This window comes from Aphis gossypii, chromosome 1 (genome assembly GCF_020184175.1).
Source record: "Aphis gossypii isolate Hap1 chromosome 1, ASM2018417v2, whole genome shotgun sequence".
NCBI lineage: Eukaryota > Metazoa > Arthropoda > Insecta > Hemiptera > Aphididae > Aphis > Aphis gossypii.
Window position 1 is genome coordinate 72524640 of NC_065530.1, and position 144179 is coordinate 72668818.

Here is a 144179-nt window from a genome sequence, read left to right on the forward strand (position 1 = left end):
AGGAACAATAATGTGGCGTGGCGAACGCGCATCGATTGTCTCGCTCTTTCTCTTTCTCATATTATAATATTAGCTTATGTGAATTGTGCGAGTGTAAAATGACAATATTAAAATGACTAAAAAATATTTTTCTGTGTTTATATAACACATTTATGGGTACACGAAAAAAATAATAGATTATCTGAAAACATTACATCGAGTTAATTTATCTAGCCGCTATAGAAGCTAGCGGATAACAGTTAAATTGTCTGAAGCTTCAAGGGAATAAGAATAAAACAAAATAATTCTAATTATTATATCTTATTGAAAAAGTCGTTTTATTAATATTTGTGTCTTTTGTAAGACTTCCCTATATTATATAAAAAATAATAATTGTACCCGTTAGTTTTTATGCAAAATTACTGCGTTGATTTCTTACTGAATAAAAAATACTATAATATTACATTTTCAAAAATTAATAAATTAAATTGTCCATGTCATAACCATTAACATCTCCTAAAACTATATTTGTTTTGCTATAAAATTTCAATTTTGACTTATTGTTTTGCAAACGAAATCATTGATTTATTTTGGAATAAAAATACATAAATTGATCGTTTTTAAATAAACATAAATTATTATTTTACATAATATTCTTTAATAGCTTCTATTTTAATATGACGTCAAACTAATTTAATTGGGATAAACGAACTGCACTTGGGTTAAGAGTAGATAATGATAGAACTAAATTTGTTAAAAATGGGGTTTTAATAAAAATTTCCGAAACACTTTTATACCTAATTTGGTATTAAAAGTTATTTTAATTATATTTTATAGTTTTCTTTTGTTCGGTATGTTGATGCTCAAATGGTATGCACGATAATTTGGTGAAGATAATCAGATAATGTACGAATCATAATGTGAGATTTAAATTTTAAAAATTTTATTAGTTTTATTTATGGATATTATGGCGTATTTAGTACTTTATTAGTAATATATTATTAGTACCTGAATCAGTACATCATTATAATGTACCTAAAAGATGTTATGAGCACCCAAGTGAAATTTGACTACATTAAGTGCAACTCAAGCATATACAGTTAAACAGTTGTATCGATATTTTAAGCAATTAAGAAATTGTTGAACAAACGCATTATTTTAAAACGAGCTAATTCTTTTTACAATTATCGTCGTGTTCGTGAAAGTTTTGACTGTTTTTTTGAGCTGCTTGAAATAGCAAATTTTTGAAAATTATTTCTGAACATGATTTTGATAGTCTGTATAATATAACAACACCATGTAATCCAAAATTTGCTCAACCACTTTTCAAAGGCGATGACAAATGTTTTTTAAAATCCATAATTAATCCTATCCGTATTTTTAAACTATTTTGAGTGATGGTTGCGTGTGTGATATGTCGCCGTTTATATCCAGGCGATGAAGTTTTCCATAGAATATAAACAAGATAATTATGATTAGGTAATTCTTTTGAAAATTTTTAAATTGAAACAAAATGTGTACACAAAATCATCATATTAATTCCGAAATACTATTGTAGTATTTAATAATGGTAATAAATTGTGTCATTTAAAGGCATTTGAAGTTTATGATTAATATTATATTACCATTGTAATTTTATCACCTTGTGTCTGTTATAATTTTAAAAATTGGTATTATATAAGGTTGTATCGTTATTCTATAGTACCAGTAGTGCTTACCAATATATATTTGTACAATATCTATTGTATAATCGATCATGCATCTATTTATACTACGTATTAAAAAAAACATATTAAATTATGGTGATCCTGTCTATATCTTATCTGATATCCAATTTTTTATTTCTGTCATAACATTTTAAAGACAATTTTTTTTTATCATAACATTTTACAATACACCTACTCGTAATATGGTAACTGGTTACCTCGATAGAATTTCGCAAATGCGTTACTACGGAGGTGAACTCATATAAGTCTGCAGCTATACCATGGGTGATAACAGTGGTGACCTGCACGGTAGTTTATACACGAGTATAATATGTGTCGCAGTCTTGACGGCTACCGGCGACTCAGCCGCTGCTATTCAAAAGCCTAAAAGAGCTTTGTCATTACTCATTGGACCATCGCAAAATTACACTGATAACTGGTACTGTGTACGTTTATACTTATCGTTCCATCAGTCATGATTGCATCCGGTCGCCACCCATATCGCATATCCGCAACACACCCGGAAACTGCTAGGACACACTGCAGCGCTGGTGGTAAAATTATGTTCGGACTTATTTTCACGCTATTGCCATCGCCACCGCTGCAGTGTGTGGGCATCTATTCCGACCTAAGTTATCCCGTTCATTATACAGTCTCATCTGCTGTGTCAACAAGTCACCGTACCAGTGTACCACTGTCGTCTGTAGCGTCAGCATTATCTAAGGTGATACTATTGTATTTGGTTCCACTCAGTAGTTGCGGATCTGCATCCGTACACGAATTGTATATTACGTTTTTGTGTAATGCGACATTGTACATCACCTTCCCCCCTTTTTTCACTGGCGATGATATTTTTCATCGCATCATTTAATATTTATAATTCTCAACTATATTACGAATCAATGTGTGTAACGTTGTGTCATGTAAACACGTCATCGTTTGTTTCTGATCGTTGCGTGCAGAGGCGCAAACTAATTCAAATTATGGGAGGGGGAGGGGAAATATAAGTATTCAATACCCATCTATTAAAAAAAAAATTCACTGTGCTCATTTATACATAAATAATAATACAATGTATCAAATAAAAATAGAAAATATAATTTACATCGTGAGATAACAGTATGAAGGGGGGCAGTTGCCCCCCTGCTACCCTAGATTTGCGCCACTGGTCGCGTGTTTGCGTAATACATAAATTAACGATGCGAGGTTAACTACAAATAAAATTTGTCATAATTTGACTCTAACGGGGACCACCGCCATTACAGTGATGAGTGTAATGAACGAATTAACAAATTAATGATGTTTTTCAGGGATGGATCATGGATATTTTGATAGGGGGGGGGGCACACATATAAATTATATAATGATTCTTTAATCATAATTAATAATACATAGGTAGGTACTCTTATTTTTAAACAAAATTGGAATTTGGTAATATATTTAATATAATGTTGATTCCATTATATCACACACCAAAATAATAATTTATACATATAGGCAAGTTATAATACATAATATAATATGTAGTCATTAATAAGTAGAAATATTTTTATAGATTCTCATACTTTAATGCCTCATAGGTCAAATTGAAGTCTGTAACTCATTTTATCAGTTTAAATGTTAATAGTGATTATACAAGTAGGTAGTATTATTCTTATTTACTATATTTTTCATTTATATGATACTCGTAGTAACATAAAAAAAAATGTTGATAGAAAATTGACAGGGGGTACGTGTCCCTGTGCCCCTTCCCTGAATCCGCCACTGATGCTTTTATTCGTTTTATTATTTTTATTTTTGTTGATTTCGTATCACGCATAGTCATATACATCTACATCTTTGTACTTACAAATTTCTCTTTATATATATACAAAGATATAGGTATCTATATCTAATAGTAATAATAATAATAGACTTTATATCAGTCTTTCATCGTAATTTGATTACGAAATTAAAATATATAATCAGGTAAATTTATATTTTATCTAAACCATGAAATATGTAATATATTTTACTCAAAAACATAAATTATTAATGAAAAATGAAATTTTGTTTAAAGTAAATAATAAACTTCTTTCATTTTTATTTCTAGTTCATTGTTACTTATCTTACTACGTGGGTGAAATGTAAATTGATATAGTTAATCGTTGTCAGTTAATATTTTTAGAATATAAATGTAATACTTGTACTTTACTTTAAAAAATAAAAACAATCATAAATTATTGTATAGAAACATATATGTAGGCAAGTTGTACTTATGAATGTCGGTTGAAAAAATTATTGGCGTCTTAACGAAAAACATAATTCGTATTTGTACCGCAATTATTGAATAAGTATTATTTATCAATTATTAGTAAATAATCCATCTACGAGTTTTAAACGTTGATATAAGTTCTTCGTATTTTTCATTTGCATGTATACACAATATATACAGAGTTATTGATATAAAGTCCCTTACCAATGTATTCTAAAAAAAAATAATTTTATATTTTATATTTTAAACTGACGAGTCAAGTACTATACAAAAAAATTGTAACAGTAGTATACCTGCAACCTGCATATTATACTGTTCGTAGAAAAATATGTTAACCAAAATTTGTGTCAACAAATTAACTTATTACCATCTGTTGTTTTAACACATTGCTTTTATGTTATATTACTTAAGTCACTTTAACTGTAATATTTTGTAACCAATTTCTTTAAATTTTAGTTTATTTCTATTATTCTTATATATTCTTATTCATTTTTCAAGTGAAAAAAGTTTCATGAAAAATAGAGCAAAAAATTAAATGTTAATATTTAAAGAAATTGGTAACAAACAGGGAGGTACGCAGAAAATAATTTTGGGGGGTGTTTTTGAAAAATAGAACATTTTTTTTTCAAATTCATTTGTATCCATCACGTTAATACATATTAGGTATAATTTTATTTTATTTATAAATCCTGTTTAAGTATTTTTATTTTTATTCAAACTATATTAATTGTTTTAATTTGTTAGTATTAATTTTTTATTACAAAAACCAAAGATTTTGGGGGATGTTTGAACACCCAAAATACCCCCCTGTGGACGTCCCTGATAACAAAATATTACACCTAAAGTGACTTTACTAATATTACATATAAGCAATATATATAAAAAAACAGATGGTAGTAAGTTATTCTGTTGACACAAATCCACAACATATTACATATAATTTTCTTACGAACAGTAACAAATGGGTATTTTTATTCTTATTTTTTGGGTTCATTGTGCCTTTAAGACTATCCTGTCTCACAAACGCAAGCTTCCATCTTTCTCTATCCAATGCTAGATTTCTCTATTGGAAACACCTTCCAACTGTTCAATGCAAACATATGGGTATACATTGGGTATGCTAGGTACTGTTAAAATATTTAATACTGCAAAAATAAAAACTGAATTAGGTCACGTACCTATTGGAATAAAAGAATAAATTAAAAAGCGTGCTCGATTATATTTAATAGAATATTTTATTTGGATAGAAAAATATATAATAATATATCCAGTACTTAAATTTAAAACCACGGGTGAAACATGATCAGGAAAGAGACTGCAGGTGTCATCGCCGAATAAGATTTATAAAGAAAAACTATTATTTACACTATAGTAACTTACGGGAATATAACAAAAGTTTTTATTAAATTGACCTTTAGTAAGACAATATGGGCGAAAAGTGAATGGAACGAATGTAAGATTTTTCCGATGCAGAACAGAGATACAGTGAAGTATAATCCAAGAGGAGCATATGAATTCGTGCGCACTATCAGACTCTTATAAAAAATATAAAATTAGAATAAGAAAATAGAAAATTATTTAAAGTACTAAGTCAACGTGAAAAATGTGAAAATACAATTTAATAATAAACATAAACTATACTTTTTTTAAAAGTAGGTATATATTTTGGTAATCAGTAAAAATACCCAAGGAAGAAGTACTTACAGAAAAAAATACCCGCTGGAAAAAATTCCAAAAAAAATAATATCTAAAAAAATATGTATATACAAAATCATACTAACAAAATTACCTCCATCCATTTTGTAAGTAAAAAGATTAATATATACACTACAGTATTATACTATAGTTGCTTTTTATGATCGGGTTTTTCGGTGTTGGTGAGTCGCAGCCCAATCCCTAAATAACTTACGAGTTTCAGCCATACAATAATATATATATATATACAGGGTGATTTTTTTTATCAAATAACATTCATTATTTCCTGTAAAAGTATTCATGTTTTTGAAAATATTTTTTTACATAGTTTCTAATTGTTAAAAAAACAACGTTTTTATAAAAAAATTATATTTTTAAATATTTTTTATCCTTATAATTTTTTAAGTTTTTTACTTTTTTGAATGACAACATAGATTTTTAATTTCATATTCCAAAGCAGAATAATTTTCTGAGTAATTCGATACATAAAAATCGAATTTAGGGTGAGTAGTTTATGAGTTATACGTATTTAAAGTTTAGTTGCGCGGAGTGGAGTGGTACGGGGTTACCCCGCAAAATGTTTGTCCACTACTCCGCTTGTCTAGACTTTGAATAAGTATAACTCATATAAATAATCACTATGATAAGTTACCTATTTATTACGTAATCGTAGTTAACCGTCGTGAGCCTATAGTCTATACTAACTTTCTCAATAAATTAGACAATTTGAGGTTGGACATCCATCACGCACGAAGTATCGTTATTTTATAATTAAACTTATTTCTAAAAAAATATTATTATTATTATTATTACTAGTGTTCTTTACTTGAATTATATTTAATAGAATCAAATTTCTATGATATTTGAAGTAACGTTTTTCACCATCTAAAAAAAAAAAATATATATATATGTATATAAAAAATATATTACATAATGTGTTTTTTGTGAAACTATATAACAACAATTTATTTTTTGGATTATTTATTTTAGTACAATAAATTATACTTAAATTTTATAGCAGTTATAAACGAATGCTGTGTACAATCTTTAAAAATAAATATTCTATATACCTAACAAAATTATTGACGATTGTTGTGTACGAGTGGAGCTTATAGACAGAGTGTGATCGCAACCGATAGCTACAAACTATAAGCGTCTTATTTTCGAATATATTCGGTAATAATTAGTATTCATTAATCCATTTAAAATATACGATTATGGTTGTTATTTTTAAAACATTTAATGTACTTTCGTGTATTTTCAATAGAATAAATTCGTGAAACAAGTCTACACAAATAATAAAGGATAGGTTAGGTTACGAACTAAATAATTCACCAAAACAAAAAAAAAATACATCTAATTTCTTTAAAAATAAATATTCTATATACCTAACAAAATAAAGACATCTACTGAAACTATTTTCATGACTATATACAGTGTACTTGGAATCAATAAGTTTAAGGGTACAAGTGGTGCTGAATGTTATTGTACAAAATAATTACATGGCCAGGTTTGAATTAAGTTATCTATAAAAAAAAATATAATAAAAAAATATGTCTTTAAATATGCCGTAAAAACTATATTTTTTAATCATTGTAGTACTGTATATTATATTGTAATAGGATTGTCATTTGATTTGGAAATTTGATCTATCTTAGATTTTTATGGATGGTTAAATGTGTAGTGCAGAATAGTTTACTGAACAGCTCTAGTAGTATTGGACCAAAGTGTGCAATTAAAACCGCTGAATAATGTTAAACGTCAGGTGTCCACCGTAGTGAAGAAAAATACAAAAGCTGAACTGTTATGTATAGTTGATTGATTGTAAACACTAAACAATTTTTTAATTTATGCAGCCAGCTCTTAATAGTCGGAAAATCATATACTTGTATGCATTTACATAAAGTTCTTGCAAAAACCCAGGTACATAAGAAAAAATCAACTTCGAGAAACTCGCTTGTTTTTAATATTTTGCAAATACTTTTCAAATTGTTATTGTTTTTAAACAAAACTAAAACATTGTTGTTGTTTTTACTTGTATTATAATGTTGCATGATATATTCTCAAGTCAAAATATATTGTAGCTAGGTTCACGACTATAAATTATTTACAAAACACACTCCCAACACGTTCATATTAATTGAATCGAATGAACCAATCCGTTCATTAGATCTTATTCAGTTGGTTTACTCTCAGTAGAACTCGATTCACGGTGTCAGTGGTTAGCAAGTCACACATAACGGTTTCCCCTACTTAAAATAATTAGGGTGGCTGAAACCCAGAACGATGCCATGTCCATATTATGCAAAAAAAGATGAACCGTGTCAACGTGAATAGAGTATAATATTAAACTGTATTGATTAATATATTTACTTTTATATTATAATCAGTCTAATGTGCAATAATTAATACTTTTATTTTCTTGATGTCACATACTTTGTAATACGGATTTTCTCTCTCAGACACAATCGGAATTTAACAATTTTGTGACATTTGATTAAATATTAGAAACAAAAAAAAAAACAAACATTTCCAAACTTTGAGTTAAGGATATTCTCTGTTCGTGCAGTTGAAAATGTCTCGTGGTCCTGGACTCCATATTTTAATAATTAACACTAGCATTACGTTTGCGATATCGTCGGTGAAACTGCAATACCTCGTTAGTCCGAAATTCACTTTTTTCAGGAGACACGTAAATGTGCTTATAAAATCAAATTGATCATGACACAATAACTCGTATCTCCGTGTCATAGTGTATCATGACCATGAAGACTAGAATAAGGAGACCAAACTAGTACGGCCGCCCTCGTGAAAAAGCGTACCGAAACGAGTCGCACGGTTAAACCGCCACAGGCGGCGCTGCGTACGCTAAGGTTGCTACTTAAACCCGCGTAGTATAGGGATTATCCATGTTTTTACGTTTTTTGTAAAATATATGCATTATTTCGAACCATGACCCATTATAAATTTTATAGTTCGTAAAATTACGCATTCTACGTCATGTGCATATTATGTGTATATTTCATTAAATTTTTTTTATTATTTTATAAATAATCCTATTATTATATTATAGTCAATTGTTTATCACTATAAAATATCAATATTGTTATTAATTGCTAATAGATTAACATAATGTAGTTACTAGTTTGTACCCTGTGCATTGCGGTTCATTACTAAAATACTTAATATTATTTACAGTGTTTATTAGTGACTATTTACTAATTTTTGCTGAAATATACACATATGCTCATGTATGAATGCGTAATTTTACGAACTATAAAATTTATAATGGGTCATTATGGTTCAAAATAATGCATATATTTTACAAAAAACGCAAAAAACATGAATAATCCCCGTACTACGCGGGGAGGGAGATTCATTTCCACAACATTTGTTTGTTAATCGTTCGCCAATAAGCTGGAAAAAACTGACATTAATATGCGCTACTGTTGGAACTTTGCAAACTGAAATAACGACGTGTAGACGTAGGTAGTTATCAGTATTTTATTATTATGGATATTGATATGTTTTTGAAAATGTGCGCGATTCTCTGTTATCAATTTATCATCACTTCGCGTGTTATCAGCATCACCACGTCCATTATCAATCCACACGTCACCAGTTACTACTGAATAGAAAAGTTGTGAAGAGGTGGGCGAGCGCCGCCGTGCGTATCGCTTTCCACTCGACGACCAAAACGTCCCTCCGCCCCGCCGGAGAACTGAACGTATAGTATCAAATTAAGTAACATGGTCGGTCACAGATAATGATGCATTGAGCGTATTTTTCACATTTTCACAAAGTTCATCATCGGTCGTCATTTCCCCTGGTCCAAAGTCTTGAAAGTTTTTCTGTGTCCACAATCCAATGTGGAATTATGTAAACGTTTTTTTCCCGACTGATCCCGCCTAGTACTATATGGTTTTGACAAATTACAGACAGACTTACTATATTTACGTGACACAAAAATAATAATAATTAAATACCTAGGTATAAAAAAAAAAAATAGGTAACATTTATTCGCATGCAGGACATGAACTACAATGTACCCACGTTCGTCGACTTCCAACTCAAATATCGACGTTTCAAGAATCAACTATCGTCGGATAATGGATCACAACAGTATGCCTGACATATTACTGGGGAACACAGTGAACACTTACGATACGTAGTGTCCAATTTTGTGTATCCGATCAGACAATACCACGATAGATATTGTTGATGAAGTAAGTTGCTGTTAACATGTTTTTTTTTCTCATGAATCAATAGTCATTGATTGTCATAATATGCTAACAAAATGTAGTCATTAATTTTGTTTTATTGTTTTCATAGTAGTACAGTACAGATTAAAGTTCAAGTTTTGTGACAAAAACTTGCAATGCAAAAGGAGGGCAAGCCTAGGTTTTTAAAACATCATAGCAACAGTGTCCGAGGAGTAGCGTTTAGTCCTCGAGTATGTTAATATTGGCTCTTAAAAATGTGCTTTTACTTTACTTTAATTTACTGTATTTTTATAGGACCGTTATCTATTTTGCTCTGGAGCTTATGATGGCAAGGTCAATCTTTATTCCTCGTTACGTATGGAATTACTTATGTCATATTCTATTACCACAATGGCTGTTGCAAAAAATGTAAATGCAGTTAGGTTCACATCTGATGGTTCTAGGGTAAATATAATTTATAAATTTAAATGCTAATTATGTACATTTTAATTACCTGTTGAAAATTTAACATCTATAAAACTGTCTATAAAGTACTAATTGTAATCATAAATTAATATTAAAAAAACTTTAATGATAAATCTGTTAGGCAATAAATGTGAAAAATTTACATTTTTTTTATACTAGTAATATAAAATAAATTATCAAGTAGGCAAAAAATGTAATAAAGATTTTTTTTATTTTATTATTATTGCATATCTATAGTATTAAATGACATTTTAATAACCATTCATGCAAAAAATTTACAAAAATAAGAATTTTAAATCCTATTCATATTGCCTGTTATAATTGTTTTTTTTTTTTTTTTTTTGATAACATGATGTAAGTAAGTGAATAGTTAGTATTGGTATTAAGTAACTATTAACTAATTAAATTTTTTGTGTTATACTAATTTCATGTTAAGTAAATATAAATAATTGCTTATTTTATATCATTTATTCAATTAGAAATAATATACTGTTTTTTTAATTGTTACAAGTAATTGATAAAAGATAAATTAGTTTATATTTAGATACATAATGTTATTATTTTTTTTAACTTCTATTTTATAATATCTTGAATTATTTAAAATATAAAATATATCAAAGCTAAGTTTAATGATAAATTAAAACTACTTTCAATTTCTAATTTTATTTAAAAATATTTAAATTTTTTATGTCCTGTTATTACTTATATTACCTACACTAAAAATATGATTCTTAATGTATATAGCATTCATTATTTCTATTTTTAAATGTTTGATTCATATTGTTATTATTATTATTTAATAATATTTTAGATTCTGAACGAAGTGATGAATGTATTGATTTTACAATGATGTGTGTTTTGTGTGTGTATGTGTGTGTGTGTGTACAGCATAACTTGTTGAAATAATGCTTCGATTTCAAACTTTGGGGGTGGTTTCCGATGGAAAAGTGATTATCCTTGGTGCATTATTAAGGTCAAAAGTAAGATTTTTCCAACAATTTTCAACAAAATCAATTTTTTTTTAAGATTGTAACTCAAAAATGAATCACTATAAATACTTGAAACGCAGAGCGTTACTCACTTGACCACTTTTTTATTTTTCGATTAAAACATTCATAAGAAAACACTACTAATAACATGTTTTTGATATTTGAAAATCTTTTATTAATTGTAAAAATAAAATGAATTTTTAAGAAATTATATCTGTTATAGATATTAGCGTGTACAACTTCTCGTAGACTTTCAGTTGTCGATGTTGAACGAGGAGAACAACTATTAGCCTATGATAATTGTGCAGCTAGTGGGAGAGATAGAACTGGTCTAGCTACTGATCCTACATCACCTAACATAGCGGTTTCTGTAGCTGTAAATGGCAAAGGTCTTACGTTATTAGATCTACGAATGCCATTACCTCTAGATTATGTTTATGATGTTAGTAGTCAAAGAAAATGGAGCTTACAAGTAATTTTAACATTGTAATTATCATTTTCATTTTTTTCAGCTACATTCTAGTACTATTCGTGATATAGTTTTTCTAGAATCATCATGGCCTTGGGCAACGAGTAGCGGAGTTCTCAGCACACTTATCACTGCAGGCTCAGATGGTTGCTGTAAAGTATGTACAATGGATGGCCGAATATTGCACACATTTTATTCAGGGCGCCATTTGAATACGGTTTGTCCAACACCAGAACCATATCAAGGATTTTTGTCAAATGGGTTTTATAGTATGCTAATTATTGCTATAATTATATTTTTCTTAATATAATATATGTCATAATAAAGCTTTATTTGTATAATTTAAAATTTTTACATGGTTGTATTTTTACAGGTGTAATTATGAGTGGAGGCGATAAAATTACGTCGTATGTCCCTAATTTGGGTATTCAAGAGAGCTTCTGTGAAAACCGTGATAAACCAATTTGGAAAGTCAGATACACATCAAATGGTAGCTTTCTATATTCTGTATGTGAAGGTGGCGTTGTTAGAAAATATCGAAGATATCCAGATAGACATGAATATCTTGGAGAAGTGTATACCCATAAAGGAGATATACAAGACTTAGATATATCTCCATATGATGAATGTATCCTTTTAACATTTTAAATGTTTAACAAAATTAATTTAATAGATAAGTTAAATTATATTTTAATAAAGAGGTAAATAAGAGTTTAAGACAAGTGAGAGTATTTTGTTTTTATTTTTATGTTATTAACATTCATAATGAAACAAATAAGATTTAGTTTAATCCATATTTTTTTTTATATCATATAATGTCTGAAATGAATAGATTTTTACAGTATATTACAATGTATTCTAAAGTGATAGAAAAGTATTATTAACTATAATAATTCATAATATAATGTTCAGATATTTAAAAACTTAAAGTTTATAGTTTGAATAAAAAAAAATCTATAAAATATTTATATTTTTGATAGTAATAACTATAATTTATTAATATTTAATTTATGTACATACTATATTATAAAAAATAAATAATATATTGTCTTACATTTTTCAGAAATATTATCCAGTCTTCAACAATTTTATTTTTTCTTTACATTCTTAGCCCAATACATTTCTATCATAAATTTCTTTATCAGGTCTCTGAAATGTGTCTGAAATCTCTATTGAATATAATTTCATATTCTTATTTAAACTAACATATAAAATGAATTAATTTGAGAATTATTGTATATTTTTTGATACCTCTATGAATTAATATGGTATGCTGTATTTTCTTAACTTAAATAATAATCAGACCTCATTACAGCATCTAAGGATCGAACAGTGGGAGTACTACGTCTAGGAGCTCCTAGTCATGGTTGGACAGACTATGGCGAACTTACGTGATAATTTAAGCAATATTTGGACGAAACCCAAAATTAGTATAATTACAATATTTGTAAATTTGTATACTTAAGAATATGTTATAAGGGATTTTTTTAAAAAAAATTAATGCCAACCGATGCACCAAATTAATGTGTGATATTTAATGTAAACCAAAAATTGTACCATTTTGGTCAAATTTTATTAAAGAAAAAAAAAGTATATATTTTATAGTGTTTTAACAAAATATAATTCTATTTTTTTATTTTTTTAATGAACTATTTAATCAAGATTTTCAATTAATCTTAACAAATTTAAATCCTTTTAATAAATATTTAGTATTATTCAGTAAATTGTATACAATACGATAATACTATTTTATCTAAGAATGCTTAATAAATTTCTGACATAATATACTAGTACAGAGGTCAGCAACTGGCAGTCTGAATCCGGACCGCAGAAGACAAAACTCTGGACTTCATCAATACATTGTACTTGATTATGTTATTTACTCTAATAGTATATAGTATATTATATTATCATAGTATGTATTATTATATTATTATTATTATTAATAGAAAATGTATATTTCATTTCATTTTTTAAAATCAGATTACCTAGTTGTATCACAATTCATTGCAAATATTTTATCGGGCTGGTTATAATTGGTTTTATTACGATTTCATAAATGTAAAATTAACAGACTCTAACCTTGAGGACACATTGCGCATAAGTTGTTCTCCACGAGTTTCCGATTTCAAAAAACTCATTAAGGAAAAGAAAATGCAATTTTTTGCATTAAATTACTTCATAAATTATTGTTATTATTATACAAAATTGTTATTATTGGCGTTTAATAAACAATAATAATAATAATTATTATTATTATTATTTACTTAATATTGTAATTTTTTATTTAAATTAATTGTAATAACTAGATAATTATTTTTATTTTTATACTGCTATTTTTAAAATTTTTATAATTGAAAAAGATTTTTTCACTAGACCTCATTGATTGATTATTTTAATCTTTAGAACTCCAATAGAATTTACTTGCCGACCCCTGTACTAGTATATACAAATGTGTTTAACTTTTTAGCTTTCATGGGTTATTTAACAATAATTCTCAGTAACATGAATAGGTACATATGGTTTTGTGTTTATGTGTTAAAGGTGATAGTTACTTGACCTTCATTTAAATTATTTAAAAAAATATATGATTGTATCATAAAATTAATTAACTAACAGCCTCATAACAAACATTTATTCACGATTTGCATACTACTATTAATTATATTATTATTGAGTGTTATTAATTATTATTATTGTTTATTTTTTTTTGCATATAATGATTCATATAATATGCCAAAGCTTAAAAAGAAAGTTCAATCAAATTATTTTGCACACAAATCATTTTTGATCATTGATCACTGTTATTAGTGTTTTTCTGTATATTTCAGTCTTACTATATCTATATTTTACTTTCATTTATTACTTTTAATTATGTCTTTTCTAAACTCCGAGATTAATTTCCCTCTTTTCTCAATACAAGTTTGGTGTTTTTTGGAAGTTTATTTTATTTTTATTTAAATTATAATTTACCATATAATGTATTTTTTTTAATTATGAAAAATTAAAACAATAAATTATTGTTTTTTACATATTTGTGTAAATTTTCAATTGTATTTTTTCTGTTTAATTAATTTAGTTACTTTTATTATTAAAAATTACATAATTTTTTAACTTTAATATTTATAAAACGTGTATTAATGCTTGTTTTTGAAAACTTATCAATTTATGTATGGTAAGGTTAAGGTATTGCCTAACTACAACACATTATTGGTGGATATGTATCATAAAATTAATACATGAAAAATAACATGAAATAATATCGTAAAATGTATAGGTACCTTTTGGCTAGGTGAAACATCTGTTAGGAAAACAAAACTTAATAAAATGTCATGTTAATTTAAACATTAAATATCTACTAGATATTTTAACCCTATAGTTGAATAGGACGTTTGGTAAGCAAAAGCCAAAAAGGTATAAGTGAAAACCACTATTTTTCGTGAAATGAAAAAAAAACATTCCCAGTATAGGTACATTATGTGGGTCTCTAAATGTAAAAATTAAAGTGAATCGACTTAAAAAGAAACTATAAATGGTTAAAACAGTATTTGTAATGTTAGTATGTTGGTTTTTTACGGTACCTAGTTCATTTTTAGCGAGTTATGCGTACCTTTATAACAGCGTAAATTAAAAATGCTCATAACGCACTTAAAAACTTAATAATAATAGCAAAAAAACCAACATACGAACATAGATAGTGTTCTTACCATCAAATTTCATAAGAGGTCAATTCACTCTAATTTTTAAACTAACAGAGCTAATCGTGATCTGCTGAGCGTAAATTTGCTATGTTACGCACTTGTAAGACGAAGATAACATATGCGGGTTTGGCGTCTTCATAAGTACAATTTTTACGTGGTTTGATGTTAGACTTAAGTACTTAGGTACATATTTGTAGGTAGATAAATGTGTTGACGTATAGTCAATAATTGTGCAAGTTGAATATGAATAGTATAGGTAATATTGTTTCCTAAATATATTATATAACCCTTTCATAGAAAGAAACGGTCATTTTGTATTGCAGTCCATGGTATAAAATGGAGAACACAGATACTTTGTGCTATTATATACATAAAGTATATATTGTAAATATAAGTTTTTAACCTAAGAAGCAAGTACCTATGTATTATATTATGTCAATTATTAAAATATAAAAATTAAATTACCAATTGTTATAAAATATACCTAGTTTATTATTGTCACCAAAATTGTACCTACGGATTTCTGTTTCTTATATAAATTCTATCACCACATTTGTCCAATTATATTGCCCGCAAAACTGTCGAAAAACTCAGATTACCTACTATTAGTTATTCCTAGCGTTGCTACTAATTTATTTAACGAGTTATTCCTCCCTTTACTGAAAATTATTATTCGTTCCATGTGATAGTCATGCAGATACGACAGTAGTCGTCTTAGTGAAATGCATTTCAACGATAATTTAACAAACTTCGATATTAAGCTTGGAAAATATAAAAATATTGGAATATCAATAGGTAGGTAATAATAACCCACAATCCGTTCCTTTTTGGAATTTAAGATATTTAGATTTACCAAATAATATTTCAACTTATAATAACGTCTTTAATAAAATTGGTCATGACTTCAAACGTTATAACATTATATTTATATAATACTATTAATTATTATATTTATATTTTATATATGTATAATAGTACAAAGTTTCCGCGTTCTGCAATGTAATCTAAAATTTTACCTGACTGGGTTGACTAATAAGTGTCGATGTTTTGCTGTCTTAATTTTTACCTGATCGTACTAATAAGTGTCAGCGTTTCGCACTTTTGATTTTCGAGCTTTCAGCTCGATCGTAAAAAGTGACCTAGAACCGTTTACAGGCGACGTAGGTAGGTATCTAATAATAATATATATCTAAACCTGTACGTCATATTATTATTTATTTAATTATTTTAATTTCCGACGTTAAGTAATAATCGTTCTAACATATACCTTCTAAAATGAATTATGAAATATTAGGTATACCTACCTACTTTTATAGATAGGTAGGTAATTTGTCTAACGAATAATTCGTATTGAATCACTTTAATTCCAGCTGACTTTTTAATGGTATACCTAGCATACCTACGCATAGGTATGTATTATTAAAATGAGTAGGTACATACCTATAGCAACTACAGAGTACCTACCTGCACTATCGTTCATCTCATCGGTGTATGAATGCATGGCAAGTCATTATATTATATTTATATTGTAAATATAGATAGAGGTAATACTGTCATTATGAGGAGGTGCGATTGACAATATTTAAAACTTATTTTTACATTACCAAACTACCTAAACGTGTCGTATTTTCACTTTTTAGTCGAATCGCAACAATCAATATTGTTTTGTTTCACAGAAATGCAATTCTTGTTAGTGCGTTTTTATTACTCATCAGAAAACTAGTTAAAATCGAACGATATGAATAAATTAATAATTAATAAACGTTGAATAACCTATTTATTATTCGAGTAAAATAAATCGTTTAAACTAAACTGCATCAATGATTAAAACTTCTAAGCCGCATAGGGGAAAGGTCGAAGGCGTTCAAAGACAGATAAATTTATATGTAGGTACCTACCTATTTAATAACAGTATATTTAAATTATAGGTAGATAATAACTAAGGGCAATCAATAGGTGGACCACGTTTTACTTACCTTTTTTATACACAATAATTTTTAACATTTCAATACTACTTGGCCACAAATGAAGAAAATTTATTTTTAAAAGTAACATAAATAAGTAAAAAGCATTTATTAAGAACAGTATAAAATTTTATGTATTTATTAGCTGTACTAACGTGTTTTCTTGGCACATTGTAAACAGAAAATAATGAACTAGGTATGTACATTTATTGAACATCGTGAGCAAAAGAATATATATATAATTTGGTATAAAAAATCAATAATTTTATTTTTCTCTCTTGGACATTATAACTTCCATAGTAGGTAATTATAAAAATATTGTTTTTTTACTCGTCATATTATATAATAAAGAGATCACGCGTGTCGCGGGATGACACGCACATATTCTTTAGTGACACACGTATCTGTCAACCATCGTCGAACGTTAAATTTTGCTTAAATTTTTTAAATTTAAAAAAAAGGACAACAAATTAGTTGGCATAGAGGGAAATCCAACAATATTTTTTATTTGACACTCGATACTTACCTACTGAAATACTCAAATGTGAATTTTATAGTAGGTATGCAAAATGCAACTTATATGATCACAAAGTTTCATAAACTTAGTACATAAATAATTACGCTTTAGCTATCTGTCCATTTTTTTTTTATATATTAACCTTAGCCATTGTTGAAACTGATAATTCTATATCATTTAAATTAGATAATTTATTCGTTTTTTTTTTTTACCTTTTGATAAGACGGCTATTTGGAATAAAATTTCGTGTGTGATTTAGATGTATGGCAAATTAATAATAAATTATGTACATATAATATTAAATAATTTTAAATCTAAAATGTATTAAAATATAATACCCTGAGCTCTGGGTCTATTTATTATAAGTGTATAGTTTTAGCAACCCAATTACTTTAAGTCTTTTTTTTAAAAAAATGGCTTATTACGGTCCAATTCCCAAAGGCCTATAGTAATAACTAATAGCGGAAATCTTTTTAAGATTGATCAAAATTATTGTAGTAAATTATATACGAGTACTTTTTCATTACTGGGAAAAGATATTGTTAAAAATTAATAAAATTATTATTAATTTTGAATTAATAAATGGGAAACATAATAATTTACCTGCAAATAAGTTCTAAATGAAGAATAATATCCTTAGTTGTAATCAAATTAAAATTTTACAGTTAAACCGTGACATATGCTTGCGTACATTCCGTCCAAAACATTTTAAAAACCTATACGTATATATTTATAAGTTATAACGGGTGTTCATCAAAATGAAAATTATCCGTTATTGTTATTATATACCAAATATACCTACTTAGGTGTGTAGTGCCAAGTACCTAGTACTTAAATAATTGACCTAGTATAGAATCTATACGACGATATACGATGACTATATTATTATATCTATATCTACTCTTAAAATGTAAATTACTCGTCGTGTACTACCTGTATTATTTATATTGTAATGAACTGAAATCGCAACTGTTGACTCGTAAAGTCACTTACCTATAAACGTGATGTTAATCAAATACATTTTGTTATTACTGTAGGTATTAGCTATTAAGTACAAAGTGAAAATACGAGTATGTATCGTAGTATATATTTATAAATAATCCATTAAGTTGGTCGATTAAAACGCCCTAAGCTGTATACATCATCAACTGCTTATAAAATTGATTCATTTTAGAGAATTACGACAAGACTGAGAAAATTACAATATTTGAAACGATAATCTAAAAGAATATATTATAATAGTAAGCAACAGTAGGTAGTATAACTGATGGACCTAAATACTTAATACTTAGTATACCTTTAAAATTGTACATAATGGACACGAAACTTTCGAAAGCATGAGCTAGTGTATAGTTATACAAATTATACGTATTAAAATATAATAACGCGTAATTATTGATAGATTTTTTTTTTTATGTTTGAAGTTCATCATTTTGAATAGAAATTATGGTTCTTTTTCATGGACAGTGCTTACAATGGCTATGTTTTTTTATACATAAAATATATTACGGTATTCACACATCACACTATTTAACATAAAAAATAAACTTAATTTATAAAGTATATGAATTAATGCACTCACCAACAAACACAGGCGAAACTATGGATTAGGTGAGTCAGGCGTCAGGCCATGGCTTGATCTAATACTTGCTGGATATCATATAGTATTATACTGACTAAGTAGTTAGTAGAATAATTTAAAATTAAAATTAAAAACTTAAAATTTTTTTATTTATATTACTTGGCCTGTCCTAATAAAATTGTCTGGTTTTGTCTATACAAATTTATTGGTATAAATTATGTTAAAAACCAGAATGCTAACCCTGCAAAAAGTCTTAACAGGCACAAAAACATATTCTATAGTTGGCAAGAGTTTGCGAATTATAAGTCAATTTATAAAATTCGATAATTAGTTATATACCTGTCTTTATTGAATGGCTGCACAGATATAAAGGGTTGAAAGCTGATCCAGCTTAGTAAATTATTAGAATATACTTATAAACTTTTGCCTATTGGTGTCATTAGGTTGGTATACCAGTTTAAAATAAATTTAAAAATTTTGATAGAAATAATTGAGCCTTTTGTTGCAACAATTTTCTTTTCGGAAATCACAACCTGTTAATTACTAAATAGAAGTCAAGGTTGTAAACTTGTAAAAAAGATTGTATTTAGGAAAAAATATGGATTCATCAGCTATAAAAACCGCCAAGAAATTCAGATTATTATTAGATTAGTTTTTAGAACTTAAATTAAACCTATTGAATTCGATAAAACTTATTTAGTTTGGTTTTTAGTAAAGCATTAAATCATTATAATAGTATTATAAATTATGTTTAAAATTATTTTCTTTTTCTTCTTCTTCTTCTTCTTATTTTGCTTGCATTTAATATGTAGGTACTCTTTGAGAGTTTTTCCCGCCATCACAATTTCCTTTCACTTCATTCTGTCTTAAACTATCGTCTTCCATTTCTGTACTCCCAATTTATTGAGATGAGGAATTATAAATTTATTATTATAATAATTCAATAAGTACCTATGTTAAATTAAAAATTAAAACATTTAAACTAATTATTATTTTATATTCTGATCAAAGATATAGACATTATACATTTATACATAATATACAGTATATATTTATATAATATAAGTAAATACTATATATATAATTTTTTTTATACTGCAGTTGTGCACAACGTTTAGTATGAAAGGTATCTAATACCCTATTGTGTTATAGCAATTAGACACGAAATAAAATATAGTTAGGTATATTGACTTGTCTTTCAAAACTTTTGCAATTGTATAATTTTTTCGTAATTTTAATAATACATATTGTATTTTCTCAACAAATACATTAAAGTACTGTACTGTTTTTGTTTTAAGAAAATTTGAAATTTGCACATAATTTTAGGTTTAGCTCCTTTGAGGTTTTACACCCATATAATATATACATTATACCTACAATAATTATACTATAAGATAGCAAGGCATATTAATCCTATATTTAGGTGTTTGCTATTGCACATCGATTGTTCCAAATAATACAATACGGTAATATTACATTATCGGAAACCGATCGATGCTGCATTGAATTTCAGGAGAGGGGGAAGGCGGCTTATACACATAATATGTACATAATAATTATGTACAAAGAACTATACACACAATATAATATTATGTCGAATATTACATATATGATATATAGTTATATAATAGTAGGTATTTATATATTATATATATATATACATAACCTATGTGTGACGGCGGTTCATGTAAAACATGTAAAAAACGCGTAATGTATTATTTCATCGTCCTCGTATACTTAAAATAAGTATTTATGTTGGGAAAGAAAAATACAACCACGTCAAGAGTGCATGAACCGCTATAATACTATTATTATAATATGTTGTATGTACCTATTGTACCAATGAAAGTGTTATTGATAGATAATAATATATATATGACTAGGTGTCTAGGTAGGATAATTCTGTGATACATATACATTTGTCATTTATATTATATGTCATCATGAGCCGCATAATATTATTAATTTATTTTGTGTTATAAAATACGTATATTACTGGTACTTACGCCCGTACCAATTACTGTTCATAATATTGTGTTTGATAGAAATTAATAAAGAGCGGGGATTTTTGAGAGCGGCGTGAATCGCTGCACCTGATGCAATTTATCAGACGACGGATTCTGGTCGACGATACACGTGGCGGCAATGAGGTACTGGAGTAGTGGAGTGTGTCATTTTATATCGTTTTAATTTAATTTAAAATAATATAATGCGTGTCCAAACGCCGATCACACAATGACAACGACCTTGACTTGCCGATGTACCTAAAAATTCGTTAAATTCTGAGAGTGAGTGCTCGACCTTCATAAACACCGATGACATAATTTAATAATAATATCGCGTAATAATAATATTATATTAAATTTTGATCTTAAATCCTACGGATATGATGGATCGAACATGAAATACCTGCGGTAACCGGATGATTCACTGATGACGGTCATCGAAATATCGCGTTGCAAAATTGCTGTTACGATGGGGCGAGGAGGTGGCTTTGTGTCACGATAAGACCTTACGCAATCTGCTACATCAAACAAATTCCGAAACACGAAATTTGTACTACACTGCTATTTATAAATATAAAATATAAATATTATAGATTAGAGTATTCCAATCTTTGGGGAGCTCCCCCACCCCCGGGTTGTCGTATAAACATTGCCGGGGAGACGCAAGCAGTCATTACGAGGTAAAATTTTATGTATTGAATTATTTTTATTTGAAAAAATTAAAAATTAATAATGACCGGTTATCGGGAACCTATGTTGATAAATATTGCGTGTATCGAACAATTTATCATTATAATATATTCTATTATTTATACTATTATTTATATTCTATACTAATTTATAACTATAATTATTCACATTAATTGATTATTCCATTATATTATTTACTAAGTATTTTTCATATTTTATAATTATTATCATCAATAAAAAAGTAGTCATTCAAAATATTGAATAGTTTATTTGTTAGGTACCTATATAAAAAAAAGGTGATCATTTTTTTTAATTTATAGGAAAAGGGTGTGAGATTTTTGAAAACCTAAAAAAGTGGGCGTATGATAGAAGAGGTTGGGAATCATTGCTATAGATTATAGTTTTCTATATGAATCTTAGAACCTAAGAAAAAGAGCGTATCTAATTATTTAAATAGGTACCTACCTATTTGTAATTTTAAATATTTTAATTTAAATATATGAAAAGACAAACTGTACAGTTTTATAATTTACATCCTTAAAGAATCCTTTGTAACTTCAATAAACCTTTAGAAGAAATACTTCAATCTCGACTTCAATCTAATACATTTTTATACGTAAAAAAAAATAATGAAAAATACGAGTATTAAATTTAGCTACGTATTATATATTATACGGGATTTATGTAGTTATTATTGATTAATAAAAATTACAATAAATTATAATTACATTTTTATGAGTCATGATGGTGCCCTCGGAAAGTGCTCGCGATACACAATTTGGGAACTGCTAATTAAAAGAATTAAGGCATCGACTTATACGCGTACTTATGTTCTACATTATAATAGCTGATGTAGCGCCCTGTAACGGGGGGATTTGAAAATATTTTAAAGAAGGATTTAAGACCGTCAAATTCTCCTCCTAATATGAAAATATTCATCAATATTCATCTGGTCATATCGAATATAATATATTATTTAATATCCCGATATAACGATATCTAAGTCTGTCTGAAAATATTTTATCAGGTTTGCTTGTCCTATCTTATCGAAATCTTGCTATTGTGTTTTATATTTTTTATCTTTTCTACGCGTTCCGACGTACCTATTCACATTCAACGTGCAGTACACAATTGTATTACAAAAAAAGTTTTAGTAGATTTTTTTGTTTGATATGGGTTGAATTCATATTAAAATTATAAATTTTACTTATCAAAACTTATTTATATTTTGGAATTTTTTTTAAATATTTAATTTTATTGATTTATAAAAAATATATAAAATGCTTAGTCATAAATTTACCTGTTTTTTAATTACTACTTTAAATCACTAAATTAAGATTAAATTAGAATGAAATGTTCCTTTTGGGTGACTTTATTCGTAAAGTAAAATCTTACGTGCGATGTTAATTAAATAAAATAGTAATTAGGTACTATATTATACTTACCAAAGTTATCGAATACAGATATATTTTTTTTAACAATTAGGTTATTTAAAGAGGGAAGATAAATGTCGTTTTTGAAAAATTAGAAGTCCAAAAAAAAAAATTTAAGTTGTACACACAAGTGTATGGTAAGAAAAATTGTATACGGCACTAAATGCGGACAGATCCTTTAAGAAATGGCATGCGATTATTTTAATTAGATCTTTTATTATTATTATTTTTGTGTAAGCAATTCGAATGTTGCCACGTAGGTTAACCTCAGGTTTTATTAGCTTATTCTCAACGTGAACCACCGTCCACCGAACGTTATTATGTTATTTTAACCATGACCTCCGCCCCTCCTAATGATCTTAATCTGGCACTGCTAAAATTACTGCCGAACAAAATTTTATTGAAACAATAAAATAAATATTTGTATAATATTATATCATAGCAAATAACGGAAATTCGCACGGCGCACACCTTCTGTTACAGCGAATACTAAGGTATGCAGGTATTTGAACTTCGAAGTGGTCGGATCTGCAGAGGTCGGCACTCGGGAGTTAACTATTGATCAAAAATCTATAAAAGTAACTACAAACATTTTCTGCATACCGTACATATTACATAAACACACACAACACACTATACATGTTGTAGGAAATCTCTAGATCGGAAACGATACTTCGTGATTTACAACCGATTTTAAAGGGAACGGTGCACAATCGCATTTCGCATTTGAATAATATTCAAATTCGCACAACTATTTATTCTCCTCCCGTCCAACGATCGTAAACTAGTTACAGACCATCACAGCCGTACATAGTATACCTATTATAAATTTATACATATACATAAATTCATCATAATATACCTATATGTATAATATGATAATTTATACGATTTTACTAGTCGTCGCGAGTTTCAACCATGTAGGTAGGTATCCTGTCGTATACGAGATATGCCAACCTATTCGATAATAATATATTAATATTATATATTATCCGTTCAGGTCCGGTTTCCGGGAAATCCCCAAGAACGTACCGCTACATTGCAAATATTTAAATATTATGGTGTATCGTGCATGTGAGTTTTAAAACGTTGATTTCTGTACAAAATGTAATATAAATAATAATAATAAATTGTGATTACAATGACGTTTTATTCAGCGATTAAATATATAATTTACGATTACGGATCAGTATATACGTTTTATGTTTGTATCGATGTGTCGATGTATAAAATATTTAAAATACATTACCTACACGTGTGCAGTGTGTACTTACTAATTATTTCTGTAATAATTATATATTAATAACGTTCGATATTTACCCAACTCTCCAGAGTCCAGACTCTCCGTTAAAAGTTAGCTGAATTTCAGCAATTCAAATTCATTCGTTATTTTTCGAGAGAATATTAGTGACATTTATAATTAATTATTACATTGCAGATATTTTTGAATTTATTAAAGATCGATTTTTTATGTCTTACGGTAATTGTATTTAAAACGTGTATGGTTAACGTATAACTCTAAAATATTAATTTTAATTTAAAAATTAAAATAAATAATAAATCGTGATGATCAGTACAACGCAACTAATAATGTTTAATTCGATGGTTCACAAAACCATTCAAGTCTAATCATACTACAGAACCCTAAAGCTTCGCGGAGTGCAGTTTGAGAACCGCTGTATTAGACCTTCGCTTATACACACGTGCCACGTGGACTCAGATACAATGTATAACATCTTATTTAACACATGATATTTATTCTCCATTGTCTTTATATATATATATATATATAATACAAATAATATTATCGATGTATGTACGTATGATGGTACTCTAAATTGGTGCGGATTTGAAGGTAATTAATACAGCACATAATCAAAACTGGTCTTGCACTGTTGGCGTGTTGCAATAGCTATAATTATGTATTGCCGTATTATCCATATACAGGCTGCGGATAAATAAAAATTGTATATACGTTTAGTATTAAGCATAATTATATTCCACACAAAACGTTTTTCCTGAAAAAAACTACCTAGATATATTTAATATATATTTTCAAACTTATAATAAGCTCTCGTTATTGATGATTCATGTTCGATGTACGGAAGAAACTTAATAAATATGGTGACAAAATCAAATGGATAGGTGGCTTCGTTGGTGTTTGAGGTTAGTGGGTCATCACTCATAATCTTTAATTGGGTTTTAATAATTAGAATACGGTTAGAAGTCATTTTAGCTTAAACGAATTAGCGAAAATGTTTTTAGTTAATATTAAGATAAGAGAAAATATAATTATTATGCAAACATAATAAATAAATACTAGACACAAATACCTACTTACAACGAAAATTTAATAAAAATAATATTGATATTCAAATTTTTGCGAGACAACCAGATAAATTCGGATTTATGATAACTCATTTTAAAACTTAATAGTTAAGATACTGTTTTGCTATTATTCATAAGTATATTTTATATCATTGTTTTAAAATGTTCAGTAAATTTAATTTAATTTCTCTTAGTATAACTTTAAAAATAATAAATTAATAACTAGAAATCCATAAAAAGTTAGTTATATTCTAAGTCAAGAATATTATTTGTCATCGTGTTGAAAATTAAAAATGTAATAATTTTAGCATTAATTAATTATAAAAGTAAATTATATTTTATCAGCTCTGAACAATTTCAAAAAGTTTATTTATCTGGTTGTTTGAAACACTTCAATATTGTAAAGCAGATGCAATTGTCAGTACATATAAGTTGGTTGCATGGTACGACCGATAGATGGCGCGTACAAACTCATCGGTTTTGTACGTACAATGACGATCGCAATTTAAACTAGACAAAACGCTAACGACACAACAACGTCGTTATTAAAATAAATTAGTACTGAATTAATTATAACAGAGTAATAGTTAATGAGGCTATTCGCACTTAAAAAAATACTAATCACTTGTTAACGATTATACGTTTAGTATGAACCTCGACACGTCAATAGCGCAAGATGTTCTATATAGTTGAGTGTTTTACAAATTGTAAGTATCGCTTCTCGGCCTAATGGCTAAGATCAAATGTGTAGTATCTGTTCTTATCAGCTTAACATCTGATAAACCACTTACAAAGTGGTTCAAATGTTAAACTAATTTTTTGAATAATGGTGGAGATTAGGGGCTTGCTTCTGCTCCACCGCGGGTTGGCCCGGAGTTGCAGTACATCCGGGATCGACCCATACAATACAATAAGCTCAATTTTTATTTCACCAATTTTGTTATTCACAGGAGGATTAAAGATTTAATCGTTTCAAAATCCTTTATTTTGTGTTTTTCAAAGTTGATAACTATTTTTGTAGTTTCGATATCGAAAAATTAAAAACGATATTGATCTGTCTAAAATATTTTTTTCTATTGTGAATATTTGGTTAATCATTTTGGTCCATAAACTATGACGGAACCGTTTGCGTTATATTTGATGTATCATCAATCATCATTCATCGCCATAACAGTTTTATTGTAAGACATTTTATAGAACTAGTTCTGCAATTTTTAACTTTACTTTAATTATAAATTAGTTATAAACATATTAATTTATTATATCTATTTTAATAATAGGTTAAACTTTACTATATACATAGGTTTAGTCATTTTAAAGTGAGTGCATTATAATTTTAAAATTCCAATATAATTAACTTTCAATTAAGTCTGTGAAGTTCCCTAGACATATTCTTATTCATTTAATAATAAGGTAAATTTCTATGATACATCACAAAACTGTTTCTTTCGAACCTAAATTTGAAATGATGCGAGTTGGTCTGAGAGAGAAAACATATACTTAATGTATAAGTATATTGATGATAATATATTAATAATTAAATGCTTATACGTTTTACAGTAATTAATACCGCTGTATATTTTTGAAGTTTTCATTTAATTTCCTATAATTTTTAACTATAGATCGTTTTTATTTTCATCAACGTTGTTCTTAGAATGTTGTTGTTATTCTATTACCAATATAAACTAGCAGAATTAGCATAAATGAATTAGTATACGCCACGTATCGAATTTGTATCCAATCGCTCACTTATATTTTGTTAAGCATTATAATATTGGTATGTATGTAAATATATTACGAGCGACCTATTAGATATAATTGATCGTTTGTATTCAAACAAAACGAGTTGTTTTACTTATTCTAATTTACAAAAAACGAATTTAATATAATTCGCGTATACGTGTGGTTATAAAATTTGGCATTAGATAACATCACTTGTTTCAATTCAATTTTCATATAATAGGTATATCTTCGATCTACTGCTTACTAATCGTATGACTGACTATTTTTTGCTATAGCCTATAGGTAGCCGTGAAGTTATTAAATACACAATATTTGATCGTCTTTCATATTATTATACTACCTACATATTTTATTGTGGGTATACCCTTATTAATTATTATATACACAATATGTATTATACATATAGGTAGGTACTTGACGTCCAAAGGTACCTAACATTTTAATTGTGGGGGGGGGGTGAATAAAAATCTCAAATTTAGCAACAAAATAAAGATGTAATGTTATTTCAACATACATAATTACCTATATATAAATATAAATATGCTATTATTTATATAATTAATTTTTGTATTGGTATATTATAGTTAATTAAAATAAATTTTAATATCTAAGTGTAAAAAAAAAATAGAAAATTAAATATAATATAATCAAATAGGTTTATTATTTATTATCAATTAATAAGAATTGTATACTTCTTTGTTTAGTTTTTTTAACTCATTTTATCCTAATGCAGTTATAAGCAATTTAATTTTATGACGTCTATCTATGTCATTAGGCAAAACATCGTATTATCGTAATAATATTATATTTATTAAATTTTAAATTAATATTATTTTTCTTGAATTCAAGGGGTAACTGTGTAAGTTCTCCGTTTTGTGTGGATATAGTTATAAATATTATTATTAAGATACAATTTGATTATTAATATAGGTTTAAAATGTATAGCTTAAAATTCTGGCATTTATTTTAATAGATATTATTGAACAGCTTTATTTATATATGACTATTTTATGTAGCCATGCGGGATTCTGTCTATACATACTTTATCCATTCAGTTAGGTAATATTTACTATACTCAATCAACTAAAACATTTTTATTATTGAGTAATATTTGTATAAAACGTCTTATTAGTAAATCGTGAGCGGCGTGACAGCGTGAGTTTTGGTCGTTGTAAGAATGCAATGGTATTTTACTGTACAGAGATGGAGAGTAACTATTGCCTATAGCCTATAGGTATTATGTTATTTTTGTAAAGACTTCTTATATGCTGAGTAATTTATTTATTTATTTAATAACCTCATAGATTCATTCGTTAAAATAATTAACCTGAAATAGCAATAATAAAATATCTGTTTAACCAGCTGATCGATGACATTAATGGAAAATTAGTCATCTTTGTCGCGTGTAATTTTAATGCTTGCTCGAACATACAATATTTTGGTACATAATATAATATTACACTAAGAGCTTTTAGTCCATACTCCATAGTCCATCGCACAAAGATTTTAGATTTACCTACCTGGCTTGAGTGGCACCTATTCATAGGTCCATAGGTAATATTTTAGGGGGGGGGTCAAAAAAAAAAAATCTCAAATCTAGGATAATAAAGATTAATAAAAGATTTAATGTTATTTTCACATACAATAATATATAAATGTAAATATGCCATACTTATTGAAGTGCAAGTTCATAAGATTTTTTTGCGCAGGAGGGGCCAAGTTTTCAATCTTGCCTCCCGCTCTACGGCTCCTCAATAGGCGTCCATGTATATATCTATTATAAGGTAGTTGTACCCACTTATTAGTAATTGAAAATTAAATATTTTCTCGTTTTAAAATTTTAAAATTATTATAGGTACCTACTTATGCCGAGTTACATAATCAAACATTTAATATTTAATCAATCAATTAACCTAATGTGACTTAGCTTCGCGCGGTACCTGCTATATTAATCACGCAATTTGATTGAAAGTAAGTATAGGTACCAACCTTTCTACTAGTTCCCGGTCGGGTAACCACTCGGGAATTATAGTGGTAAAAACCTTGCTACGCATACACTTGTCATAAACTCATAACCAACCGTACCTTCACTCACAGCAATAATCTACAAAAATTTAAGGGCCAAAGTTGCCGGGCTTAAAAGATCAATAATAATAAAAAAAAATCTACCTAGTAAGCAAGTGAGCTAATAATTATAGACAATGGACAACAATAATAATTGTCTCTTAAACAAGATTTAGTGGCTCTCGATTAGTCCATTGAATTCGAATTATCTATTAAATTATACATTTTTTTACGTAGGTTCTCATTATTCATTTCTAATTGAAAAATAAATCTGAAACGCGCTAACTAATTTAATCTCTAATTTATTGATAGAGCTTCTAAATGCCGAAATATGTTTTACGTGTGTATCATTCGATACAACGCGTCAACCTGTGTAAGTACAATATTTGTACAATTGTTTTTATATAGTTTATTACCGATAATTATGTAAACGAAATGGAATATTAAAAGCTGTAATAGTTTTTCAGAATACATACGATCACGTGCCCCTGTCATCCGAGATCCATACCACTACATAAACCACTTAACACTCATTACTCACCATGTTATTATGAATAACGCGTAAAATCGTGATCGTAAAATTTTGGCGTAAAACCACGATTTAATAATATAGGCTTCTATCTTAAACCGTGCGTTTAACACGTCAATAACGGACGCGAAAACGTTATCTCAAACAACTCACGACGTAATCGGCGCCTTCCTGACTCGCCAGTCATTATCACTAGTCGCTGCTGCTTCGGCGGCTTATCAGTGAGTTATCACAGCCTATCAGGGAATAATTCGTCTCGACCGGGCCGTATTGCGTTTATCTTCGTGTGACTTGTTTTTTTGTGCTTTCGTACTAACGTCGAACAAGTGTTTCAAGTGTTTTTACACGCGTTCATCACAATTTGCTCGCCCGAGTGAGTCTATTTTCCGTTTTTTTCATCGTCATCATGGCGGTGGCTGACTCCGATCTTTGTTGCCATCGAACTAGTATTCTTGTTTGGACTTACCGTCGACAGATGTTCACACACGTTCGAAACGGTCGTTATTACTTTCAGTAAAGAGACCGTTTGTCTTGTGGATCTCCAAAGTCGAACAGAAGGAGTGGGATAGATAGATAAATCTATTGAGTGATGTTTTTCTTGAAGATGCTTTCTTGCAGAGAACACGCCGACTGACAGAATCATTTGTATTTGGGTAAGTGAAATATACTCAGAGTTCAAATGCCCTTGTTTTAATAATTATTGTTATTGTATTGTTATAAACTGTCTCGACTATATGTGGTATGGTGAAATTGCCCTCTAAATTCTAATATCTATACGTATACCTACTTTGCAGTCGTTGTGTAAGGGGGTTACTTTACGTCTTCACCACAGACCTATTAAGATTAAACTTGTGAAATGTAAATAGACAATTCAAAATATCCATCTTAAACTGTGCGGAAAAGTCTAATAGGGACACACCGTTTTAATAATAGAACTAGGTATGGTTTCAAATCTAAGTTTTGACTTTTGACACTTTAAAAATACTTTAATATCATTTCTCATTATCACAGTGTCACCTTTATTTTGGACAATGGCATTTAATTGAAGAGTTTAAATAGTTGCTTGTTTGTCCCATTAATCTTTGTCCTCTTAAAACATATTGTTTTATGTATGTGCATTGTACAGTATCTAGGTAGGTAGGTACTATTGTTTTAAAAAAAATTTAAAATGTTAATTCTGTCATATTTTTATTTGTTTATTGATTTTTCTGTGAAATCTATATGCTTTCCTATCGTCAACTAACCAATGTATATGCGTAATTCTAATAGGTATGTGTTAAGTAATACAGCAAAATACTCAATGCCACCTAGAATAACAACCGCAAGGTAGTGCATTATCACCTTATAAGTGTCAATAACTGTGACCTTTGAAATAATTTATTTTAGCTGTATTAGTGTAGGTACTACCTATATAGGTAGCATATATGTTTTGATGACTTCTTATATTGTTTTGTATTGACATTCATATACTCATATAATGATATTAAGTATCGAAGTTAGTAGATAAATTTAACAAAATTCATTAATTAAATCCACAAAATTACTGTGGCTTCTTAACATTTGTTTGACATTATATTTACTTGCTCAACAAAAATAATCTGAACAAAAAATATATTATTCAGATGACTATGATGTGATTATACTCATTATCCCATGATAAAATGATAAATTATTTTTGTTATTAAATCATATTATTTAAGTAATTTGATTTAAAACTTAAAATATTTTGTATTAGGTAGTTATGAAGTACATTTATCATATTAATTAAAAGTTATTATAGTAAAACATAATTAATTCTGGTCATCTGTACAATGATACCTATCGGTGAAATAAATTATTTTAAATAGTTTTTTGTGCGGAATGTGTAGGTAATTACTAATTAGTAAATTTATTGAAATACAGAGAAAAACGAGTAGTTTTTCTTATTTAAAGTCTAAGTAATTTATTAAACTACTTTGATATCATATCAATGTTTTCTCTAAAATTATTAACATATTTATTACACTAATAAATTTCTGTTCAGTTGTGACTAATTGTCTTTATAATTGTATCTTATAATTATAGGAAAATGTGTTTTAATAATTTTAGGAATTTTATTACTTAAGTTTCAACTCTTCATACATCTAAACATTAAATTTTAATAATAGTCATAGTACCTACCGGCTACCTGGTAGACTTTTAGTTCAGAGGTTAATTAATATTACTAATAAACATAGACTGTCTCCTAGTTTTTATAAAGTACAACTTTGAGAAATAAAAAAAAAAAATAAATAATTGTTAAAAAGTTTTCTTTAATATCTATGATAATTATTTTAGATAACTAGTAGATCTCAAATTATTTTTACAATATATAATTTTTAAAAATCTCCCACTTTTAACTAGTTATGGATATTATAACAACACCCTCTATGTGTAAACTGCGCAATGCTTATGTACTGGTAATGCTGATAATACGTTACTATAATAATTATTACCTATTGCTCTTACTAGTGTGTTTAATAGTGTATTTTGTTGTATTGATTTGTTTTAATTATAGACCATATGGTTTTAAATAACATTCTTTCATCATGTATTAATTTTTTTTCTACTATCCATTTTTAAAATTTAATTAAATTGAAATTATAATAAGCATTATTTAGGAAACAAAGATACATTGTTAGATATCCCAGGTGGTCATATAACGGGTATTTAGAATCAATGTTTGTTGAAGTTTAATTTCAAAATGAAATGTTTCTTAACATCATATCATTAGTTTGATGTACCTACTTCAATCAATTATTCAATGTAAACAATTAGATTTTAAAATTTAACTATTGAAAAAAAAAATTTAAAGTAACAGTATGTCTTCCCTGGTATTTTCTTAAATAAACAATAGGTATAATTTTTGTTACAACATTATATTATATTATAGGTATAGTGTTAACAATTTTAATTTTCAATTTAATTAGAATTTCTCTTAATATACACTTTTAAAGTAAACAAATTGAAAAATGTATAATATACCTTATATAAATTTAACTGTTTATTTTAATCTGAATACCTTCTTGAAGTATTTTAGGTGTTGAATACTTATAATTTTTAGTTCTAATATTAAACGCATTAAAAAATGGAGGAGATCCAATTTTTAACATGATTTTACTTATGGTAATTTAATTAAATGAATTAGAATATTAGTAGGTAGCAATAATCATTGTGTTTTTACTTCTAACGGTTCTCTTATGATGGTTAAAAACTAATACCTAATATTATAGTGAGTAACACCTAATTATATTCTTATAAATAAATAAATAAAGTAAATCTAATATAGACATACGTCATACAGGTAACTATATAATAATAATATATAAAAATATAAAAAATAAAAATATTATATTTACTGTCGTATAGACTCGTCAGTCGTCTGCTGTAACGCGCTGTGTACTATTTCGTATTACCTTGACCACCTTTATTATACAGTCGTTGAAATATGAATATATTAAAAATTTTCAATGAGATATACATTATATATATACACACACTACATACTTGATAGTATTTCGTACAGCGACGGTCCGTCCGGTCTCTGCCGTCATAACTATACTGTACACAGAATTATTTCAATGTAGGTAGGTTACGACTTTATGAGAATCTTTCTTCGTGTTGTGTAGTTAAATACATACTTGCTTCGTAAAAAAATGCAAATATGCAATATGTTTGCGGACGTTTCCAAACATTAGTGCGAGAAATTGTAGATAAAAGACGGCCGGCCGCGTTGACCGAATTTTACGCCTCATCAGCCGTGCATGATATAATATTATAATAGGTACCTATTAATGTTATTATTTAGACTGACGCGCCACTATTTATCTACAGGGAGTTTTTTTTGGATGATATTTTTTCTGCTTCTTGTTTGCAATTAGTGTTTGGTAATTATATATTGATTCGGGCTATTTGATAAATTGCTAACAGGACGTGTACCTACCTCAAACAAAAAATAAAATAAAAATAAAATACAAATGGTTTTAGGTCAAGTTTCCGACTATTTATATATATATATATGTATACACTATAAACATATTATACTATATTACGTCTGTGTCGTAACAGTCCTGTTGAGAATTCTTAATTGAATATCGGAAAACGAAAGTGTGTCTCTAGACGGAATATAATAATAATATTGTATATAATATGTAGAGGTAGGTCTGCGTCACAATACCGCCACGCCGTCGTAATGCGTTTATGCATATTATCCATATTTTAGGTATTATAAAATAATATACTGTTTATCTTTCCTCAACAATAATGCCTATAGTTGACTAGAAGTTGCCGTGTAATGTTTTACGTTATTATAATATTTTGGTGTGATACCTAGGTCTTTGTAGTGTTGACGTTTCTTCAATTGTATTATGATTTTTCTTTGAGATAAGAGTTAATAATTTGTGATATAAAGGAGGCTTAACTAGGATCCCTCATTAGTTTGGTATGCGGATGCCGTGACACGCTGGTATAGGTACTACATTTTAGACTTTTGCTGTAACTTTCATAAAAATTATTATTTTACTTCGTGATTACATTTTATGTAACACGTTCACTAAACAAAAGTATTTGTATTTATTTGGTATTTTTATTTTTTTAAATTTTGGGGTGGGTTGCAGTCCCTTACATTTTCCTGGCTACTCTCCTGGTGTATATAATATTTTTATATGATTACCATTTAGTATACTGTTTTCTGTGTTACAGTTGTGCGCTATTTAAACATTTAATGTTTTCTTCTCGGTTTTTGATCCGCTTTCGGTAAAATTAAAATAATTTTAAATTACGTAATATTTTATTATTATTTTTTTTACATAATATGCGCTTGGTGTGGAATGGTACAATACATATTTAAATTTAATACAATCAATAAATTAAAAATAATATAATATAACATAAAATAGGTAGCTAGATATGTATAAGATTTACAGCATTAAAGAAAATTTGGCAATCGTCAGACACTAATAAATTTTAATGTAGGTAACATAAATATTTAATTATTGAAGATTTAGAATCACGTGTGAACTAATATATTCAATCTCATTTAGTTGAAATAATAATAATATTATTATACATTATAGTATTATTAATAATATTTTTGTAATATTCATTGTGATGATTGTAACTCATTATATACTATACATACGAAAATATTCTATTATATAGTACCTATGATAGTTTATGTGTTCAAAATGCTGCAGTAGTTGGTGTTTTTCTTATGTTTTCTTGTTTTATATCGGTAACGCATCATGTAAGTACATATTGTTTATTGATCTTTCATTCTATAAACTTGTGATTCCTATCAATATTAAAATATAACGTATATTGTGTCCAACATATTTTTTCTTTAATAATCGCTTAAGAATACGCTTTCTGGTTAGTGGTTTTGAAACACAATGTATTTTATTCGCAGTTGGTTATGTCTATTAAGTTTTAAATATTGACTAATCATCGTAATTTGTTTTAAAACTTTAAAGTGATTTTTAAACAACAACGGTTCCGTTTTTTAATTGAACAGCTAAGTTACCTATATTGCTGTATTATGTATTGTTACATGGAAATCAATTATATCAGTTCATTAATAACTTTATGCATAACGAGTTAGTTACTAAAAGGTTTCTCATTGTGTAGTTATTATTGTGAATAAAATAATAAATATATGGTGATTTGCGCGCTTCGTGTAATTATGTTTTTTATAGAGTCAATTCGTTTGTAGGATTATGATAATATGCGTAATGTGTATATGCTGTTTGTAACATGTGTAATAGTATGTGCGTTCGATATCGAATTGTTGACGTTGTTAATTTGGTTTGTACCCACTACTTACAGCTACTTATTAATTTGTTACGAAATTTATCCTCGTTATCGAAATGTTTGGTATAATAAGTTACAAACCTATCAATTGCATTCTGTCACAGCGAGCAATTTCACCAAATCGTGCCCACTTTGTATTTTTGTAGATACAGCTAAATTAGCCTATAACGAATGTTTATTGTCATACCCATAATATGTCATCATAAAAATACTACTGCTGCAGCAGCAGCTATACAAGGTGCTACATTATTGTTATTTTATTATAACATTATATGGAATTTAATATATTAAATATTAATGTATACTTAATGTCTTTAATTTGAGATCTAGGATAATGAATGATATTGATTGTTTTAATAGTGAACACTTATACCTCAAAAAGTATTAACCTTTTTAAAAAGATCTGTTTACATAATTTGATTTTATTGCAAAATAATGTATTATTTTTCTATATTATTTGTCGTAATAACTTATTAAGTTGTTTACGTTTTTAAACTTTTTTGAATGGTTTAATATTTATCCATATTTTCAGCAAAATATTTTTTTTTATGATTCTTGATGTATAAAAATTGAATTTAAAATAAGTTAATCAGGAAATTAATAAGTTTAAATTCACAATTCACAGAACAAAAATAAGTAAGATTATAATTTATAAGACAAGTTATAAATTTTAATTGTAATAATTTAGATAGGTACCTACGATATTACCTATATTATTTTTAAATAATTAATGTATAATACGTGTAATACTCTTTATACTCTATAATATATTTACTTTGTAAAGTTTGAGTATAATATGTAAAATATTATTTAGTTTTTAAAAATTGTAATTGAAAGCATTTCATAAACCGATTATCATTTTGAAAGTTAATTTTTAATTGTGTTTACTGAAATAAAAACAAACAACTTAAAAGATTATTGTGCTTACCTTATACTTTAATAGTCAGGATGAACACGGCACATGTCTAGGACATAACTATTTAGAGAGGGTGGAGAAATGAAGGAAACGATGCATTTATATTATCAATGATCGTGAAATTATAGCTAAATTAGTTGCTATTAATCCTACCAACTATTTAAATACATTAATTAATTCATTGTATTACTTTTTTCATCGGTATAGTGTGGAAACAGACACATAAAGTTTTTAAATCAAGTATACAATAGGTACTTGCTGATTTGTTTACAAATGGAAATTATTGGATTTTTCAGGTGTTCATAGTTGTTGATGTGGTCTGAATTTTATATAATTTTTTTTTAGACCATAGTTGTTATACAGAGTTTTATATACAAAATATAATTTATATTAATTAAATCATTACTTGTTTTTGATTTTAATTGGTATTGAAAATCTACACTTTTATTTAGAATAATAAATACTATTATTATAATATTGTTAAAGAGGGAGGGGAGTCGTATTCATTTGTATATTGTTCTCTGTTGATATTATATATTTATACATAACTATAACGATTATTTATGAATTTACTAATTAGTAACTTTCACTTTGTATTTTATTCTAAAAAATGAAGTAATTTTTGAATAAAATCTGCGTATACTTCAATGTCAGGAATTTATAATTATATACATGTATTATTTTAGTACACGTTAGTTATGGCAGTTTCTTCGGTACATGTGGAGTGTATTCAAGTGTTAATATAATATATTTAATTATAATATGTCCTCCAGGAATTGCGTATTTATGTATATTTTTTGTCTTGTGTTGAATATTTTGAATGAATTAAAAATTAACTGTTATTTTATTTTAAGCCGTAAATTTTTTTTTTAAAATTAAAAGAATATATTTTATTTATTGCTTGCCTTTTTTTTTCTTTAAAGATTGAATATGAGTAATTCTTGATGTCTTGAATACCGCCCGGAATAGGGACGTATAGTGGTAAAAAGTTTCCGACAGCCATGCTTCGCCCTCCATGATAAGTATGAAGCGCATCTCTTTGTATACTACGATCCGATGTCCGATTTGATTCGATGACTGATTTTATCAGTCGTTGAATGTATCACGTGTTACGCCATATTATGCAGACCTTAGGATATCCGACCTTGTCCACCGTTTTCAAACAATATTCCAGCGCACAATAATTATCATGTTCGTTATTGCCGTTCGTGTGTAGGTTCAATAATTTGATTTACGACCATTGGTCATCGTTGAGGTTGATTTTTTTTGTTAAGGTTATTAATTATTACTCATATTATTAATTGTTACTGTGTGCATTATGTGTATCTATATAAATATGTATAAATATAAAATATACAACAGTTATTATTATCATAATATTAATCATTGTTTTCACGACCCCTTAATAATTTACTCGATATTTGTCACAGGGACCTATTTATATAAAGAGTCCACGGCATACAATTCGCGGAATCACTCATCACCGGAACTGCACTAATAGCCAAAAATAATATGTTTTTTAAAAATTTTTATTTGATTTTTCTTAAGCGCTATAATACGTATTTGTTTTAAAAGTTTACTTGTCTTATGGCAGCGTGGTTAGGTTAATGGGTATGTAATATAGTTATTTTATTTCTATACTAAATACATATACAACACGCACGTTCGAAGGGTATTAATAAAAACTATAGTAATAATATCTAGGTATGGCAATAATAGTAATGATATTGGATAATAATATAATTTAATAAATATTAATCAAATCAATATTGTTTTAAGCAATGATAAATCTATAGACACAATAATAGTGTTTTTAGCATGATAATAATAAAATTATATTGTCGAGGAAAAATATTACTCGTGTTTCAGTTTGTTCACCTCTATTTATTGGCGATTTGCCATTTTAGTAGGTAGGTAAGTTTTTGGTATTCTCAAGTATTTTCCTTGTGCTGTCGTTGTATGATGCGTCAAGCTTACAAACGGCCATTATTATATTATTTTTTCTGTAATAAGCTGTCGACAAAAAAATGTCAAAGTGAGATAAACATAGAACAGCGTATACATACGTATATACAATACACAATGTATGTATATTGTATATATAATATATATGTATATTGTATATTACTATGTATTCGACTTATTTCGTTTAAAAACTGAATAAGTTTTTAGTTGTACCTATAGATAAAACTGCAATAGGTTTGGTTATCAACTGATAATGCTAAATTTTATTATTTTCGTTATGGCTTATGAGTTAGTCATTTTTTTTTTTTTATAATATTTTGATTTTTGGTCGGACATTTTCAACAATAAATCACTGGTAAAACAGCGCAGTATTTAATGTTTATAGCCTGGACTATTGTCTCCATATATTTCGTCTCGTTGAATGACACCATATTATTATTATACGTACTACTATAATATATCGTTGTAGTTTTATAGATTTCGGTTGAACGACGCGACGATTCAAACAATCGATCGCGCACCAAATGTTACTAACTGTCGATGGCGTGCTCGAGACCAATACCAATGTATTGTAGGTACCTATATAATAGTAATAATAGTTATATTTAAAATTGCGTGTCGTTGCGCCATGCTTATAACAGTTGTAACAATATTTGCGGTACACGGTTTTGTATACAATGGATCTGTAGCTAGGTATTATATGTTGGGGGACTGCTTGATTTGAGAATATATTATTGTGTAACATAATCCTACTAAAATACAATTTAAAACGTTTGTAAAAAAAAACATTCTTGAATTACATGATAAAAATAACACATGAATGAGCTTTTGTTCAATTGTTGGTTACCTTACCAAAGATAAATATTATTCGTTTTATTGACAATTTCAAAATTTTAAATTCGTCCCAAAAATGTAGTCAATATTTTATGAGAATTACATCACGACTTCTTGTGTAATATTTAAATAGATAACGTGGTACTACACACGTAGATTCTATGTGGTCATTGCCTTTCTATAGACTAGTATATACTTCACTACACGTATACTCTATTTTATGTATATATTTGAATTTATAATCAGTTCACTGAAAACCCCCTATTCTATGTATTATATTCATTTTCAATTAAGAATTATGATTTTATTCTGCTGACAATGTATCGTGAGCATTTATATGTTTGAATAATTTTATTAATGATCATTTAGCTTAGCTAGGTCTATATTATAGTGTCCCTCAAAAGTTGACATTTATTATTTTTTTTTTGTATCATATTGACGCATATTCGAGCTATCCTGTATAATAGTGGCGGCTCATGAGATTTGGTTGGGGAGGGGGGTTAAGATATAAGGTTTATAATAATATCATACCATAGTAAATATTATTATAGTTTAATTATATTTAATAGTATAGAATATAGATAGAATATAGAATATAATAGGTACATACATCTATATAAAATAGTCGATGGTATAATTTTTTTTGTAATTTAGTTTTTAATAATGTACAACTTTTTTTTTAGACATACTGAATTATAATAGCGGCCCCTAGTTTTCCCCCTGAAGTTACCCCTGCCGTATAATCCAAACTATAGTTATATAAATTAGAGATGAATTTATTTTATTTTGGCACCGCGATGATCGATTGCTAGTTACCGTGATGGTATATATACATGCAGAGAACAATATTTTACACTAGAGATTTGGAATTGTTTACAAAATACTTGGCCATAAAACAGAATTGACATATACATTTTATTATAAAAACTGCAGGCTACCGAAATTAATAAAAATTAATAACTCGAAATATACATTATATATAATATATATGTATATTAATATTATATATTTGGTGAACGTTTGCTACAAAAATAATTTATTCTCACGATTAGGCTTGTACAGCTGCGTGTGTGCGCATATGTTTGTTTTTTACTATGTCGATGATGTTCCGTGCTCGGAAAGTGTACCTGCCTTGTGCCTACCGAAGTTAGGCGATCCTGACCTTCGTCAGTAGTCTTTCATAACTCGTCGCGGCTGCAGCGACGTCGTCGTCTATTTGGATTTTTTTCTTTCTTGCCATTATCGTTATGTTTGAATTAAAATATCCAAGGGCGCTGTCTTAATCATCTTCGTTTAAGTGTACTCTATATCGTCGTTTTTTTCTTTTCACTAATCATTTCCATGACTTCAACGTGCGCTTACAAATTTTCCGGGATGTCGTATGCTTGCGCATTAACATTGATTATAAATAGTAATTTATAATCATACTAATATGGTATTAACGTTTTTTATATTCACGCGAATAAATAATACATTAAATCGATGTTTTTATATTAATGCATGCCTGTTTATTATTCACTTGTTCATTAATTTTATATACTTATAATGTATGTATATTTTATGGGTTTTAATATTAACTTAAGTAATGTTTTATTTGGTAGTTTAAATAATATTCGAGTTTTAATTAAGAATGGTTTGTATTTATCTACCGATGGGCATAATTTGAAATGTTCATAGAAATTAACCAATTTCTATTCGTTTGCCCTTTGAAGATAATTGTAACATATTAGAAGTATACATATACATTATACATATATATAGTTATTATACATAAATGCTTACATATTACATTCTTCAGCTACTTTTAGGTCAATGTAGGTAATATCACCCTTTTAAAATATTTCTGTCGAAATAACAAACGTCTGGTACTTGGAAGGTACTTATCTATTTCGTTTGCCTAACTCCGCCGTTGCTTAAGTCTACCAAACGGGAAATTAGTTCACTGTTATTTGTTGCAAGACACACCAATTATTGAAATCAAAATAATAACAGTATTCTGAATAGTATATATTATTATTGTTACAATGTACCGTGTAATTTATCGGCATAGCTTGGTGGTAAACATCGGTATAATATGGCGAGACTAGTTTATTTTGTCTTAAATTACTAAACAAGTATCCCTAACAAATTTTGTAATTTAACCACTAGATAAGTCAATTGCTATGTTTTGTAAGTGTTGATTACGAAGTTTTTTATTATAATATTACGCATAATATTCACTTATAATTTATTTAAATTTACTATCCATACCATTGTATTATATCATGTATATGTATTCATTATATATATAATATTTATGGACATATTATAGTAGTTATAACATTTATTATTGGATTATATTATAGGCCATATTTAAGGTATCTAAAATCAAAAATTCGAACGTATTTTGTGAATTTAAAATTTTATTTAAAAAAAGTGTGTTTACAAAACGATTAGGAAAAGAAATTCAAGAAACTGATCATATTGTTACTAGAATTGTGTAGCTATGAAATATTTCTTAAATATTATAATATTGCCATGATTGATGATTCATTTTATTTCAAGCACATAAATATAGTTGTTAATTGCTATTTAAAACTTCATAGTTAGGAATTATCATCAATATTGGAAATTATATACCTAATTCAATATAGGTATATTGAAATACTTGGAGAAATTGTCTATACTGTATTGGTACTTTGAGAAAAGCTTTTACCCACTTTGAAGTTTAAAAGTATTTTAATTTTAAGTTCATAATGTTTATGTCAATGAATGAATGAAATATCAAAATTTCTATAAAATAATAACTACAATACATAACTTTTTATTTGCATTTCAGGGTATTTACGTTGAATGTTTTTTTATTTTGTTTACATTTAGAATATAATGTATAGTGTATACTATACATATAGTTTTATTTACCTATATACTTGTATATTCCGGAGTGCACTGACAACCTAAGCATGCATTTTGTGTTGGTAATTGTGTAATATATATATTTCATTAAGAAGCTATCATTTTTTGGTGACACGTCAAAATATCCCCAACAAAATATCTTAAAAATAAAATATCTCCGCAAAAATATTCTTTGACAAAATATCCCACCTAAATATTAATTCAAAATGTAAACCTTTTTATTAAAATTATATAAATATTAATACAATATAATTATTATTGACATTTATTGAATACAAAAAAAAAAAAAAATTAAAAAATGTTTAAAAAAATATTAAAACGATAATTTTTAGTTGAAAATTTTTATACCTGCTTATTTATTATAATGCTAAGTTATATGCTATTGATTTTAAATATTTATTATTATTCGTTTCATCATATCCTCTTATAACAGCATTTAACCGCTTGTAAAAATGTTTCACATTTTTGTTTTAACTGAGGCTTTGGATAAATTCTAGCATTTTTTAATTTAACATTATAAAATTTTTTATAGAATAATTTAATTAAAAAATATTAATTTATGACACGCGTTGTAGATAATAAAATGACACACTAAATACCATTATCAAAATAACGAATAACACCTATAATATTCACTTTATAGATAAAGTGTGATTATTATTCGCAACTGTTATAATAAAAGTTAACATTTTGAGTTGTTATTTACGCTGGATATTTTGCCATGGAACATTTTTGTAGTGATATTTTAAAGTTTGCAATATTATTATTATTATTATTTATTACTATTTTAAATTCGAAGAAAAACTTTTCATCTCTATACAAGTTCATAAATTGTTATTGCAATTTTTAGATAAGAATTAATGAAATATTTTTGAAACAAATTATATATTATATTCATAAATATTTTAGTAGTTACATTTTTGATTATTTGTGGCTTAAATATTATTAATCTAAAACATAAATTATTTATTATTTAAACTATAACTATTTTAGCAATAATTTACATTAAGGCTTATTTTTAAATACATACATAGTTGTAGGTAATTTCAATATTATTATTTTGTGATAATTTTAATTTTTCAGTCAAGATAGGTATTATTGTTACATTTTGTACCTACAATTATTAGAGTTATCGTGATTATTATTAGTTTTTAAATACACTTAAATAAATAACATTTTAGACTAGATTGCAATGAAAATAAATAAATAAATAATAAATGTTTTATCTAATATTTAAACAGTTAAGTAGCGTTCACATATTCTTTACTCTATGGTTCACACATAGATTTGCACTATAAGATATCATTGTTATACAAATAATACGGTTTTTACTATTTAGTTTAATATATATGTATATTTTCTATAAATATAATTTTAATTACTCTTCATCCACTAAATTTTTCAATGTACCTATCTATAGGTAATAATTTCATACTGTCATAGACGGTAAAAAAAAAAATAGAATATTATTTGTGTTGAAATTTATATTATTTTTTATATAAGTAACTACAATTTGTATGTCTAATAATAGAATATTAAAAAAATTATTTTATTAGGTATTTAATATTATTGTTTAAGTGGCAAATACAAATTTTAAAATTTTAAGGTATTAAATGAACATTATTAGAAACATTGTAAAGTAAAGATCATTTTAATTGTTTTAAAAAACTGTTATTCTTAATAATACTAACGAACATAATTTTTTAACAATTACAATGCAATAAGAATCTTGCATATCTAGGTTTAAAACGTTACTTTTGTATTAGTTTATTTTCCGTTTTTCAAGCTTATATGGCTTACAGTCATAATATTATCGTGAATATTCTTAAATTTCATTTTTAATTGTTTTTAATCATATAATTAGAAAGATTACTTATGTAAATGTATATTATGTATTTTCCTATTCAATTTATTTAATTAAATAGTATGCCCAACTATAGTTTTACGTATAAAATACGATTCTACTTATTCCATATAATACATTTTAAATTCGTTTAGGCACCTATCTACGTATTATATTATTATGTTTGTTAAAATATTATTGTGTCTTAGTTTAAGAGTGGATAGGAAAAAAAAATTGTTTAATTTTAAAATATTATATTTTGTTATATTGTCGTTAAGTACCTACTAATTGACCTTGTCATGTGTTATTCTATGTATTATGTGTTCTCGACCACCTACTTCTCGTACATTGTTGTTATACTATATATAAAACATATACCGTGAGATCACCGATCGGATCATACACCATCTCTTGGGTAATCGATAACCTAATTCAATGAATGCATTTTCTGACTTTCAAACCTATTGTGTCAGGACAATAGTAAAATTGTCAAAATGATAGTAACAGCTTACCATTATGTTAAATAATCCCTTTTTGAAACTTCATTAAATACTAGTTCGATATTTCAGACAGAATCGGTAAATTTTTAAACTAGTATATTCGTTATTATTTAATTTTTCTGTTTATTTATGTCCTTGAGAAAGCGGAAGTTTGTGAACATGGGATACAGATCATCATTTTCACTATTTCGAGTGTTAAGATTTCTAACATTTTGTATAGCTACAATAGTAAACAATAATAATTTTCAACCTGCACGTCTCTGCATGCACTAACTCCAAACGGCTCTGTCGACCTTGTGTAATGGGCCATTTTAAGTTGTACGTTTTCGATTACATTGAATTCAATTCACATATTGAATTAGTATTCTAATCACTATCGTAATACGTATATAAAACAAATATTTAACTGTATATAGTGAATCACTGTAAGCAGTGATTACCGAATATTATTAATTATTTTTTTTACAAAAAATTGCATATTTGGTTTATGTTTCTAAATACAAATGCATACATAATTTATGTATATATTTTTTTTTTTCAAAAATCAAAACTAGTTCTCATTTGTCATGATTTCGCTTGTTGTTTTAATGATTTAGAATTGTATATTTGGACTGAAATTGTCTTGATATTGGCTAACACGTTGTATAATAATAAATAATTTATCAGAACATATAAATTATTATCAATAGGTATATTGTACTATGGTTGAGTCAATTAAATATGTTTATATTAATGAGAATTTAAAAAAAAAAATGGATTTATTAAAGCAAAAAAGAATGTCATTCTATCTATACTCAAACTGTACAATACCCATTTAATATAAATTTATAATTACATTTTTTGCTGTTAAATATGGTTGGTGTATATTTTGAGTTATTAATTTTTATTAATTTCGGTAGTCTACAGTTTTTATGGTAAAATGTATGTGTCAATTCTGTTTTATCGCCAAGTATTTTGTAAACAATTCCAAATCTCTAGTGTAAAATATTGTTGTCTGCAATATTGTACTAACAGTCCTTGGAAATATAACAAATCGATTAAAATTATTAAGTATTAATTTAAAAAAAAATATTTCAATAATTTTTTTTTATCTTAACAGTTTTACCTTATAATACGAGTACAATTTTAAATATCTTATTATTTTAACGTTCGTATGAAAATATTTTGAAAACTAATTAAAATATAGTAATCATTATATTACTAAAGACAACTTACTATCATAAAAACTATAAATTATGTATATAGTTTAAAATTGGTATTTTAGTGAAAGTAATATAACTACCGTATAGGTTATACCTATGCAGTTGTATAAATAAAATATGTACAAACTTATGAGAATATTGTACTTATATCCATCATGTTTAAGACTAACGTTTACTATTTATTTTATCTCGTTCTTAATGACCTTTGATTTTTTATTTTATCGTTATTGCATATTTTCGAGTACCTATACTTCATTAAATTCAATAATATTTAAAAAGTAAAATATACTAGATGGTAATACCTACTTGCAATTTATTAGGTACCTTATTAATAATAACGCAAATGTACATAATTTGTATACACATAGGAATATATAAGTTCTATGACAAAAATTTACAATGAATATGTATGTAAGACTCGTGCGTTTATGATTTTAATCCAATATTTAAAATAAATATTGTTGTCATTGGACATAATTTAAAATATCTTTGTAATATTTTAAACGTATACAATATTTTGATTTCAATATAGTTGATTTTTATATGATTATGTGAGTGTCTTGGAAAATATCACTATAAAAAAATATTATTAAGATTTAAGACGTAAAAAAATATAATATTAAATTTTTTTTAGTTTTATTAATCAAATACAGTCAAATTGATCATCACTTACTCCCAGTATATATGTGGTGTAGTACTATGTGTTGTAAGTGATAAATAGATAATATAATTTTGTATTTATGTAGGCTCTATATCTTTCTTATGTCTAAAATACGCATGCATGTAATTTTTTCTACGGCATTTCTATAAAAGTTTAAACATATACTGGCATTACTTTATGTTTAATTTCTAAATGATATGTGATGCTCCTTTTTGAAAAAAAACTTGGAGCCGCTTCCACGCTCCTTTGGAAATCTAAAAAAGTATATTCTAGATTTTGATAGTCGAGTATCTATCTGGTTATTTTTTTGCAAATATTTATACTTTTAAAAATCATGTTAAGCATATTAATTGTTCACACTTGTTTGATTCTGACAAATCGCTCACGGTCATTCATTACTTTGTTGATAATATAAGAAATTTATAATAAAACAAATATTTCTAGGTTAAACCAATAATACACCATCTGCACGACTGCTGTATGTAACGTATCGTATAGTACTGTGTAGTCGTTTTAGTGACTTGAAAAATCATATTAATTTTTAGTCACTAGAAAAATTTAATTTAATTTTTAGCAAACTCGCTGCTATTTGTCCTTAACACGAAATTCAGTGGTATCTTTTGTTTGTTTATAGTCGTAGAAGGCAATAATATGTGGTGTACGGTGTTTGATGGGGAAAATGTGTACGTATAATATATAATGTTGTATATGTTGAAACTGGTTTGAAGGTTGGAATCGAATTATGACGACACGTTATTATTGTTTTCTGTGTGCCATAAATATATATATTGAAGTACGAAGACGTTCAATATTATAGAGAAAAAAATCGACTAGTGCCAAAAATATATCGTAAGTATATAAGTGTAAGTAGAAGTACAAGTGTAGTGAACTTCCAAGTCAGCTGTGTGCATTTATGAGTTTTTGTGAAGGGCTATAATAATTTGAACAAGTGTTATATGCGTATGTGTTTTGAAAATTTTTGAATTTTGATAAGCCGGCTTAAACATAAATATAATGTTGGAAGGTGCCTATATTGAAATTATATAATGCATTCATAATCGTATAATATTATGAAATATATAGATCTATAAAAAATAAAAATTCGTCATAGAACGTGTACAATTATCGCACTAGAATATATATATTTTACTGTGTATGTACATACCCGTCTATACAGTATACTATAAATTGCTACGAAAGAAAAAATGACTATGTACTTAGGATCAGGAGATGCGGAAATGGTTTATGATTTTGATGTAATATTATAATATATTTATCAATTGTTTTTTGTCTTGTATTTGTGAGTACTATCTGCAGACAAATTGTTTCCCTTAATCATGATATTGTAACAATATTATCTCACACGATAGTTAACCCATTTGTATATATTCATATATTATGTTATGCGGAAAAGTATAGTTTTAATCATTATCGTCGATGTATGTCATAGTCATCCTGTTCTATAAGATTATATACTACCGAATCTACGAAATGATGTAAGATCACATTTTGTTGTTGTTTTTTACACTGTTAATAAAATAGATATTTGTTAATGTTTTCGAAACACTGACCGTCTTTTTACATAAAAAATAGAACATTGTCATTATTATTAAGTATACGTATATACTATATAGTATAAATTACTAAAACAACTGAAACCGTCCTGTACGCTTTTCACGCGGTTACTCGATTATGTTTTTTGTTTTTAATACACAACGTGCCGAAACCTTCGTTCAAGTATTTATATTTTACATATTATCCAATATACATAGGCATAATGTATATTTTTCGGGACCCAGTGAGGTACTTTATTATTATTACTCAACGCTGTATGTATAATATTATATTGTTTGCACTTCTCCGAAGTTATTGCATTATGCGTGTTACCTGAATTCTTTACTCTCTAACAGTCCAACTCATTTTAAACGCGCCGTTGGAGAATATATACTATATATAAACACCTAGAGGATTTATACGAAGGATCTACGAATTTTGAACACAACGTGCGTCGTAATGACTATAAAAATTATTGTAGGTATAGAGGTATCTGCGATGTTAAATTTTTTTTTTATTGAAATTTCTTTTTCAAGGTGATTCAGTGACATACTATATATATGATCACTATTTTTTAACAATCGTGTAAAGGGGGTCACAATGACTTATTTGAAGGCCAAAGCTGTGTGTGATATTTTAAATACGTAATTTTCTTTCTCTCACTCTCACTCACTCTCTCTCTCTCTTTATCCCTCTTAGATATTATTTAATGTTATATTCTTTCATAAAAAAAGATCACCTAGGTATCTCGATATAATCCATATATTATTATGACATTGCTAAATAAAGATTTTTTTCAAATTTTGTCTTATGTATAAAATGTATACATTATATATTATAAATAAAAGTCATTATAAATATAATATACCTATTAAATCTTTTTTATTGTGAACTTTAATTCTGTTGACACTAAGCGTATTGTTTTATTTTTAGTAGCTTTATTATTTTAACATCTAATGTTCTTCTATTTATGATTATTTGAAGATTTACATTAATTAATATCGGTCTTACAAAATTTTACTTTCTTGGGTTAATTGATAGTGGATAAATGTAGAAGAATCCAACGTCATGTTCGAATTCACTTTTGTAGATTATATGTTTATTGTGGTTTCACTAACAAACTATACATGTACCGCACCGATGATATAACAATATTACATTCATAGTCCATGGTTCAACACTCTCCGACCTTGATTCCGAGCACTTACTGGTACTAACTATAATACAGAGTTCAAAAGTTTCACACTTTATTTTTTTTAATATTTTTTTATAATCCATTTATCTTTTTTTTCAAATATAATCATTAACAACAATTAGTCAAATAATATGCCTTGATACGAAAACTAATGATTTATTAAATTGTATAGTTTCGAAATAGAATCTATTAAAATTATAATCTATATAGGAATTAATGAACTGTATTATGTAGTAGTTTACCCAGAAAGTTTGTTTCGTAATATAGACAAACGCGAATTACAGATAGATGAAATTAGTTGTACATTTATCCCTAGCTGAGCTTAACGAACCTGAATTTAATGCTTTGAGCTGGATTTTGTATAAGCATTTTTTCCATAGGATTAATTTTTCTTATCTTATTTTTGACAGTTAAATTATATTTGTCATGTATTTCTTAATATAAAATATTTTTCCATTAAAATAATACTATAGATATTGTATTCATATACCTAACATAATTTTGTAATATTTTTGTTTGGTTGTTGGGCAATCAAATACCTACACACAAAAAAGTAATTGCTTACTTTGAAATTGTACAATATAAATCAAAACATAATGCGTATACGATCTAGTGTACTACGTATAACGTGCAAACAGTACTATAGAATTATTATATATATTATAATAGATTATTAAAATTAAAATGTTTGAAATATCAAACTTAAAATAAGTTATTTTTTTTTCTTTTATATTTATGTCGAACAATAATAATATAAATTTGTAAGTTTTAGAATATTGTATTATTTTTATATATTAATTAAGCTTACTCCAATTTGATTTCTTTATATTAGTGTGTCCTACCGAGTTTGTTCATATCAATAAAAGTTTTGCAATTTATTAATTTAAATTTGATTTTTGTGAATGATTCATTGGATCATCATTGGATGTTCACATTTCGTAGAACGTACACAAGCCGTCGAGGCGTCGAACTATAAGTAAACAACTCAGGTGAGTGATTAATGTATGAATACAATTGAATTAATCACAAATATATAAATTATTTAAAAAAATCAGTCCTATAAATTATAAACATATAATTTTAAACGCTTTTTTAATACAATAAAAAATAATTTAATCTTAAATATATTAATTATGCTATTGGGTAATAATAATTTTCAAAATACAGATTTAAAATAAGTTATAAAAACTTTTTTGACGAAGACAAACGATGTAAGAATATTGAAATAAAATAAGTAAAATATACATGGTACATTTACTTACTTAAACTTTTATAAGTATTTACTTAGTTTAATATGATTTTAGTTTAAGATAAGATTAAATATTGTATCATCGAACATAAATTGACAACCTCTATATTTTTGTTGTTCAGGTTGAAAAAAACAAATTTCTAAACTTCGAAGTAATTTATTTTAACTTTGTTGCTTTTATAAAATAATTTATCTATTATTTGTCTAACTAACAACATTAATATAGGTAATAATTATAGTATAATATACGTGTGGTTATGGTAGTTTATTCTATGTAACCCTCTTGAGTGTTTTCTATTTGACTGTCAAAAATCAAGTAGTACTTATAAAAGTTATCATTCTAATTTCTAAAAAACATTAAAAACTGTTCGAGTAATGTTTGTATAGTATTGTGTAGTGAATAATATTGTAATGAGATTAATATTTAAGTTTGTATAAAAAACAATATAACTGCTCATGGCCTGGTGTGCGATATGCGTGTATAAGAATTGCCTCTTAAAACAATAAATGTTTTATGTATTCCATTTTAACCTATATAAAGTAAAAGTATAAATATGTGAATCTATCCATAACGTTAAAAGTGATTAGAAATGATAAAACTACCTTAAAAATAAAATTTGGCTTAGTAAAAGTATAAATATGTAAATCTATCCATAACGTTAAAAGTGATTAGAAATGATAAAACTATCATATAGATAAAATTTGGCTTGCACAATCGCTTGTCAATGACTGATAATTTAATGTGAAAGTGAAACGATCGAAAAGTCGTCACTCGTCGCGCGTCGTTCAAAAACTTATTTGCTCGTCGTATGTGTTTAGAACGGACCTATATAGTTCAATGTCAAAAATAATAGCTGTCAATTTTTTTTTTGAAAAAATTGTTTTAAAATTCTATTGAGTTAATCTAAGAATGATTCTATCTTCATTAGACTAATTATTAATCAACGTAACTTACGTCATAATTTAATATAATATTGTATTTTTCTACGTTCATAATGTAATAAATATCCAGTGAACTAATATTATATGACCTATTATTTTTGTCAATTTTTAATTAATAAAATATTTTATTATTTATCTATGATATTAAAAGATAAATAATAGTAATAAAAACGTATAAAAGCCCACATTCTTTTTAAATAAAATAAAAACGAATTTTTGAACTAAATAAAAGAAATGGTAAATTATTTATAATTATTTTTCTATATTTTAGAAAAATCGAAAGATCAAATAGATATTTGTGACGGTTTTTGGCCATTAAATTATCATAATATGTTATATGACATTATATTTAATGTTTTCACTTAGTTCAGAATCTAAAAATGTCTTTATTTTGATTTTTTCAAATTAATGTACATTTTTATATTTAATGTATTTATATTATCTGACCCATTTACTATATTAACATTATATCATAGTCGATAATATTTAATGTAGTTCGTATTTTATTACCTTATTGTTAACTGTGATATAATATAATAAATATCACATTTTAGTTTTTCATTCAAAATAAAAATTATTTATTTTTTTTTAAAATAAATTATAGACTATAATAAGGCGCAAATTACTATCATTGTTTTAGATTTTAGACCAGCCAGTTTAACAAGCGTGCTAAATTACTATAATAATGGATTTTAATTTTTAATACATAAATGAATGAATTCAATATAATATGTTATATTATCAGTTGTCTTCGACTACAAACGTAGGTACAACATAAATAATTTGCGTTCAGCGGAATCAATTCTGTGTCGTTGGCTTTATAATATTGGAGTGAATTGACTTTGTATCAAACTTAAAAGCAAGAAAATTATGTCTATTTAAAATTTCGTTTTTTTCGATGTACTTATCAGATTTTCAGTGAATCATGAACGAGTAAATTATTTCGATTGAAAAAATGCTCATAACCGGCTTAAACAATATAAGGATATCGCAAAAACACAGAATACAATGTCAGGTACTTACTATAATTCACACGTCTCGAGTATAATATGGTGTTCGGTGTTTGTTTTTTTAATAATAATAATGAAAATAATAATATAAGTTATGTTAACCTATCCTTATGTGCCGCCGCCGCCGCCGCTGCGTGGGATGTGGACGGCGGAAAACTCGGTCGCAGACAGCCGGGCGGCGGCGGTGGTGGAAATTCGCGCGCGCGTGCGAAAACGGCGGCGGCGAGGTACGCGCGCGCGTGCTGGTGTGTGCAATTGCCGATATTTAATACTTTCTCGGAGGCGGCGCCGTAGTGGGGCTGGTGGCCGTCGGACCCGGCGACGGCGACGGCCCGCCAGTCTTCGCACACGAACAGCGCCAACGCCACTCACGCCGTCGTACTTACTCGCCACCGCCGCCGCCGCCGCCGCCGTCGCCGCCGTGCGTTTTTTTTCCGCGTATTTTTGTCGCCTGAATTCCGCCGCGCAACCGCGGCTCACACCCGGCTGCCGCCCGCACACCCCGCCACGAGAGTGCGTGACGGACAGCACAGCTCGCGCACACACGTCGTACGCGCGAGAAAAAGTCGTCGTTCCGCGGAAAAGCCGTAAGGCGCCACCGGATCGGCATTTTCACGTCATCTGTTCGAAAAGTCTTCCTTCTAAACCCTCCTCCGAAACAGAAGTGAGCCCGCGGCCTGTCATCTGCAGTCGTCTGCGGTATCATCCCCCTCGCTCGGTATATACTCGGTATATACCGCGCGCACAGTTACCGCCACACGCGTATATACATTTATATAACAATTGTAACGCGCGCGTTAAATCATTATCAATAATATAATAAGTACTATTGTACATCTGCACGACGACAAGAGCAATCCGCCGCCGCCGCCCACCGCCAACGCCACCGCCACTATCGCGGCGAGCCCGCGAACCGCTGCCGCATCTGTCGTCAAGTCCGTTTTCCCGTCGCTTCGCAAAGGTATGCAATGCACCGCCATCGTCACACGACTCGGTGTATACACACACCGAGAGTTTATGAGTTTATTGTACTGTATAATATTTTTATGACATTATTGAACGGGGTCCGACTTATTCTCCTCTGCACTCGGTACACGTTGTACGACAATAAATTGTATTACGACGTAGGCGTTATGTTGCGCGGAGTTAACGATTTTCAAATCGGCCGCATATTATCTCATGGGTACACTCTCGCGCCGCGGTGTCGTCCCGTCCGACCGTTGTACAGTCGCGGCAAACGTCCTCTCGCGGACAACGATACAACTATATAACCGCGGTGCAGTCGTACTTATGTCACCCGGATAGTTGTGTGGGTACTGTACGGACGATATAAATTTCAGCGAGTTGGGTTTGGGTACGATATCAATAATTAGACACGCGACACACCACGAAAACGGATCTAAAGTTTTTCGCGTCCTCGCCCGCGCGGTGGTCGGTCCGTTTTATCCTCCGCATCGTACGACGATATGCGCTGTGTACGATACGATGCGCGTTACCACGACGATAAATCGATTTGGCGCGTAGTATATATTTTTTAGGCGTAGGTATGATATTATTATTGCTCACGCATAGGTAGCGTTAACAATATCATCCTCGGCGATGCAATCCTTCCCGCCACTGGATCACGTGCACGGTGTGATAGATACGGTATAATAATAATTCGGCTAATCGACGACGTTTATATTATTATATGATGATAAAATATTAAATTATTTTGCGGCGTTTAACTATCGCACTCACGTGAAATGTGTTTGGCGAAAAGACGCTGCGTATTTAAAATACGTTTATATATACCTATATTATTTTATACACACACACACACAAAACTCACACGCTCGCGCAATGACGAAACACGTCTGGAAAGCCTTCACGGCGTTCCAATTTGAAACTTGTATATAATATTAAATATATATGTATAATGTGTGTCTGTGTGCGTGCGTGTGTACCTACCTACAATTTTTTTTCATCCCGGTATATCATTACTTGGACACAGCGGCCGTGTTATTATATTATTATTCTGAGGATTATACCAGTTTTGTAAACGAGTTCCGTTTCCACGCACTGTTTGACGGTCGTCCGAGTGATGGAGCCCGTGCGCTTTGCAATTTTTTTCTTCGGCCGCGTAATACGCTCTGCACATTTTTTTGTTGATTTGAATTTTTTTTATTTCCCCTCCCGTTTCATCACTCCGCGAGACAGTCTCAGCTGTGCTATAGCCTCGCACGATGTGTGTATATATATTATATATATATATATATTTATTCATGCGACTGATATCTCACAAGTGTATTCAAACGTCTTATCCTTTATATCACGAAAGGTTATGATAATAATTGTTACTATATTTTGTATTATTCCTAAGAAATATATTCTCGCCGCCACGTTTCGGGTACTCATCAGCGTTATATACCACACAATTGTGTTTTTAAGCAGCATATTCGATCGAGACATATTTTATACCAGATACCTATACAAAAATAATACAGTATCGCATAATATGCTGAGACCTGCAGTATATATAATATTATAATAACTATAAACGTGTAACTCTATCTATTAAGGTCGGTGAATGAAAAAATAAAAATAAACATGATGTATATAAAATATAGATTATAAATATTCGTAATAACTAATAATATACACACCGTACGGTCAAATTGCTATTGTTCAATTTCCGTTTGAATTGTGCAAAATACGCGAAAACAATTTGTTAAATATAATCGAAATAGGTCAAAAAATTTAACCACAAACCAACGCCGACCGTGTTGTAAATATTATACATAATATAACACGTATGGATGTAAAATATAGATGTGTGTATAATATGTAATAATATTATGTCTGCGTGTGTGTGCGCGCACATACGTGAATGACATATAGAGAGGGAAAGGCATCATACATTTATACATATATTATAAAGATACCTAATATATATATATTTATGGTCGTATATCAATGCGTTTGAAGTTCTATTTACACTTTTTTTTTTTTAAGTACAGTTTGTTGTCGTTTACAGCGTATTATTTTCATATTGGGTACTATATGCCGTACTGACGTTTGCGCGAAAACAAAAATAAAGTTATACGTTTTTAAAATACAAAATAAACACTGCAGGTCTACAATGTTATCCGCGAGCGATTACAACAATAATAATATGTATGACCTAGACCCAAACTGCACACAGTGGATACGTATTATGCGTGTGCGTGTCTGCGCGTTGTCTTTCGAAATAAATATATAGATACGGCGTTTATATGTATAAAAAAAAATATTGTCTGACCACGTGTAGTTAAAGTCTTAACAGTGTGGCTAAAGTGCAAAACGCTATCATGGAAGTTTATTAAGAGTTATAAGAATTCCTTTTAATAATAATGTTATCAAAAGCTAGAACAACGCTAGGTACTTAATAGATAAAGTTCCCAATTATATATATGTATATTGTGTTAAAATGTTGAATTTCTAAATTTCTAAAATTATTATAAAACGTGTACCTACGCTAAAGGTTTATTTTTGGTCTAACTAAATATGAACTTAAGCGTCCTCTTAATTGCGCGTATACCTATTCCGGGGTCACGTCCATTTGTTATCATGTATAATTGAATGACTACGATATTTTATAATATTTCACATTCTATACTACATTTCGTCGTTGTGTATAATATTATACAATGATGTGTTGGATTTAGCAAGGATGCAGGGAATGCACCGGGGACTCTAGGCTGAAGTTATTTTAATGGCCTTTGATTGATGTCCTAAATTTTCTTACTTTGCGAAGTGATACATTTTAAAGAATGATAAAAAAAATATATTTTAAGAAATTATCCATCTTGATTTTAAGGTAACATGAGCAATGAATAGTTTTCCTTCCATAGTACCTTCAACGTACATATAAGTTTTTATTTAATGGACATTATTATAAACTATGTAAAATGGTTAATCTAATTAAAAATTGGAAAATTTTGATTTTATGACGTTTACTTATCATTACTGCTTTTCGTATCGTTAAAATGTTATTACGAATATTATATTATAGTAATAAACACAATATTTTGTATATGTCGAAATTATTTAGGTATACGCATACAAATCAGGGATCAAACTTACTAGTGTAGTTCCCAAAATAATTAGAGACTCAACGGGCCTCGTGTCTTCGTTCATCAAAGTCATAGCAGGTGATAAAAAATCTAAACCTTCGTTGCGGCTGTCAACAATTTTATATGGACGCTGTAATAAAATCTAATACTATAATATATTATTATATATATTTTTGTGTTGTTATAATTATTATTACGTAACAGTCCGTCGTCGTTTACTTTGTTATGTATAGTTAACCTGAAGAACTTAATTAACATTTCTGAGACTTGTACCTGAATGTTTTACGAACTTAACGTGTAACATGATGATAAAAAATGTTGGTAATTGGATTCGGCTGAATTCTAGGCTGAAAATAGTGACACTTTTTGTTATGGTCGTATACGAGAAGTATCGAAAACTACATACATGCGTCAGTTTTTTGTTGTTGTTGGAAATTAAACTATTAAATGAAAAATAGTGAACGCAAATTAATTACTAGACATTTTTATAACAATAAAGCTATTACATATAGTAATGTTTAAATTAATGTTTCCACAAAAATGTTTCAAATAAAATTCTACAAAAAATTCTGGTCACAAATTCTAGTTATAACATGATTTATGTATAATATCTGTTGACTATACCTATAATTTTGCATTTTTTTTGTATGATAATATTTGAATATTTTTAATGCAATATATTTAATGTTATACGTTACTGAAACTCAACATAAAATTTTACGTTTAATCCGCAAAAAAACTTGCTTGTTTGATACGATTGATTCATTTTTTTATATTTTGACTATATCAGGAGGAAGAAGGAAGAAATTAGATTCAAAGACAAAAGTAAAACTAGTTTTAGATTTATGAACTGACCTTGGTAATGAACATAATTAGTTTAAAAATTATTTAATATTTAGGTACATTCACTCTAGCTATATATTTTAATACTTACAAATTTTGGTATTAATTATACATATTATATTGTGAATACAGATGTCTTTTTAAGTTTAATAATCTTCCATAATGATTTCAATATGTCATAGTTGATCATTAAATTGAAATTTCAATAAAAGCTCAAACAATGTGTCACAACTCATAAAATGATGTATTAATTTGGCCTTTTGTTTTTATAACAAATTTATTTGATTTTAATAAAAATTACGCGTGTCTCAATAATTTGCCTTATTTATAATGTTGGAATTCAAGTTTAAACATTATAAAATTATTTATCATCTTGTTAAATGGGTCCAATGTGACCTATGCTTATTCTACCTTCAATTTTAATATTTTTTATTAATTAAAGAAAAAAACACCATTGATTTGGTGTATTGGATTGTATAAAATATGTTAAAATAAAATATATATTAACTATGTAGAAACATTTTATTTATTTATTTTTAAATTAACAAAAATACAATTTTAATGCCTCAACTAAACAATATTTATTTAAAATTTTTAATGCTGAATTAGTAAATATTAGCAAGTAGGTATCTATATATGTATATATCATTGTTAGTGTTATTTTTTTTTAAATAATTATATTTTTAATAAAACTTAATACATAGTTATTTCTAAATAATAATATGTCTAAGAAGTATTTATGGATTGTATAATGTTATTTAAGTATGTATTACAACAATAACAGTTCGAATAATGTTTTCAGAAATTTAATACCTTATGTATTTTGGTATTTAATGCACAAACAATTCTTTGCTAAGTGTTTGTGTAAAATAGTTTAAATTTTGTGTAGAATTGTCCTTAATTTGTATTTACTATTTTCGTTTACACGAATACAACTTTTGTACTATTCGTATTCATTGTACTGATTTTTTCAAATGGTTTTGAAAATAAATTATTTAATAATATATGGTATTGATACTTACATTTTATTTCAGCAATGTAATCAATAAATTGATATTTTTTTGGTTATTATATTTATGTCCATAGGCAATATGCACGATAAGTATTAGGTCTACCTATCTTACTATTTTTTTATAAAGTTATTAACATTATTAGGTATTTGTTGTATAGCGTGCCTATAAATTATAATACAAGTAGCAATAGGTGTAATGTTATATTGTTGGTAACGTGGTGAATAGATTGTTTGAATTTTTAAATTAGTTCATAAAATGTTGATTGTTAAAACAATTGAAGTTGAAAAATCTATTAATCTATACGATTAATAATGGAATGTTTTAAGACCATATTAGGAATATTTTTATTTCTATTATCATCATATTAATTTATACCAAATTATTTTTAAAAATTATTATTTATATCATAATCATATGGTATTTAATATAATTAGTACTAAGTATAACATCTCGGAGAAGATAGAGTATGTATTACTTACAAAAATATTCTTTACTTTCTTCGATAAATAATACATAAAAAATAAATAAAGACTTATAAAATAGTAATGGTTACGAACGACAATGCAATTCTAAATTAATTAATAATTTTACTTATCTTTTAGTAATCATGTGCAGGAACGTAGCTTATTCACTCGCATACCCTATCATAATATATATATATATAATAAATTAGAAACATATTTCATAGTATTTTTTTAGCATATTATGATAGTAGTTAGTTGGACTACTGCCTGTAAATTATATTTTCAAATACGATATGCGATATAATAGGTGCCAGTTGGTTCTTATAGATGGAATGTATAACATATTAAAGTACAAAAATACTTTTAATAATTCAGATTCAATTGTGTATTATTAGTTTAAAGATAAATATAATATTCTACAAACGAATTTATCTCGTTTAGAAAGTTATTTAATGTAACTATTATTTTTAAAACATTTTTTTTTTAGAAATTTAGAAATTTCTTTAATAGTTTACTAGAAACCACTATACCTATTTATTAACAGTTAAAATTGGGTATTTTGTAATATATTTTTTTTAAATCCATACAAGTAATTTCATAAAACGTAATTTAACATAGAATATCTTTATTTAACTATTGTTTGTTATAAACTAAAACAATTTTTTGATCTACGATTAGTGTATTCATGTACAATTTATCTATAATGGAATATAGTGTATATAGCCTTATAATGACAGTATTTTATTAATTTGAAGAATTTATTATAGTGTCGTTAACAAAAGTCAGTACCTGTATATTATCGTTAAAAATGAAAATTGTTCTTCCTCAATTGTATGTCTAAAATATAATTTTACAATAAAAATTAACGTTGTAAAGTATGAACTAATTACAGAATATTCATTATTATGTTTGATTATATTTTCATGACGATTAAAATAATATATGCAGTAATCTATAGTTATTACAAGTTACCTATTATCCATTATCATCTGATGTTTTGTGTCGTATTTTAATTTCTTGTACACTACTTACTGCAAGTGTTAAATTAGAGGTTAATTAGTATTAACGTATACACTAATTAGTGACTAATCACAAATTACTATAAAGATTTTTTATTTATTTTATTTTCCCTTGGGTTGACCAAAAGTTATTAGCTATCACGTTTTATGATTTGAGGAACGTATTTTTTAATTTAAATGTTTATATTTTGTAAAGTTGAAGTTGAATTGTATATATAGGTAGTACAGACTTTATTTTAAACTTAAAAAAAATAATATGGTATTCGTAAGATTGATAATAGGTAGTTAGATTTTAATTTTAGCATATTTTAAGTGGATCTTGAGATTACATTTTTTATTTCCGTCTTGATAAAAATTAAAGAACGAATAAAGACACCTCATTAGCAGACCTTGAATTTTTTTCTATGTTTATTGGTTGGTTTCTTTAAGTTTTCGACTTGATGACGTATAATATATATTAATTATAATTTTATGCATTTTTGCTCACAAATATTTATAATCGAACAATAATTTTATGTAAGATATAGTAATTTGCGTTGTTTAAGTATAACTGGAATTCACTTTTCGTATGGTTTCGCGTAGTATGATCTTGAATCTTAAACGTGTTTAATAAACTTGCTGTGGACAACGAGTTTTTTTTTGAAAATGTTATATTTGTACTGTAAATATGATTAAATAGGAAGAATTGTCTTATACATACAGGGTGTTCCGGTGCATGGTTAAAACCGGATCAACCCGATTGGTCTGAAGGTCATCCCCTTAAGTCTGACATCTTAGGTAACAAGAAAACTTCAATATAATATAGCTTAGTTTTGGATAAGGCATCACTACAGTATACTTCCCAGTGTCCAGCAGTTCACAGGTGAGATTTCTATCATAATATATCAATTTCAAATAAGTTTTAGTGTTTTATATTAGTTACACTTGTTGAATGTTTTCGTATTTATCGCCGAATAACTTTTTAAACTCTTATATCTTAATAGAATACATAGTGTTTCGTTGATTTGATTAAATATATTACTTAAATGTCGTTTCAATTAACGTTTGTTTTAGGTTTTTAAAATTTGTTGTGTGTATCTAAATACGACTTTTTGAGTTCCTACTATCAAAAAAAATTTGGTTAACATAAATCAATAAGACATCGAATTCAGATATAGCCTGTAATACAATTGGGTATGTTGAGATTAATAAATGCACCAATTATATACAAAAAAAAAAAATCCTTAAATCAACTCCTTAATTATTAATTATTTAATTTATTGTATTATTTCATATTCCAGATTTATGGGATAAAATTTCAAAAATAAATTGTAATTATATTCATATATAACAATACCAATACACATTGTTTATTTTAAAGATATATGTTTCCCATTTTTTTAAAATTATTGTGTTAAATATTTTAGAGGATATATATATTCGTTTTATATTATCATCAGAACATTTTTTAAGATACATGCAACAGTCAGTTAAACGGACATTTATTAGTCACTTGCTAGATAATTAAATTTCGTTAATAGTATTTTGTTGATTAAATAAAGTTTGATATAGGCTGTATAGTGCAGTATACTTCATAAAAATGCATACACTGTAGTACTATATAATACTGTAGATAATCGTTTGCCATCAAATGTAACATTAGAAGCTTGGGTATTATATTTTTCTGTTGATACTCTGTGTACTTTAAATTATTATAATATATTAAAATTATATTTTCGTGTATAACATAATGCCTAAATACAAATGGTCACAAATTCGTTCCATAATGAGTTTACAGATCTTCGATTTTTTCCCCGCAACAATGCTTTTACTTTTATTTAACTATATATTATGTTGTAAAGTAATACTATAAATACTGCGATGTATAGTAAAAAAAAACAATAAATATAATGTACAATATTATGCTCTGTATCTACTATTGAATCCCATGTTTTGTTTTCGAACATCAAGATCGTTTAACTTTTAGGTCTTTGTATTTTTTTTTTTTTCGTAAAATCAAGTTACATTAAATTTGAATAAAATATTATCTTATTGTTTTTTAACACTCATGGCAGTGACTTGATCTTTGTTTATATTGCGCGGACATATGGTATGATGCTAATTATATAATTCTTAATCGTGTTCCGACGGATTCCTAGTGTTCCGGCGTCCTTCCGCTTGGAGGCCAACAGGAAGTTCCGTCGGCGCAGTGTTTGTAAATTGAACCCAATCTAGTTTTCGAATCAGATAACCTCATTAAAGAAAACAAAACCTGTCCGAAGATCTGCCGAGTGTATCAAACAATCACAGCCTGTCAAACGTTATTAATCGTAAATTCGTAATTTATTGAGTCACATGTAGTGGCGTAAGTGTACTCGTATATGAAAAAAATCCGTGTTCAATAGTTGTTGACCTCTCCCTTATTATATATTGTTTTTTTACTGATAAATTTCGTTTAATTGAATTTTAAATTAATGTATTAAAATGTACCAATTTGGATATTATTTAGATATTTTTTAAGAAAAGCCTATAACGATAAAATAGACTTAATTTTTTTTATTTTGCTCAATAATTATAATATTTACAATAAATAAAATATGGTTTAATTTTAAATTAAATTGATTAAAAAATTAAAAAAATTTTTAACGGGGATTTCGTTTATCAAGTTTGTCATGATATTCAAATTAGTTAAATTTATTCAAAACATTATAAACATTAATTATTTTCTATTAAAAATGTTATTATCATGAAGACTATTCATAGCAGAGTGAAGTCAAGATTCGTATATATTTTTATTACATTATTATAACATAGTCCTTCTTTTAATATTTAATTATTTAGTAATTGGTCTTCTATAAACACTCACACACTCACCTAACTCAAATGTATTGAATAACAACACTGACTCTATGTAAATAATATTTTAAATGTTTTTTAATGTTTCATCCGAAGTGGACTAGGAGGGAACCAAATATATATAATATAAAACAAGTCGCCTATAGCTATATTATGTTTCGTCGATTAGGAATTAGATATTGCAATTATAATATTACAAAACGAGATTTTTGCATACCCGTTCGGGCGTAGGTAGATGCTCAAGACAATAAAATTCGCTAATTGTGTCCTATAAGTATTTAAAAATGAAAACAAGAAATACTGGTATTCTAGGTACTATCGTATATCGCAGACAATCGTGGCGGTTCGTATAATAATATTTGTTGTATGTTTAGTCGATATTACGATTAATTTTTGATTTACTGCGCATATAGATCAGTCCACAGGAGCGGCGTAATTCTGACCCCTGTTTTGTACGACTTGGCAGTATTTTACGTACTAAGACTAGAATTTCAAACCATATTGCATTTTTTCTCGTTTTTTGAAATTAATTTTTCAATTATTTTAAACTTGTTGGTTTTAATGGTATTTTTAGTTCTTATAATTTGTAGGGAATTTTATTCTTTAATTTAAGCCATAAAAATTGATTTAAGTTAAATGGAATTTCATATTTATTTTATTATCAAAGCAAACAATTAAAATTTTAAATTTATCTTATCTTGAATTCAAAATTCCATATAACTAAAAAAACTGATACGGACTACCTAATAGAAAATATATACCTACCTGTATAGGTACCTAGTATTTTTATAATCATTGAATACAAATAAACTGAATTCAGATTCAAAATTAATATATATTGTGCTTAAAATACTTCATAGTGTTATCGTAAGGTATGATACAGCTGAATAAAAATTCAAAATCATTATGTCATATCGATATAATTACGTCAAACACATTTTTTGTCTGTATTTTTCGCTCACTTTTCGACGTCTTCATGCATCGTTTCCTCGGAAAATCGCGCGCGCCGTACACGTAATGACTGTAACTAAACGTTGGGCGAGCGAGAAACATAAAATTATGATATATTTACCGATCGACCGACGACGATAATAATACGATACTTAGGTAACGATTTTTTTGTTCATTTTTTTGGCAGCGGTGTGAGTAGGTTAGGTTACACGTAATTTTACACAGATATTGCATAGGCACACTAATTCTGTTTACTGCCTATATATATTATACGCAACGGCATTTTGGCGTGTCGGCGGCGGAGATCGAATGGCGAAATCGAATTCATGACACAATACTAACCTAATATGTGTACTCTTATAATATGTATTATGCTTGAAATCAAACACTTGTGTCGTTTTTTTTAAAATTACTTTTTGTATTTTATACGAGAGGTACTCGAACGAAATTTTATTTTATGCGATTTTCTAAGTCATACCAAATTATAGCAATTGTTTTGTTTTAGAAAAAAAACAACATATCATAATAATTGAACGCGCTATATCTGCTCGTAAACGTGATCAATAGTTAAATATACACGATTAATATAAAATGTTTTAGCGGAATCGCGGAAAATAGTTTGACGATTTATTCGTTTATTATTCCTTTTATTATTATTATTATTTTAGTATATTATGTCGCTTATAAACTGCTTTGCAGTCGTATTTGCTGCTTCCGCGTGCGCGTAACCAGTTTTTCTTGATCGGTACATGTTACAGGGTAACCGGGAAAATGAAACAGAAAAAAAAATCCGCAGTAATAATAATATTCACGATCGCATATAAATGCGACAACGCGTGTTTGCACAGTGCACACGTACCCATCGAGCGCGAAGCACACAGGTCGTCGTCGTCGCGAGTAGAAAATCGTTCGCATAAGTCACTTTTTTCGCCTCGTCAACTTATACGTCATAAGATTATATTTGCAAACTGTTCACACGCACTTACAATTCGGAATATAACAAAACGAGGTGATATACCCTACCGGCATTCTATAGGTACTTATAAACTATTCGTCAGAAACACTCGCTACTAATGAATAATAATATTTCTTTGATTTAATTTAATAGCGTATAATATAGCCTCGCTGCGCTATTCGTTGTAACCATATAGTAAATTCAGTCGTCTGCGTACTTAAATCTAGTCGTAAGTTTAGTGTTGTTTAAAAGTCGACGCGACATACGTATATAAACGGTACGAAATTTTTAAAATATCGTCGGCGTCGATATAATATAATTATTTATTTATTAGGCGTGAAAACCACGGCGACGAGCAGACGTACGCGCGCGGAACGGGTTTGAGCGCCCCGACCTTGCATCCCTCGGACGGTCTTGACCCTGTGCGCAGAAACGCGACTAACCTGCTCTGGCGGTCCGGTTCGGCGCGGAGAGCGAATAATAATAATAATAATAATAAACAACCTGCTGCGCGCCGACTGGTCGCGGAACGTTGCCCGAACGAGCCCGTCGTCTAGTCAGTCGTCGCCCAACCGTCCGCCGTCGCACTAGTCGCTACCGTCGCCGTCGCGTCGCGTTGCTCGCGTGTTTGGCCAAAACGTAATAATAGTTGCGATTTTTTGCAGTAGTCGCGATCCGACCATCGATATAGGCGCGCACGATTCTGCACCCCTCGTGTAATCGGTATTTTGTTTTTCAACGATCGCGGACACAATAATAATATATTATAATATTATAGGTGCCTAAACAGTAATGATATTTTTATTAATTCGGTCTTACCACCGTCCGTTTGAAATGACAATGATTTCGATTTCGATTTTTTTGTAGTTTGAAATTATTGTTTTTTAAAACTTTTTTTTTTTTTTTTTATCCGCAAGGCAGGTGAATCCAAACGATATCGTCGCCACATAATCCGCACTCCGATTTAACCATGGCGGCTGCATTGAACGCAATTCAAGGATTTTTCGACAACTATGGAGGTAAGTCAATTTTCTGTATTCAAAACTTTTAATTTTTAAATCTTTCTTCGGTTTCAGAAACTTAAAATCTTTTACTCAAAAGTCGATTTTATTAAATTTGATTTGAAGTCGTGACGAACGAGTCTTGTGTAGTGTACTTAATGTTTTTGATTAACAAAAGTAAATTATCCTATTCACTATTAAATATTCCAGTATAAAAAATTGTTGAAAGCGTTTTAATTTATCCACTGAAACTATTATAATAAGTTCTATAATGATTGCTATTTTTTTTTTTAACGTATAAACTAATATATAAATATGTTTCTTTAAATACCTTCAAACTTATATAATATCGTATATTTTATGGTTACTTATTATTGCTTGCAAAAGATCATGGATAAAAATAAAATTCGATAAACATATTTAAATAGAATAAACATAAAATATCACGTTATGTCCAAGGCTAATATACCAGGTTTTTTTGTGTGGTTTAATTTAAAATGCGATTGAAAAAAATTCGTTAACACGTTAATGTAAATAAAATCAATACATATTACTAATTATTAATATACATATTAATTATTTATTTTATATGTCAATCGTTTAAAGATAATTTTTTAATCGATTCCAATGTTGCGCTATTATTAATTTTAACGATTCGTTGATTGATTTCATAATATACCTACTCGGCGTTCGTTACGACAATCGAATAACCTTTTGCAGTAGGGAGTTAATGAAACTATATCATAGTATATGATAAATTAACGTTTTAATTTCAGTTTTTGTTTTTTACTAAAATGTCGTTTGCAGATGATAAAAAATTACTGCCATCGCGCAAATCAAGTTTTTACTTTTCGTTTTTTGTACAAAAAACTGTCCGTTTATATGTCATATTGTGATAATATAAATAACAACATGTTATCAAATTGCAATGATTTATATTTATACATTGTATATTCCCTGTAGACCCTCGTACCAAGGATTGGTTTTTGATGAGCAATCCTCTACCCACGGCACTGATATGCGCTACATACGTATTCACCGTCAAAGTTGCGGGACCGCGATTAATGGCCAACCGCAAGCCCATGGAGTTAAGGAACGTACTCATCGCTTATAATCTTTTCCAAGTCATATTCAGTTCTTGGTTGTTCTATGAGGTAAGCGTGGTTATTATTGTGATATAGAAACAACGAAATATAATAAAAACAATGACTGCACTCCAAGATTGTTCTAATGATTTTAAGACGATCGTTAGTTGTTTTACATACTTTAAAATAATTATGGTTTTCCTCGTGCAGCGAGTTATAGATAATACTTTTATATTCGGGGGAATTTTCCTAACCGTTGCACTTGATTAGAAAAATAAAGACGTTTGAAGATAATCGCTGAATAAGAATTAAAGCGACAGAGACAAAAATTTGCACTAATATAATTAGGTAAATAGTAACTGGTATTAAAATTATGGGTTAGTGAATATAAGAAAAAAATTGGATATCATTAAATAATTAATATATAAAAATAAATAATTAATTAATAAAAGGATTTGTGATATAAACGTGAGCCAAAACAGTTAAAAATATCGAACGAATTGAGCGGGTCGATTGTGTTGGTATGCATATTATCCAAGTGTTACAGAGAGTTGTATAAGTTTATGGTGTGTACGGAAAGAAAAATAATAATAAATATATTTTAAAGGTACCTATAATCAAAAAAGAGTGTGTCTTCAGAGTATGGTATCGTGCGTTTTTCTTTTTCGAAGTTTTTACTAAAACATTATACTTCAAAATTTTTTTAAAACTTAAGTCACTTATGTTAATATGGTGAAAAGTTTACGGCTTGGAATTTACTTGAATATTCTATCTTTTAATATTACGTAGTGTGTGTCAATAAATAACAATGATAATTTTTTCTTTTATAGGTCTAGGTATATTATTATATAAAATTCATCATCACCAACATAACATTTTGCTTTATATGTGATCGACGAGTGGTCTAGCGTCTTTTGTTTATTCACTGATTAACTATAAACACACTCTTTCACATACACACACACACACACACAAACACATATATGTATTTTATATAAACATATTAAATGTATACGAATTTATGTAATATTTAGACGCAACCACCACTTGTTTACTTTTAATTATTTCACTAAACTCTCATAACTTACTGTCATGATTTTGTAAATTAAATGTTCATTAATTGTTTGTCTATACATTTACTTGATGGGCATTGCAGTGTATGATGGGCGGCTGGTGGGGTGAATATAGTCTCAGTTGCCAACCGGTAGATTATTCGGATAAACCATCCACAGTAAGAGTAAGTTGACAAAACTGAAATGTGTCGATAATTTCAGAATTTGATAAAAATCAGCCTCGTGTACTTGACACAAATTTTTGCAGGCTGCGTTGGGATACGCCGACAACAGTGTAATAACTAATAATAATTTAAAAAAAATGTATACAATGAATTTGAAATTAATAATTACAATTAGACACACAATTCTATGTATAAATTAAACAAATGAAAAACGATTATTTGGGTAAGTATAAAAGGCCTACAATATGCTTAGGAAAATGCATGATTTCCATTCAAAATTGTTTTTGGATGCGAAATGTAAAGAATAATCGGATATTTTACACATTTAACACTAACACATTATTATATATATTTACTTGCTATTAAAATCATTTACATATCATAACTATATAACATATTATAATAGCATATATTTTATCATATAACAATACCTAGACCAGATTTAGTTGGTAACTAAGTTTCGTTTAGATTTATTTGGGACTTACTTCTTAAGTTGTATTATATTCGAATAATACATGACGAGAATGTATTATATTGTGCGAATGCTGAGGTGTTTTAGTGTTTATCATTTTTATTTAATTTTTTAAATAACATAAATTACATAAATTACGTGTGTAGAAGGTTGTGAATATATTTCCTGATACACTTGTATAATGCAATCTATTGAATGCTGCTGGGTTTTGGTATATATATATACATATTATATATATATGTATTTAAGCATATAGAAACACTATTATTATTGGTTAATGCATGCTACGAGCAGAAAACATTTGGTTATTTATTTTGACGTATGTTTATTGTATTATATAAAGGACCAAAAACTTGATGTTGGGGAATACAGGAAAAATTAATATTGTTATACGATTGATGTTGAATGTATGTATGTTTGTTTGAATATCCTAAACATTTAAATGTTAATATATTGAGAGGAAATGTATCACAACCCATATGAAGAAAACATTTGTGAACTCAATATGCTTGATAAAAATCCTAAAATGATATCCTATTATTTTTTTGTTGTTTAAAAATACAATTGATTTTGAAATAGTGTATAATCAGTTCAGCTTAGTCATTCAATAATACACTTATTATCAATCAATATTAATAATATTCGATAAGATACAATATTCTATTGATTCGCCCAAAGTAAAACTAATTTGACCAAAAATCGGAAACAAAGATTTATTGAAAATCATGTGGAAAAAATATATCTGTTATTTTGAATCAGTAAGAAAAAACTTAAAAACATAAAATCTAACCATTATTTTTGGGAATAACTTAAATTGTGCTTTACTTGATCGTTAAACTGATTTTATTAAGTTCAAAGCTTAATAATATAATATAATATCTTTGATTAATATATTTAATAATTTATAGTTGTAAAAATTGTACATTGTATTTTATGATGGTGGTGGTGGTTTTTACAGCTTGGCATATCAGGTTGGCTGACTGGCAGGTATAATTTCCGGTGTGAGCCGGTAGATTACTCGAATCATCCAATGACCCTGCGGGTGAGTTAGCATGGCATACATTGCGTCGTTTTTCAAATTTTCATTTTTTTTTTTTTTAACTTAAAAGTCACATGACAGATTTTCACTGTCATTGTAATATTTTTTCAAATGTTTTTGTTGTAGCTTTTTTTTTTTAGTTTTTTATAGTTTTATACATTTTTTTTTTGTGTCAAGTTTGCGTGGTTTTTTTTTAATTCATAAGACAAAATGTACTCTCTTCTTTATTTGTTTTACTAATACTTGTTTTATGTTCTCGGATGACTGTATAGATGGTCAACATATGTTGGTGGTATTATTTCTCAAAATTCACAGAATTTATGGACACGGTAATTAATGTTTTTTTTTTTTTTTTAATCCGATTACACATACTGTAATTATAATATGATTCGATAATAACAGCCTGAAATGTACGTGTATGTTTGCAGATATTCTTTGTTCTCCGAAAAAAGGATAGGCACATTTCGACCCTGCACGTGATTCACCACGGAGTGATGCCAATGAGCGTGTGGTTTGGTGTTAAGTTCACACCAGGTAACAAAAACAAATACGATTGAAATAATATTTTATGACTATAACAACAGATTTTAATGAATTTATGGTCTTAATACTTTTACCGCCGAATAAATTAGCCGATGAGTTCCGACCTCCGATGACGACAGTGGTGAACAAGCTATATCCGATTGCTATAATTATTAATATAATTGTGTGATAATAAGGTTGACAAGGATTAGCGGTGACCTTTACCGAGACCTTATGACGTGAAACTTCCTGTTGCATATAAAATAATGTTCGCGCCTACTGTCGTTATATGGTGTTTAGAATTATCGAAAATATCTTTAAAGATTTCTGTATGATATTGTATTGAAATCTCCATAGTATAGCATAAACACGAATGCTTAAATACTGGCTTAACCATATTATTATTTTTATACGGTTTATCCGGAAATCCAATCAAGGGCATTCTCCATAAGAATGTAAACATTATAGCAACTAAATTATATCGGGTAATACGTTTTTAGAACGTGAATCTTTTAAGTATCGTACAGATGTACCTACTTCGTAGATTTTTTTTGCTAGCCCGTAGGAAACTAAAAAAAAAAAAAAAAAAACTACCCCTTAATATGACTGAACGTGTTTTTTTCAACTTTTTTCTAACAGGCGGTCACAGTACATTCTTCGGACTGTTGAACACGTTCGTGCATATTATCATGTACGCATACTACTTGTTGGCTGCCCTGGGTCCCAACGTACAGAAATACTTGTGGTGGAAGAAGTACTTGACCACTCTGCAAATGTTGCAATTCTTGGCGATCATGCTCCATGCGTTCCAACTTCTGTTCATCGACTGCAACTACCCGAAGGCATTTGTCTGGTGGATCGGCATGCACGCCGTCATGTTCTTCTTCTTGTTCAAAGAATTCTATAAGCAACAGTACACAAAACCATCAAAACAAGCGGTAAGCATACAATTTACAACTATTAGCCGTCGCAGCAAATATTTTTATTTTTAAACAATATTTAAAACCTTTTTATTACTTGATCGCGTGTACGCCAGTAGGAAGATGCAAACTAAATAACCTGCGCCGTTATTACATTTTAACATTTATTCATTATTATTAATAAGTGTGTCGTCGATTTTGCGGTATATGAAAATTACAATTACTTGGATGTGGTATGCGTGTGCTGGAATTGTCTTTTGTTTAAAACCATACGCTCTTTTGTACGCTTGCTGACTTGGTTCGGTTATATGACAAAGACAGTATAAAAAATATGTCATAATATTGAAGATAATCAACTATTTGCGATTATCGTTAGAAAAAATTGCTAAGAAGCTGTTGCGTCATTTATTCGAAACGAGACAGGGCCATGTCTGACGATCGGTGATAGCGCGTGGCATTCTTTTTTGTTTCGAGACCTTCTGAATACGACTTTGATGCGTTTAATCCATACCAATGCGTATAATACAAACTCGTTATATACACACACACGTCGTTTAACAGTTGCTGTTTTTTTATTTTTTTTATCGCCAAATCGTTAATTATTGTCGTTTCTTTGATTATCGCCAATTTAAATATGCGAATCTTCTATGTATAATAAAACGGATTACGAGCTAGATCCGACATTCTATTCTGTATGTTAAGATTACTTGCTCTTTTGCACGGATATTAATTGTCTTGTTTTTGGCATCGGATTGTATGATTCCGGAGCGCGTGTCAAATGATTCGTGTGGCCACTGTTGGTTCATAAATTAATATTATATATTCACATGTGTGTGTGTATGTGATGATAATAAAAGGTAATACAAATATTGTTACAACTCAAAACATGTAGTAGTAATAGTAGTAGTAGTAAGTGGCATTCCGCCGACGTCCGTCTGGTGTGTGGAGCCAGCCAAGGCGGTCGCCGATGGACGTGACGTGACATTGGAAAAACCCGATGCGAATTCTTAAATTCTCAAACTAGTTCGTCAGCAGACTTGCGTCTCTTTCTATCACACGCACACGATAATCTATGTATATCGATCTATGCACACAATCGAGGCAGTTCGTACTCGATAATTTTTTTAAATTTTAATTCGGTTGTATTAAAAATCGCAATTGGAATAAGTCGTGTATTTATTGTATAATGATCGTCGTGATTAATCCTATCTTTTTTCTTGACCTTCCTTTTTTTTAGGCCGGCGCACAGTCCAAACCCTCGGTCAACGGCTCGTCCAAGTCATCCAATGGCTACAGCAAACAATCGGACTACTACATAAACAGCAATGGTCTGTCTAGGCCTGACTTGGTACACAGGGCTACGGCTGGAGCGCACTGACCGTCGCCACTGATGACGGCAAGGCTCAACAGCCGCCGACATCGCCGTTGCCACAGCTAAACGGTCGCTGTTGTCGTCTTCGCCGACAATAACAATATTGCTCAACACGCCCAAATTAATAATATTATTTGACCTACGGACATGTCTATGTTCCGAGCAGACATTTTTTTTTTTTTAGTGGACAAATTTCTCTATCCCTCTTATCCCCTCCCCTATCTCTCTCTCTCTATTTCTATCTCTCTACATCTCTTTTTCTCCCTTTTTTTTTTTATTAGGTATAATTATTTTTATCATATCGTATATATATATTATGTATATGCATATTGTATATGTATATTATAATTTAGTATAATAATGTGACCTATTTTTTTGTTTCGTTTGTCTTACTCTGTCACCGCTGAGTCGAATCGGCGGGTCGTTGTTGCAATCGCCGCGGAGTATACGTAAGAAAGAAAACCTATTCTGCCTAAAAAAAAAAAAAGAAATCGGGTGAGATTAATGTTTTTTTTCTTCATTAAAATTATTTCGAGCAACTAGGGCTATATACGTTACGATAAAAAATATATCACATAATATGTATATACGATATATATATATATATTTTAATTTATAAGTCTGTCTATTATCGTACGTTATAGTAATAATTATTGTATACTATCGTGTTAGGTGTTGGAAATTTACAGTCCGCATATTATCGTGTGTAAAAATGTTTTTACGCATTTTTTTGCGTTTTGTACAAGTATTTTTTTCGTTTTAAATTTATGTAAGACACGTGAACAGATAAAAAAAAAAAAAAAAATATTTTTTTTTTTTTTCAAACGAAACAATTTTGATATAAAATTCAGCTGTGTTTTTCAAAATGTTTTGATGTGATACCTATGTAACGTTTGTTTTATATATTTTGTGTAATGATTTAAACCACATGTGATTATTATTATTATTATTATTATAATTATTTTTATTATTATTATTATTATTATTTTGTACGAAACACGGCCTCACGTGCCTTAGTATTACGGGACCAGTGTAATTACTAATAATAATTAAGAGATTATATACGCTCTCGTGTATAAAAATATTATCATGTTTACGTTACAAAAAATTGTATACTGTTTAGTGTTGTATATTATATTATTATAATAATGAAAATAAAGGTTCCCGGTATTTTTATGTGCCAGTAAATACAAACGAATCATATTATTATTATTATTATTATTATTATTTTAACACCTCGTGATGTGGTGTTCAACGCATAATATTATTCTGAAAGAAGACACGCGCCGTGTGTTATGATAAATATGATGCACACAAAAAAAATATATTATATTCAGACACAAATAAAACACTAATGTATGAGTCTCTCGCGTCTGACGAAAACAAAAACCATAACTAACCGAGCTACTCTGCCTACATATTTATTACCAACTTAGTGTGTATGCGATATAATATTATTCAACCTTGCATTATTTGAATACTTTTTTTTAAATTTTTTATTTCTCACTCACCTTTCCGCTGTTGCTTCTTCTTTCAGCGGCCGTGTGTCTTTCACTGAGTGTGTTGACAATGAAATGTCAACGTTACGCCAATATTTATTATTCATTAATTATTATACTTTCTGTCTACTTTTGACATTTTTTCACTATACATCCGTTTCAACTGTGTACTGTTTTTTCTGTTAATACCTGCAATTGTTCGTTACGCCTATCTTATAATAAATGGCAACGTTTCCCAAATCGTCTTAGCACTTGTTGTTTTCTGTTAGGACCATGTTTGTGATTGGTTTTAGGTCTTTATGACTATCAATGAGTTTTCTAATGACAACATTTTTTAGAGTAAATTTATATTGTTTTGTTATTGGTACCTTTTTTGTGCGCAATCAAACGAGTCTAATTTTTTTTTTTTCACAACAATTTCAATATAAAAATTACAAAACAGACTATAAATACAGGCGGGAGAGACTTATTTAATTGTATATCATTCATGACAGTGTGGAAGGGAATGCGTGAGAAATTGTCTCTATTCTTAAAGAGGCTTGAAAGTTAAATAAAAGTTTAAGAACCGCTGCCTCGTAGTTATTTGCACGCACGAAACTAGAGTAAAAAACTATCCAGTTAGGCGTTATCGTCATGGCACGAAAATATTCTGTTATGTGCTTGTACATGTAAACGATACACAGATTATGTGTGTCGTGGTAATGATAATAATAAGTACCTACGTGAATAGTAAACTACAATAACATATAGTTTCGCGTGTAAGATTACCAAATTCGCGTGATTATTTATTATTTTTTTTTTAATACATACCTATAAGACCTACCGTACATATATAGGTTATGCATGTGTACAAGTCGGTATACAAATAGTATTATTATCGTTGTTATATTATGATTATCGTTATGCCATTATACGATTACGATTATATTTTATACTGTCGTGTAGCGTAGTCATGCGGAATGTCGATATGTATTGTGCGATAGATAAATAAAAAACGAACTATGTGCGTAAAACACTGTACGTTTGTGGATTTTGAATCGGTTTTATTTTTTTCACAATCCGCACGCGGTCGCCGAGCCAAGGCGAATCGCCTCGCACATGCCATTGCGGGTACGATACCAATATTTAATAACGTGCGCATAACTACGTATATATTATGACACAAGCGTAGCTGCAGTTAGGTCATTATTATATATATACCTATAATATATTTAGTGTGATATCAGTGTGGCCGAGTGTAGTACTGCAGCGATGCCTCGGTATACACGTATAACGACCGACTTGTCCTTGAATATTTCCGTCGCCTAATTAACTTCCGGAAATGAAGTCGCGGCCCGCGGTTTGGTGTAACTACCTATTACTCGCCGAGTGCGTGCGATCGTTCGGCGACGACGTTTTTCCATACCGGGGAGGAGTCGTCGAATATAATAATATTTGGTTAGGTACCGCGAGATTTACTGCGATGGTTCAACAGCGGGTACCTGTTATGAGTTTGGAATCATCGGGAGATTCATTGAAAATCGACCAGAATCGGTTTTGAGACGAGTATTGTCGTTTACATTTTTACTGGTCCATTTGGGATCGCTTTTAAATAACACATTTCCAATAACATATTTTAGTTTATTACATTTAATAACAAAAATCAAATTGTAAAGTGTAAACAAGGTAATGATTACGTGTAAGAATTGTAGGATATAGTTCATCGTTTAGTCCTATAATGGTATAAAATTAAATAAGAGTAGAACTGGCACGTTATGAATCAATTCAAAACCACTAATATCCACTTAAATTGATATTCGTTGGAAATTGTATGTTTCACAGGCAAGCTGAATTGGTACTCATTAAATCTGAGATAGTTTCCCACGTAAACGATATTTGAACGCGCACATTTGCATTCTTGTTTTTACTTATTACTACGATCCGCCCAAGTCCTTGGTCGTTATGATTCGTAAAAATCCGTAATCTACGAACACTAGTGTCATGCAGAGGTCACCAATTAATATTTTTGGAGGTCCACAAAAAATTCAGGAAGTTTTCGGGAAGAACGATCTTACAATGAAAACATCGTTCAATTCACTGGAAAAATTATAATTTAAAATAAAGATTACCTGTCTGTGGTCAGAATATAGGAATTGGCGAAGTTTGTTGGCCCCTGACCTATGAGATACGAAGTTGTTGTTCTAGGTGATGAGGAATGGATGTGAATACGGTTTCTGGTTTTCGCGTCCGGGTCAGGATTATACAGGTTATTGTTGTTTGCCGCTGAGTTAACCTGTGCGTGAAGCATACGTCATTCCAGTTTCCATGTGATTATTATTAATTTTTTCGGCCGTAGTCTTTCCTATATGTCCGTGATTGCCATCGTCCCGGTCAAATCAACACATATTATAAATTATTATTATTAAATATTAATGTATGTGTTTCTTTTGCTGTAAGCTTTTCGTATTTTGATACTTATACATATACATATGAGTTACTATGGACTTCCACCCCATTTTCTTTAACAGTGGAATTTTTTAAAACCTTATTTTTAAAATTTTTAAATAAACTTCAAGTCCATATTTTCGAATATTAGAGATTTTTTGTACCACTCTAGAATAGCCCTGTAATAATACAAACTTTTGTTTTTCAAATAGGAACCACTCTTTTTTTCTAAAAATTGTTTTAGTAGATATTTTTTTTGGAAAATAATGTTACAAAAACATAAATTAGATGTGATATTGGATCTAGTATTTACTATACTTTGATCATTTATACTTACTATAAGTATTTAAAGATTAATATTAATTAGGTACTACAATTTTTAAATCTTTGGGTGTCTAGACGCTGAATTTTTTATATCTAACTTATTTTGTAAATATAAATAACGTACTGATTGTTAGCATCCAGGCTATAGATACAGACTATTATCTTTTATACTTAAAGTTAAATGACTCGGGAATCGTTAATTTTAATTTTGATTTGAAGTTAAAAAAAAAAATAATAATATCTGTCCAATGATTCACAGAAAAATAGGGATTTCTATTTGAAAAACAGAAGTTTGTAATGCCACACGATCATTCTTATCAAGTGGTACAAAGAATTCAAAATATCTATTCAAAAATATGATCTTTAAGTGTATTTAAAAAGTCAAAAAATCAGATTTTGAATAACTCTATAAAGAATCTAAAGAAAACAGAGGGTAGGGCGTCCTTGGCGAATCATTATGTTTGTATATATAATTTATGCGTGCTTCTGACGTCACTCCGAAGAGTCGTAAATACAAAAAAAAAAAAGATCCACTCGGCCGACCATTATAATTATTATATTATTAATTCTATAATTGTGTGGAAATCTTACATTCACACACATTCAAGTTTACAACGTAGCACTTGTATGGGTGACCGTGGTGAACCGATAGCGCGAAAAAAACGCTGGTTCCGTTTTCTACGTTTCGAGCTATAAATTTATTACATTTTCTCATTAGCGTCGATGATACATACGTTTCATGATTTACATAACAAATTATAACTCGTTAGCGCTGTAAAATTTGTATGATATACCTATATGAAATGTGTAGTTATAATAAAATGTATACATCCTTCTCGAGCGATGTCTAGTGCAGTCGATAATGCGTTTTTACAGCCGATCGACCGCGAAAACTATTATATTCATGTTCGTTACACCTTGTCTGCGTACATCGTAGCTTAACGACTTAGTCATACCTATAAATGGTAAACGATAATGATATTAATAAGTGTACGTATTATTGGTACGTCAGAGATATCGTAGTAAAATTTACTGGTGTTTTGCTGGTGCTTTCCCGCGTAAGTTTTGACTAATAATAAGCAACAATATGTATGTCTGTTAAATATTTCACGTATTTATGAAAGAATTTAGCACTTATGTATATGTACCTAATAAGAGTCTTTAGATAAATACAACTTATCACCGTATTGTAATATATTAATAAATATAACCAAATTATAAATCACTTGTAATCATAATCGGCGGGCGCGTTATATCAGTAAGCGTAGGTACGTATCTATAATCTATACACTGTCTCGTTCCTTCTTACTAATGCATAATTTTTTATTTTTAATATACGAACCAATCTTTGAGTATGATTAAGTTTTAAAGTTAAAATATGGAACTATTTAGGGCCCCCATGTTTGCTTTTTTAATTTTTGGTATTTAAATTTAATTATAGACCAATTGATTTACTCTATAGTCTATATAATATCAAGAATAAGGGATTTTAATGGGTTATTCTGAACTTAAATGTGTTTTCTGTACTCTAAGACGGAAACAAAAAATGCGAGATGTCTTTTTGAGTTTGATATAATCTAATATTATATTATAACTATTTGAATTAAGGAAACGCTCGATAAAATTTTTATTTTACATTGTGCAATCAAAAAAAAAAAAAGAAAAAAAGTTCACTAATTTATACTTGTCATAAGTATTTGTGCAACCTTAGTGATTCTTATAAATATAAAAATCAAAGTAAACAATACTTTCGAAAACGTCACTTGGTATTATAAGTGCCTGTACAGCATACTATAGTATTGTTTGTTTTTAGTAATTCTAAATCAATGTTTTGTGTCAACCGATTTTTCCTCGAGAATAGTATAGTTATACTATACTTAAAATGTTAATGCGTATATTTTAAAAAGAAAAACTACAGAAAACGCTTTTGCAATTAATTATCTCAATAAGTGTTGAACAGTTGTAAAATTATTTTTTTAATGGTTTGTTAAACACAACTCCGCGTGAACTTGGTTTTTATAATATATTCCATTTTTATGAAACGGAAGTAACTTATTCATTGTTGCTGTAGCCTGTAGGTATTTACGTAACAAACGGTCTCTGAAGTTGGAATAAATACGTATTAACATTTTTTAATTTATTAATTATTGTCTCAAATTTTATATAATATAGGAAATTTTTAATATTTTCACGAATTACAGCTACCAACCTACTTAATAGTGATTAATATGTAATTTACGTACATGATATATTTTTGAATATTAATTTTGATAAACATATAATTTTAATCATTAAGACTAGACATTTTAACTCAAGGTTACTCGCTGTGTAAAATACTTATATAATAGTGTTAATACGTATATGTTCAGTACGTTTCGAAAATCATAAGAATTCATTAATAATTTATACAATCATTTGGAATTTTGTACGTACTTCGTTCAAATAACATACCCAATATAATATATTTCTCTATTATTAAAGATGTAGTATCCATAATGAAGTACTCTCTTTTCTGAACGGGTAATAAGGTTTCTAGTAATTTTTGAAAAAACGAGTGTTGTAAATGTAAATTTAATGTCTCGTTCAAGAATATCAATTTTTCATAAGAAACGTTCGGATACGTCTATTATTATGATGTCCCTCTAGGAGTTTTTCCGGGAACATGGAAATATTCTACTTCTTATTTGGAATTACTAAAGAATTCAATTTATACGAATACCATAATGGTGCCTTCCGGAACAGTGATAATTTATTTCACATTAAATTAAAATCTTATCTTTTCACACTGACGAATGACACATTATTTTAAATATATAGATTAAATTACACTTGTATGTCTGTACTACATTTTTGAACCAAAAAGTCTTCTTCAACAATATTCCAATATTTGTACACGTAAAATGTTTATCATCTGAACAATAAGTTAATTCAATTGTTGATACATACGAATACAATTTGAAATTTCCCCTATAAATTCAGTGTCTTGGACATATTCCAAGGAATTTTCCGAAACTAAATTCACGAGAATTTCACATCACTAGCATACGCCCATACAATATTCACGGGTTCGTACGATTGCACACATACGACTAAATACTTTACACAATAACCACGCACGACATTTAATGCTTAACATCACGATCAATCACCGCTAACCTGCTGTGTTAAACATTTATCTCTCGTAGAGATGAGATCTATACAGAATTATCATGCTGAAGCTAAGATCGACTCTATCTTACGAATCAATCATAATAAAATTATCAGTTAATAATTACGATCTGATGTTATCTAATGAAATAATATAGAGAAGTATAAATACAATAGGTATTGGTGTATTTACGCCTTCTATTAGTCTGCTATTATATACCGAGTAAATTGTAAGATTTATAATTTTTTATTTTTTTTAAGTAGCGTTGTGTACGTTGATTATTTGGTACACGCGTTTAAAATATGTATGCATATAGTTTTCTGTATTCTTAAGATTAGTTTCCGAAAATAACTATAATCGTGATCGCACACAGTAGGTAGATGTGGGTAAAAAGCTTCATGAAAATAATCGACTTGAGTTAGTTCAGTCATTTCAATGTTTAGAACGTTAAGTCGTTATTTAATATTATAATTATAATTTCAGAGGTTTAAAGTTAGACTAGAGAAAATATATTAAGTTTAATCGATTAAAAATTTGTTATCACCACTTTAATTACACCTTAGTATCTATAAAATTCTCAATTTTTTTTTAACAATTTTAACCATTTTGTTAAAAACTTATGCTACAATTTTTTCAATCTTTCTTATTGTACCTACATCACTGTAGTATAGTATATTATAGTTGTATAGCATTTGTGCGGGCTTACTGGTCGCATATTGACAATGGCGTGAATAGGAAAAAAAGTTTTAAGCCCTCGAGTTTTTTTTTTTATAAAATTTTTACGAATAAAATACCTATGATCTTAAATTTATATGTTTTGAGAGAACTTCTATGATTTTATTTTTTAGGACGGAATAAACTCTACAAGACTTTTTTGCGGTTTGCATCACTTGTTCTGTTTATACCAATAATAATAATATAATATTATGTATTATTGCACCGGTAGGAAATCTTTTTTTAGACGTATCTATATCGATCTGTCGACGATAGGTATCTCGTTTTTATAACAACACACGTTTTTTTTTTTTACAAAAAATTATTACGTTTTACGAGACGATATTCCTTGCATTAATGAAAACGTTTATAAATACTTGAAGGTGCTGTCCCGAACGTGGTATTTTCCTCGACGAAGGTCGTCGCCGCCGTCACGCGCTTCCATCGACAAAACTATACCTAATACCTGCTTACCTACACATATAATATACCTACAACGAAACATAATATTATAAGCTACTAAAACTAACGTAATATTATTGTTGGATTTCGCACGTCGCAAAACCGCGGCGCCAAACTCATGCATCGCGTTCCACACTTCTATGCATACGTAGCGAGTACACTGTATCAGCTATTATAATTAATATAATTATTATTTTTTTTTTTTTTTTAATATCGTTATAGTCGTCACTGTACGCGCGTGACAAACGCGCATAATATTTTAACACTCTGTAATCGGATTGCTGCCGAACGACGGTATTCCCGTTTCGTATATATATACATATATATATCGAGACGAATGTACACGCGATATAGGTACGTACCTGCGTATGTTATGTAAATATATTTTCAGTGAAAAAAAAAAAAAATCCGACACGTGTGCATATTATATAGACTCGCCGCGGCTATAGGAATTTCCGAAGGCGAAGGCTCCGGCATAATAATATCATGTTTAAATTTTAAACTCGCCGATCGTGCGTATCGAAAGGCTCGCGGTCGATTAGCGTATACCCGTCCTCAAACTTAATATACTTAAATACTTACAAACTATGCTGCCTGCAGTATATTGTTAAGTTAAATTTCGGGTTAACAAACAACTCGGCGGAAAATTTAAACACGCATTTTAGAAGCGTTCATGACTGTATAGTGGCGTATATTTACTTAATGATGGAGGCGATCTTGCTAATTTTCGAAACACTTTTGAGTCGGAGGCACTGCCTCCCCCTCCTCATAGCAATACATTGCAATATAAGTTCAATGTATTTAAATATATTAATATAAAACTATTTTTATGTTAATAATTACTTATTCCGATCATATAAAACAACATTTGTAATAATAATAAAAAAATCAATAAAAAATCTAGGAATTAATGTCAATTATGAATACTAATAAACTAACAAACAAAAAATATTCACTTATAACCATATAATGTTATATATTTTATTATGCAGTGCCGGATCTATACTACTGTGGGGAGTGGGTATCCTTGCCCAGGCACTGTGGGTATATAAGGGCGCTCTTAAGTATTGACAGCCCACATATTAATACTATGTAAGGGGGCTAAATTTTTATTAGCCCCGGGCGTCAAATGTCCAAGATCCGACTGAAGAAGACTGTTCTTATGTCTATATTTATAATAAGTATCGGTAAGTTGTTTGCAGAAACAGAGTAGGTGTTATTTGAACTACTCTGTAGTTGTCCCCCCTAGTTAACAGCCAAAGATAATATACTTTAAAGGAGCCTTATCGATTTCCAACTGGCAAGTGGCAACCGTGCATAACAAATTTTGATAAAAATTTTTTCTGATTACGTAACGTAATAACATTTTATGTACCTATTTAGAACTTAATATTAACACAGAAACGTTTAGACTTTAGATTGGTAGTTATGGAGTCAGTGGAGGTCCAGACCTCATAGTTCACCCTCTCCCCCCCGTAAACACATCGCCGCATGATTGTCTTAATTATTCGGTTTGATATATATTATATATATTAGTTAATTCAGGTATTTGGTAAATTTTTTTCTTAATATGTTGTTTTTACTTTTAACTTGTAACATGCATAATATCTTTTCTTAGATTTTTTATAACAAAAATTTTAAAATTCATTTTTCCAAAAAGGTAGAGTAATTAATAAATTTAATCGACGTGTACGCGTATCAATATACGTGTATAATATAGCTTGAGAGATAGTATACCATTCATATTGGCTACTCATTATTAATCTAACCATGAAATGTACGTACAAGAACAATTAATAATTATCATATAATGAAAATTTTTAATAAATAATAATTTGGTTAATCTACATAATGTATGTGTTGTAATATGATGCGGAATAATTTTTTCTCGAAAACGACATTTTCTCTATGCTTAATTGGTCCTAAATCGCACGTACTGTTTTCACTCTAAAATAGTATTCATTTTTTGTTTTATTCACCCAAGTCCTGTGCTCACTACCCATTTTTCTTATATAATATTATAATATGTGTGGGATGATTATTTTTTATAACTTGTAACACGAAAATTATTGACACTATTTTCATATCTCAACAAGAAAATTTTTATCATTAGTTATGTAATTTGAAGTGAGTAGATTGGCACTTCTATGTTATTATTATGTATAAATTTCTATGAACTGACAATAACACTTACCTTTTTTTTTATGACAGCTATTATTCATAACAATTAATCAGAAATTTTAATTTAAATTATTATTTTTTTTTTATTACCTATTTTTTAATCGGATCACTATAGCTGTACAAGTGAACTTTCAAACCAAGTTACCAGTACTTATCATATTTTATTGGTACCTACCGATATGTACGAGTAATACTATAAACCTAGGTCAGCACTGTTATTTTTCATTTTGAACATTGGTCGAACAAAATGATCTAATATTTACTAAATAGTTATTAAAAAAAAAGTGATTGAGACGTCACATACCTAATAATAATAACCTATAATATAATATTATATACGATTGGAGTATTTTAAATCTATAAATTAGTTTAAGTTTGTGTGTTTGAGGTGTGTGGGTTAGTGTGTGTTGTGACATTGCGTCTTACGTCGTGGTATCTCGCTAATACTTAAATTTGCATGACTGTATATTGTATAAGTATAACGTACTTTAATTTAGTTGAGCTATATTCATGTTCTGCATATGGTATGCTATACACTGTGACACTCCGATTGATATCTGTTTAATATTTCAAGAATTTTTTATCAGTTGTCGTCTCGTGCGGTGCATACCTATACATGGCGTTACAGAATTTTTAGAAAGTAATCTATTATAATATTATATGTGTTGGACAATGATTTTGGATAATTTTGTAATGATTTCACACCGTAGCCGTCAATCGGCTGCAGATGGGATGGTAGAAATATGACTCCGCTCGCTTACACTCACAGAGACGACGCGCAAGTGTATACAGTTCATGTGCATATCTTAGAACCTGTATATAGTATTTATAAATTGTAAATACTAACATACACATGAACTCGTACACTTAGCATAAATAATTTTAGTGATAATGAAAATAATAATATTAAGTGTATATAACGCATAACTACATTGTTGCTTAAGTAGGTATATTGTACAATTAATCAAATATTATGTACTGTGCGATCGGCGAACTCTTAAAAACTCAAACGGTGGCATATGCACGTCCGAACTTCATATGGTTAAACATCACGACTATGCGAGAAATGATAATTTATTATATAACTTACGTTTAGGTACGAAATAAGAAATAGCGGTAGTTGTTAATAAGACAGGTTCTCCGGTCGAACCTATTGATTTTCATTTTCAACGTAAACTATTGATGATAAATGATAATACAATATCAACTACGTATAAATGTATCGCGATGGTAGCCTAAATATTTTTCATCGAGGTCGTGTAAATAATACCTAACACATTTCCTATGTAACATCAAAATTGTGTTCAATAATGGTTTAAATAATCTGTTAATCAAATGTAATTATTATTATTATACTATTAAAACCGTATTGTACACCTCTATAGCCTATAATACAAGTTCTAAAATGATAAAATAGCTACTCTGGTTGTACACGCTCAATAATAATTAAACTAGATTTTTATTAGTAAGATAATTAGTACATATTATTAAAAATAAAAGACGATTCATAAAACATGCTCATTCCCATTTTTCCTTTAAATAAATTAATCATCCTGTAAACTTTTAGTGTAGGTAGGTAAATTGTAGGTCTTACAGTACACCCACAAGTATTTTAGTTAAATTATATGGTTAGGTACATTATATACATTGACTTGCGAATTCAATGAGAGATTTATTTTTGAGAAAATTCCTCTTACACAATTGCAGAAAACCTGGCGAGTAAGAAATTGGCAGTAATACGATCATTTTTTTAATACAACGAAATGTGTATAATACATTAATAGCACGAGCGTCAATGAATAATCAATACTATGATACTGCAGTTGGGAGGTAATGCCATAGAATATGTGGGCAATGGAAATGTTTCTTTTAAACCAACCGCATGTATTATACCTATTATGATATTATGACGATGGAAATTTAATAACTATATAATATATTTGACTGCACAGAAACTAGAGTTTTCCTAGTGGATTTGAAACTTCTAGAACGGTTTTTGTTAGTAAGAAGAAAAATATTATTGTGCTATTTTTTTGTCCTGAGTTCTAACCACACCGCATTACTATTTCAGAAAACTGTTCGTTTCTATCAGCGTAAATCCGTCAAAACACACACGACATATAAAATGTAAAGGTAGTGGTTAGGCTTGTCGAGTGTACTAATCCACCAATTTAATAATGGTGTTAAACGTATGATTGTGTATTGCCCACCACTGCAGATATTGTTAATGTCACGATCGACTTTGTAACGGGCCATATTCACATGATGGAGTTTGGCCACAAATCAAAATAGCCAGCGTATAATTTAATATTATTAACGGGGACGTTCGTCGTTTCTGTGAGATGGAAAAATCCGTACGATTTTACAATTGCAGTAGTACAATATTTTACTAATAATTCATAGTGTTTTAAGTCTAAAACATTATACAGACGTTTGAAACATTAAATTGTTTTTGTTTTGAACACAAATATTTATAATTAACAGCACCTTAAATGACAAATACGGTTGATATATTATATTTTGGTTCTTGTGGTTTTCAAATATTTAAATACTTTTTAGTGAAACTATATAGTACCTAAAGAAAAGGCTTAGATCAACGACTATGCAATTATAGTGGAGCTATTTTATTAATAATTAAAGCTTTTATTACAGCTATATATATGTACGGAATATTTTAAATTTTTTTGGAAAAATAATAAGTAGTTCGCAAACGGGCTACCCCATTGCAAAGAGCCTAGTCTCTTCGCAAAAAAAAACTAATTTTCCATATGGCTTATGACATATATAACAATAACATTATTATTGACGATAAATGCATGTTAAGTATATTTAATTTATTTTTTTTTTATTTTTTTTTTTTATAATTACAGAAAATTAGACTTACCTACTCTTTTTTTTATATAAAATAATTTCTATTACGATGTGTAAATATTTAATATTTATTTGTCAGTATAAAATATTTTAAACATTTTTATTATGATAGAAAACAATTCATTAATGACGTCATTAATGGATTGTAAAGTTAAACTTATAAAAAAAAAAACTATAAAAATATTATTGTTGAAAACTTTCACACTTAATTAAAAAATTAAAATATTTCTTAGCTTCATATTTTATGATATTTTCAAACACTAATTATTTTTTAGTTCATTTACGGCCCTTATTATATTCTATACATGACTTAACGGAGAGCTTTGGAGATAGTCATCGGTCATCATTGTTTCGATGGAAATTTAAATTTAAAATAATTTAATTACTACGATTATTATAAGGCGAGATACAGGAAAATCAATAGAAAGTATGTTAAAAAAAAAAAAAATAATATTAATTCTATTATTATTTAATATTTACATTGAAATTTATCACATGTTGTTGCAGAGTATTGTATTATTTAGTTCGGCGATCAATTGGTCTGATTTGAGTTAAGCAATACATAATTCGGTATAAATATATTAATCAATTCTTGGGAGTAATTGTGTATAGGTATTTTTAAAAATGAATTCTATGTTACAATAATGTTCCGTGGTCTATAAAATACCTGGTTGAGTGTGTGTTTTAATAAAATATAATATGACGTACAGGGCTAGTGTATCACACCAAATTATAATTTATTAATAGTATATAATGCACTATCCGAGATTGAAAAGTTCAAGACCTCGTCAACGATAAAACGAAACGTGTTCTCTACTATAGTGGAAAATTTGACTGAAAAAAAAACATCGAATTATTATAGTTGCAAATTTACAATATTGTGCGGGTAATGATGAAATAACTAAACGTAAAACAAATATTTTAATTTACATATATAATAATATATAATCAAATTTTATAAAAAAATGTTCGTTATCATTCTTTTTTAAGCCAAATGTAACACGTATCCATATTATTATAATCGGGTTAGTTTACAATTTATTAGATACTAAGCGTTAGATCATCGAATGTAGTTCAACATCATTATTGTAATATTATTATAATTTAACGATTACGGTTTCACTTTTTAACCACCGCAGCAGTTTGGCATTAAACGTCACAAAGGCCCTCGTGGCACGTATTTCTTTTTATTATTTTTTTGTTGCTCATACCTATCTATTGTTTATTTAGTTTTAACGTCAGCCAACCAAAAAATATCGCACCACTTTGGGCGCTGTCACGTTACACGAAAATCTACGACCGTCATTCCGCCTGTCGATCGCGATTCGAGTTTCGGGCTGGCCCAAAAAAGTAGCTCGAGATGTATAAAAACAATATTCCATGAGACGTCGCGTAGGTGTAAATGTAATGGAAGTTGTACATCTGCAACAATGGCACGGTGAGTATATAATATATAACTCCGCGCCTTCCCAGTATTTTCTAAGTGTCGCTGCAATTGAATAATTCTGTGTGTGTGTGTGTATTTAGTTAGTTGTGTAGATCCCTTTAGGTCATGGACATTATCTAATTTGACAAGTATCAGCATGCAACGTTTTTAGCGTTTTAATATAACAAATTGTATCTATGTATTTGAACTAAGACTTAAACGATTTTTTAGTTTTGGATCAGTGTACCACTCTTGCTTGCACTCAAATTTTTACATCTCAGGGTATGAAAGCATTGTTGTTAAATCTAATTCGATCAGCATTGAGTTATACATAAACGATCTATACACCTTACCTACTAAAATGCTTGTAAATTAAAAACTTATTTGTTGATCAATACATTATTATAAACAATTGATTATTGGCTAAAATGACTGGTTAGATATTTTATTATCACAATTACGGACAATTTGTGAAACGTTAGTTAATATGACTAATATTTATTGCTCTGATTTCAAAAAAAAAAAAAGCGCAATGTTGGTCTATTGACCTAAAATGGTTTAGCACAATTTATTGGTTTATAATAAGGTTATTTTAGGCTTTCCCGATAACGTAATAATACTTATGTAATATGTATCTGACTTATATTGATGCGATGTGATTAATCATCAAAAAATGTGTCTATGAACCTATAATATAAAAAACGCACACTACATACGTCATATTACTATGAGCATTGAGTATATATACTATAAATGAACAGACATCGTATCAAAAATTAACATTACACGTCGCATGTGAACTGCTATTCATATATTATTGACGTATCTACTAGCAAAAACCGCGTACTCTCATGATAAGTATAATATAATATTATTATATTATATACTCATACATATACGATTATTATTATTTTAATATTGACATTTCGGAGACGTGTGATTTCTAACCATGTTTTGAGATGAATATGCATCATTGACACGTCATTTGGTACATACGAGGAGGAGTAGCCATGTGTACTGAAGTCCTCCCCCCAAAAGTGTCAAATCAATCGTCAAAATATTAAATAAATATAAATATCGAGATACGCTGCTTCTCGTTATTCGTCTCTTTGTCCTTATAACATGGATCAAGAGTCTTAGACGTGGTAAAAGCATAGTTTAACATTATACTTAATTTGATGTATGTTGTTGTTGAAAATCAACAAAGTCAGCTAATGACATTTGTCAATTTCTCATACTATTAGGTAATTTAAAATTATGATTAATAAAATCATAGACATTGAGTTTTATTTAAAAACGATAATATCACAAGTTATAGGTACTAAGTAACCGTGAATTTATACTCATAATTATATTTATAATTCATAAATCTTAATTGAAAATAACATAATTTTGAAACCCTCCTTTTCCCCATCTGACGACAAAAAATCCAGGCTTCGTCGCTAATACACGTTATTAGCAGTACGTTGCGTTTATAATTATTTAATAATATTATGCGTATGTTCAACAACTGAGTTTGATTTTAAATACGATTTCCTATGCTCTATATATTATTATAATTATAATTACTATTATTAATATGCCGTCATTTCCGCATACTTCCGTTACATTTATATCCGCGTGTTTCGAGTCCCATGTAGACTTAGTAAAATATGTTTCAATCATTCATATGTATTATTATTACTATTTACTTTAATCAGCGCATCGATATTAAATACTCGAAATAATATTTTTATTATGATAATCTACGTGTAAATAATATTATTACTTGTGTGATCATAATATTAAATTATGATAATTATTCAATTTTTACAGTAGGTACCTAACTGTTTACTGTGCACTTGGTGTTAAGTCGTAATGAAACGTGAATTATAAGCATAATATTATTACAAATTAAAATTTAGGCATTTAAAACTGTTAGATGACACCCGCAGTGTTATAAAGTATACAATGATAAAAATCATTTAAATACTTTCAAAAATAGTATTTAAATGTTGAAGGTATTGTAGTAACAACTTTTTAAAGTATTTCTATTTAAATATGAAATACTTCGTTGTCGTTTATCAGATTATTATAGACAAATCACATACATCGACTGTCGACTGTCACTATTATAGTTACACGTTATTAACCACACAAGATTATTTCTTATTTATATGCGATTATATTAGCAACAACAAAAAGTTTGAAATATGCACATTAAGTTGGTAAAAAATACAAAAAATATCATTAATAACAAATTTTTATGTATTAACACGTATATTAAATGTGTTTTTGTTACATTTAGCTGGCTATATTATATGTACAGTATTTATTAGTTTAATTCAAATTTGTTTCATACATGATAAATGATTATATCTTTTTGTTTAATTCAATACCTTATACCTATAATATTAATTAATAATTAAAACTATTTTAAAATTATTTAAATACTATTTTACAGTATTCGTGTTTGTATTTAAATACTTTTCATGCAATTGTGGCTCTTCATAAAATAGTAAATATTTATAAGTCATTTTAAACTATTTACAATTCAGGCTTGCAGATAATTTTTTTTTAAATTGATTTTTTACTTTTGTTTTTGCTACAGAGGAAGGAAACTAGCAAAACCGCTATAAAATATTTCAGATTAAGATGTCCGAAAAAAATATACGAAACATTAATGTTCGTATCTTGATATTATCTGTGACGGGGGGCGCATTTCCTGAGTTAATATTAAATAATCATTTAAATTAATCCGAGAATGTTGCCATCCCTAGAACACGTTCCTGTCAACCGTACAATGTGTGTAACGAACGCGGAATGCGGATCGACATTTATAGAAATAGGTATTGTCAATTTATACTTGAAATATTATTGAAATCAAACTTGTCTAGTAGTTACTCAACACGCACTTAATTAAATTAAATTAAAAATATTCAAATAGAATTACATTATATAATATAAAACGTACCTATAACAGACTCATAATTGTTTTAACGTATACACATTTCACGGTCGGAGAAGGTATGTCTTTGGTAATTAGGTCACGAATCACAGTTCGCGCTTGTGGTGACTACTACGACGGCTGCAGGACGTGATGTGTGTACGAGTAAAATACATTGTTCTTCGCTGCAGAGGTAAAGTTGTCGTGTGAAAGGATTGCGTGTCCGACGGTTTTCGAGTGGGGTGCAAATGCTCGCGTAGAGTACATAATATTGTTATATTTTCCCTTTCATTTAGACTTAAAGTGAGTGAATCGTGAAATTATGTACATCGGTTTAATGATCGCTTTGGATTAGATATTATGTATAAAATGTTTTTCGACTTGGTAAAAAAAAAAAAAAACAAAAATCGAATGATTTAACACTGCAGTAAATATTATTATATAATATTACACACATGGGCAATTTGGGTAATGTTTCGGTTTATACAGTTATTTTTGGAGAAAAACTATGGTTTTTAAAGAAATCAAACATAATTCCAGACACATATTATGTAAGTATTAGCTTTAGAGGAAACTGCATTAGCATGTGTTGTCTCGTCTTACAAACGCATGACATAGCAAATTGTACATTCATAATAATCTATTTACTCGAATGGTTTTAAAATTTGTGTGAATTAACCTACTGTATAATTTAATGATAAGATTGTTATCTAGAGAATCTCGAAAGCTTTTATTGATATTTTAACTAAGAAGTAAGTTATGAATATTTTAAAAGTAATTTTTTTGTAAATTTTAAAGTGGTCAAAATATCAATAAAAACTTCCGCATTTGATACAAAACGAAGTTTGAAAATGTTGATATCATGTTAATTGTGTCATCATGTTTATAATATTTTATCAAAATTCATTAATCAATATAATTTAACAGATAATATAAGAATAGTTAACAGGTTCCTACCCATATGAAACAATATTTTATATTGACGTATTTGGTGGGTGTTCGATGTACCTATCGTTGATTCGATTATTAATGTGTTATAAATTAAAAAGTGTGAATTTGATGTTCTTAGGAAAATCGCTGTTGGTAGTCACTGCTGTTCCTCGTAGTGATTATGATTACTCAAAATACAGTTCGACTTTCATTTTGATCCGGGAAAATTATATAGGTACGCTATTTTTTCTCTTCGATTCTGGCCGTTTCTCAAAATTTTAGATACCTATGACTATTTGCATGTCCTTCAGTTCGTTCCGAAATGCGGATAAGATGCCATTTAGCAAAAGTTGATACTAACTGACTGCCTGTCGGTGAAATTGCCTCAGGTTTATGAATTTTATGTGACGTGCTCGTTACGATACCGTTGTTGTTTTCGGAGAAAAGTGTAAAAAGGTGCTTTTACGCTTCCCTGCATCCATTGAGTCGTTTCAATTTAGTAAGGGAAACTACATTATTCCATTTCCTGAATATTAATAACGTTCGTATAATAAAACATGTTAAATTTTGAAAATATTCATAGAAAAGTAATTGAAAAACATCAACGTTATTACTTCCATAGGGTCTTTACTTTATTTGGTATAAATACGTTGAAACATACCTAGGTTACAATGTTAAATGTGTATTCTACCTATGTGTAATAATTACAATTATCAAAGTTCATTTTTCCCACTTAAAGTGACGTATAATAATAAAATATAATTCTACTGTTAAATGGCTTAGTTGTTCTTATGAAATTATTCGATATATTGTATTCTTTATCTTATTAGCTATACATTTTAATGCAATATTTAAAATATTGTAGTTTACAATAAAGTATCAACATTTAGAAAATATTTTTTTGCGGTGCCCAAACTTTTAGAAATATTTGATCGTGATCATTTAGTTTTAGCTGTTAAATTGTATATTACTTATTATTATTTATTAAAATTCTTGAACAGATTTCATACATTTTTACCTTGAATAATATTTAATATTTTCTAATTATTCACATGCGAGTTTGCGTGTAAATTTAATAGATTTAAAAACAATAATTGCCACGCGTTCGAGATGTGCGACGTTTTGTATAAACTTATGATCGATTCGATCATCACATTATAGGGACTAAATTATTACTACCTAGGTAATAATTAAATACCTATTACAATCGACTGAAAGATATTTAGTGGTATAATAAGGTACTTTCACTATTTGATTTGTAATTACTTTTATTTTTTGGCCCATCATACCTTTATAGAATGATCACGAATTTTTTTTAGGGCAGATTGATTATCTAATTTTATTGTGTAAAAAAAAACCAAATTGTAAGAGTCTGAAAATGGTAGAATGAAAATAAAGCACATGATTTGATTATGCATATATTATAAACATGTACACACACACACATATATAATGTATATAAAGACATAATGAGATTGTATTTTTGTGTGTCACAATGCACAATGTATGTAAATAGTGTGTGTTCTGTGCAGCCATTAAAGCATACGAACATGAAGTTCTACAATCAATATTTCGCCACAAGAATAAGTATTATAGGTACACGCAAGTATCGGTGTACAATTTTTTTTTTTTTAGGGACCTGTTATTGGTTTCTTATAATTATTTTTGAATAATAAGTAACACTTCTAATAATTAACACTTTTTAAATATGTTTTATTAACAAAATATCGAAATCTTCAAGTTCAATTTTGTAATTTGACGTGAGAGTTAAAAATAACTGTAAACATAAATATATAATAATGCAATTCGTTTGTACTCAATGTTTAAATTGGTCACATTAAATCTCACAGTTTGTACTTATAATCTATATAGTATACAATATACATGTTATATCTTTTATTAAAATTACAATTTTTTTTTAAACGTAGTATAATATTAAAATCTTGTATCGACCAATTACAACCATAGAGTGGTAAACTATGTTATTATCTTTGATATTTTCAATCTCAGTGGTTTCATTTTAACAACAGTTGTAGTACCTACCGCAATAATAATATCATGCTTATACCTAATTTATACAGGGTATAAATATATTTACCTACATACAAATTAAACATATTAATATTAAGAATTTATCTTACATACATTTAAGCAATACGATAAAAGAGTATAATTTTTTGTACCAAAATCTTTGAAGAATAATTTAGGAATTTTTATGTTTATACTTTTTTGTATTTTTAATACAAAACTTTGATGTTATATCCATAGTTAGAAATACACATAGTCAATATTTCTATATTTTGATATATTTACAATAATTTAATAAGTTCTATGTATAGTTTGACTTTAAAGAAATTGTATATGAGTCATAGCCTGACCCCATAAAGTTATGCCATAACTCAATATTGATTGAACAAGCGATAAGTATAATATTAGTATTTTTATTTGTATATTAAATGTACTTTTAAGATCATCAAAGATATAATAGAATTTGCGTAGTTATTTTATTGGTTAAAGCATTTGTATAATGATCGAATTTAAGTTTATTATCTAGTATTTTAGTGTTATACCATAGTATTTAATTTATTAAAGATTGCATAGCAGCAGTAGAATTTTTATTTGATATATTATTATGAATACACGGTGAACTAACGAGAATTTTATACATAGGATCTATATTTTTAAAATTCATGTTAAAATAATTATTTTTTAATTCGTCTAGATTTATTTCTAATATATTATTACCAATTCAGCTTTTAATTTTATTTATAATGATATTTTAATAATGGTGTAATAAATCTAAAGACTTGTTAAGAAAGTTGATTTGTAGATTTTACATAGGTATTATAATTGAAATAATGAATTTACTATCAAAATAAAAAAACAAGAGTAAGCGTACTTGGTGAAACCTCTGTATACTCAAATCAAAAAACGCGTTATCCCGACAGAATCGAGATAATGAAATCGAAAATCCAAATTGTCACGATTTTGGTTTTATCTTCAGAGAACGTTTTTATTTGTGATTAATTGCCACACAATTGCATACTGTTTTCGTCTGTTATTCACTTGTTATTAATACGTTCGTCTCATTCCTCGTCGGCCGTTATGAATATTATATATGTACCTATAGTAGTACTAACTATCTAGTAGTTTATACTGTACATAACAACAGCCATCAGGTAATGCGATTTAATGATGTTTTAATATGTTTCCTCTGCACCGTAATTTAAGCTAACTACACAATGTCTTATGCGCAATAATAACAATTATAATAATTAAAGTTGCTAATATCGTAGTTACACACACACACACACACATATATATATATATATATAATAATAATTATATTATATTTGTAATATATTTATTATGTTGTATAGTGTATACGACTATTATACTATGTAAATGCATATAGGTATAACGTAATATTATTTAAATCGCGTAATGCGTTCTTATTACTTTTTGAAATATTACAATACTTAATTGATAATAATAATATTAATAATTTTTTTCTCATAGTTTATTATACACACGTGTGCAACAACTCGGGTAGGTATATATATATATTTATAATGTGTGTGTGTGTGTGTGTGCGTCTGTTTGATAATATGTGTGTAACGTAAAAAGAATATATAGGTATCTATCTATGTTTTTTTTTATTTTAAATAAAAAAATATTATATATACAATACAAACAAGTCGCCCGTGTCGAGTACGGAAACAAACTATTATTCATTTATAATATAGAAAATATACGCAGACATCATCATTAGGTTCCCGATTTTTGCGAGTGCGTTAAGTCAAACCCGTGACCAATAATCGATGTCACGCGCGTTGCCTAATCAATGTCGATAACTGCGCGCGTTCGCATTGACATTGCTAAAACGGTATTGGTCGGAATAAGCACTTTTTTAATATAATATCATTATATTATTATAGACACGATGTTATAATGTAGTTGCGATAAACACGAAAAAAATCACCTTTTATTTTTATAGTTTTCCGTAATATTTAACTACCTATAGATAAAATATATGTCTAAGGTAAACCGACCTGAGCGTTAGTGGATGGTTATAGTTAGGTATGTCGCCATTATTTACCATAAACATTTTTTTCTTAATGATTTAATTTTTTTTTTGGCTCTCGTTGAATGTCAGTAGGAAATTCACGATTTGCGTCAACGAGCTTAGTTTTACATTTGTACTACCTACTTTGAAAACGTCTGGTGTATCTTGCGATTAGAAAAACTCAGTAGTCAAACGCACGTGTAAAAGCCAAATGAATTTAGATTAGCTGTAAACCTGTTGAAATATCAGATTCAGAGTCAAATGCGAGAATCATATAATTGTTTATACTATTGCGAAACTGCTGACAGCTGCTATAAATATAATATGGTGTTATAATCCTTTTACAAAATATGTATCGTTGTCGTAAACAAAGAATTTTCCGCCGTGTTAGAGGTCAGAAAAAATAACATAAAATCATAAATTATTATTGTTGTTTTTACACTGTCACGGTAAATATATAATATGATAGGTATTAAATATTACTATAAATATTTTATGATCTGTAATGTTTGCAATACCCGTAGAAAAAATTGTATTTAATAAATAATAATTAAATCCTAATAATTATTACAATTTTGGTAAGACGTGTTAATATAAAATATAAAAACAAATATTACTATTTTCGAGTATACCTTGAATGTCTCGTGTTTAGAAAATTGTTTATTAATCAGTACCTAATCATTATTAATATTCGATTTCAGAACAAAATTGTGAAAAAAAAATGGTTAATAAGAATATATGTACTCGTATAAATGTGCACTGTTTTATCTTATGAATTTATCTCGTATTCAATTTTATAGTAAAATATTAGTATTATACATTTTATAGCCTGCAGGCTATATACAGTGTATACGTATATAGGTACTCGTAGGTACTACAGCTAATAATAATTAGACATTGCCAGATTATAAAATGTTACACGTGCTTGAAATATGTTCGTTATATTATACAGATACAAAAATTAGGTAGGTACTCTATTTATGAAAATAAATTATTTAAGTTTATTTAAGTTTAATTGATATAATTTAACCTACTTACGGTAGAATTATTATTGCGTGTTTTGTAATTTTTACAAATAATAATAGGTATGAACTACTACGTTTATGAAATAAACCATAGTCACTATAATACAATTACGTACCTATTATACTTTTAACTATAAAAATTATTATTTTGTAATATAACTATCTAATTAGTTTTGTAATAATTGGAGAATAGATATTGGTGAATTTTTATTTATTGTTATTTTTTGAATATTTTAGGTACCTAATATATTTTTTCAGCTAAAAATCTATCTGTTCAATAACTTTTATTTTGCATTAAATAATTAAATTTTGGGTCATTTTTAATCAATTTTCAATAATTTTAAGAGTAATACAACATGTGTTATTAATTTTATGAATGTTGAATTTTAAAATTAAAATAATTTTGAATATTTTAATTATATTTTAATATATTAAAATTTTTCATTTTACAAAATATTTATATTTTTCGATTAATAAAATATAATATGTATAATTATAAAAGCTAAATTGCATATATTATTGCATAATATATTATATTATATATTTATAAATATTAGGGCTTCAATAACAATGATTATTAGCTTATGCCATTATACTCAATAAATAAAACTAAATGCATTAAAACTAATTATAAATTATTGATCTTGGTATTTTTAAAGCTTTTAATTTTTTTTAGTTTTTTTTTTTTAAACTTAACATTTTTAGGTAATTCTCGTATACATATATTTATATATGGTCATTACTTTATGTTAATCAACTTCCTTGTACTATAAATAATTATTGATGTTCTTGAACATTTTAGTTTTTGTGCGTTGAACATTAATTTTGTTTACGATGAAATCAAAAATTATATAAATATAAAAAAAAATACACAGATATAGCTGATGTAATATATTTTATAATTTTAAAGAAAATTAGTTTTCAACAAAAAACCTGTAAAATAAAAGATGTTCATTCATAATATGTATCAAAATATTATCAGATTACTTTACGATTGTCAATCATAATATTGGATATTTAAATAATGTTTTTAAATGAGCTAAAAGAAAATTCCACTGTGACGGTAGGTGGTTGTATATGCGCGTGTAGTAACGATAAAAAAATAATATAACTTGTAGATGATAGGAGTTAGTCGCCTTGAAATCAAAATGTTGTACAATACATAATGTTATAACTGATTTTATTAATTTTAAATGTATTTTGTATTTCGCATTTAATCATATTATTATAATGTTAAATATTGTCCGTCCGTTTTGATCCTCTTCCAATCGTGCACGTCTTACTAACTCACTATGTCATGACTCAAATATCATTATGTAAATGGAAACAAATAATGATAATATAATATTGCGTATAACAATATTTGTTCTGGTGATGTATAGTGCGAGCGCCATTACACATTAAAAGATATTATTATTGTTGTCGAATATTGCGAAGTAGATAAGCATTTATACAATCACGGTATATTTGGTGTTCGTGAGTTTTTGAAAATCGAAAATCAAATACACAATAGAAACGACCGTTTTCGTTTAACGCAAGCACGAATACCTATGTGACTTCCAACCAATAGCGAATGTCCGAGGGACACCACAACAATGGTCACATAGATGAATACCTGTATCCACTGTTATATTATATTGAGAATAAATAACAACGTAGAGTACTTTTTTTTTTTCCATAAGAACTTAATTTTCAATTTATTGTAAATATAAGAATGTAGCGAAGGTGTGAAGTGGTTAAAAATCGATTTGAACTGAATACTGTTGATAATAGTTCAATACTATACAGTCGAGAAATATTATGGTGCAGACAATAATTATTACTGTATTTCTTCGAGTAAATGATTATGGTCTCAATTGCACAATAATTTAAAAAATAATAATAGTTGAGATCAAAATTCTTATTTAAAAAAATTCTAAAAAAAAAAACGTTGAACTGTATACATTAGTTGGTCATTGATAGTTACACAGGTGATCTATTAAAAACGATTGTAAAACCACGAACCAGGAGTCAGTACCTGCTCTGTTGGGCTATGCATACATGTATCTTCATCCAGTTGTAGTCACTGGTTGATATTCCTGGTTTAATTAATGATATGATATTAACTAGATATGGCATAAAATAAAATTATAATAGCATGTTTCATTTCGCTTTGTTTTAGGTAATTAAACTGATTTTAGTAATGTACACTAATAAATAATAATTGTTATGCTTTATCTCGTTAGCAATTGTTGAATGATGGTATCGGTTGGCGAAGTTGATCGTTGCATGTAATAATCATAAAATCAACTTAAAAGAGAATTTTTAGCAACTTTGGGTTTTTTCATTGAAATTCTACCTTGAGTAAACAATTTAATAATTTTGTCAGCTTAAATCATAACTAATATTTGAAATTGAAGTAATTGACCAGTAAAAGATGACAATAATTCTAAATAGGTACAGTATAAAATGCATTTTATTTTTATCAATATTTCTTTAAATAATACTAGTTATTTTTGGGTTACGACATCCTTTACCAATTATTGTCTTTGACCGTAATATAATATTATAGCAAAAATAAATAATATACGGAAACAAAAGATTTTTTTTATAAAAATCAATACTCGTATTACACACAATGCACATTTTATTGCTGCTACAGAATAAACAGCATAATATACCCTTTTTCAATCATTCGATGAATGTACCTTCTACGTATCCCCATAACATTTTTACTTCTTTTTCCATCTTATTTTAGTAGTAAAATGTTTTTTATATCTGCTTCACGTTTTACTTATTTTTTTTTCTCGCGTGTGTTTACAACAACATTATAATATAATATGCACACATCCGGCTTTTATATAATACCTCGAGGAATCGACTCCATGATGCAACATTATAATATAATTATTATTACATATTATTTTATATGAATCGAAACGTCTATGTTTTCGGCAAAGAATTAATTTTATTTTTATTTTACCCTTGTAATTATGTCAGTATTGTACATTTTAAGGCGTCTGATGGAGAGCCAACTATCACCATTTGTTCATACAATTTTTCCTAGTTGTTTAGTGTTTCAAATCAATTCATAACTAATGGCTATTTATTAACTAATTTTTTCATATATTAGATATTTTTCTTTATTCAGTAAAAAAAATGTCTTATACATAAATTTAGTAATATATTAAAAATACAACAATGTTAATAAATAGATAATGTTTTATTAATACATTGATTATACATTTTTTTTTTACATTTTTGAAAGTTCATCGCTTTCTCATATATTTTATCATATTTATTTTTTTACTTTTGATATATATTTTTTTTTTTTTTACAAATTTTGTTCATTGTTTTAGCTCCTTTAACATCTGATCCTTAATAAAGAGTTACCTACTAATAAGTATGCTTTCCTGTATGTTTCATTCTATTTCCGTACCATTATTTACAATGATTGGTTTTATTTTCGAAACATTTCGTTAAAAATCTATCTGTATTTTTATCGTTTGTTAAAGTTAAAGGAACGCATAAAATACTAATTCCATGTGAACGTTATATATATATATATATATATATATATGCTGTTTCGAGAAAGAAAACATAATAAACACTAATTTTCGGCACTACAATTTATTATGGTAATGTGGTATAATAAAAAACAATAGTTTTTCTCTCCCTCTCTTATTTTTATTTCTTCTTCATGTCTGTGCTCATTCAAAATGTTTTGATAATCGGTGCGCATAATAAAACTGTCACCCGACCAAATAAATTGAAATTATAATAGTACCAGTTATTATACAAATGACCTATGAACTGTGTTTAAGTTTAAAATTTGTTTGCATACCTATTGAAATTAATTTCTTCTACACGACCGTGTCCGTTGTAACTTGTACCTATGGCTCGTTTGCAAATTGTATGGTAATCCCGAGTAGTTAACTACTTAATTATTACTTTTTCTCTTTCAAAACACAACAATTTTTTTTTTTTTGCTCATTCGCGAATCATGACGCAGGTTAGGTTAGGTACTTTCCAGATATAATATAATAATACAATACGTACGTTTCGGTTGTTTACGACTCGTGGTTGCGAGAATTAATGAACACCATAAAATACATAGGTACGTGTACACCTATTACCTCTCCCATTTATGGGAGTTTCGAGTTTTCAACTTATAGGGCATTAATCTCTCGATAAAAACAAACTATTATTAGCTACGTAGTGGTTTCCAAAATATGTTGCAATTTTCATCTTTATTATAAACGGTAAATTATTAATGAAGGGTTTCATCAAATCTATTGGCACCTAATAACTAGTAACTATCTGTACAACTAATACAACTATATTATAGCAGAACCTACTTTCGTGATTTTTTTATAATCTATTTAAAACACAAAATCAATATTTTAAATCAAAATATAATCGTAAAAATTTGCTTGTTCTAAAATTATACTGTCAGATTTCTGTACTCTAAACGCGAATGTTTTAAAAATTATGTATCTATTTTCAATATCACATTTTTGCATAAGTACTTATTTGTAAATAATGAAATACTTTTACTTTAAATACTTAAAAAGTACTTACCCATAATATACTAGTTAATTTATTGTTGATATGGACAGTATACAATTTATTTTTATAATTCATTTTAAGGGTTATGATTTTTATATTATTGTGTTTTAATCACGTCAAATGTTGTAGTATAAATATAAACTTTTACATCGAAAACCTCATTATAAACAAATAACTATATTTTAATAAAATTCCAACTGTGCTCATCTATACATTTTAATTTTTTAAATCCGATTATTTCTTTTATCAAATCACGATCACGTTGTTCAATGTATATAGTAACTAATGTACCAATTACACTTTGTTGTACGTAAAAGTAAAGTTGTTTCAAAAGGATAAATGAAAAAGTTGAAAAGTTGATAATTGATTAAAAACAATAATTCCACATTCTTTGAAGTTGTACACATACGTATGTATATATATATAATCTAATCAATTATCTGCTACATATTTTACATAGTTCAGTTGCATTGCTTTGATTTCTCTGTTTTTTTTTGGGGGGGGGGGCTTAATTAGTATCCATTATAAGTTTTGACTTTAGTGTATTAATGGCATGAGTGTATGACATTTTAGAATTTTGCAGTGACCATCTGTTTGAAAATTACCATTATACATGGTTAGTGATTACGTTTTAGGTAATATGTTCACAAAACACTGAATCGTAGTAAATTTATCCAACATTTTTGGGGTGAGCCACAGCTTGTTCAGCATTGGATTCTGACTACGTCTTTGACGTTATCTATATTTTTGGTTCTTCGATACGTTTCAAGCTATAACAGATATCAACTACATATTACAGCCACTGCAGCACCCATCATACTTATTTTATAGTATTCAATGACACAATCGAAAGCCATCACAAAAACTTTATAATAATACGAGTCTGTAAAGTTTTTTTTTTTTTTTTATTCCCACTTGATGTTGCACGACAGCGTCGATAAGTGTGAAATATTTTTAGTATAAAAGTTATGACTAAATTATTATCACGAGTACACGGATATATTTTTATGAATTATATAATATTTCTTTTATGAAATTTCGTACAAAACAATAAAATTTCATTCTACAGTCCTTTTATACCGACAGACAAATGGCGACTGTACACTCACACTTACCTATCGTAGATTATATTATACTTGCGATTGCAGCAATAATACGATGTTAATAAAAACGTTTTTAGATTCGCGTACACGAAGGTTGTATGGTTTATTTTTTTTTTTTATCCAATGTACTTTTTATATGTGTACCAACTAAAACGTAAGTATCTAAGGAATTTACGGATCCGAAACCGTTTTAAAGTTAAAGCGTGTATTTACGCATCAACGCTGAAATAAGTGAATGGAGTATTAAACATCCCTTTATAAAATGCTTTGATTTAGGTTTATTTTGATTGAATACTTCGATACCTATAATACATTATAATATAATAATATGTATTTTAGGGTTAGCGAAGATTCACAAAACTTATTATATTGTATACTTTATAATAAACTTTTCGTCAACAAGTTATAAGTTTGTAACTTTTAGAAAATTCATTAGAATTTTATACGATGCTGTACGTTTTACAAATTACAATACCGTTGGCTTTATTGCGTTCGTCATCAAAATGCACACTCAGTTTTGTTTGTTTAATATACGAAACTCTATTCGAGTGCATATTGCGCATATTTATTCTAATAAACTATTCAACGATTTTGTCTATGATACTTTGTTTATTATTAATTGTCATATAATTATAATTTTAGCTACCTATATATTTGGATTTGTTGGTACATTATAATGTGCGAGAATACCGTAAAATCGGTTACGAAGCAAACCAAGAAAAAGTTTATTGCACGGTACACTAATTTGATTGTGAGTTCGAGTGTTTCAATATAATCCATTTAAATTGTCATAATTTATTCACTTGGGGTTTACTCAGAGTTATAATAGGTAAGTACTATACCTTCTATTATGCTATGCTCGTTCATACTGATATTAATTTCCACGGTTACCGATTGTCGTTATTGAAATCGTAAGCTTATTGTTTGATATCTATTACGAAATTAGATTTTAAGTGTGTTCACTAAGCCTTACATTTTACGTTAGAAATATGTATTAAAAAAAAAAAAAAATTGGATTATTAGTTTTTTTTTCATCTATAATCTGTACTTAATACCATGATTTTTCCAAATACTAAGATTCTTAATTTTTTAACAAATCTATAATTATTGACTTATATAATACATCCTGATATATAGGAAGTCTAGTATAGAGTCTCGAGTGTTCGTTGTTAAAGAGTAATAGGTCACTGTAACGGATGTGCAAATTTGAATTCAATGGTGAATCTTTGTACATTATATCAATAATGATTTTTAACGCACACGGTATATCAGCCTCTACTTTTAAGGATAGTTTATGTTATTTATATATTTCACATAATATTTATCTTATTGTTGGTATTTTCTTAATTCAAAAGATTTTTAATGAATTTTTATAAAAAAATTGTATAAATCTATAACTTAACAACTAATTTACCACAATTACCATATACCAATTATCTATAACTATATATATTATATATATTATTTTTTGAGATAAAATCAATATATTATACTTCTACAAAAATGCGAAGAAAAACACATGATACACAAACCAATAAAACATAAAATTGTAAATCCAATACGTTCCTCGTTATTCTTAAAAACTTAAACGAGCGGGAAGCGGCAGTTTAAAAATCACACGTAAATTTATTATAATTATTATTGTGGAATTTTATTATTGGGAAACGGATATATACCATATAACCTAATCGATTAATTATTGGTCGTATTTGATTTGACCATGATAATATTATATCAAAGGTCAAACGTGTAGGATATAAAGTAAATATTGTTTTTTACGAATCCCAAATACACGACTTGCAACTACCGAACCGATAGATAGTAATAATATTTTAGTAGATCCCAATAATAATAATTACACGTGTTATTGAAAACCAGCACAGTTGCGTAGTAAGTGGACTACGATGTATAATTGATCTATAATATGTAGGTACGTATAAATCACTAGAAACTCAGAAAAAAAAAACAATGTCATATTTTGTTTAAGAATTAATTTTTATTTTACATTAGGTGCGCCTATGTATTGAAAATATATTACTAGTATTACAGACCAAGTGTTCATTTTTATAATAATAATAACTTGTGCATGTCGATTGATGATTATTGTACCACTTATGCTATAAAATTACTCCTATATACATAATACATGATATGTCCCTAAAAATTCGGAATACTTACTTATATTTACGAATAAAAAGATTGACATACATATTGACATATTTTATACTCTTTTAAAATAATTCAACAGTGATTACTGATTTATGAACTTTGTACAAAAAAATGTATTATATTAATATGTTAATAGGTGTGACGATATTTTAAAATAATAATAATAGTTTTATAATAAATAATTTTTTTGTTTTGGACAAATTTAAGTGTTGAACATTGAAAATTAATAATATCCAATGAATGTAGAGTCCGTAGATATTTTGTAAATACGAAATTATAATATTATAGTTTCAGTTTTAGATGGTAGATAATTTTGGAATTTCTGAAACTATGATTACTTGACTCGTCGATCAGGAGAGTTTTAACAATTATATTATTGATTTAGGTAACTTCTATCTGTGTTATTAGACTTTTTTTAGTTTATCACATTCTGTGGTCCACCAGAAGCTTGGTGACTCGTAACGATTATTTACTTACCTGACCTCGGCACTGGTCAGAAGCGACTTCTCGATAATAATTATCATATTGCATTTATATATTACTTGGAATATCTACGCAGGGCAATGGCCAATGTGTATACTTGGTAAATTCGCACTGTACGTATAACACGTATTACCATCGGATATCTATCTAGCTATGTCCACTAAAATAAAGGTACAACTCGGTAATTAGGTTTGAAATTATGATTACCTCTAGAGGCCGAGTTCAGGGTCGGTTATCGTCGTTATGGTTTGTTGAGAATCGCGTGCGTACGGTGATATCGTTATTGAGTTAGTACTACCGGTTCCGGCCGCAATTCAGATAGATTTTCAGTAAATTTAACGGAAACGCACTCCGTCGTTGCAGGACTTTACTGAATGTTATAAGAAAACCCACGGCTCAGTATATATATATATATATATATATATATATGTGTAAGTGAATTCGCAGACAGTTCACCTATAATATTATCATACATTTTTAGGTAATAGTGAAATATTAGCGACCTGGACTCAGAGTTTTACTAATAGTATGTGGCTGAAATTTGAGATTCCAAGCACCGTGTTATCGTTGAATTTGTGTAAAATTGTAATCTATGTTTGGTGCCAAAAAATTTTGCTGAATTACTAACACCAGCGAACACATACATCACACCCTTATCGCTACATATCATAAAATAATATACACTGTTATTAAATAGCTATCATGTTCACTTCACTCCCATTATTTTTTTAAATAAATTAAAATTCTAATTTATGGAATTTTCAAGTAAAGACAGAGACACAATTTTCGATTACTAAGGATTTTTACCAGTGAATAACGATTCGGTGGTAGTATAAAAATCTTGTTTTAAAACTTTCATCGTTTTAAGTACATGCATTTTTTGGAAATGTTGATGCATTTAAATTAAAATTCGAGAGAGTATAATTTTTGAGTTATTAATATTTATAAAATATAGATACTATGAATAATTAATAGTCCTAAATAATAGTTTTACACTTTTAAATAAAACATAAAATATGATAATAAGTAGTATTTAGTTCGATTAATATCATACTAGGACAATTCTATTTTAAAAACCAATGTTTTAGTGAACTTGCATATTATTGGTAATTAATATCATTATATAAATCATTATTTATAGCTTCTATAATTTTTAAACCTATAACCATGAATTACTTAATATTATCCTCAGTACTTTTCATCAAGAAAAATACTGCAGTTTTATCGTATGGGCAAACCCTTAGGGCTAAGCCGGAATTGAATTTAATTATAAAAGGTTCAGACCGGTCATCCCAGTTGGTGGTTGAGCGTCTGACTAACAACCATAGCAACTTCTTGGGAAAACTGTATGTTTCAACTAAGTAGAATTATGAGGAGACTTAGTAAAAGCTATGAAACATCTAAATAGCCTATAATGAAAAAAGATTATCCTTAGTAAAAAAGTGTCAAAGTTAAATTACTCGTCCAAATTTCGATTTCGATTCATTTACATTTTAAAAATAAAAAAAACTCACAAACTTAACAATTTACAGTAAAAAAGGAAGTTTTAATTTGAAAAAGAAGATTGTACTGCCACATCAGGATACTTGAATGTTAAAAAATAGTTTTTTACTTTTCAAATAAAAAAATAAAACACTTTTATTTTTATAAGAAAAAAATACTTCCATTGCCAAGTGCATTTAAATCATAATAAATACCTATGCATTGCCAGGCCAAGTTAAAAATAATTTTAAATTCCACTTTATTTTACAACTCGTTCAATTCATTCCGTTATTGGATTTTTTTTTCAGGTTATAAGATTTTAAAATAAATACTATTTGTACTGCGATTACCCGACAATGTAAATTGTCATTGACTTATTTATTTTTCATTAATTATATTTCGAATGTTGTTAATGATAGAATTTAATTATCTTACTGTTATATCAATATTAAAACAAATTATTTTATCAAGAATTAATATACTTTGTGCTATAAGCTAATAAACTGTCTCCGCTCATAAACTTTTTTTCGTGTAAAACTGTGAATTTAAATTTAGAACATCCATCACGAAGACCCACTCGACACCTTTCGTACAGAAGAGAGGCAGAAGAACGGTAACTCATTCGATCATATTTTTACACTTGAAACGTAGGTATTAGTTCAATATTTAAGTTATTTTCTATCACATTGTTAATAATCTTGATTTCAATACAAATACTGATTTTTTAATGTTTATCCAAAATAAAATTTGTTTAAAATCTTTAAAAATATATTTTGAATTTTAATAATGTAATAAATATGGTTTTTTTTTAAAAAAAAAAAAGCGTAATTATTTAATGAAGTATTGAACTTCTGAATCCATATCTAGTGTCAACACATTCTTGGATAAGCAACTGTGCGCTGTAACATAATAATATATATAATAATAGCAAGAATAATAATATAACTAATAACGTGACGTACTTTACATTATATTTTATCGTTTTATAATGCAATTTTTGTTTTTGGATTATACTTTTTATGAACGTCTGCAAGGCATATTTAAACAAGTATTTTATTTTTATCATCATTTATTTTAACGTCAATATGCGTTATATATATTTTTATGTCACAAATCGTTATTAATTTGTTACGCTGAAAACTTGTTTGAGTCGAACACGTGCGACATGTTTTATAAATTATTATACAGCATAACAAATTGTAAAAAGTTCATAATAAAATGGCTGGTGTAAATAAAACGATACGGACATCGTAGAAAGAAAAAAATTTTAACTTTGTAATAAAAAATATATAATGTAAGTGACAGATTTTGTAAAATATACCTGAAAATTATTATTTACTTAAAACTTTTTTTTGTTATCATATTAAGATGTGACTCGATATAATAATGTGCATAGTTAAGAATTTTAAATGCATTCATAAAATATACGTACTTATGTGTGTATAATTAAATTTGGAAAAAATAATTACACCGAAATCGATTGACAAAAAAAGTTATATATTTATTTGTAAAACTTCTAATAGAAACAAAAATATGAGACGTCATGTTCGAAAAAAATACTTTAAAAATTTTTATATAATCGAGACTAATTTGTTTAATATTAATTAATATTCTTAAAATTGATTTTTTTTAGATGATACGTATATCACATCAAAACACATAATATTTATCATCAAACGTATAAGACATCTTAAAAAAAATGATCATAATAGGCCAGAGACTATTCACCGACTATATAGAGATTTTTACTCGTGTACGGTAAAAATATTGTTTTATTATAAGTTTTATTTTTATTCTCACCGTATAAATACTTTATAGTTTATATTAAATTTTGTTTCAAAACCATGCACTAAACAATTTCATTTTTCCATTTTTATGCTTTTTAAAAGAAAAATGATCACCGAGCATAATAAATATGCTAAAGTACACAAGGTAAAATTTTAAATTTTAAATTTGTATAGACGCTTTGAAATTAATTTATTTGTTTCCTTGTAAAACTTCAAATATGTTCATTGGTGAACAAATAATATGAAAACGTATAAAGTCTCGAGATCTAATAATAACATATTGTTATTATTGTTGTCAGACGATTCTGAACGATACTATTATTCAACAAATCTTATTGTTACGATTGCATATGGTATGGTGGGTTGTGCAATATTTAGAATAGATTGAAACTAGAAGTGTGCATTTTTGTTCTATAAAAACGACAATTGTCATATTGCAAATATTGAGACATAGTAGTGTATTCTTGTATTTTTTTAGTTTATGAGCGAAGCGACAAACACATTATGCATACAAGACGATCCACCAAGTGTCATACTTACCTACTTCCTCCGTTATTATGCTATATAGGGTATTTATTTGAATTCTGATATTACTTGGAATTTTTAAGTTATTCTTAATTCCCAAATTTTTCAATAAAATGTATTTGATTTGTACTTTAAGACACTTTTATAATCGATACAAACTTATTTTTTTAGATAATTTAATTTGATTCTAAATCAGAACACTAAAGAGACGTTTCTATTATTAACTATATAAATATGCTCTGAAATCCGCTCTATACATAAATCACTAAATTAAAAAAAATTAAGAGGAAATTTAGTCCAACAAAATAGTTTACGATAATAATATGGTGGAAAACGGGCTATTTATTATTTATTGTTAATGGGTATTTCGTGCATTATGTATGTTATGTATTTACATTTCTACTAATAAGGTTTGTAGTTTTGAGTAAATCGTTAAGTTGCAAGATTCAATGTCTTAATGTGTATTGGTATTGTTTATTTATAAACATTAAGTACGTAATTTATTATAGTATTATATCTGATAAACATGTCAAAGATGGGTAATATATAGTTTAAATTCTTGTAAATTATTTTTAAGAGCGATTTTTGTTTTAAACATTTATTTTTTATAACCATAATATTATAGTAAATTATCCGAGTTTAAGTCAAAATCATTGTGACAATCTTTTAATACAGTTGGTTGTACAATCGCTATTTTTAGGATGTAAAACTATGATATGCCACATCATCGGATAGTTCTGATAAGCGATACAACGATGATCGCATGTATGAGTTTTCTGTCTGTATTTAAAAACTTCCAAAAGGATATTAACATTTAGATTAGATCGAAGGTCAAATTTAAAAGACATGTTGCTTAAATAAAACTTACTACAAAGTATTATTAGGTTATATTATTTCAAGTTATTTTTACAAAAATCACCATAAGAATTTAAATTTGTTAGCCATCACTTAATTTTTGATCATATAAAAACGATTCTAGCACTGTACCAAGAGTATGTTTCTTAGTTAACATTTTGTCATGAGAAAATAACGATTTTAAGCTGAATTGTGTGTTAACCGTACTTGTAACTATTGAGAAAACCCAAAAATCCGCCATCTCAAAAGATTATTACCTAGACTTGATTTCAATTTATATTTAATTATAACTTATAAGAAAATCAAATCATTATTATCAATATTAATTAAGTTCTTACAATATAATGTTATTAAAATAATAAGTGAATATTATTATATTACTTCGATTTGATGTATATATATATATATATAGAGAGAAAGATTATAGACTCCGTCCGCAAAAACTACGGACACGTATATACTCTCATTTACAATTAAGTTACGACTTTAGATGTAAGCTTGTATTAAAATTATATAATACGATTTTATCTTATTAAATTATTATATATATATTTATAATTTTTTTTATTAGCCTTTTGTGTATACAATGATAGCTCATAGTTATTACAACATACAATTTAAAAACAATTAATTACACAAATTTCTACAACTTCAAATGAGGAAACCAGCTGTTGGATACAGCTCTGGAATGATCGACGATATTCTCGATCATTCGATAAACGCGCCTGGGCCACTGCGACAAACTCGAATATTCTAGACGCGACACCCCCTCCCCCGCTGCTGATCTATCCACGACGGTCCCTATATATATGGGCCGCCGCGACCGTTTGGCTCGCTAGTCACCGTATTCTTTTGCGTTGGTAATTTCCACGTAATTATTGGTGTTTTGTCGGCTGTTGCAGTGGCGCAGTACGCGGTAAGAACTTTGTTGTTTATTGTTTTTTTATATATATATATATATATCGGTACAATTTTTATAACTTTGTATAATATATTTTGTTCTATTATTTCTTTTTTATATATATATTGGTATAATTTGTTGTAATAATTGTATTGTAATTTCATACAATTATATTATCTTGATGTATCAATTGATAATTTATATTGACTTTGTTATATTATATTTTAATACATCTCATTGTCTATACACATTATATATATCTTAATCATACATACAGTCCACTTGTCGTTAGACATATTCATTTTAAAGCGTGGTTACCCCAACAACGATTTGCTAGGGACCTCGCTTACATTTTTTGGACCTTCGTTCCGGATATTTTGTTATCAATATGGCACCTTCAAAATCTTCGAAACAAGAATTAACGCAAGGGACGCGGCGTTAAATTCAATACGGAAAATACATGCACTGGCTATGGAAGCGGACACGGATGAGCATAAACGACCAATATTTTTCGCACGTCACGGGACATTAGAACGTGCGGTTAAGTCGTTTGAAGCGGAGCAAGGAAATGTTCTTTCTTCACTGGTTGAATTAAACAGGTCTGACGAATTTACAAGTTCAGATTTAGAAATTACTGAGGACATGGAAAAAATGTGTGGAGAAATTCAAGTGGTGTTTTCGAAATTACGTGGATATCCTTCAATTACACATCAAGGTGCAATCGTAGAACGCGAAAATACGTATAATGCTCGTGCATCGTTGTCGTTGCCGAAGATTGAGCTTCCAAAATTCGACGGTAGTCTTATAAATTGGTGCGCGTTTCGCGATATGTTCACGTCACTAGTGCATGAAAATCGGTCAATAACGGATATAGAGCGCTTTCATTATTTGGTGTCTTGCTTATCAGGATCGGCCTTGAACATTGTCAAATCAGTTCCACTAACCTCAGATAATTATGTAATCGCCTGGTGTGCGCTTCGGGATCGTTATGATAACAAGCGGCTTCTTGCTACAGCACATTGTGATAAATTATTTTCATTTGAACGTTTACAACGGGAATCGGTATCCTCGTTATCATCTTTTGTTAATACTTTTCGTGAGAATGTGGCTGCGCTAAAGGCACTTGGTGTTGTTGATTTGTCTGGTTTCTTGCTATTCTACATCGGAGCCCGCGTCATTGATCCTGATACTCGTCGATTATTTGAAGCAAGTGTACCTCAAGAAAGCATACCGAAGCTGGATGAACTGTTGGATTTTGCTGCGAATCGGTGTAAGATTTTAGAAAACGTCGGCGCTAACACGGGTACACTGTCAGTGGGCAACAGTAGTTCTAGAAAGGGCAAGGGCGGCCAGACGTCCGTGAAGACTTCATTATCGACTACTGCCACTGCCAAGAACAAATGTGCGTTTTGCGATCGTGATCACCCGTTGTTTCGATGTTTAATGTTCAAGAGGAAATCGGTCGCCGAACGGCGGGAGTTTGTCATTAAGAAAGAATTATGTTTTGTTTGTCTACGTCCGGATCATGAAGCAAACTCTTGTAAGTCGGCGTACTTGTGCAAAACTTGTGAAGGACGACACAGTGTATTGCTCCATTTAGATTCAAAACATAAGGGTTCAGTGGAAAACATCAACACCTAATGCAATGGCAATTTCAAAACCGATTGAAAGCACCACGGATCAGAACTGTACAGCTACTAACTTTTCAGGCGCTGTGAAATCGGATGTTAGTGTTGTACTGGCTACGGCGATAGTGAGAATACGAGACCAATCTGGTGAGCTGGTGCCAGTGCGAGCTTTATTAGATACTGGATCACAAATTTCGGCCATTACCAATCAGTGTGCGATCCAACTTGGTTTACCACGTCATAAGGGACGAGTAGAGGTTAGTGGTCTGGCACAGCAGCCCGTACGAACTGTTAAGGGTTCAACCAATTGTAGCTTTATTCCTTTGTTGTATGATGCACCGCAAATATCGGCCACCAACATTGTAATATTACCAAAAATCACCGCTCTTATGCCGAATCAAAAATTACCCATTTCAATTCGTGAGCGATACGGGCATCTTCCACTCGCTGACCCCGATTTTGATGTACCAGGTTCAGTAGACATGCTGATTGGAGGGGATTTATATCCATTCATCTTGCAATCGCGATCGGATATTGTCCATAGTCCCGGTCTGCCGTCAGCCTTGAACACACAGTTTGGTTGGGTAATAGTCGGAGCCATAGAAGGGTCAAGAGAATACTCTACGGCTTCATCGTTGGTGGTTCATGCGGCATCAGATAATCAAAATATAGGTGAGCTTTTACAGCGATTTTGGGAAGTTGAAGAACTTGATATAAAGCATAGCCCAAGCACAGAAGATGAAGCATGTGAAAGACATTTTCAAGAAACAGTATCGCGGGATTGTAACGGAAGATTCCATGTTGCTTTGCCTTTCAAATCCATAATTTCTAGTTCAATGGATAAGGAAAATACAAAGCATGACGCTCATTCATTAGGCCTAGGATCGTCCCGGGCATTAGCTCTGAATCGCTTATATAATCTTGAACGTCGCCTAAGTAAGGACGAAGAGCTATATAACGCCTATCGTGATTTTATGGATGAATATATTGCACTAGGCCATATGAAGTTGGCTGAACGCACCGGAGAATATTTCATACCACATCACGCAGTTGTAAAACGGAAGGAGAATGATATAAAAATTCGAGTTGTTTTTGATGCCTCCGCCCCTTCTTCGTCGGGACGTTCTCTGAACGACTGCTTAGCAACTGGGTCTAAATTGCAAACCGATATCGGTGACATCTTGTTGCGTTGTCGATTCTATAAGTACATATTCATAGCGGACATAGTTAAGATATATCGACAAATATTCGTTCGAAAAGAAGACCGTGTTTACCAACACATTCTTTGGAGACGTTCACCACACGAGCAAGTACAGGAATATGAGTTGTGCACTGTTACCTATGGTATAAATTCAGCACCGTTTTTAGCAATTCGCTGTCTTCTCCAGTTGGAACAAGATAATGGTCCAGAATTTCCATTGGCAAGGCAATTTCTGCGGTCATATACCTATGTGGATGACATTATTGCAGGGGCCGATACAAGGGAAGGCATATTGAAGGTGCAATGTCAAGTCGTTGGGTTGTTACAGAAAGGCTGTTTTCAGCTCAGTAAATGGGCCAGTAATTGCCCCGAAGTATTGGAAGGCATTGCGAAGGAGGACTGCGCCAGTAACCCATACTATGAACCTCATTCTGGACTGGCTATAAAAATATTGGGACTTTACTGGGACCCGTATGGAGATACATTCGGATACAGGTCAAATATTACAGAGATGCAACCTACAAAGCGATCAGTACTATCAGTCCTCGCTCGATTATATGATCCCATTGGAACATTAGGCCCAATGGTTTTCTGGGCTAAGTGCCTAATGCAAGAGCTATGGCGCCAAGGACTGAACTGGGACACTCCAATTTCCAATGAGATCTCTTCCAAGTGGAATATGTTCATAGAAGAACTTACATCGTTGGCGCACTTGAAGTTACTTCGTCATATTAGCATTGGAAAATGCATAAAGGCATCAAGAGGGTTACTCCCAAGCCAATTAGTTGCTTCGCAGTTGCATTTGAATGGTCCGGAATTCTTACGGCAGCCTGAAGAACAATGGCCGAGTCAAACTTTAACAAGACTTCCTTCCGAGCAACTTCCAGATTACAAACAACCAGTCAAGTGTGTGTTGCATATCCTTAAATGTAAAGAATCAGAAGAGATCTTCCGTCGTTTTTCGTCATTAACGAGAATGCAACGGACACTCGCGTATGTATGGCGCCTCATTGACCGTTGCAAACGGAGGCCTGTAAGCAGCGGCCCACTTACTCAAATTGAACTCAATCGAACACTTCTTAACATCATTAAGCTTACGCAAAATTTTTATTGGGAAGACTTACGGAAACAGTTAGAAAATACATCGGCATCGATAACCCCCAATTCACTTGCTCAGTTGTCACCATATTTAGACAAGGAAGGATTAATACGTGTCGGCGGTCGACTTCGTTTTTCGCTTCTGACCGAGGAAGCTAAGCATCCGGTGTTGCTCCCTAAGGCTGCTCATGTTACGCAGTTAATCATAATCCATTATCATATGAGCCTTCTAGTTATGGCTATGATTCAAAGGAAATATTGGATTGTGTCAGGACGTGCCGCCATTCGGAAAATTATACATACATGTGTTAGATGTGTGCGCCATAGATCTGCTTGCCCACAACCAGTCATGGCAGACCTGCCACCAGTACGAGTACAGCCTCATAGACCATTCGCATTCGTTGGCATGGATTACGGTGGACCGTTTATTGTGAAAGAAAGCCGTCGACGAGGTGCTAAGACTAACAAGGCTTATCTTGCTCTATTTGTGTGTCTGTCAGTAAAGGCAGTCCATCTGCAAGTGGTGAAGCTGCCTGTGTCCTGATCAGAAGGTTCTTCTATCAACCAGTTTTTTTGTATTTTTTTTATCATATTATCTATTTAATGTAAAGTGGTACAAGATGTACAATTCCTTATTCATTATTTGTTTATTTTGTAATTTTGAAAGCATCCTTTCAAAGGCGGGAGGATGTTGGATACAGCTCTGGAATGATCGACGATATTCTCGATCATTCGATAAACGCGCCTGGGCCACTGCGACAAACTCGAATATTCTAGACGCGACACCCCCTCCCCCGCTGCTGATCTATCCACGACGGTCCCTATATATATGGGCCGCCGCGACCGTTTGGCTCGCTAGTCACCGTATTCTTTTGCGTTGGTAATTTCCACGTAATTATTGGTGTTTTGTCGGCTGTTGCAGTGGCGCAGTACGCGGTAAGAACTTTGTTGTTTATTGTTTTTTTATATATATATATATATCGGTACAATTTTTATAACTTTGTATAATATATTTTGTTCTATTATTTCTTTTTTATATATATTGGTATAATTTGTTGTAATAATTGTATTGTAATTCATACAATTATATTATCTTGATGTATCAATTGATAATTTATATTGACTTTGTTATATTATATTTTAATACATCTCATTGTCTATACACATTATATATATCTTAATCATACATACAGTCCACTTGTCGTTAGACATATTCATTTTAAAGCGTGGTTACCCCAAACAACGATTTGCTAGGGACCTCGCTTACATTTTTTGGACCTTCGTTCCGGATATTTTGTTATCAATATGGCACCTTCAAAATCTTCGAAACAAGAATTAACGCAAGGGACGCGGCGTTAAATTCAATACGGAAAATACATGCACTGGCTATGGAAGCGGACACGGATGAGCATAAACGACCAATATTTTTCGCACGTCACGGGACATTAGAACGTGCGGTTAAGTCGTTTGAAGCGGAGCAAGGAAATGTTCTTTCTTCACTGGTTGAATTAAACAGGTCTGACGAATTTACAAGTTCAGATTTAGAAATTACTGAGGACATGGAAAAAATGTGTGGAGAAATTCAAGTGGTGTTTTCGAAATTACGTGGATATCCTTCAATTACACATCAAGGTGCAATCGTAGAACGCGAAAATACGTATAATGCTCGTGCATCGTTGTCGTTGCCGAAGATTGAGCTTCCAAAATTCGACGGTAGTCTTATAAATTGGTGCGCGTTTCGCGATATGTTCACGTCACTAGTGCATGAAAATCGGTCAATAACGGATATAGAGCGCTTTCATTATTTGGTGTCTTGCTTATCAGGATCGGCCTTGAACATTGTCAAATCAGTTCCACTAACCTCAGATAATTATGTAATCGCCTGGTGTGCGCTTCGGGATCGTTATGATAACAAGCGGCTTCTTGCTACAGCACATTGTGATAAATTATTTTCATTTGAACGTTTACAACGGGAATCGGTATCCTCGTTATCATCTTTTGTTAATACTTTTCGTGAGAATGTGGCTGCGCTAAAGGCACTTGGTGTTGTTGATTTGTCTGGTTTCTTGCTATTCTACATCGGAGCCCGCGTCATTGATCCTGATACTCGTCGATTATTTGAAGCAAGTGTACCTCAAGAAAGCATACCGAAGCTGGATGAACTGTTGGATTTTGCTGCGAATCGGTGTAAGATTTTAGAAAACGTCGGCGCTAACACGGGTACACTGTCAGTGGGCAACAGTAGTTCTAGAAAGGGCAAGGGCGGCCAGACGTCCGTGAAGACTTCATTATCGACTACTGCCACTGCCAAGAACAAATGTGCGTTTTGCGATCGTGATCACCCGTTGTTTCGATGTTTAATGTTCAAGAGGAAATCGGTCGCCGAACGGCGGGAGTTTGTCATTAAGAAAGAATTATGTTTTGTTTGTCTACGTCCGGATCATGAAGCAAACTCTTGTAAGTCGGCGTACTTGTGCAAAACTTGTGAAGGACGACACAGTGTATTGCTCCATTTAGATTCAAAACATAAGGGTTCAGTGAAAACATCAACACCTAATGCAATGGCAATTTCAAAACCGATTGAAAGCACCACGGATCAGAACTGTACAGCTACTAACTTTTCAGGCGCTGTGAAATCGGATGTTAGTGTTGTACTGGCTACGGCGATAGTGAGAATACGAGACCAATCTGGTGAGCTGGTGCCAGTGCGAGCTTTATTAGATACTGGATCACAAATTTCGGCCATTACCAATCAGTGTGCGATCCAACTTGGTTTACCACGTCATAAGGGACGAGTAGAGGTTAGTGGTCTGGCACAGCAGCCCGTACGAACTGTTAAGGGTTCAACCAATTGTAGCTTTATTCCTTTGTTGTATGATGCACCGCAAATATCGGCCACCAACATTGTAATATTACCAAAAATCACCGCTCTTATGCCGAATCAAAAATTACCCATTTCAATTCGTGAGCGATACGGGCATCTTCCACTCGCTGACCCCGATTTTGATGTACCAGGTTCAGTAGACATGCTGATTGGAGGGGATTTATATCCATTCATCTTGCAATCGCGATCGGATATTGTCCATAGTCCCGGTCTGCCGTCAGCCTTGAACACACAGTTTGGTTGGGTAATAGTCGGAGCCATAGAAGGGTCAAGAGAATACTCTACGGCTTCATCGTTGGTGGTTCATGCGGCATCAGATAATCAAAATATAGGTGAGCTTTTACAGCGATTTTGGGAAGTTGAAGAACTTGATATAAAGCATAGCCCAAGCACAGAAGATGAAGCATGTGAAAGACATTTTCAAGAAACAGTATCGCGGGATTGTAACGGAAGATTCCATGTTGCTTTGCCTTTCAAATCCATAATTTCTAGTTCAATGGATAAGGAAAATACAAAGCACGACGCTCATTCATTAGGCCTAGGATCGTCCCGGGCATTAGCTCTGAATCGCTTATATAATCTTGAACGTCGCCTAAGTAAGGACGAAGAGCTATATAACGCCTATCGTGATTTTATGGATGAATATATTGCACTAGGCCATATGAAGTTGGCTGAACGCACCGGAGAATATTTCATACCACATCACGCAGTTGTAAAACGGAAGGAGAATGATATAAAAATTCGAGTTGTTTTTGATGCCTCCGCCCCTTCTTCGTCGGGACGTTCTCTGAACGACTGCTTAGCAACTGGGTCTAAATTGCAAACCGATATCGGTGACATCTTGTTGCGTTGTCGATTCTATAAGTACATATTCATAGCGGACATAGTTAAGATATATCGACAAATATTCGTTCGAAAAGAAGACCGTGTTTACCAACACATTCTTTGGAGACGTTCACCACACGAGCAAGTACAGGAATATGAGTTGTGCACTGTTACCTATGGTATAAATTCAGCACCGTTTTTAGCAATTCGCTGTCTTCTCCAGTTGGAACAAGATAATGGTCCAGAATTTCCATTGGCAAGGCAATTTCTGCGGTCATATACCTATGTGGATGACATTATTGCAGGGGCCGATACAAGGGAAGGCATATTGAAGGTGCAATGTCAAGTCGTTGGGTTGTTACAGAAAGGCTGTTTTCAGCTCAGTAAATGGGCCAGTAATTGCCCCGAAGTATTGGAAGGCATTGCGAAGGAGGACTGCGCCAGTAACCCATACTATGAACCTCATTCTGGACTGGCTATAAAAATATTGGGACTTTACTGGGACCCGTATGGAGATACATTCGGATACAGGTCAAATATTACAGAGATGCAACCTACAAAGCGATCAGTACTATCAGTCCTCGCTCGATTATATGATCCCATTGGAACATTAGGCCCAATGGTTTTCTGGGCTAAGTGCCTAATGCAAGAGCTATGGCGCCAAGGACTGAACTGGGACACTCCAATTTCCAATGAGATCTCTTCCAAGTGGAATATGTTCATAGAAGAACTTACATCGTTGGCGCACTTGAAGTTACTTCGTCATATTAGCATTGGAAAATGCATAAAGGCATCAAGAGGGTTACTCCCAAGCCAATTAGTTGCTTCGCAGTTGCATTTGAATGGTCCGGAATTCTTACGGCAGCCTGAAGAACAATGGCCGAGTCAAACTTTAACAAGACTTCCTTCCGAGCAACTTCCAGATTACAAACAACCAGTCAAGTGTGTGTTGCATATCCTTAAATGTAAAGAATCAGAAGAGATCTTCCGTCGTTTTTCGTCATTAACGAGAATGCAACGGACACTCGCGTATGTATGGCGCCTCATTGACCGTTGCAAACGGAGGCCTGTAAGCAGCGGCCCACTTACTCAAATTGAACTCAATCGAACACTTCTTAACATCATTAAGCTTACGCAAAATTTTTATTGGGAAGACTTACGGAAACAGTTAGAAAATACATCGGCATCGATAACCCCCAATTCACTTGCTCAGTTGTCACCATATTTAGACAAGGAAGGATTAATACGTGTCGGCGGTCGACTTCGTTTTTCGCTTCTGACCGAGGAAGCTAAGCATCCGGTGTTGCTCCCTAAGGCTGCTCATGTTACGCAGTTAATCATAATCCATTATCATATGAGCCTTCTAGTTATGGCTATGATTCAAAGGAAATATTGGATTGTGTCAGGACGTGCCGCCATTCGGAAAATTATACATACATGTGTTAGATGTGTGCGCCATAGATCTGCTTGCCCACAACCAGTCATGGCAGACCTGCCACCAGTACGAGTACAGCCTCATAGACCATTCGCATTCGTTGGCATGGATTACGGTGGACCGTTTATTGTGAAAGAAAGCCGTCGACGAGGTGCTAAGACTAACAAGGCTTATCTTGCTCTATTTGTGTGTCTGTCAGTAAAGGCAGTCCATCTGCAAGTGGTGAAGCTGCCTGTGTCCTGATCAGAAGGTTCTTCTATCAACCAGTTTTTTTGTATTTTTTTTATCATATTATCTATTTAATGTAAAGTGGTACAAGATGTACAATTCCTTATTCATTATTTGTTTATTTTGTAATTTTGAAAGCATCCTTTCAAAGGCGGGAGGATGTTGGATACAGCTCTGGAATGATCGACGATATTCTCGATCATTCGATAAACGCGCCTGGGCCACTGCGACAAACTCGAATATTCTAGACGCGACACCCCCTCCCCCGCTGCTGATCTATCCACGACGGTCCCTATATATATGGGCCGCCGCGACCGTTTGGCTCGCTAGTCACCGTATTCTTTTGCGTTGGTAATTTCCACGTAATTATTGGTGTTTTGTCGGCTGTTGCAGTGGCGCAGTACGCGGTAAGAACTTTGTTGTTTATTGTTTTTTTATATATATATATATATATCGGTACAATTTTTTATAACTTTGTATAATATATTTTGTTCTATTATTTCTTTTTTATATATATATTGGTATAATTTGTTGTAATAATTGTATTGTAATTTCATACAATTATATTATCTTGATGTATCAATTGATAATTTATATTGACTTTGTTATATTATATTTTAATACATCTCATTGTCTATACACATTATATATATCTTAATCATACATACAGTCCACTTGTCGTTAGACATATTCATTTTAAAGCGTGGTTACCCCAAACAACGATTTGCTAGGGACCTCGCTTACACCAGCCTTAAAAATAAAATAAGTTATTTTATTACTGATGAGATCTGAATTGGAGTTTAAAATGGAAAAAAGATTGTGGGAGATGTTCAGTGATTTCAAAGAGTTGAACAAAGTTACACGTTTGGGGTGCAAAGTAGGGTATTCAAAAAAAAAACGTAGAAAAGGTCGAAAGGATTTTCTATTAAATGTAAGGTGTAGAGTTGGGAACCATTTAAACACTAGATGAGATAAGTGGGAGTTAAAAGGATTGAAATTAAAAGATTGTAAGATTGTACGCATGACATTAAATCAGAAGTTTTAAGTTATTTATCTGAAGCAAGATTTGAAATAAAAGTTGTAACGCTTCAATGGTAGCGTAGCACTCTGATGTGAAAGAGGTTAATGAGGGGTAGAGGTTACTGGTAAAGGAAATATATAGTGCTTGAATATAAAACTTTTTCCCTACAGAAAGAGGATGTAGACGGAATCGTCAGTATAGGTAGTATAATGAAATTACCAAATTAGTATTGAAGTAATTAGAGAAAATGTTACTGACCATAGGATAAGACACAGCTTGAAGATCTTTGCAAGCTATGGATAAAAATAAGTTTTCTATTTGAACAGATGGTGAGTTTAGTATAGTTTCGTAAGAATGTCCATAAAGCGGGAGTTTTTTTGTTTTTATAGTATATTGATGTAAACTTGATAGAAAATTCGTTTTAATTGAAAAGATAGGTATGGATTTGATAATATGTATAATGTATATGGCCCAGTAAAGAATAGTAAATAGTGCATGTCGAAAATAAGGTGGTTTGATATGGGCTAATGACTTAATGAGAAATTTACTGGCTGACCAACAACATATTATAATGTTGAAGGGAACGTAGTTAGATCGACGGTAGAGCAAGGAGTAGATCTTTGGTAACTATGTTATATTATTTGTTTATCATCGCTAAAAAAACATAAATACAGCCACATTCACTCTATAGTAGTCTGAGCGTAATATTGAATTTAATATTGTCCCTCAAAAATAAATTTTACGTAAATCGCGCTCATGTTCAAACGCACACACACATATACCTATATTAATATTTATTATTAAGTTTTAATGTATGCTAATCACGCAATATAATATTATGTGCTGTAGATTTAGAGCCAACGGCTATAATGCTCATACACACACACACACACAAATAATATTATATAAAATAGATAAATCGTTTTATATTATTATTAGAAGAAAAAAATCACAACATCCGTATACGGAGGTACCTATATTGACGAATTCGCGGTCGCGTTGCGGTCGTATTCGATTCAAGGTTTTGACATTGCAATTTACTGCACACCGTTGTTTTCCGGAAATTTTGATTAGATTGTGACTTGTTACTTAAATATTAGTGCGCGTGATCGTATAATCTGCCTTTTTTAATAACGTATTTCGTCAGTTATGTAATCATTAGGTACTGCGTTTTCGGTAGTTAAACGTAAAACCGAGTATGTGCAGATGGTCGTTGTGATGACACGAATGTTTGTGAACCAATGACGATGACGATGAATATTACAGACATACATAATATTATTATAATATCCATACATTAATATCGGTAAAGATCAATAGATCCGTCACGTACAGTTTCGGATTCGCATTCTGTTTCAGATTAACGTTTGTTCTTATATCTTCTTCGATCTATTTTTAACTATTCGTTTTAAACGTGTACCGAATAAGTATAGATGTGCGTACAAAGCACGCAAGGTGTGCCCGGGCACGTCCTGTGATATTTTAAGGACCGAAGTTCCCATTGTTTTAATCGAACTGCCCATTTATTAATTGAAACAAATAAACCTTAATTATAAAAATCAATTTTAGATTATATTTTTAAAGCGTTTTTGAAAAATTAGGATAATTTACCGTGTGTACTCTATTGTTGAAACTTGAAAGCCAGTGAGTTTAACATAATTATAAATTTGAAGTGACTAGTATTATAAATTTTAAAAATTGTAATGAATTCAATTTCTGCAGTTTTTTGAATTTTTAAATGATTGATATGAAAAACTAAAGAAAATCGTTATGTTACGATACATTTTTTTATTAGAACATTTTTTTTTCAAATGTATTTAAAAGTTTAAAGTTGGAGTGGCCAAACCACCAACGTCATATTTCAGAGTAACAAACATTGTATATTGCGCCTTAAAAAGGAATGTAAGGCTAAACGAGATCATAGGACCAAATATAGGTATTACCTATATTTGATTAGATTTTAGAAAATTTTAATCGTTCTTCAATCGATAAAACGTAATTAAACTAGTTGTTATAGACCATATAGTTACAATATATTAAATGCTATGTATAACTAGTTATTATGTTACGATGTTATAATAATTCATAGTTTTTTTTTTAGTTTTAATTTTGTATTTATTTTTCTACAAACGTAGTTAAATTGTTATTTTATAAAAAGTATATACTATATAGTGCACACAGTTTTTGTTAATATTGTACTTGTTTTAAATAACATAAAAACACACACTAAAATACGACTTAAAGTAAATTCATGTAATTGGGGCATTATAAATTTTCCTTACATATATGAGGCTATTGTATGTGAATTGTGTTTTTATAATATTAATTATATTATTTAACAATGCATAAATAAGTTTTATTTTTGTCATAACATGTTTATGGATTTTTATTAATTTGTAACTGTATTCAATGTTTCCCTTTTAAAATAGTCAACATTTTTTAAAATGAAATTTTTAATATTTAATTGTGCAAGAGTTCATAAATTGTCATTCAATGTTTGTATTTATAGAATAATATCTAGAAAAATAAATGATTTGGCGAATGATTTCCTACGTTCTATCGTAGAAATATTAATTATAAGTATTTATGTGCCAACTGACAATATATTAACATAATGAAGTTAGTATAGTATACAATGTATTATATACCTACGTATGAAATGTCATATTATTATTTTTGTAAGAAATCAATATTTTTTTTTTTTCGTTGCGACAGTAAAAATGATTAGATATCGATTTCATCTTTTTATGAACATCGTAATACCTTTATTATTGAAAAAAAGGTTATGATAATATAAAATTGGACATACACATTATGTACATAGTCGTAAATATGTATATTTTGGGCTTTGGCCAAAGTTCAATTGTTATCCTCTTTCAGGTTTCTTACGATAAATTAAATTTGTTGACTAATAATTCGTATTTTGTATTCAAATGAACCATAATATATTAAATTATTTTTTGATATTCTGGCAAATGGAATAGTAACCATGTAATTTGCAAAATATGTTGAACGCCAATTCTCATGCCAATACTATATACTTATAGATTGATATTAATTAATGATTCCATAAAATATGTAGGTATTTAAAAACCTCGGCAAACTACTGTATTTATAAACTATAAATGTTATGTTTCAATTTGTATTTTAGTCATAATATTAATATAATACGTTTACCCGTTTACTAATACTAAACCATTTACGAATCTTACGCTGCAGGTTAGAGTTTTATAAATATTTATTTTGTATTTGATTGTCTCCTTAAAATTTATGACATTAAAAAAAAAAAACATCTAAAGATTGATAATTTAATTTCCGTTTTTTTTTTTTTTTTTTTAAATCATTGTACCTAGTTATTATAATAACGTCACACCTTTATTTTTGTACACATTAATTATCATGTTATTATATGTTATTACGATACGGAATATGTTTGAACTACTTATTTCGCGAAATGTAAAACATCTATATCCTTATGTAAATAGATGTATATAATAGTCAATAGGTCGACTTATTAACGACTATAAAATAATAATATATATCGCGAGCACCTGTATAAATGGAGTAGGTACTTCTTTAATCATTATTTCAGTCACTGTATATAAGTACCTATTTAATAGACATTATTATGACTATGATAGGTACTACACCATCTATATAATTATATAAAAATATACCGGATGATCTATTTATTGTGAGCCGTTCGTTATTACTCATATATCTAGTGTTTTGGGGTTTTCTGAAATAATAATAAGTGTATTACGTCAAAATGGATCATTTCGTATGCACCATCATTATATTATTATTATTATCGTATACTGTATTGACTAAAGTGTGCGTATTTGTACGAACGTGGCTATAGAACTCCGCTGAATCGGTTTATTTATTAGACTTGTATATATACGCATAACAGTAAATTAGCGTGTGAGCATCTGTGTACACCTTGCATGCTTAATATAAATTACAATATTATACGATGTATATTAGTATAATGCAAATCAAATTATTTTGTCATTATATATATATATTTGTGTACACGAATGTGAAATGAGTTTAGTACTAACGACTAATCTCAGAAATTACTTTTTAATAAAAATCATATCAATAGATTTATTGATAATTTAATGGCGTATTTAGCTTCTTTTTTCGACTCTTATTAGAGTGGACTACAAATTAAAAAAAAAATGTTTGCATGTATTGTACATAGGGTTACTGTAATTCAATTGTTCAATAAAATGCAATGGTTTTATGTTTATAGCTAATAGGTTTGAAAACACCCGACGGATTTCAGAGTCATTAGAAAAGTTAGTTTAAAATTGTACAAGCGCTATATCCAATCCGCCACAGACGGATTACTAATTTCGATCGAATTAGTTCACAAAGCTAAGTATACTGATGCCCAAGGGCATAGGTAAGGGGAGTGTTTTGAATGTTCAAACACCCCCCGAAATTAAAGATAAAACAATTTTAAAATAAATATTGTGTATAAAATTGAATGTATATCTAGATCAAACTTCCTCTGAAAATATTTCCTACCTACGTCTATGCTGATGCTGTTTTGCCGGCTAACTGAGGTACCTACACTAAAGCCAAGATTCGCCGGTATAGAGCCGTATTTTATGTTTGTCCATATTTTTTTTTCTCGGACGAAGTCAGCCTAAACAGCAGGTTAAATGTATATACGTATAATATACGGAGCATTTCTTGCGTGACTGAACACTCGTAATCCCAGCCGGTCTTTTTTTGTATATTATATGTTTTAAACGTATTGTTATTGGTTTCTGTAAGATTTTAAGTGCTCAAAGAATTGTCATCTGATATTGAGTTATACTATTATTATACAATTGACGTTATTGCTGCAAACTTTATTTAGTTTAATAGGTATATAGGTTTATGAGATATAATGATGTATTATACTATTAATACATAAAGCCCGTAAAACACTGTTACTTTCCTAATGAAAATAATCTCGACTACCCACGCGTTTCGGGTAAAATGGCCATCACTGTAGTAGATATAATCTCAAAATATTATTCTGATGTAAGGTAAACTGTATCGAAGAGTTGTGCTTGAGCACATATATTATTACTGTGAACTGTCTGAATATCTTCCAATGTTTTAATGTGTATTATAATATTATAACATATGAGTATGAAAAACGGATGTAAAACAGATGTAGTGTGCTAGATGCAGCGCAAGTATAATATAACTTGTATATGTATTATTGATATTACATGATATCCCAAAGAAATTAATGTTAATTATTGACCATTAATATAAGCATCAATAATAGCCATAATATTTCTGTTTGATTAAAATTCATCACCTCGTGTCGGATCTGCGCAGATATCGGACTTTTTACCACATCCGTGATAAAATTGTATTTATAAGTTTGACAATAAATCATAATCTCTCGCATACTTTATTATCGTTTACAAGATAGTTATAGATTATTTAACTACCAGTTGCATAATAACGTCAACTTAAAAGTTCTGTTCAATAACATCAACATTTTTTTTGTTTCAAATCCAATACACGTTAATAATAATTAACGTTTAATTGAAGTATGCAAATTAAAAACGTAGTTTTGCCAAAATTTGATGTTTAAGAAATAAGTAAAACTTTTATATACATGTGAGTCAATATAATATAGTTCAATAGTTGGTATAGAATTTTAGCATAGCCAATAAAACGTTTTAAATTCTAACATAGATTATATTTTTTGTAGAAGCAAAACATATGATTGTAGGCGATGCCATGATATAAACACGCAGTTCTACACACAATACTCATAGTACACTTAAACTAAATAGTACATAAAAATAACTTTGGTTTTATCTCGTTTAAAATGGTCACGTAACATTAAGCCCTGACAAATATTCTTGTCCAAGACGTTTGAATTCAACAAAACGTTGCATTGTAATGATTATCTTAAATCGTCTTCTCCAATAAACGTATAGGTCCTCAGAGCGTAATTAATTCTCCCCACCCGATTCTATATTGTGTTTATTTAAATCCTGACCTTTGGAATTTTTAAATAAGTAAAAATCTATAGTATTTTTGTATAGTTAAATTATTTATAACATTGATGCAAGCTGTGGAAGCTACAATAATTTGAAAATAATGTAAATCTATTACACTTTACTATTTTTAAAAGTTTAAAGCGTTTACAGAAACTATTGTCTATTATCCATGTATTTATTATTAGCTATCCTCGTGCACTTTGTTATCTGTACAAATCATATCCACGTTAAATTTAGTTGCATAATGCTAACATTTAGCTTAATACGTTTGAATAAATAATATTTTTGGTTTTCTAAATCATAGATGATATTTACACAGCTTTCCAGTGTCAATATTAACAGCAGAATTTTTTTATTTTATTTTATTTTTTTTTTTGTGATAAATGAACCAAATTTGATATTTTTTTCATTCTGGAAAAAATCCATCAACTCTTGAAATTTCAATAGTGTAAACCAAGAACAACGAAAAAGTTTTGTATTGTTATACTGTACATCAACTTTTCACTAAAACACCAATTTATAATAATGACTAATAACTAGTAATCGGTAAAACGGATAAAAAAAATAATATCTTATGTGAGTATTTGTCAAATATTTAAAAAAACAATTATACATAAATTAATAAATTATTTTTTATTAACTTAAAGAATAAAAAATAAGCCTAAAACTTGCTATGCAATGTACTTTATCATTAAAAAAAAAATAATAATAATAAAATCAAGATAGGTAATCAGATAAATATTTTCAGAGAACAAGACAAGTGCACAAAGATTTACATTTGCCCTTTACATAGGCATTCATACTTGTAGTTAGTAGTTACATAGGATATCCAATATTTTAAGTACTTCTTAAACGTAGCGAAGTAACTCATGGAAAACCACAAAATTTAAATACAGTATTTACGTCCCCTCATCTAAAACCCTCCCTCACATTCCCAAAGGTTCTTGTACCTCCGAAGCTGACTTCAATAATATCCTTTTACCTAATAGCCACACTAACGATAAGCCATTTACTAAATTTATATCAGAACTTCCCACATTAATTAATCCCCTCATTACGCTCCTTATAGCAGGCTGTTCTAAACAAACAGTTTATTCCTTAGTCCAGACATTTTTCTTACCTCATTAACTAAATTAATTCAATATTTTTAATCACTGTACATTATGTTGTCTGTACCTAACTTGTTCATTTCACGGGTCTTCGATTCATATCTATATTTTAAACGCTATATTATACTATTTTAATTAGTACGTATCACTATTATTATTTTGAAATGTATTTTAATTACTTCATGTGTATCTTGAATACGATACTGTTGAGCTATCATATTTATACTAGAAGCTAGTAAAAAAAAAAAAAATAATAAAAATAAAATAATATGTCCTGACCAACTGATTCATCGTCACCTTTAAGCTCATCCCCCAAAGGCGTTAAAAGGTGTAATAAGGGGTAAAGATGTATAACGTTACTTCTTGGATTTTTTTTTTGAAACCCTATGTTTTTAAAGGAAATTATAATATTTTAGAGGAGTACCTAGTTCACGTTTGATCTTACATTCATTTACTTAACCTACTACACGTCGACTAAATTTATTTAATGCCGGGATCACACTATACTGTTTTGTTCCGTATTCTGTACAATAATTAATACGTAGGTTACAAATTACCAGTTAGACTCAAGTTTCTTATTCAGTTCTATATGACATACGGTCCAGGTTTGTATCGTAATAAGTTATTGTGGTATAGAACTTATGAGCGAAGATTGGGGGGCCTGTTTTGGGCGTTCATAATATAGGAACGAAATAAATTTGTAATCGCGTTGATAGTATTCACCTTCTTTGTCTCACATAAGTATGTAACCTATTGCTGATCATGATTAAATTGTAAAGTTATTTTTTTTTACTTGAAATATTTAAATCTTTATAAAGGAATGTCTGAGTCAAACGTAAATTTTCCCTGCCTCATAATCATACGTCACATTTGAAGACATTTCGTTCATATATGACGTATATATAATCAATTATTTATACGGAAAAATTTCATTTATGTATAATAACAAGTAAAATGATTATAGCGGTTAGTGTGTTACATTACATACATCTTGCGAGTGAAAAACAAATTAATATTAATTTAACATAATATAAATTATATATACGTTAATAAACTATTTTGTACCAAGGAAAAAATAAATCATAAATATTATTCATTTATTCACATCATAACATACCATTATAAAATAATGATTTCATCATCATACTAATTAGTAATTATAGATATATTTTATATAAGTTTTACTAAAAAAAAACATGTCTACGTACATTAACAGAGTATTACTGACTAGCATGAATATTACAAGAACTACTGTGAGATATAATAAAAAATAATTATTCGTTTGTTTTAAGATTAAAAGCTTATCCTTATTACGTGCATTATTAGTAGTGGTTTTTTTTTTTTTTTTTTTTAATTCATTTTTCGTAGTAGAGGTTAACAATCTCAGTACAACCTAAACGGATAGGTTTACAAATACGTAAATATTCATTGGGATAATAAAAATGTTAAAACTAAAGCCAGTCTCAGTGGTCTCACGCGACTCGTGTACTCGGCGGATGATGAGAATCATAATCGCTGGACGCCAATGCTTACGTGTCGTTCTAACATGACTCGTATATTTACCGTATATGTAGTCTCACGTGACTCATAAAGCTTAGCGAAATCGATTGTGTGTATATGTTGACGGATAATTTGCGAAAATAATAAGTGTTTCAAACAGATACTTATATAGGTCTATACAGTCAATAACAATAATGTCGTTTATTAAACTTATCCGTAAAGCTCACAGTCGTGATTAATACACCAAGCGTTAAATCGAAAACAAAAACCAAAAGCTTATTAGAACTAACAACGATGCATTTGAATCTAATAAAATATCCCGTATAGATTATACAAAACAATTGTGCCTCAAAAATTAACCTAATGTATGATTTTAATATTTATATATTTTTTAATGTTATTTGAATAAATATACCAACAATGTAAAATTTAAAAACACCAACATATTTCTAAGCTCGCCTCTTTTGAAACAGTCTTAAGTCTGTATAAAATTATGAGGAATTTGTAATGTAATAGAAAAGAGCTGTTTGGAAATTTACCTTTTTGTAAAACGAGAGCCGAATAAGCTATAGCTGTATTTTATTATTTAAAAGTTTGAATAAAAACATTAAACCGAGATATTTTTCGCGATTTTGTTAAGTAGACATGTTAACCTTTTAGTGGGCGCGCTATTATCTATTAAAAGAATAGTCACGCGTTGTAAAATTTACAACAGTCCCAATATGTTGTGATTATCGAACACATATCGAATATCATTGCATTTATTGTTTTATATACCTGAATTTATTAATACAAATACATTTACTATTACAGGCAGTACGACTAATAATACAATTAAATTAAATTAATACGTTCAATAAATTGTTTTTATTTAAATTCATAAAACATTTCAAAAATAGCCTAAAACATGTAGATAAAAACATTTTAAACGAATACCCAAGGGTTAGGTTATCGACGATAAGATAACAATTAAATATAAGTAAAAAAAAAAAAAAGTTACAAAAGTATTGTATTTTTTACAACAGCGCACTACTGGAAGGTTAAAAAATCTTAATATTATGTTATAATGGGGACTAAAAGGTTTTAATTTTCTAAATTTAAAGGAGAGGAAGCGTATGAATATATTTGAGATAGGTTCAACGCTGATTTAGAGTTGTACGTTGTACCTATTATAATACGAGAACTTCCAATTATTCTTGTTGGAATCGAACTTGAAATATGACAACACAGAGGTGCCTATTAGTTATATCTGTAGAATTTCTGCAATGTTAACAATAGCATTGAATAGGCTTTATTTAAAAAAACAAAATGAATTACTATATTTTCAGTGAAAGACAGTTTGGTGTCGAATAATACCTCGAAATAAAATGATTAAAAAAACACGTCAAGCGGGAGAATTCGATAAATCATAATAATATTATTACTGGTAAATGTAATGATGAGTTTTTTACGAGAAAAAGTAATCACTGAACTTTCGCTATGTTTTAATCGTACCTGTGACACGTGAGGCCAATCGTATCGTACATACGAAACAACAAAATCGGTTATCTAGCGAATTTATTTTTAATACCCAAAATTCATATCGTTATAATAACTTCAACACCGAAATAATAAATTATGGAAATAGTATAAAAACGAAAACTTGGCAATTCGAATTCTAGCCTGTCATTGTCGAAGGTTCTCGTTCCGCTATTCGTACAAGGGTAAATATTAGGTACTAGATGACCACAGCGGTATACTCGGTAATTCGTTGATGACTGTTTAGCTGCCTTGCCCAGCATGTACGCCCAATGGTCATTTAGCGAATTATTACAAGCTATTTATTTATTTGTCAAATATACTACCGTGCTAATACCAATGGGTAGATTATCGATGGTTGTCTGCAAGTCTCAATAACTGTAAGTTTTATTGTAATGTAGCATATGTAGCATATAAGATGTTGTCGATGTAAAGAAACGTTTAGACTAAATAAGTTCTCTGAGGACTAATTCCGCCTCTCTTCTTGTGCTGTTTGGAGTCGGTATACTATTAGAGAAATAGATTAGAAGAGCGTTTCTTTTTTCTTGTATTGTGCATTATTGCGTTAGACGTAAAACGAACGTTTATCTTCTTTTGTGTCGATTTAATTGATTTTAATCAACAGGTAATTATATTTTATGGTTCGATTCTCGCCAAAGACAGGGTTTTTGCACTTTTATTTTTAAAATTGTATTCAACTATATATTATATTATATTACATTTGAATGTAACTATAAAACAATTTTATCTCTTATATCGAGCCGATCGATCGAACGTGAGACGCATGTACGCATTCGTGATAATCTGAATACAATACGACGTGTGCAAGTGTAATTTTTTCCTTTCAGAAGGCCCATATTATATTGCATGATATAATACGCATTGAGGAGCAGCGCTTTCCCACCAACGGCTTCAGCTGAGGATTATCTTAGTATTATGATAATATAATACATTATATACACATACGTTTACCACCGCCTTAATGACTTATAAAATATACTATGCACATATCACCTACACGATAATCATATTACTTCGGAATGTTTACAATACGGTTAAATAATTATAATAGGTATATATTTTCATTGCCGTAACCTCCAAGTCGAGTCGGGGTGTTCTACAGTAATTCAATAAAAGTACTACAATATTCGGAACTGTCGATTTTGTGTGACCGTGCACAAAGAAAATATTATAATTATTATTGTAGTTATTACCCCGGCCCGTTGAAGTGAGTTGGTGTTCGCCAATGACCACTGGGGATGAATCCCCGTTTATTTATGTATTAATAATAATATTATAAATGTATACAGGATGAGTTTTTAAGCATACACATCTAATTTTTGTATTCAAATACAGATTTTTGAAATTTTTAATTGTATTAGACGATATTTTTGAATACTAAGATATTTGATAACACTTAAATTACAAACATTGTCTAAGTATATTTTATCAAGTAGTAATTATTAACAAATACTTTATACTGTATGATTAATTATAATTAAGTACCCATTTACTAGAATTTAATAGGATATTATTATCATTATTGCATTTAAAATAAAATAATTCAGAAACTATTCGTTAAATTTTCAATTAAAATATGTCAATATTTCTAGAAAAATCATTTATTTTTACATAATTTATAAATTATCATTTGAAAAAAAAAGTCGGTATTGCCACTTAATAATCCTTAAATTGTGTGTAACATTTAATATTTTAAAACATCGTTTTAATTGCAAACGAAAATTCCGAAATAAAAATTTGAATACATGTTTAAGTATAAAAATGGGGAGAAGATTTTTAATGCGTAATGACAAACATTTTACACTGAAAAATGAAACAAAAACTATGACAAATCTCTGGAAAAGATAAAATATTGCTTCTTGTCCATTGATTTCTGGTACGAATTTAAATTTATAGTCAAAAAAAGTCAAAAAGGGATTTATTTCATGTAAGTAATACATGAATTGTATAGATATTAAGTCTGGAATTCATACATAGTAATTCGTGGTTTAAGTTTAAACAATATTATATTAGACTCATAATAATTTATCACAAAATATGATAGTGTCGACTATGGATTTGGCACATTCGTAAGTATAGGGCAATTTGCCAAGAATGCTCACAACCATTTTTTTCCTTTATTAATTAATTAATTTAAATTTTTGTAATGCTTAAGTATGTCTAATTAAAAGCTATATTTTTTTACATAATTTAAAGAGTGCACTGTAGCAATACTAATGTCTGTTTTTAAAAACGCTATATAATATTTTTTTTCTGTTAATTGATAACCGATAATTTTTATTATTTTATATCTATTGTTATATCTAAATTTAAATTCAAATAAGTTGTTTGAATTTACTTTGTATATTAATAATAATAAAATGTTCATGATAATAGTTTCAGAACATATAGACTATAGAGCCTATATATTTTTTAAACATTATAAAAGTTATTAATATTTTATGTTTTGGTAAAACATTTCAATTATTTATAAGTACTAAACTAAATATTATATTTTTGTTAAACATTTATAAAACCATCATTTTTAAGAACTAAATTATCCTTAGTAAATACATTTTTATAACCTGAAAATAAATCGTTTCAATTTCGATTTAGATACAACAAAGTTTTTTAAAAAAGTGATATGTTTAACATATTTAGACTTAATGAGGGGAAAAAAGTAGTTTTAATTTGAAGAAAAGTTGATGTTGCTTCAAGACATCCTTTAAATAGTATAAAAAGTATATTTATTTCAAAATATTACTTTTTGAGTATACTGAAAAATTTAAGAAAAAAACAGAAATCAAATAAATTTATTATTAAATGACAAAACGGGTTGTACCATCATGTTTGGTGAATCAACCGGTATATTAAATTGTTACGTTTTCACGACTAGTATGTGCAGGTGCACAATATGTGAAATGTGAGTGATAAATTGATTTTCCCTCAACTTTATAAATAATATAAACTTACTATACAATATATCGGATGTATCGCGTTACCACGTGTTTATTCTGTTTGACCAGTATAATATAATAGCATATTATATGATTGATAATCGCTATTGCGCACGTGCACTTGACTCAAAATTGCGTCGTACATTGGTACATATATATAATTGGTTTAGTTAGTCATCCCGTACAACGATCGTTGTCCAACCTAAATTAGGTCAGTGTTTATATATATTTTGCTTGTAACCCGATACATTGTTGGCGTGATTTGTAAAATCGAAAAACATTAAAATTACTTGAAAATGAAAAAAAAGATTGAAAACATCCGTTAATAATATTGCTACACATTTTTCTGTACACAGATACTCAATTACTAAAATATCATTAGAACTTTTTCTATAACTCAGGAGTCAGGAAGGTACAATGGTATAATCCAGCTCACCCACCCACAATGCCACAATGACTAGTAATATTTTCATTATTGCATTAAAGATAGTATTGTATTTTACTATACTTATTATGAGTTATTGTAATGCATTTTTAAATATAATAGCAAATATTAGCGAGGTGAAAAATATTACTTCTTGGCTCGCTGAGTCTACTATAATTGAGCGAGTGTATCTAAGGTGTGTGTTGTCGCTTAAAATCCAAAAACGATTAATCATGGTGTTAAAAAAAATGATTACGAGCATAGCTCATTAGCTGCTTAATAAATTACATTTAGTGGTTAAAACTTTATACAGTCTTTTTTTTTCTAAAAAAAAAAAAAAAATCAATGATAAACAATTTTCTAGATTTCTTTTTTTGTAACGCCTTTAATAATGATTCTATGATTCTATAATTTCGAATTTCCTTTAGTGAGACTTATTTTCTGTCTTTATTCCAAAAATTGCATTCTACCGAACAATACTTTAAATACAGCATACTTATATATATATATATTATGTAATATTTCTGTTTTATATCATATTGGGCTGAAAAAATATTAAATTATTCCAAAATTGTATTTTTATGTGCATTAGATTAGGATAATTCATATTATACAGTTTTTACAGTTACTATATACTATAACACTATCCTAATATTATAGACGTACTGACGTGTCCTGTTGGGAGGTTTGGTAGTACCAGTTAACCAGTCTGTTTTAAAACTGTTAAATAATAATAATAATTATTATTATTATGGCAGTATCACAATTATATTACATTTTCAAAAAACGCTCATTTTATTAAATTATAGAACGGTACCTAATAGTTATAACAAAATAAAACAAATTGTAACAAAATACATTTATGTTTAGCTAAATTATTTGTATTAAGCCGTTTTTACACTTTGATAATAAATTCAATTTGATTCAAACTATATTATATCCACACAACCATATTATCACTTAACGGATGGAGACTAAAAGTATTTAAAAATGTCCGTGTATAGTGTATACATCCACTGCCAGCACTCGTCGTCACACGATATTGGCGGAAAATAATAAATTTCATAGTTAAATATCTACCAATCACCAACTTAAATATAACGAACCTAATAAGATAAGAGTGACTGAGTGACAGTTGAGAAGTTTGATTTTTGAACTTTGTGCCTTTGTTTTCTTTTGTACATATTTATTATTTATTTCATTTTTTTTTTTTTTGTGCATTTGATAAATTAAATTAATACAAAACAAAACTACTTACGCATTTTTCAAACCATCAAACTTATTTTGAAACGTTCAATGCTAATATTAAATGACAATGTACTAAATAATATTATATAGTCTATTAAATGTTAACTTATAAAACTAATAATGTTGAAAACTCAATTTATAACGTTTTTATTTTACTTTTTCATATTTATATGCAAATAGGTAGTTGATATTAGTTTAAATTGTCATATTTTAAAAGTGTTCATCCAGTTCAGTTGATCAGTAATTTTCCACGTCGTAATATTCGTGATAATAAACGTATAGTAAGTTTCAATATGTCATTAAATAAAAAAATATAATTATCTTTGAGTTGAATATTTGTACGATAATATTATTTTATTAATGTGGTAAAAACAAAAAAACATCTTATAATATAATTTAATCGTAGATAATCAACATTATTAGTATGTATACGCTACTATAAGACAAAAACATGTCAAAAACGTTTGTTAAAAAATTGGTTACAAATCACACCGGCTATGACTGGGCATATTTCAACTCCCAATAATGGGCACGTTTCAGATTACTATAAATATAATTCGCGCAGAAATTATTTTTGAAATTCGGTTTGGCGATTTTCTGTACGAAAAACTAATTATCCATTTCAAAATTTCGACAAACCCGCTGTTGCAACACTATAATATCATTTACATACACAATCAATTTATTGTGCACAATGCATGAAACATTTAGAGCACGTTTATAAAGGTGCCGTTCCGTTAGGGAAAAATATAAAACACATATCGTCGAAAAACTCGAGTCCGCCATTATTGTTACGTTTCGAATCTAAAATGCATTGCGATATGCTCGTCTTGTATAATATAATAATATTATATTATAGGTAATATTGTTACCGTGAACCATGCCATTCTACACGACGGTGCATACTAATACAATACTATACATGCATAATACGAGTATAAATAATACACGCGATTGATCTATGTAGATCACGTACACGCTGTGTAGGTATATAATAATATGCTTATTTGTAACTGTTTAACGTGCGAATTCATTTTATTATTATTGTTTTGTTTTATGCTAAAACTTCCGTGCACAATATAGTTATTTATAAGTACGTGTTTAGAGTTTACGCATAGTATAATAATCAAGAGGACATCACACTCACTTGTCATCGTCTCAACAATTTACAAATATCAGGGATGGATCCGGGAGAATATCACACTTTACGCATACCCACGTATAATTCTAAAATTTTTCTAATACAATATTTATATTCAAATCATTTATAGGAGAATAATAAAAAAAAGATCTGTATTCACTCATTTATTATAATATACTTAGATGCTGAATACTATTAATAAATATTTAATATTGATTTACATTTAAAATTGTGCTAATGCGCTATTTTTTATACATTTTTTCGTTTGTACATTTATACCTAATGATAATATAACAAAGCGTGTAAGTGATGGGTTTAATAGTTGTTTGATCGTTTAATGTTTAAACATTTAAAACGATAAAATTTGTTTGTACATTTGAATAAATGCCGTTCCTTCCTCAAATCTCAAATCTTTCATTACAGATCTGTCTCCGGGTAGCAGCTGATTTGCGTTCAGTTCAACTAATTTTGTGTTGTTATCGAGTTTTAATATCCGAATAAGTTAGCCAATTATAACAATTTTAAGGTAAGAAGGAGTATTTAGAGAACTGTGTAAGTTTTTATTGATACTTTAATTTTGAAACGAGATTTTGAGATTTTAAAATTTAAACATCAATAAATTCCTTCGAAACACTTTATACGATACATTAATGTTCTTTAAGGTTAATAATATGAGAATACTACTCTAATATTAAAAGTTAACTATATAAAATTGGTTCTGTTTATCACAAATTTGATAATAGTAAGTACAATAATATGTTGTTCAAAACATTTTGCAAGACTGAGTCTACAACAACTGCACATGCGTGTGTTATACAGTGACGTTTTTTTAACTTTAAAACTACCTATTCATTGTTTTTGAAATATATTAATTTTTAATCTAAAATATACCTCTGGTCTATAATATTTGTAAATGTTTTCAACTTTAACATACATATACATGGACTCGGACGGATTACGTTCTTAATCCTTTTAATATTTTAAAAGTTTTAAATTAAAATTTAATTTCACTTGTATGTTGTATATTATATATAAACATTTTGTAGTTTAATCGCCTATTGTAGAAATTATTGGGAAATTTTAATACTTAAAAAGTTGTAATATTATTTAGTTTTTTAATTGTTATAAAATGTGTATAAAACAAAAAATAACTGTAAATCATTATATAATAAATAATGCATAGGTAAGCAAGAGTGGTGCACTTGAATTGGATTTTGGTGTTAATGTTTTAACTGCAACGCTGTCCATACTTACACGACAGCGGACAATTAATTGCGACATTTTAAATCAAAACCATCATTATTACAAATGTCTTTTATTCCATATAGGTACCAATATATTAGGTTCAACTCGAGAATCTATTGTGTTTGAATAATGCTCCAAATAATGTTTTTACGCATTAACATAGAGTTATTTTAAAAATATTACTTTATGATACCAAAAATAGTGTATAAGGATACTTAGGAGTCAATTGTTTAATTTATTCAGAGTTATATCAATTTAACCTGCAACACAAAATATGAAGTGTAAATTAATTATAACTTATAACTATGAAACTATTAATTTTTCTAAGAAATAAAAAAAATTGTATTATTTTTAATAATTTATACAGCCCTCATATCGATGTATATAGCTATCCACTATTTACAGATAATTATTTTTTCAAAAGGAAACTCATGTTTTAGATTCCTTATTTTTAAAAAATATACTTTTCTAAAATATTGAAGTATATAATTTATGAAATTTATTTAAAAAAATTTATATTTTGTTTATGAATAATTGCATTATACGTGTCTAAACATCAGACGTTATTTTATTTTTTACACAGATTAGTGTTATTAATTATTGTCATCAAAATTAGTATAAGGTGAATTATCCTGTGTCTAGTTATGGAATAGTGTGAATAGCACGGCTAATACAAAATGGTGATGATACATTTTGAGTCATTTGTCATCGACATCGGAGGATGGCTGAAATTTCTTGACAAAGTATAGACAATTTTTTATCATATCTTTTACAGTATTTTTTAATCGTTTTTTCCAATGTTTTAACGTGAATTACTAAGCATATAATTTTTGTTTAAAAACCATTATATGAGTGTGAATTATACGAGTAACCACAATTTGTGGGAGATATATTTAAAACCCATCGACTGTTTGGTAATAATAATAAGTCCGCAATTACTTTGTAACACTCGTGCAGAGTACCAATACGTAAAAAACGGCAATAATAATGATGTTTTCCTAACACGTCATATAATATTTATAGACACAAAATAAAAATATACATTATTATAATTTACTATTTATGTTCGTAAATCGTATACAAGACACGCGAGTCTAAATCCGGTCTATGTAAGATATAATATTGTACTGCACTCTGTGCGATAATCGTTATTAATAACATAATATTATATCGAACAACCGACCAGTGAATATATAATATTAATTATCATTATTATATTATATATTCTTGCAACGTCACGTTGCTAAGGTAGATAGTATATACAGAGTGACTAATATATCGGGTATTATATATACCCGGCTAACACGATCGCTTCTTTTTTTTTTTTTTTGTCTTTTTTTGGTAGTGTGTATTTATTTAAATTTTAGTTTTTACAATTCTATATTTTATTTTGTTTCATTAATACGGACTTAACTCAATAAAGTACAGTAATAGGTAAGTAAATAATTATACGAGCAAGACAAGTCAGCAGAATCGAAACGGAACCAGATATCCAGATAAATGTAAGAAACAAAGAGTGGAGATTAAGAGATATCAGATTTACATCTATTAATTTTCACTAATCGACGCCTACCAGATAAATTAAATCAAGTCAATATAATAGCGAATCATAAAATCTAGGTTTGCTAAGCACTTGAAGTTGTACAATGTGATCAACTGCATTGAAGGGTTTTTTAATGCCTCTAACATAGATTCTTAAGCATAAGTATAATAAATTAGACAATAATTTAATTATTATATTTTCAGATATTAAAATTTATATAACTTTATATGAGGTCTTGTGGCGATATGAACATATTTTTTTGTCTGTTTTTACAAATAAGAGCCTCCCTTAAATTCTTAATTGCACAATTTTTTTGAAAATGTTTGTGTGTCTGACTCAAATTCAAACAATGGTTATATTTGTTTAATGAATTTTATGTATTGAGAGAATAGGATCAATAATAATATTTTTATATTAAGTTTAAAATAGTTCATAATATGTATAATATTTAATCCAGAAATTATCATATTCAAATAATTTTTACAAATTGAAAATGCTATAGAATTGTATCAATATTATTATACATTATATTATAATATTTTTTTTTTGTCAATATTAATCACTTTAAAATTTAAATTACTATAATAGTTTCCGATACAATATTTTATCAATAGCCTTAGTCTATATAAAGTTTAATAATTCAGATTCTACACGTACTATATTATATTTTAAATTTAAATTTATAAACTTCCATCAATTCAATTCAAAACAATCTTCTGTTTAATAATAATAATAAGAAAAAAGGTGGTTCTAATAAGAAAATTTTTTTTTAAATAAAATATAGATTTAAGAAGGTAACTAATTTAATATAGAGTCTTATTGTGTGAGTTATTAAAAATGTCTAGTATTTTATTCGAAATTTGAATTAATAAATTATAAAAGAGAAAATAGGGGTGAGTAGTATACTTGGCGAATAACTCTGAATTTATCCATTATACAAATAAGGATGTTTTTAAATTATTTTCGTACACTAACATTACTAACCCCGTGAGTGTGCACGTCATATTTTTTATTCGATCATATTATTATCTTTAAATAACGCCTAAGAACTCATAATTTTATAATACGAGTTTAGGTAAATTGATCTAATTGCAATGATATATTTTTGAAAATATTACTTCAATTTCATCACTCTGTAACATGCAGTACTTGTTATACAAATAATAAATGGCAACGCAATACGCCGAAATATCAGAATTTCGACTGTCATTCTTGTCGTCGTTGTCGTCATAATCATCATTACTTTCGTCATCGTTGTCGACAGTGACGTTTGACTGAACATCACAGTAATATATTATATTACTTGCGCGCCGCCCGCGAGCGTGCGTATGTGTATAATAAACTAATTTAACTTCCATTAGCTGTATTATAGTTACCGGCGTGATTGTCGTCATCAAAGGTTCAACATCAAAAGGTGTTGTCTCGGATAAGATCGTACGATGTATCGAATGACGTAAAATAAAAAGTCAAACGAATCGGGGAATACGTTCACAAAATTACAAAAGACTTGCGCGCAAATTTCAAGGTCATTTTATTGTTAATATTGTTAGTGGCGAACTCGATGAAAGCAATATAATAATACTACAAAAAAATATATATATTCAATTTTAATGGTAAATTAAAATTCGTATCAGAAATCGATGGACAAGACGACATTGCTATTTTGAAGAAAGAATAAATCGTTTTCGTAAACAATATTAATTTGTAGTTTAAAAAATGGTAAAAAATGTTTATCCGGACGTATTATTGAACCAATTAACTGTATTATCTTTCTCAATAGTATAATATAAAAAAAGGAGTTTAATGGAACAAATCTTTTGTGCAAAACCCCCGACCTTGTACCCTCTCATTAAATTAAGCATATTAGGTATATATAGGTATTGATATAATGTTGGGTATATTATTACTATATAATATTTAAAATACTAACTTGAGCGAATAATCATTAGGCCGACTGACTGTGTCCGTTTACTTATTTATCTATAAAAATAGATATGTATAGCAATATTCAATAGAGAGGTAGATTGTTGAATAAGGTTAATATGTTAGTTTAAATCGGATGGCACAAATAATTGAAAGATCATGAAAAAATAACTAAAACATAAGTACCTATGTAATATCGGTTTTCTTAAAAACACATTATTTTTATTCATAAAAGAATAACCGTAGAGACTTGAAACAAAATATATATACAACCATTTTATAAGTATATAATTTAAAAATATTTATATTATTGTATACACAATGCAATTTTTAAAATATTTAGAATAATTATATTATATTTATGTTAACAGTTAGCATCGACTTATAAGTTAGGTAGGCAAGTAGTTATGATAACAATAGTTAATAATATTATATGATAGTTAATATCAGTAATCATATAAATGCGATAAATTTGCCAAAAATTAGTTAAAACGTAATACTTATAGAAAATAATCATTGATTGTATCTATATATAATATAAAATATATTTGAAATGATCTTCAGAAATATATATATCACCATATTCCTCAATTTTTTCGTAGAATTCGAATTTAAATGCGTCAACTACAGTGACCTTCTCAATGACTCGAAACGAAGTGAGTTCTCCACATTTTTTTTTATCATCGTCTATTTGCTCATATTTTAAATAATATTATAACATGTACATTATAGAATTCAATATCTATAATAATATTAGGTTAAATTGTTGAATAACACATTTGTTGTAACCGGGAAAATGGAAAATAACCCGCTAAAACACATTTCGCTGTGCAAATGCATGCCATCTACATAAAACTTATAAAACATATGTGTATAATATTGTACATAGAGAATTAAAAATTGATAGGTATAAAAACAATGCTTGGAGTATATTTTTATACATAAGGATGAATTTTTTGAAGTCGCCCCATTAATACTATGTTTTTGAAGAATATTTTGTTTATTCATAGAATATAATTTTGTTTTCAAATGCTTCGATCATTGCAACATTTAAGAGCTATTCTATGATGATGAATACTTATTTTTCCATAAAATGTAGATTTCTGTCGATAACATGTAATTTAGCAATCATTAAATTATAAGGTTAGATCGTAAGTTCTATTATCATATTTACAACATGGTATTCAATAATAGACTATATTATATAATTATTAATTATAATAAATAAATTTATACCAAAAGCTTAGAAAAATTACCTAAAACTATAACTCGTTCAAATTTTGGTTTAAGATAAAACTTTGTATTGTCAAAACCTCACAAGAAAGTTAAGAAAGTTTTAAACGCCGTAAAAAAAAATACTCAACATTTGAAAATACGGTTATAAAAGTTCCAATAACCAATTATTCTATGATAAATATAATTAATTTAAACACAAAAAACATCGTGGGGGCCAAGTATGCTTCAAAAAATTACCTTGTATATGACGGACGCTAGTCGGAAGTATGATCATGTTTTTCGGTGTTCGGTTACTGTTTTGTTTTTTATTTTTATTTTACCACTACCTTATAACTGACATATATTATCGACTACTGTCAGTCACGAGCACTATAGGAAGTAAACATAATTATTATCAACATATTATTATTGTAATATCGTATTCGATAAAAAAAAAAATAATAAATAATAACAATAATAAAACGATTTATAACCACGTGCACATGTTTACGTTTTTCAATGATAATCGTGGGTTATTATTGGACACGATCGATGGTGAAAAAATAAACGTTACAAGCTACAGATAATTACAATAAATATTGACTGTTATTATTAGGGTTAGAATTTAATTATACTAAGTACTGCGAAAAAAACTCTGAAATATATGATAAACTGCGTTGATAATATTACAAAACTTAATAAAATGACCGGAAAAAAAATTACCAATTAAAAAAAAGAAATAAAATTAGTATAATATAAATATTAGATAGATAAATTCGTTATATTTTGACCTTGTGTTTCACTAAAGAACTACTAAGTAATCAGATGCTGCTATGCAATATTTCCAAATAAAAAAAAAAGTGGTCGAGTGGGTAACATTCTGCTGTACAGTGGGTTTGAGTAGATTTCGGACATAGTGTAGGTTACTATAATAGGTGTGTTAAATTTGAATCCAATGATAGGTATCATTGTATATAAAAAAACGATTCTAAACGGAGATGATTTATCAGCTTAGGATATATATTTTCCATTGAGCGGTGAATAAGGCGATTTATTTTTTAATGAACTGAATACCCCGAAATTAAATTCTGTACAAAAAATGCAAATTTAAACAACTGGTGTATATTTCAAGTTTCTGCGACTAGTAATTTTTAACTATAACAAAAATCTAAAATTATTTTATAGTGAATTGTTACTGTACGTGTGAATTTTTGATTTCGTAAGAATTTAAACTTAATATGAATTTGTTTTAATTGGCCAATGCTCAACTTCTTTTATAATTATTGCAATCCAAACTTATGGAAAAATCTTGAATTGTATATTGTACACGTTTTTAACTCTTATCTACGTATACAACGTTTTTTATAAACTTTAAACTACAAAATAATTTTAAAATATTCATGATTTTGATGA

The 144179-nt window shown here is 28.8% G+C and overlaps 4 protein-coding genes and 1 non-coding gene across 23 annotated transcripts; all 5 read left to right on the top strand.

The window, feature by feature from the left end:
• The first annotated feature begins 9301 nt into the window (after positions 1–9301).
• LOC114124685 (uncharacterized) lies at positions 9302–14051 on the top strand. Of its 4 annotated transcripts, none has more exons than XM_050197433.1 (7): positions 9302–9860; positions 9938–10087; positions 10152–10301; positions 11535–11753; positions 11824–12049; positions 12154–12408; positions 13084–14051. In XM_050197433.1, exons 2-7 carry the CDS (start codon positions 10013–10015, stop codon positions 13173–13175), a joined length of 1017 nt encoding a protein of 338 aa, XP_050053390.1. In that variant the 5' UTR covers positions 9302–9860; positions 9938–10012; the 3' UTR covers positions 13176–14051. The 4 variants fall into 4 exon arrangements, with proteins under 4 accessions (XP_050053390.1, XP_027843830.1, XP_027843829.1 ...); XM_027988029.2 differs by having other exon boundaries at positions 9970–10087; XM_027988028.2 differs by having other exon boundaries at positions 9303–9860; positions 9967–10087.
• A 12663-nt stretch (positions 14052–26714) lies between these two features.
• On the top strand, positions 26715–26908 carry LOC114124688 (U2 spliceosomal RNA). The gene has a single exon (XR_003592468.1). It is a non-coding gene; the product is annotated as a U2 spliceosomal RNA (small nuclear RNA).
• A 3735-nt stretch (positions 26909–30643) lies between these two features.
• On the top strand, positions 30644–73949 carry LOC114124683 (elongation of very long chain fatty acids protein AAEL008004-like). Of its 15 annotated transcripts, none has more exons than XM_050198763.1 (9): positions 61206–61224; positions 61416–61535; positions 66021–66122; positions 67068–67258; positions 69857–69940; positions 70210–70266; positions 70366–70471; positions 71099–71397; positions 72617–73949. In XM_050198763.1, the coding sequence occupies exons 3-9, from the start codon at positions 66074–66076 to the stop codon at positions 72755–72757; spliced, it is 927 nt and encodes a 308-aa protein (XP_050054720.1). In that variant the 5' UTR covers positions 61206–61224; positions 61416–61535; positions 66021–66073; the 3' UTR covers positions 72758–73949. The 15 variants fall into 15 exon arrangements, with proteins under 15 accessions (XP_050054730.1, XP_050054723.1, XP_050054719.1 ...); XM_050198769.1 differs by having other exon boundaries at positions 61210–61224; positions 66025–66122; XM_050198773.1 differs by lacking the exons at positions 61206–61224; positions 61416–61535 and adding an exon at positions 30644–30990 and having other exon boundaries at positions 66025–66122.
• Positions 73950–112227: 38278 nt separating this feature from the next.
• LOC126549478 (uncharacterized) lies at positions 112228–115166 on the top strand. Its single transcript, XM_050198756.1, has 2 exons — positions 112228–113538; positions 113617–115166. The coding sequence occupies exons 1-2, from the start codon at positions 112246–112248 to the stop codon at positions 115069–115071; spliced, it is 2748 nt and encodes a 915-aa protein (XP_050054713.1). The 5' UTR covers positions 112228–112245; the 3' UTR covers positions 115072–115166.
• Positions 115167–115312: 146 nt separating this feature from the next.
• On the top strand, positions 115313–120009 carry LOC126549477 (uncharacterized). Of its 2 annotated transcripts, XM_050198754.1 has the most exons (3): positions 115313–115463; positions 115736–118381; positions 118460–120009. In XM_050198754.1, exons 2-3 carry the CDS (start codon positions 115916–115918, stop codon positions 119912–119914), a joined length of 3921 nt encoding a protein of 1306 aa, XP_050054711.1. In that variant the 5' UTR covers positions 115313–115463; positions 115736–115915; the 3' UTR covers positions 119915–120009. The 2 variants fall into 2 exon arrangements, with proteins under 2 accessions (XP_050054711.1, XP_050054710.1); XM_050198753.1 differs by having other exon boundaries at positions 115736–120009.
• Positions 120010–144179: the final 24170 nt, after the last annotated feature.

Excerpts from the sequence above, each read along its gene's own strand:
- LOC114124685 (XM_050197433.1), top strand. The coding sequence starts at position 10,013 with ATGCAAAAGGAGGGCAAGCCTAGGTTTTTAAAACATCATAGCAACAGT. Across the intron at positions 10,088-10,151 it reads GAGTAGCGTTTAGTCCTCGA|GACCGTTATCTATTTTGCTC; the intron begins GTATGTTAATAT and ends GTATTTTTATAG. Across the intron at positions 11,754-11,823 it reads CTCTAGATTATGTTTATGAT|CTACATTCTAGTACTATTCG; the intron begins GTTAGTAGTCAA and ends CATTTTTTTCAG.
- LOC114124683 (XM_050198773.1), top strand. The coding sequence starts at position 66,074 with ATGGCGGCTGCATTGAACGCAATTCAAGGATTTTTCGACAACTATGGA. Across the intron at positions 66,123-67,067 it reads ATTTTTCGACAACTATGGAG|ACCCTCGTACCAAGGATTGG; the intron begins GTAAGTCAATTT and ends TATTCCCTGTAG. Across the intron at positions 67,259-69,856 it reads GTTCTTGGTTGTTCTATGAG|CTTGGCATATCAGGTTGGCT; the intron begins GTAAGCGTGGTT and ends TGGTTTTTACAG.
- LOC126549478 (XM_050198756.1), top strand. The coding sequence starts at position 112,246 with ATGGCAATTTCAAAACCGATTGAAAGCACCACGGATCAGAACTGTACA. Across the intron at positions 113,539-113,616 it reads GACGTTCACCACACGAGCAA|TTGGAACAAGATAATGGTCC; the intron begins GTACAGGAATAT and ends TGTCTTCTCCAG.
- LOC126549477 (XM_050198753.1), top strand. The coding sequence starts at position 115,916 with ATGGAAGCGGACACGGATGAGCATAAACGACCAATATTTTTCGCACGT.